The sequence below is a fragment of the Sceloporus undulatus genome, chromosome 6 (genome assembly GCF_019175285.1).
Source record: "Sceloporus undulatus isolate JIND9_A2432 ecotype Alabama chromosome 6, SceUnd_v1.1, whole genome shotgun sequence".
Lineage (NCBI taxonomy): Eukaryota > Metazoa > Chordata > Lepidosauria > Squamata > Phrynosomatidae > Sceloporus > Sceloporus undulatus.
The window spans coordinates 104,450,872-104,594,477 of record NC_056527.1 but is presented as its reverse complement, the minus strand read 5'-3'; the positions used below and the strand labels follow the sequence as shown (position 1 = coordinate 104,594,477).

Here is a 143,606-nt window from a genome sequence, read left to right as displayed (position 1 = left end):
TTCTAAAATGCAAAATAAATAGGTATCACAAGCTGTCCCAAAGCTTATCAGTAAGAAATAAATTAGTGCAGCCACTTTACACTATGCACCTTTTACATTCCCAATACCAATCTGTACACCAAAATGGAACAGCCACCTCTTTCTCTCCCATGTCTGAATGAACCTTACCTAATAGGACTTGCTTAGCCACAATGGCTGCCAGGCGACCAAGCAAGTGGCCACGTCCATCAATCACCAACACCTGGAAAAGAAAAAGAAGCTTTTAATTGGTACTTGTGGTTTACAAAAACAGCTCTCTATGTTTAACAAAGCTCCAGTTTCTACGGCCAACGTCAACTAAATGTTCTAGCAATAATGAAAGTGGGGAAAGAAAATTATGAAAAGATCTCTAGACTGAAGCCATAAGTTTCCCATCTCAAGACTTTAAAAGGAAGGATCGACCAAGACTTCCACTTAGCATCAGTCACATCTGCTTATTCTGCTGTTTCTTAACCAAGTATCTACATTCACCTTCCATAGTGGCAAAATTCAAAATTGTTAGTAAAATCAGTTATGTAAAGAGATCTTATAGCACCTTTGAGACTAACTGAAAGAAAGAAGTTGGCAGCACAAGCTTTCGTAGACTTAAGTCTACTGCCAACTTCTTCCTTTAAATTAGTCTCAAAGTTACTACAAGATCTTTTTACATTCACCTACCAGCCACTTTTCTTCTGTGCAGCTAAACCTGAGTTCATCGTTGTTTTTCTTCTTGTCCTTTCCTCCATACTAGCTTCTCACATGGCTTTACCTAAGTAGGTTGTCCCTAAACCTGTGCAATAGACCATCCCTCTAACAGAAAACTCAGGCAACAAGTGGAGAGAAATGGGGCCAAAAGAGCTACAACAAAAGAAAGAGGTAGTATCATCATGGAGATTTGTAGTGAGTCACAAAAGAAAAATGGGAAGTGGATGCATGGGTTAACCTGAGGATGGCACTGCTAGCTGGGCAGCTGACAAGATGCATTTTTTGATCAGGAACACATTATTATCCCCCAAATGCCAGGATATCCCTTCCATTTCTTCCAGCACCCAACAGGATTTAACTGATTTATTCGCTCAGAACAGATAAGCAGACAGATTTCCTATCTTATCATACGAATAAGACTGGTCTACGACTAGCCTACTAGCCTCCTGTTTAATGAATTTCAACTCTCTACCCCTTAATGAAACCCCCCATCCCTGGATGTTTATGCAACAATTGGAACCATGCATCTGGCTCAGTGGGTTGGAGCCCAGGGAAGCTTAGGCCAAGGGAACTTACATGGCCATCCCACTGAAATATAACTTTATTAACAACTACTTCAAATACTAACAGGTCAAATGAGCAAACATAAAGTCAATTCCTGTTTCCCCAATATCCACTTAACTCCCAAAGTAAAATTTCATTTAGAAAACCCTTACAACATTATTAAACTGTATTACAATTAATATTTTAAAACCAGAAACCCTCGCAGCATTAGACTGCATTAAACTTAATAAATATTTAATAGCCCTCACAATAAGACTGTATTAACATTAATATTTTCAAAAATGACAGACCTCCCATTAAAATGCATTAGAATTAATAAACATTTTTTTAAAAAACAATAACCCTCTTGACATTATTAAAATTAATGTTTTAAAATAACCTTCTTAACATTGGATTGCATTAACATTAATACTTTTTTATGGCAACATTATTTGGCTGAATTAAAATTAATAAATACATTTTTAAAAGAACAACCCTCTCTACGTTTAGACCGGATTGTGTTTAAAAACGGCAACCCTCACAACATTGTTACTCTCTGTATTAAAATAAAACATTTTAAAACTTGACAACCCTTATGCTAAATCCTCTGCAAACCTCTATTTACCAACTGTTTTTAAAAAAATAAAATAAAAGTTCAAATAAAAAAAAATCTATAGCTTGTTTGTGGGTTTTGGGGGCTCTGTGTCCATGTTCTGTAAGAGTTTATTCCTGATGAAATTTATATTATATTACTATTATAAGTTATTAAAGGGCAACTTCATTCCTCTGTCCATGTAACTGTAACCTTTAGTTGCTTTTATTCTTATAGGGATGTGGCTTCTCTACATGGGAAGGAGGAGGAGGAGGAATATCACTTGGCTGAAAACTATAGATGGTGGCCATGAAAGCCTTTGACTTATCTGCTTGCACATCACCGCATTACACTCTTATAGTGCTGCTGTTCCACTGTAGCTGCTCTGGCTGCCTCCTGTTGCACTCTGGGATTTGCAGTTTAAGGCGGGGCGTTTAGAATTCTCAGCCAGAGCTCTTAGGCCTCACTGAACTACAAATCCCAGAATGCAACAGGAGGCAGCCAAAGTGGAACAGCAGCACTATAAGAGTGCAGTGCAGAAATGTGGCAGCCCCCTTCTCTCTCTCCAAAGCTCAGAGATTGTCAGACTGTGTTAAAGCATTTAAATCCCCTGTGTTAAAATCAATAAATATCCACGAATACAACCTTGACGTTAAGTCCTATGTAAATAGTATGATACAACTTTTTTGCATGCTGATCTTCATCATCCAATACATAGGAATGGGGAAAGTCTGCCTGGAGAGGCCCCCCTCACTCTCCCTCCAGATGCTCAGATACAGGGCCTGCATTGAACTGCACTGACTATATTAATACTTAAAACAAATGCTGATAGGGGATCATTGGAAAACACTCCCCCACAGCAAGTCTTCTCCCATGATTTCCTATGGGCAAGTATGCTTTCGCTATGGGCAGGGATTCCCCAATGACTCCCTCTGGGCCCAAGTATTCTCCCATGTTTTCCTATTATTCTCTATGGGCAAATATTCCCAATGGTTCCCTGCAGGCAAGCATCCTCCAATGATTCTCTATAGGCAACGATTCCCCATTATTTTATCACGGCCCTTTAATAAACATCGCCTTTTACCTGTATAGTTTGCTTTATAATTCATGCACACCTTAATATGACGCTATCTAGAGACTGTAGGCCTTTGGCAGGGTCTTCATGTTCTAACTCGGCTGTTCCTATAAAGGGCCATGGACCCTATAATAATAATAATAATAATACCCCCAGAGAAGCCTCAAGTACCATCAGAGTTTACATGAACCAGAGGAGCCCTCTCCCTCCCTCCCCACATGTTCAGAGAGACTCTTCTTAGGCCTGAGGCCTGGCTCGGATGAGAGCGAAGCAGCGAGGCGGCTTCTCCGTCCCTCTCCGCCTCCGCCGCGCCCAATCAGGGATGGGGAGCCCCTCAGCCTCCTTCTCCCGCCCAACGCGGGCAGAAAGAGGCCTCCCGGCGCCTCGCCGCTTCCCTCACCTTCGGCTCCGCCATGGCTGCTCCTCGGCGGCCGCACGGGAAAGAGGCTCCGCCCACAGAGCGCCACGGGGTTACCCTCTCCAGCGCAGAGGGCCGGAAACGCTCGGCAACGGAAATGACGTCTTGTCATTTCCTTCTTCTTATTCACCACCATGGCTCCGCGGCCTGGCCGCTCTATCCCTTCGCGTCTCTATGGTGCCTCTTTCTTTTTTCTTTTAAAATGTTACGCCCGGCAACGGAAATGACGTCACGTAATTTCCTTCTCCTTATTCACCGCCATTATAGAAGGCTCGGCGGCCTGGCCCCTCTATCCCTTCACGTCTCTATGGTGCCCCCTTTCTTTCTTTTTCTTTCTTTAGCCTCAGAGTGAGAAAGAAAACAAAAAGATAACGCAAAACACACTACAGACGTTTGTCCTTCTCTGTCAGAGCAGCTCTGGTGCCACAATAAACTACAATTCCCAGGATTCCCTAGCTGCTACTGAGCCAAAGCAGCTCCTTTGAGTCAGAGATGATGAGGATGATGAGGATGATGACATATATCTGGTCCCCTGTCCTCATGGGAAATATTTTTTGTATTTAAGCCAAGAAAGGCTGCAGAAATAAAACACTACTTCAATGATCCCTGGGTCTGTCCTACAGAATCCTGGGATTTGTAGTTTGGTGCGGCACCAAAGCTCTCTGACAGACCAGGCTGAGTATCTCACCAAACTACAACTCACAGAATGGAGCCATGACAGATTAAAGTTATGCTTTATTGCTGCTGTGTGAATACATCTGGAGAATCGTCCATCTTACCCACAACGAGCATTAAATTAGCCGTGACTCCACAGTATAATCTTTGATTTGGACTTTAAGAAGCTTTGCCTTTTGGCTGAGTCCTTCTTATATTACTTGTCAGAAGCCAAGAAACAGCACACAGACCTTGTTATTTTGCTTTTCTTTGTGCCCAGATTTCTTGTCGGTTTATTGTCCTTTTCACCAGTGGAGTTTATCACATGGGAGGAATTTCTCTTAATTTCGAATGAAAAGAAAGTGGGGCCAGAATGCATTCACGTGAATTCAATAGTTCAGCGAACTTATGTGAATTCGAATTGCATTCAAACTGACTTCCCCTTGCCCGAAAATAGCTTGCCATTGCCCAAAATTGGGTGTGATCACCTCTCACACAATAACGTGAAACCCTATGATTGCGTTCAGACTGACTTCCCATTGCCCGAAATTGCGTGTGGTAGACTATCACGCAATAATGTTAAACCCCATTATAGCGTTCAGATTGCCATTGGATTATCCTTCCAATTTCCCTTGTCTGATAAACTCCATAGTTACACACACATACAGCATTAGGATTTCTAGGGGTGACGTCTGAATGTTTCTTCTCTTGTACACACAGAGCCAGAAGAACAAAGTACAGCATGAATCAGGCACGGTCCTGAGAATAGGACACCCCCAGCTGCCTCCGGGCTTCATCCAGGATGAAATGAACTAGTTCACTGTCTGCGTGAGACATAACAGGGCTCTCTTTGAGGCCTAAAGGAGGCAGAAGAGAGAAAAAAGAAAGGATCAAGATGAGGGGATGCCTGTGAACTGTCTGCTTTGTACCCAAAGGACATCGATGTGCAAAACATGATCAGAGTCTGGGGCTGTTACCTTGGAGAAGACACTGTCTGACATGCTCTGCTTCATAGCGTAGACCTGTGCTGCCAGCAAAGTTCAGTTTTTGGGATGGAGAAGGAAGGGGGAACTCTTCCTTCTGACCATTGATGACCAACTCCTGTGGGCACCACAAACAACTTGGGATCTGCAGATATTAAATTCATTATTTATTTATTTGCATTTTTATTCTGCCTTTCCAGAGCACCAAAAACCAAACCAAAACACCCAAACCCTCTCAGGGCAACACCATTGAAAAAAATAAACCAAAAAGAAGAAGCAATGAAAACAAATGAATCAGTAAGACCATTAAAATCTTCACCCTAAATTGAAACAATCCCTATAAATGTCAAGCGGTTTAAGAGGAAAATTTGAAGAGATGTGTCTCCACACCTTTTGTAAAAGCAGCAAGAGTGGGAACTTATCACAACTTGTGGAAGGGAGGGGTCCACAATTTGGCAGCTAATACAGTAGAAAGCCTTCTGCTGGATGCCCATCAAAAGGGAACTGCCGTTTTTGGTATGTTCAAGAGGATATCTTCTAAAGATCTTGGTAGCCAGGTTCCAAGCTTAATGCCACCCTACGTTCTCGAACTCTAGTCCTCTTAGCATCTCCAGACAGTGAAACACCCTTCTCCCCCATGAGTCTTTCAGCTGAGAACTCACCTCAATTATTCCCTCGGTGCCACTAATGGTTGCTCGATTGGGCAACTGGTTCATCATGCTGTAGGTGAGGACAGCCTGTCGCTGGCCTGAATAGTTCAGGATGATTGAAGCCATTTTGTCGACACCTGGAGGGAAGAGCATAAACACATCCAGCAGTGCCAGTGCCCACGTCTTTCATGGCAGCATCCTTCTTAAACTTTCTGGCTGACACGTGCCGTTGCTGGGCAAAGTACAAAATGTTGGTTATCGCCTTTGAAGCCCTACATGGTTTGGGTCCCAGGACACGCTATTACATATGGGATTGCCCTTCCTGTATAATCTGCTCCATACGCTCAGGTCGTCTGGGGGACATTTACTACAACCAGCCAGAACTGTCACCCAGAGGACATTTTTATCGGCTGCCCCTAGACCATGGAATGACTTGCCAGAAGGGATTTGACAGCTAAATATGCTGTCTGAATTTAAAACAATATTAAAGACCTATCTCTTTGGGTAGATCAGTGTTTCAGTACCTAAAGTGGACCTTGTGCTAATCATTTATGCCACTATGTTTCTCAGTTGTAAAGCATAGTTAATTACCATGTGCCTCTTTGACCAGTTCTTTAGGAAGGTTTGTATGAGCTTCTGACCTTCCCTAGTTCTGATATAGCTCAGTATGTACATATTCAGGCTGACTCTACTCCAGAGCTGGGAAATGTTACCTTCTGAACCACAGCTCCCAGAATGCATCGGCCAAGATATAGGGATTCTGGCTGTGGGAATTCTGGGTCATCTCAAAAAGTAATATTTCCAAACTTTTGCACCTGACTTTGACTAATGTACTTCAAAATTCTAGCAAGTAATGGGGGGGGGGGGAGGGATATTGTTGATCTGTCAGACCTGAGGTCTGAACACTCCAGTCTTACATTTCTTTGGTAACAGTTTCTCCCTTCTCATTTTTCATTCATCCATGTCGTTCACAGAGGTCTTACAGACCAGGATTCAGTGGGTGCAGATCTTTTCTCTCCCTGACCCTGGCCTAGAAATGCAGCTATTAGAATGGCTGCTTCTGTTAACATTTTAAAAAATAAAACATTTTAAAGCAAACTCTGTATTTGTGCACATAATTTTTTTAAATGAAAGATTACATTGTAAAATAGCCAGTCCTTATCAGAAAATCAAAATTATGTTAAATTAGATTACAAACGTGCCCTGCCAGTCCTTGTGTAAATGAAAGCATGTGTGTCAAATTGTCACATTTCATATGTTAATGTAGCATTCATAATCACCAGACATTACACCCAAAAGTTGTAGCCCAACATATCCACAGCTGTTAGGCTGGGGAAGACCATAGATAGATAGATAGATAGATAGATAGATAGATAGATAGATGGAGATATCTGTGGTCTTCCCCAGCCTGGCAGCTCTGGATATATTAGGAGATGTGTGTGTGTGTGTGTGTGTGTGTGTGTGTGTGTCCCTGCGGCTGCAGAGCAAGAGGCAGCCATTCTAGAAGAAACAACTTCCAAAGGTAGCATAAGGGTGTACTTGGACTTGCAGGAATAGGGCCCTTGGTAAGCCAATGGGGATCGTCTGACATTGACTACTTTGACCCCCAGTCCTTGACCAGCTATGCTTCAAGCTGGACAAACAGTGATGGCAGGAGGAGCCACCGCTGCCACTGAGAAGCAGCTTGTGCCCTCTTGCTGAGTCAGCAACAGCAGCATCTCTGGTCTGTGCCCTTGGCTGTGGTAGCTACTCCAACATCTGGCTGACCTCTGGTTCCTGAGGCCACAGCCAAGCATCACTGGTGCACTGACACCTCCACCCTCTGACAAGTGCATGACCAGCGAGTCTGAAAGCACCCCACATTGGTGACTTCTTCTGCCTCTGAAGACCCCCAAAGGGGTTCTCTCCAAGCAACTTGTGCAAAATAAACCTCCCCCCTTCCAATAGAGAGGCTAAAATAGAGTAAACAGGAGATGCCATGGCTATTTCTCTTGGGCCTCAGGTAGTATGCAACATCCCTGGTTGAAGGAACCTCCAGTATGAAACCAATAAATCATAATGGATTAGGAAATGTAGTCCCATCATTTCCTACTTGAATAGGAGCTGGTGCTTTTTATAGATTTTTAGGATCCAAGGATGTACTCAAACACAAACCTGTTTCATGCAAGAATCCTGAGGCCACAATGGATTGCGGTTTCTCCCCATTGAAGACCATGCAGGCCCACTGGACACAGTAGATACCAATATCTAGCAAGGCACCACCTCCAAGCTCTTTTTCCACACACCTGGGGACTGACAGAAGAGGTACACCAAATTCGGCATGGAGTACCACCACATTCCCCACTGTTCTTTGCCTCAGCAGGGAACGAATCTTCTCCAAAGCTGGGAAAAAACGAGTCCAGAAAGCCTGACAGACAAGAGGAAAAGAAATTAAATATTATAATTGAGAGGAGGTTTGCCACTGCCTTCCCCAGAGGCTGAGAGAGCATGACTTGCCCAAGGTCACCTAGTGGGTTTCATGGCTCAGCGGGGATTCAGACCCTGGCCTCCAGAGTCCTAGTCCAACACTCAAACCACTACATTACACACACTTAATTAGGAGTAAGTTACAATGGACACATGGAGGACACTTCCTAGGACACACTGTGCTTATGAGAATACTCATACTTAAGGATGTTTCGGCGATAATGGATCAGGAAAGTAATTTGTCCTTCTCCTGCAAGTACCAGCAAACAGGCAAAATTAATAACTGCCTGGCAATGTTGAGATTTGCCCACCTTAAAAATTGTTTCTAGGTCCTCAATTGCAGTCCAAAATATCTGGAGGGCCACTCATTCACTACAATTGCACTATAAAATATTTGGAGGGCCACCCTGTATTATGTGAACATAATGCAACAACTAATGCTTGCCAAAGCAGACTATTGGCCTTTTCTGTTGCAGCGCCACATCACAGGCTCAGGCTCAGTCTGGAGTTACAGCTTCCAGAATAGCTAGTATGACTATTGCATGCCAATCGGGAGATTATGAAAAATCCAAAAAAGCACTTTCCAAGATCTGTTCTTACCTCCATAAAGAAGACATTGTTTTCCCGAGCTGCCTGCACCATCGCCTTGACCTCGGCAGCATTCATACCCAAGGGCTTCTCACAGAGCACATTCTTTCCAGCCTGAATGAAGAGGAGGGTGGCTGGGAGATGACAGGGATGTATCACTCCCACATATACCACATCTATGAAAAAGAAAAGAAGCCTGTGGGAAAGCTCTCAAACTGACACCACTGCTCCTGAAATACCTACCTTTTGGCAGAAAAAGGCAGTGGCATTCATCTGCTTCCCTTTAAAATGCTTTAAGAGATGGTGGAAGTGGGGTGAAGCTCAGTGGTGGGAGAAAGGAGAGGCGACAGAAAATTTTTTAAATTCACATTTCAAATTTCAAAATTTTAATTTTTCATTTTTTTAAAAAAAACATCACCTTTTAACCAAATATTCACTATGTAAATACATTTAGGTCATGGGTATGATATTGTAATTTGAAGGTATAATTTTAATGTTGCTGGTTGTTTATGTCACAACTACATATTAGCATTACATTCAGTGTTATATGGAAATTATGATTTATGAGTAACATTAGTGCAAAAAAAAGTATTACTAAGGACTCTGTATGGCGTGAAATGGGAGGAGGTCAATGGGGGGGGGGTGACACCATGAGTAGCCGCACAAGTGACATCAACCCTAGTGATGCCACTGACCAGTTACCTTAAGATAAACTTTAAATGAAACTAAACTTTAAACTAAAGCCCTATATGGTTTGGGTCCAGGTTATTTGAAGGATGATATCTCCCCGCATGAACCCATTAGGGTTTTATGACCTTTGGAGAGGTTCTCCTCTCTGTTCCACCATCTTCTCAGGTGCATTTGGTGGGAACAAGGGAAAGGCCTTGGTGGCTGCTCCCAGACTTTGGAACTCCTTCCCCAGAAAGGCCAGAATAGCCCCATCCTTGCTGTCCTTCCGGCAACAAGTTAAACAATTTTTTGTCACCAAGACTTCACAGGAATTTGAGGTTGGGCTTTTAATGCTGTGTGGTGCAGGTTTTTGATCTTTTAAGGCTATGTATATCATCTTATTTTGATTGTTTTAATGCGTTCTAATATTCTTAACTGTTTTAATATGTACTGTTTTTCTGTGCTTTTCTCTTTTGATTGCATTTTATTATTTTAATGAGTGATGTTTTAAGACTGTACTAGTTTAATTCTATTGTAATGTGCACTTTTGTACGTTTTTAATTGTACTGTTTTAATTTGTAAGCCGTTTCATGTCCCAGTTTTGAGGGAAAAGCGGGATATAAATTATATATGGCCTTGAAGGTACATAACTACAACACAACAACAAGCCTTCTCCATCTGCGAGATGGGGATTTTGGAAGTTGTAGCCCAATAAGATCTGGAGGCTCCCAGTTGGGTAACACAATTTTCTTCATGTGTAGGGATGTTTCCACCCCCAACGTTCATATACATTTTCCTTCACACTTTACATCTCATATCCTTGTAAAGTAGATGTGGATTAACCTTTTTGTCTCCTTTTCCTTACAAGAGTCCTGTGGCTTTCGATACAGGCTGCTTACCAACATCTGGATCCTGAGCCAGTTCTTCATAGGAACCATAGGCCTTGGGGATGGTGTGGTTCTTGGCATATTCCTGAGCTCGGCTGAGGTCTCGAGAAGCAATGGCCACCACCTGGAAGCAACAAGGGTGGGTGGGTAGTCTTAAATTAATCATTTTGGGAGTCATGTACCTGCCCAAACTCTCTAGCAATTATGTATGCATCCCATTTGAAATTATATCCCTCAAAAACAGCCAGCATGATGTGGTTTGAGTTTTGGACTAGGACACTGGGAAAATGGGAGTCTAATCCCTTCTCAACCATGGAACCCCACTGGGTAACCTTAGGCAAGTCACACTCTTTCAGCCTCCAGAAGAAGGCAATGGCACACCCACCCACCCCCGAAGAATCCTTGCCAGGAAAACTCTATGATAGGCTCACCTTAGGGTCCCCATAAATTAGAAATGACTTGAAGGCACACAACAACAACAACAACAACAACAAAATCGTATGAAAATGATTTTACACTTTAAAAAAATTAATTATGTTTTAGCTTTTTTACTATCAGGCTTTTAGCTCTATATTGTTTTAGCCTTTTTATGGGCTGCTTTGGGTCCCACGCCAGAAGAAAGGTGGGATATACATGCCCTCCAACCATCCCAATTTGGCAGCTACAGTCCGAATTAGTCCTCTGTAATCCCACTTTTCCAGCTGCTGTTAAGTTTCTCTCTTCTCCTCCCACTTTCCCCCTTTGTACTCAGGTTACTTTAGTTGCTAAAAACTGAGTTCAAAGTGCAGAAGTAGTTTGCCCTCGATTAGTTGGGGAGAGAAGAGGATGGTGTCTTGCTCTTTCCAATGGCCTAAAGCAGTTGTTCCCAAACTCTGGCTATCCATATGTTCAGCTCCTAGAATTCCTGACTATTGGCCAAGATGGATGCGACATCTGGGAGCTGAAGTCCAATGCACTTGGAATACCAAAGTGTGGGAACCAGTGGAATGCAAAAGCAAACTGTTGCAGCCACTCTTAGCTTGTGTGCTCTTCCTCAATACCTTTTGCTTTCTAGATGAAATTCACACACACACACACACACACACACACACACGCATGTGCTTTCCAATTCTATTTGTGCTGTTCACACTGGCAGTATTTAGAGCAAGTGTAGTGGAATGGTTTGAGTGCTGGACTAGAACACTAGGGAGACCAGGCTTCGAATCACCTCTTAGCCATGGAAACCCACTGGGTGACCTTGGGCAGGTCACAGACTCTCAGCCTCAGAGGAAGGCAAGAGCAAAACCCTTTCTGAACAAATTCTGCCAAGAAAACCCCATGATGGGGTTCAAACGTTGCTTAGGGTTGCCATAAATCAGAAATTATTTGAAGGCACCCAGCCACAACAGCAATAGTAAACTTGCTGTTAGACTTTGGAGTCATACTGAGCATACCCTTTATGGGCACATGCTCAAACGCTATTGTGGATGTAATTTCTGTGAGTCAGTTTGCCAGATGCGAGATGCGGGGGAGATTTACTGGGTGACTTCTGCATCTCTGAGCAGTTTGGGAGGACTAATGCACAATCAGCCCGAGGTCCAGACACTCCAGTTTCTTTAAGAATACTCTTAAGTATTAAATTACTCTAAAGAACATAGGAGTCACATCACATTTCAGACTCACAGAAACTGGTTGGAGAATCATCTTATTCATAGATGTGGGGCTTCTTCTCTACTCCCAGCCTCTTTTCTGCACACTATTCATAATACTTTCACAACTATTCCATTTTCTTTTGCACAGTTCTTGAGGATATCTGTCTTAGGAGTTTATCACACTGGGGATGATTTCGACATTAAAGAAAGATTAAAGCACATTTAAAGCATCCCGCAAATGAAGTGGAAATGGCAAGTAATTGCACCAATGATTATCATGTGCAATTGCACAAATAAAGTGATATCAAAACTGCATTGTCACTGAAATCCCAAAAGTAAAAAGATGCACATTAATGCTTCTTTGTGACCGCTTTGATGGCGGGTTTTGTGCAACGTCATGTAAAATTGTTCTGCATAATTACACAATTTTTCTGGGATGTTCACAGGATAAACTTCCGATCTCCTTTGTGTGATAAACTCCATAGACTGCATTTGCACTGCAGAATTAAAGCACTTTGACAACACTCATGGCTTCATCCATCCTGAGATTTGTAGTCTGTTGGGGCACCAGAGCTTTCTAACAGAGAAGCCTAAACAAGCACACATATTGCACATCTCAGAATTTCCTAGCATTGAGCCATGGTAGTTAAAGCAGTATTAAAGTGTATTATTTCTGAAATGATGATGTAGCAAATGCAATCATCTCCATCTGACAAAGTAGGCTGCTGTCCAGGAAATCTTCTGCCAAATTAAACATAATCCTTTTTCAGTTACTGCTATGAAAGGCTAACATGGCAAACCCAGCCTGGACGTCTTTCTATAATACCTTGTGTTCTTCCGGTGGCAAAGTCTTCAGAGCCACAAGAAAATCGTGGCTGATTTTCCCTGCGGAGCAGATCCCCCAGCGAGTGGCCCCCATGGTGGCAGATGGGGAGAAAAAGAGATTGAGAGAGAGAAGAGAAAGGAAATCCAAGCAGTGAAGGGCTGGCCTGGAGGATTCCTGCCCAACACAATCGGCATGAATTCCTTGAACTGTGGACTGGGCACTCAGCCAGTTACTGAGAACAGAGAGAACGGCTTTAACTACTGTGGCAGAAGGAGAGAAGAGAGGCAGCAGAGCCTCTTGCAATGGGAGAGCTGGTAACTACCCCTTCATTAGATCCTTTCATTGCTGGATTTCAGGTTTTTAAAAAATGTATTGTGAGGGGTTGACAGCCAGCATGGTGTACTAGATGGACTAGATGGACTAGGACACTGGAAGGAGAGCGGGTTTGAGTCCTTGCTTGGCCATGGAAACTCACTGCAGGGTTATCTACACATTTTGTATTGCAACATGACTACACAAATAATCTCACTCATACATACCCGATTTGTTGTTCACACTATTATTTTTATCGGAACTGCGTCATTGTGAGTGCTGTTGCTCACACATTTCAAAATTCATTTGAATAACACAGATTCAGTCCACATTCTATCAGGATTTTTTACACTACAGTATCTGAATAACCACTGGGTGACTTTGGTGAAGTTACACTCTCTCAGCCTCAGAAGAAGGCAAAGGCATATCCCCCTCTGAACAGATTTTGCCAAGGATACACCATTATAGGTGTACCTTAGGGTCACCCTAAGTCAGACATTACTTGAAGACACACAACAACTAATTATTTGTATAGGATTTTGCTATTGCTTCTTGATAGTCTGAAATTATCATCATCTAGTGTTTGCTGAGATCATACAAGCCAAAGTTTAGAAATTTATAATCCAGATACTGTCTTTAAACTCAGATCAGTAGGACTTTGGCTTTTGGTCTCATGGTGTTATGTTGTGATTTTGGTGACTATGGATTTTACTAAGCCTGCTTTTTTATCTCTTAGTGGTGTCCATGTCCTTTGATCTTATTTTATGACTTTCTTCTGTATTTATATCTATGTCAGAGTCACCAGCGTTTTTGTTCTGCATGCACTGAGTTTGGTTGAATTGCATTTTACCTTACTTGGAACCATGCACCAGCTTCCTGATCTGACAAATGTCTTGGGAATAACTGTAAGGCTTTTCCCTCAGAGGTTCTTCAGAGTGTTTGTAGACTAAATTTTTGCTATCTCAGCTTTTAGTTCTGGAGTTATTAAACCTTCTGCAGTGTCTCTTTAATATTACTGCCATTTTGGCATCCCTCTGTATTCTTAATTATGAAACAAGAAGCATTTTCAACTGATTTTTCATTTGAAAACAGACACACACTGGATGCAAAAGGTGTAGCTAACTATATCCTTCAAGACTTCGCAACAAAAAAAAACCACTCAAAACCCAGGTTTTTTTTTGGGGGGGGGGTTTGCCATGCAATGAATGAAATCTTGAAGGGCAGACACAGCTGCAGAGAAGAATGTGGGAAAGTGTGGAAGGGAAAGCCTGAACACAAAGACTTGTGAAAACAGTTGCGTTTTGGGCTTTTCTTCTCTAAATGCACAACCCAACCCTTGAGTTTGGGTTTTTCTCCCAACTTCTTTCTGTGTGCCTTTTCAGTGTGTTTTGATTCTCTTATGAGAATCTCTTTCAAAGATAACATGAAAAACAAAGAAGTAAAGAAGTTCCCATACTTTGGATCAAACTGATCAGAAAAGAGAATGCAGTCAAGAAATCAGAAGAAAGACCAGGAACGGGAAGGGCAGCTATGAATGAACCAGAAAAGAACCTAAAGAGCAAACTAAAGTTAGAATTGTCCAAGCCATTGTATTCCCCATCACTATGTATGGATGTGAAAGCTGGACAGTAAAGAAAGAAATAAGGTATTTAATGATAAACTTGATAGAATTTCAAAGATAATAAGATCAACAAATGTCTGTAATAGGTTTAAGAACCTAGATGAAAGTTTAGAATTAGTGAACATATGGAGAGCATTATATCCAAATGAAAAACACATTACAGATTATTCTGGCAAACATTCACCATACAGTCTTATTCCAAAATCTATAATACTCCAAAAACCAAAACTTTTTTACATGGGTAGCTGAGACAGTGACATTTTTGCTTTCAGATGGTTCAATATATGCAAATTTTGTTTTATGCACAAGATTATTAACAATATTGTATAAAACTACCTCCAGGCAATGTGTATAATGTGTATATGAAACAGATGAATTTTCTATTGAGAGTTGGCTCCCGTCTCCAAGACATTTCATTATGTACATATATGCAAATATAGGTATTAAAAACAAAACAAAACAAAACAAAAAACCTCAAAAGCAAAACACCTCTGGTCCAAAACATTTTGGATAAGGGAGATTCAACTTGTATCCTACAATTGATATTAGCCTAAGCACATGATAAATTCAGTCTTGGATGCTTATTTTGATTCTTTGGCCCACTCTGATCATACTCATTTATTGATGGTGTGGGACATACCGGTAAGCCTTAAAAAGCAAAAAAATAAATGATTTGAAAGTAAGCCCCTACTTGCTTTTAGAAAGATACCTTTAAAAAAACCAGAGAAAAAATTACACATTTTAATGAAGAAAACCAATCCCCTCCAAAAACAGAATGACTTCTATGGGACACATGGAAATCAGTGGTGAGGGGGTTGTTTGCTGCAATACATTTGTATAAAGCAGTTATGTGGCTTCATTTGTAATTCACTATAGGGTTGTACCTGATGCACCCCCAAAAAGGATACAATAGAACTGGGTTGAAAAAATGCAGAAAAGTGAAACCAAACTGCTAGGGAGCTAGAGCAACTGTCAACACAAAACAAAACTAAGCCCCGAAACAAGCAAACAAAAATCCACCACAGACCTGTGTTTAAAAAAGTTACTTTTTATTATAGTTACCATGCCAGCCAGAAGTGGTGGTTCTGGAGCTGTAATCGAAAACAGAAATCTTTTCAAGTGCCATAAATGTTCTAATGTGTAAGACTATTGCTGTAGCTGGCTATAAGCCCAAACTAAGGACCTTATCACACTGGACAAAAACGACACATTTTTACTTTCAGGAAGTTCCTGACAGTAAAAAGGTGTCATTTCTGTTGACTTTACGTTTGCTTTATTTTTGTGTTATTGCTGTTTGATGCAAACGCGTCTGAAAAACATCCCACATTTGTGGGGGTTTTCTACTTTTAAAATCCTGTTTCTGAGTGGGATTCGTCTACTGTGATAAGGCTCTAAGACTTCAAAACTACACACTCTGGATCCAGGCAGGTACTGGTTGCATTGTTTTATATATCTCAAACAATTCATTTATGTGTTTCAAGACTCACAATCAATACTTGTAAAATGCTCTTTTATTGGCAATGGTTTCTCCCACGCTTATAGATATAGGGTTTTCAGTGAGAAGAAATCTGGAGGTCTTCATCTGCCACCCTGCCTCCTCCTGAGCTACAGATCCAGGGTGTTAAAGCCCAATTCCAGGATGGTTCAGGAGTGGTCCTGGGGATAAGATACACCCAGCTGCCTCCGGACCTCATCCAGGATGGAGTGGACCAGCTCACTGTCAGCATGAGACATGATGGGGCTCTCTTTTCGACCTAAGAGATAAAGGAAAACAGAGGGAGAAGAAAGGGTCAGGTGAAGAACTGACCGTGAACTAGCTTTGGTGTAATGACTATCATTGAACCCAATAGGGTCTGAAGGTTTTACCTTGAAGAAGACACTGTCGGACATGCTCTGCTTCATAGCGTAGGCCAGTGCTGTTGGGGTAGTTCAGCTTTTGGGATGGCAAAGGAAGGGGAAACTCTTCCATTTGGCCATTGACAACCAACTGTGTTGGGCACCAGAAAGTATCTGGAAACTGCAGGATGGAAAAAGAAACACAAGGAAATGTAAGATTTTTGAACTAACCTAAAATGGAAGTTGTGACTTAATGGTTTGAGTGTTGGACTGTGACTCTAATAAGAATAATATTTTTTGTTTATATTTCCCGCCTCTCCATTTGGATTGAATCAGGATTGCAACAATAAAAACAGCATTACAACATTAAGAGCTACAATGTCATATAAAATACATTCAATAAAACAGCAGCACTGCTACTAATACAATACATTGACTACATTGTCATCTAAAATACATATCATTACAAATAGAGGTGGAGTATTTCTAACTCTCTTATAACAGATTGGGTGGATAGGCCTGTCAAAGAGATCTGTCTTAAGTGCCTTCTTTAAAGCATCTAAGGTGGTAATGAGACAGATCTCCTCTGGCAAGCCATTCCATAATTGAGGGGCTACAGCAGTGAATGCTCTGTGGGAAGTTGTTCTTAACCTGGTCTTTACATGCTCTAATAAATTATTCCCGGTTGCTCTGAGAGTGTGGGGCGGATTGTGTAGGGAGAGGTGTTCCCTCAAGTAACTTGGGCCCAAGCCATGTAGGACTTTAAAGGTAATAACCAACACTTTGTACTGGACTCTAGAGACCAGGGTTTGATTACCTGCTCGGCCATGAAACCCATTGGGTGAACCTAGGTGTGTCACATTTTCTCAGCCTCAAGGGATGGCAATGGCAAACCTCCTCTGAACAAATCTTGCCAAGAAAACCCCACGATAGGAGGAGAGAGATGTCTACACCACATTACCACCCAGCTTCCAGGACAGTGTGACCCCAAAACTATGCCAGAATGCTGGCCACTGTGAAGTTAGGCAAACTGTAGTGTGAATCTGTAGAGCTGTTTTCCACAGGGGACCCTGTGAGAGGTGTCTTTCTATTTCCATGCCTCATGCACCAGTCATACCCTAAATGTGCATTTACATTGTAGAAATAATGCAGTTTGACACCACTTTAACCGCCATGGTTCCATCCTACAGAATCCTGGGATTTGTAGTTTTATGAGGCACCAGCTAAAGACCTTGTAAAACTTCAAATCCCAGGGTTAGGATGGAGTTACAATACTTAAAGCAGTGTCAAACTGCATTATTTCTTCAGTGCAGATGCACCCTATGTCATTGAGAGTTTGGTGCCTTCCATGGCATCCAGAATCAGCTACATGAGGCAAGTACCCTGGAGAATATTAGGATCAAATCCTGTCCAGTGTAAAGGCATTATTTTGTTGATCAGGGCACCAAGGAGACAAAGAGTCATCACCCAATCCCGACCTCAACTGGATGTCCTTCTAAGTCCCCTGACAAATGAAAGAGGACCGTTATACTTGGCAATATTTGACCCAGCTCTTAGGCAGAGTGAGTGGCTGCTTCATGTGGTTACTTTCAGATGTCATTAAAAGATGGCAGATTATTAATCGTTGAATCTTTTTTTAACTGTCTCTGAAACAGGAGGGCACTTGTGAAATTTCTTGCCTACAGCAAATTAAATAATATGTACCTTTCCTTGTGGAAGCGACATAATTTTCTGCTGTGCCACAGACAGCAAAATATCTTGGGGCTGGGCCCCTGAATGAGAAAGCAAGTGAACTCAATATATCCCGCTTGTCGCCAAGATCATATTGTGCATCTCCTCCCCATTGCCAAGGATTTACCTCAATTATTCCATTGGTCCCACAAATGCTTGCTCGATTAGGTAGCTTGGCCTTTCTGGTATATGTGAGGACAGCTTGACGTTGACCAGAATAGTTCAGGATTATTGAGGCTGAATGATCCACTCCTGTGGGATGGGCCAATGTAACCGTTAATGATAAGAGTTTAGACATCTTGGACTACAGTTCCCGAATTCCCCAGCCAGCAAGACCACTGGCCATTCAGGAATTCGAGTCCCAAGATCTACTCAGTTGGGGCAGGCAGTGCCCATAGTTTTTGGCTGCACCATCTTTGAACCGCCTTGCTCCCTAGCAGCAGACATCATGTTTTACCCACAGCAGACATATCACCCTCCTTGGGTCTCCATGCCTTTAAAAGATACTTGTAGGATGTACATTGAGTCCACTTTTCCCAAGGTATGGAAATACAGAAATGATAAAAGGTACCATTCAGGAAACCACCTTTGGCTTGTACTGTAATTGTTACAGAGGCAGGAAACACTGTCCCTCCAGAAGTTATAGACTAAACTCCTTTCATTTCTATGATCAATTATCAGGAATGATAGAAGCTGTATTTTACAACATATGGCAGGTTAAGCACAGATCTTCCATTAATGGATAATGAAAAGGGAAATGCAAGAGATCAGTGAATATACAAGATACTGGATTGAACATTATGTTAATAATTCAACAACAACAATATTTAAAGGATAGTTTGTGCAGGGGTGGTTTCAAAACATCTGTCTTAAAGTGACGGGTATATAATTTCCACTGAACTATTTTCATCTCTTCCTTATATATTATGTTCTGTGAAGCCGCAAAATGTAAGAGAACTGGAGTTTTGCCAAGTCCTTACCCTTTACGGAGCAAATTTTCATGCAGCCTCAACGATAGAATCTGTTATTAAACAAATCAGAGTTTCCATGTCTGGATTGCCTTATCCATCATTCTCTAAATGACCCAGAGAGAGCCAAAGACATAATTGCCTCCCATGTCCCCCATTTGGGGGAAGGTGTGTTGGAAGTGTGCTCCTCCATGATCTCTGGGATTAGGGTTGCCATAAGTCTTTTTGTGTAGGGAGGTCAAGCTGAAAACATTTGGGAGATTTTCACATGGCCAAAAGTGATGAGAACATAGTGGGATGCTTCTATCAGTACTGTGCAATTGCGCAAAGATTATCATATGACAACCCACAATGTCACCATAATTGCATCATTATCCCACAAATAAACAGGAATTCTATCCCCGCTTTTCATTCACAGGACTTTCCCATGAATGAAAAGCGGTGCTAGAATTCCTGTTTATTTACAGGATGGCGACACAATTATGGCGACGTTGTTTGATCATCTTCACGCAATTGTGCGATAGTGACAGGAGCATACTGCTATGCTCCCATCACTTTGGCCTTGTGAAAATCACTTTGGTTGCCTGAGAGAAAGGGGAAGACTACCGTCTTTCATACACAGCACCAGACTAGTCTGGAATTGAATTTTACGTTTACTCTATGAATAGGATAGTAACACCTTAGAGGTGGGCAAAGTGTGGCCCATGAGACATATGCAGGAGAAGCTGCAACATGGCACACTATGATCTGTTTGATTTTGTTTGAAAATGCAAACAAAGGCTAACCTGTTTCATACAGGAACCCTGAAGCCACAATGGATTCCGGCATCTCTCTGTTGAAAACCATGCAGGCCAGCTGGACGCAGTAGAGGCCCACAGCTAGAAGTGCACCTCCTCCAAGCTCCTTCTGCCCTCCCCACGGGACTGACGGCAGGCTTCCAATTTCAGCATGTAGTACCACCACATCCCCGACTGCTCTTTGGTCCAGCAGGGAACGAAGCTTCACTGAAGCAGGGAAAAAGCGGGTCCAGAAAGCCTGAGACCAGATGAGAAAATTAGTCTGCAAATCACTTAACATTTTCCCTACCCTGTGCCCCCCCCATGAAGTCTAGTGTACCATAACAATTTACAGCAGGACACATGCTCCTAGATGCATCTCTAAGAAATCAAATTATTTTCATGCACAATTTTTCCCCACCTGTATTTCTGCACATAAGGCTTCGGTTAAAGATATGGGAATAATGTAAATAAAGGAAACAGAGGGTAAACCTTCTTCAGATAAATGATACTAAAATTGCTGGGAACCAAGGAAAGAATGTCGCCATTATGTACTGCTTGCAAACTTCTCCGAGAGATTTGACTGGCTACTATTAGCCTAGAGAACAACCTTGGCCTCATTTGACAAATCATTTGTGTCCTTTCTGAATTGTCCACATCTCCCAGGAATCTGGATGCTCAGACCAGGATGGAATATTTCAAATGCAATAGCGACATAATTTTTTTCCTGTATATGATGCACCTATTAAAGCGACTCAAAAGGAATGGTCTATTTCTGCTCTGGAAATGAAGTCCAGGCTCATGCCCTCTTTAGCACTGAGCCATGATCAGAGGGCACAGGACATAAAAAAGCATGTTATGAATGGATGCCATTGGGTGTTACAGTGCACATGCTGGGCTCTCACCTCCATTAGGAAGACCTTCTTTTCCTGAGCTGCCTTCACCATTGTCTTGACCTCCATGGCATTCATGCCTAGGGGCTTCTCACAGAGCACATTTTTCCCAGCCTCAATGAAAAGAAGAGTGGCTGAGAGGTGGCATGGTGGTATCACCCCCACATAAACCACATCTGTAAAAAGACAGGAAGTTTGAGGGAAGGTGCTTAAACTTCTTGTGCTTTCAAGTGGACTCTGCCTTGTGGCAACCCTCACATTGGGTTTTCCTGATAAGCTTTTTTCAGAGGAAGGTTGCTATTGCTTTCTCGTAAGGCAGAGAGAGTGTGACTTCCCCAAGTTCACTCAGTGGGTTTCCATGGCTGAGCAGGAGTCCGAACGCTGGTCTCTCAGAGTCCTAGTCCAGCAATCAAACCAGATTCTCACTACCTTTTTAAACCAGATCACAAATCGGGTTGAACCGGTTCAAATGACCCTGGTTCCTACTTGAACCAAATTGCTGAAGTGATTCGAAGAGGGAGGGCATGCGCTAGACCCACTTAACCTGTGTTTTTTTGACACTAATTTTTTCTGCATCTTTTTGGATAAATCGATTCTGCGCAAGTGCGAACCAGAAGAGGGTCAGAATCAATTTAAATTTGCCCTTCAACCGGCTGGAGCGGGTCCATTTTGAATAGATTCATTCGTGAATGTGATCCATCAGTGGGTTATTTTACAGGGGAAAAAATGAGATCGGAGCACATGTAGTGTGAACCACACTCCACTGTCAAATCGATCCATCAATTCGGATTGCAAACCGATTTATTTGTAAGTGGGAATGGACCCTAGATTACGCTGACTCCAGGATAGAATGGAATTTTACCTATACTGGAATCATGAGCTAATTCTTCATAAGATCCATAAGCCTTTGGGATGTCATGGTTCTTCGCAAATTCCTGAGCCCGGCTGAGATTAGGAGAAGCTACAGCCACCACCTAGGGAGAAAGGGGGGGGGAGAGTTAAACTGAGTGTGCAGAGGTAATCCAAGCTTCCCTGATCTATTGTTATTATTATCATTATTTTCTTATTAATATTTATGTTTTCTGACTTGACATCCAATGGCTTTAAGGGCTAGGTGTAGGAGGGGGAATGCTGGTAAGAATGTTTGGAAACTCCAGCTGGTGCTAACTTGGGCGAGTTACAGGGACCATGCAATTCTCCTGCTACAACAGCTCCACTGATATAATTTAAAAAGCAGGTTGTGATCTATAAAGCCATATATGACTTAGGTCAAGGCTATCTGACAGACCAGGGGCTGGTATGTACCGGGCCCTGATCTCCTTGTATGAGCCTGCCTGGACTCTGAAATCCCCAAGAGTGGCCCTTCTCTCAGTGTCACTACCCTCACAGGCATGGCTGATGGGGACATGAGAGAGGGCCTTCTTGGTGGCTGCTTCTATCCTAGCACTCCCCAGGCAGACCAGAAAGGGTCCAACAGAAAAATCTTTGCCTGCTGACTGAAGAACAGCAAAGATTTTTCTGGCAGGCTTTTAGAATTGAAAGTTCAAAAGAAAAAGAAAGAAAGAAAGAACCCCTTTAAGAGGGCGCTTCATTGTTTTTATCAAACAGTTTTAAGTGCTTTTTATCTAAAATTGCTTTAAAGTTGGTAATTTGTTGTTGTTGTTGTTAACCACCTTCAAAACTCCTTATCCTCCACTGCCTTGCTTAGGTCCTGCAAAATCATACCCATGATCTCTTTAATAGAGTCTATCCATCTACGTTCCTCTCTTTCTACTTCCCTCCACCTTACCTAGCATTATTGTCTTTTCCAAATGAACCGTGCCTTCTCATGATGTGGCCAATGCATGACAGCCTCAGTTTAGTCATCTTGGCTTTCAGGGAGATTTGGGCTGTCTTGGTATCCAAAGTACTTTTCTACAGCACCACATCTCAAAAGAATTGATTTTCTTTGTGAGTAGTTGTGAATAGTTTAATTCAATTTTTAATGTTGACTTTTGTATGTTTGAAGCTACAGTATATTGTACCTTGTAAGCCACCTTGAGCCTCAATTTTGGAGAAAAGATGAGGTATAAATAAGGTAGATGGTAAATAATAATAATAATAATAATAATAATAATAATAATACAGTTGTCCCTTCTGATTTGCAGGGGATCCATTCTGGACCCCCCGTGAATCAGGAAAATCGCCAATATTGGAGCCCCATTGATTAAAATGGGGGTGTGCTCCTGTGTGCAGTGCTGCGCACACAACCCGGATGCACATGACATTATGTCCCTCCCAGCTTGCTGTTCTCGAAAGACCGAGAGACGCGAATTGGCAAGACCGCAAATCAGGAGGAACGACTGTAGTAATAATAATAATAATAATAATAATAATTCCAGCTCACAAGTTTGCTGTCAGAACTCATTCACCTTGATCTAGTCTGTTGGCCAACTTGGTTTTCCCACAGTGAGCCTGAACACCGTCACACACAACACCCCAAAACCATTTGCCAAGATTTCACATGCAGATCTCCACTGACAACTTTGTTGTATCTCAGTAGCAAGTTCTCCTTAGCCATGTTCATTCACTTCATATCCTACCTTATGGTCGTCCAGAGGAAGAGTCTTCAGGGCCACTAAGAAATCATGGCTGATCCTCCCAGCAGAGCAGATGCCCCAACAGGTGGCCCCCATAGGAGAGATAAACAGAGTGAGCTTAGAGCAAGGCAACCACTAGTGCTTGGCACCAGTTTCTGTATGGCTACCTGTAAAGGTAAATCTCCACAACCTTGTTTTTGAACTCTGGACTCAGCCGTCGAGCAGCTATGAAGAAAGGGAACGAACCAGCAGGGAGCAGCAAAGCTTTGGAACGGGAAAAAATGAGACAATTCTTCCTTTCTGCAGGAGACGTAAGATGATTTCAAAGTGGTTCCTGTTAAGCAAGAACCACTTTGGTGATTAAGTAACTTTTCAAGCAGGTTATATAACTCATGGTTATCAGTACATTTTACAGCGTAACTTTAAATGATCCTTGTTCACTTCATGAGGGAACTTTAGGTGCATCTAGAGTCTAGATTCTAGACTGCAGAAATAATGCAGTTTGACATAATTTTAACTGCCATGGCAATAAAACTGACTTACAGTCATACTGTCGAGTAACATTTGTATTCTTAGGAGGAGAGATGTAGCTATGCCATTGGGTTCATTATACAGGTGGAGCCAGCAGCATTGCTGTTGTGCAACACCCCATTGCATGAAGTGTGATGATGCATTGAGAGCTTTCATTGCACGACAGGATTTCTTGCACATTTGTGCATCATTGCAATTCACTAGCACTTGTATATTGTGCCAACGACATAGTTCTGTCATTATAAAGTTACACATCATAACCTCTGGTGCAGGATCTCAGCTGGGGCTTATATCTGGGTAAACTCAAATTCTGTTGTAAGTCACTCAGAAACTCACTACAAGGTCTACATTTTGGGGGATCTTGAAAATTGTCCTTCCAAGGCTGATTCATTATTAAGGCAAAGTGAAGCAGCCACTTTACGTGACAGAGTATCGGGCTCATAAAAAGGCAATTGTCTGGTTATTTTTGTGTGTGCATTTGTGTTTGGCTTTCTTTGTTTTGCTGCTGGAGAGATCTCCTTTATTCTGTGCAAAAATAGCTTGGGCTAGATTGGGGTATTTCACCTGGGAGGGCATGGGGCACCATTTGATACTCAGCCTCATGCAGAAAAATGTTTTAACTAAGTGGTATTCAACATCCTTATCACTATGCTAGCTATTTGCCATAATAAATGAAACGAACATCTTTATCAATGACTTGGGTAAAAGAATATCAAATTTGCAGAGGATACCAAATTAGAAGGAGTAGCTAATACTGCAGAGGAGAAGATCAGCATTCAAAACAACCTTAACATATTAGAAATCTGGGCGAAAGCTAACAAAATGAATTTCAGTAGGGAGAAATGTAAGCCACTGCACTTAAGGCAGAAAAAAATGAAATGCATACATATAGGATGGAGAACACCTGGCTTAATAAGAGTGGTGGAGTCTCCTTCTTTGGAGGTCTTTAAACAGAGGCTGGATGGCCATCTGTTGGAGGTACTTTGTGAGTTCATGCATGGCAGAATGGGGTTGGACTGGATGGCCCTTGAGGTCTCTTCCAACTCTATGATTCTATGATTAACTGTCTTTGATTACCCAAAATGTTCTGCTGTCCTTTGTATCATCTCTTTCTTTCAGCTTTTCCAGCCAGCTTGGTTCCCATTCTCCACTCCAGTCTCTTAGCTCTTACTCAGGTGGTATTACTTGCAGTGAAGGCCATGTGATAGTCTTTCCTAGTCTCACCCTTGATTGACCAAATGCACCCCTGAAGCACTCTGACAGACCCCCCAAGTGTCTGTAATAAATGTAAGTGTCAGCACATCTTCTTACATTTGCATGTGTACAAAACTCAGTGTTTGGATACAGGTGAAGCAGAGGTTTCCCTCTTCTTGAGCTGGTCTTCATGTTACATGCCATTGGCCTAAATTCTATGGTTAGTCCTGCTTAGAACAGAGCCATTAAATCCAATGAATTTCCCTACATGTTGACCCACCATTCAACAACTGATTCAATGAGCCTACTGTACTAAGGACTAACCAATAGGATGTCTGCCATTTCATACAAGCTTCCCCGTTCTCTCTGAGCTAAGCAGAATTCTCATGATGATTGGGTAAAGATACACTTCCTCCCTAGCAACAGTAGAGTTTTTTTGAGCTATTAACTATTATTAACCATTACTATTAATTATCTTGAGGTGGTATGTTCCTTAAGGTGTCGTTAAAATCCAATAGCTTCACCAAAAGCTTGCTCCCAGTGAAAATAAAAACTGATAGACCTGATCTGTAAATATGGATATTTGGAGTCTCTTTGGGACCTGTGATTCCCAATTTTGTTTCTATCACTGCACCAGTGCTTCAAATACCCGTTATTCCAACATGTCCCCCCCCCCACCTTTTCTGTTTCTACTCTTATTCCTTTTCTAGCTCATTTTTACAACCCCTATCCAGACCTCCTTAGATGGACTTAGAAACCAAAATATTCCAAAAATACACAGTTCAACATTTGGGAAAAGCTGTTTTATTGGCCATACAAGCTCCAGGATATCTGCCACCTTTAGCACACATAGTTGTAGGCATCTGATTATGGTCAAGTGGAAATTTTGGCTGAAATGAGGAATATGAGGAGCCCAAGATTGTGTACTATAAGAAAGAATGAGAATGTGTCACACTTTGTCCTGAGGATATAATACTCCCACTTGCTGGCGAACTTCATCTAGAATTGAATTGATCAGCAGACTGTCCCCATGGGTCAAAACTGGGCTTTCCTTTAAGCCTAAAAAAGGAGTGAGAATAGAGGAGAAAAGGACATGACAGAGTCATGCTTCTACTCAAAAAAGAGAAAGGGGAAAAAATAGATGTGATATAATATCTCCACAAAATGTGTGGGGACAATATATAGTGATTCAGGCCAAACAATTTATGTTACACTGCTTCAATTTATTTTTAAAATAAATGTATGCCCCATATTTGCTTACAATCAAAAGGTTAAGAACAGATTAACCTGTCTGTTGAAAACCATGCAGGCCAACTGGACGCAACAGAGTAGAACCTCTTTCCCCAATATAGTAAGACAGAATCTAAGTGAAAGGAGTGCACATTTTGATACATTTCTTCCCCCAAAGTCCACACAAATAAAACCTTTAATGACTAAGTAAATTCCAAGATGACCATCATTGCACAATACTGTCAATCCAGTAAGGATAGTCTTGACCTCAAACAACCATACATCTTTGTCCTGCAACCTTTTCCTATTCTCCCTCTCTGTTTTTAAAAAGAGCGAAGGTACCATGTTCATATCCACCCTCTCATAAAGCAAACTGGTTTGAAACTAGTACCTTTGAGAAGACACTGTCGGACATGTTCTGCTTCATAACGTAGACCCGTGCTATTGGTGAAGTGCATTTTCTGGGAAGGTGGAGGCAGGGGAAATTTTTCACTCTGCCCATTGATAACTAGCTCTGTTGGGCACCAAAAGGTTGACGGAATCTGGAGTGGAGAGATCAACAAGTAGAAAGGGAAGGTAAAACAGCAACAAATAATAGAATCAGTGTACATACATGTATGTGCCTGTGCCACAAAACTGATTCTACACTGTGCCTTTAAAGAAAGGGAACCAACAACAGAACAAACTATTTTTCCAGATTTTGCTTTCTTTCCTTTGCCCTCCAAAATGTCCTCCTGTATTCACAAGCGGGTACAACTATGATTGTTGTTGTGTTCCTTCAAGTTATTTATGGACTTATAGCAACCCTGTCTTGGGGTTTTCTCAACAGAATTTGTTTAAAGGTGGTTTACCCTTGCCTTCTTCTGAAGCTGAAAGAGTACCACCTGACCAAGGTCACACAGTGGGCTTCCATGCTTCAGCAAGGATTCGAACCCTGGTCTCCCAGTGTCCTAGTCCAACACTCAAACCACTACACCACACTAGCTCACCAGGGCCTCTTTTGCAGTACATCATTATAGCACTTTGATCCCACTTTAACTGCCGTGATTCCATGCTACTAGAATATGGAGTTTCAGAATTCTGTAACAGAGCTCTAGAGCAGTGGTTCCCAGAATCTGGTCCTCCAGATGTTTTGGACTTCAGCTTCCAGAATTCCTGGTTGTTGGCCAAACAGGCTAGGACTTCTGGGAGTTAGAGTCCAAAACAGTTGAAGAACCAAAGTTTGAGAACTACTGCTCTAGAGCCTCATCAAACCATGAATCCCAGGATGCTGTACTTTAACTGTAGTGTGAAAGAGATCCAGGTCTTTATATTAGGCCTTCATTTAGGATTTTTCCCAAGGCCATCTTCATTCTTGGGTGCTAATACAGGAGGCTATTTCTAAGTCAGCCGTGTTCTTCAAGTCCCAAGAGTAGAATGGGAAGGTACAGCCCATGGGTAGCATGGGACCCCTGGGACCTTGTTTTATGGCCCCTGAAACAAGCAGAAAATCCCCAAGACCAGAAATCCCCCTATTGTTAAAAATGGCTGATTTTTCAAGTGAAAAACTTCCCAAAACCACCACAACTCTTGGAAAATTGGCTGGGTTTTTTTGGCTGAAACATGGCAGTAGAAGAGATGTTACGTCATTCCAAGTGGTGCTAGGAGTTATGCAGTTGCCAATGGAGTGTGGTAAAGTGGGAAAATGTCCCCAAACCCTTTTGCATTTGTCTATCCCTGCCTGAGAGCTAAAAGCAGGAATTACCTCAATCATGCCCTTGGTGCCATTAATGCTTGCACGATTGGGCATCTTGGCTGTCATGGTACAGGTAAGGACAGCCTGACGTTGACCTGAGTAGTTCAGAATGATTGATACTGTTTTGTCCACTCCTGTGAAAAATTGAACACAAACATAGCTGGTTATTATTTAGATGGAAAGCCACCAATGAATACCAAGTGTTGTAGGCTTATTTTAGAGGAAAGAACTGGCAAAACCACCTCTGAGCATTCCTTGCCTGAGAAAATCCTATGAAATTCATGGGGTCGCCATAAATCGATGGGCAACTTAAAGACACATACCCACACGTGCCTCCAAGTCACCTGTCGACTTATGAGGACCTGTGAATTTCATAGCATTTTCTTAGGCAGGGATCTTTATTATTATTATTATTATTATTATTATTATTATTATTATTAAGCTTTATTTATAAAGCGCTGTAAATTTACACAGAATTCTAAATGATCTAACTATATAGTGTGATAAGGTCCAAGAAGACAGGCGAACTTAACCCAACCCCAAATGCTCCGGAAAATCAAAGAAAAATTTACAGAGTGTCAAAATACATTTAGAGAAAAAGTCATGGAGTAAGGGAGATTAAAGTTGACTAGCTGACCAGTTGTCATAATCTTTCCTACATAGGGAGTAAACATACTGCATGAAGGTTGCCACTGCTGATACAGGGTTGTTTTTTTTTTAGTATTGAAATGTAAACCATATGTTCTACCTGTAGGATGGGGATGTGGCCACCAAGAAAACAAGAGCCTGTTTCAAGACATTTTGTTGCTGGAGATGGAAAGCAAATGCCAACATTACTCCCTAAAACAAGCTCTGTACATTTCAGACTAGCAAAGTTATAATTTACTTTCTGGATACATTTATGTTCTGTTTAGGGAGTTATTGGTCAAAAAGGTAACCTTTCCAAATTCTAGATTCCAAAAAAAACTTTGCTACTATTTCTGGTCAACAAACAAACAAACAAACAAACACAAACAACAAAAACCAGAGTTCCAACCTGTATCATGCAGGAATCCAGAGGCAATGATGGATTCTGGCTTCTCTCCATTGAAGATCATACAGGCAAACTGGATGCAATAGCAACCAATATCCAGAAGTCCACCTCCCCCCAGCTCTTTCTCCACACATCTGGGGATTGAGAGTTGTGGGCTCCCAAATTCAGCATGAAATACCATCACATCTCCAACTGAACCCTGCTTTAGCAAGGAACGGATTCTCTCAGAAGCAGGGAAAAAACGAGTCCAAAATCCCTAGTATAAAGGCGGGGGGGAAAAGGAAGAAATGGGTTAGTCCATTAATGAGCATATTGGGGTAGGGGATCAATATTAAAAGCATTATAACTTTATCATGGTTAGCTGACCTTTCATAAAGGAAGCTTTAGAACAGGGATGGGAAATCTCTGATGGATTTCCATTCCCATCAGCCTTAACCAATACAAGCAATGATCATCATCATCAATGAATTTATTGTACTAGCCAAAGGCCATGACAAATGAAACACACAGACAGACACACACGTATATAAAGGATACAAGATATAAAAAAATAAAAGTGACACAAAATGATTTTACAATGAATAACAAGAGTTGTTACAAAATTAGTACAAAGAATATCAAATTCAAAACTGTAAGTAATTTTTAAGTTTTCAGCAAGAAAATCAAATTAATACATCGAGTCTCCCTGACAATTTGTGGCAATTTTATTAAACCAAGACAGCTCCTAGACCTAGAAGCTTCCAGGAGCCATGATTTTGCATATACAGTTGGCCCTCCATACCCACGGGTTCTGTATCCACGGATTCAACCAACTACATATTCACACATGGGCAAAAAAATTCCAAATAGCAAAGGTTGATTTTGCTGTTTTATATAAGAGACACCATTTTACTATGTCATTGTATATAATGAGACTTGAGCATCCATAGATTTTGGCATCCATGGGATATCCTGGAACCAAATCCCAGCAGATACCAAGGATCCACTTTACACACCTTCCAATTGTCTCAGCTTGGCAGGGACAGTCCCAGTTTAATCCTCTGCTGTTCTACTTTCTCATCTGCTTTAACATGTCCCCATTTCAATCCCCTCTTCCCTCTTTCTTCCTCTGTCCTTGGCTTACTTCAGTTTCTGCAAACTGAATTCAAAGTGCAAAATGAGTTTGCATTCAGCCAGAGAGAGAGAGGAGAAGAGGAGGCAGTGTCTTGCCCTTCCCAATATGCTCAGACCAACTGCTGCAACTTCTTCCAGCTTTGGAACAGAACGCCCTGTGCTTTGCGATTCCAAATTGATACTTGAGATAAGCAAAAGGAATAAATACACATTTTAAAAGCAGAGAAAGGAAAGAACCCAGCCAGTTCAAAGATACTTTTCTTGAGATTGCCTTTGAATGATAACACTTGTGCACTTGTGTTCCAGTTTTTATCAGTGAAATGTTGGAGGGCATGCAACTAGAAGTGAATATCTAGTATTTCTAGTTTCATATTTTGCCCATTTTCCACACTTTCAGGGGCTGTGAAGCCTATGGCATGTCTATCAGGTGGAAAACAAGCCTGTGAAGTTGCCCAGAGAGCCAGCACGGTGTGGTGGTTTCAACATTGGGCTACAGCTCTGGTGACCAAGGTTTGAATCCTTGCTCAGCCATGGAAACCCATTGGATAATCTTGGGCAAGTCACATTCCCTCAGCCAAGGAGAAAAGCAAAAGCAAACCACCTCTAAACAAATCTTGCCAAGAAAACTCCATGATAGGTTTGCCTTTGAAGGCATACAAAAACAACAACAAATTGCCCATGTCTAGCCTTAAGAACAGGAAAAGTTGGGCACAGACTTAAGCTTGCTCCTAGCAAGCACAGACAGAAACATTTCTAGTCCCCAGCAGTACAGCGATGATCACTTTGGTGTATTTTGGTGCTTGAAGTTGGCCCAGAAAGCAAACTTTCCCAAGAAAGATGGAGTGGGGACACAGCCCTTGATCCCCTGCACTCTGACTGTTACCTCCATAAAGAAGACTTTCTGTTCTTGAGCTGCCTGCACCATTGTCTTCACCTCTGCTGCATTCATGCCCATAGGCTTCTCACAAAGCACATTCTTCTTGGCTTGGATAAAGAGGAGGGTGGTTGGGAGGTGATAAGGATTCACTACCCCTATATGCACCACATCTGTAAAAGAGAAAGGAAGAGATCACCCAAAGTTCAGCAAGGGCAGGAAGAGGGGACAGATAGCTCAACGTTAGGTTATATCTTCCTATTCCAGTGATGGTGAACCTTTTAGAGGCTGAGTGCCCAAATTGCAACCCAAAACCCACTTATTTATTGCACAGTGCCGTGTCCCTCTGGCTTTCCAGTAACAAACTCTGGCAAACTCTGTGATGGGGTGACGGCACATGTGCCCACAGAAAGGGCTTTGAGTGCCACCTCTGGCACGCATGCCATAGGTTCGCCATCACTGTCCTATTCCATTCAGTTCCAGAGAATTCGAAAACCAATCTTTTTACAAATCCAAAAACTGTCAATGCCAAAGAGAATGATGAAATAAGAGAGGTAGCACAAACACCAGGATGTTGTCAGAAACTCTCTTGTTAAAAGGCTGTACGACAACACTGCATGCAAAACTAAAACAGACTCTTTCCATATACAATCTCCTTGACCATCAAATGGAGGCTGAACATGATTGATGAAGAGGAGGAAGATGAAGAAAAAATTCATATATGCCCTGCCCTTTTCCCCAACGTCAGGACTCAAGGACCCTTACAAAAATTAAATAAACTTAAAAATGGTTACAAAAAGACAGGAAAATACACATAAATTGTTATTAAAATACAGTTGAATGCATAGAATTAAACCTTTTAAAACAGATTCATTAAAAGACAAAAGTTAAAAATCAGCAGAGGAACACACAATAAAAGAGCTCACCATTCAAAGCCCTCAGAGCCACTTCCTAAAAACCCTGTCATAATGGGAAAGTTTTTACTTGTCAGCAGAATGACAAGGAGTCCCACCACCCGGGAGAAGCCTACCAAACTAACTTGAAAATGTGATAGAACTGAAGATTTCCTGAAGAAGATCATTTAGATAGCCCGAACCCAAGCAATATGAAGATGGTTGATGATCTTCAAAGACTAAGCAATCTTCACATTTCGGTGGATTTATTGTTTGCTGTCCAGTTCCAACACACACCCGGCTGGTCAAGAAGATTATACAGAGAAAGAATCTGAGTTGGTTTTGCAAACAATTTTATTGTCATGCAGTATTTTAGCAAGAGTTCTGTGCAAGAATGTGTGCCATCCCCTCTTATATGCCAAAATAAAATAAAATCCCATTTTCCAAGGTACAGTAGTGGCAAATCCATCATAACCTTGAAAGGTTTCAGCCAAGAAAGAGGAGAATAAAATGACCTGGATGTTTTACACAGTTACCGAGTCACTTATTTTTTCAGCACACATTTTGCCTCCTTTGAAGCAGCAAAGAATTGTTAAGTAGGTTGATAACTGAATGTTTCCTTTTGAAAACAGAGTTTGGGAAAACCAGGAATTATGAATATATGCCCCTGCACCCCAATGAATTCTTTCTTCTTTTAAAAAAAGGAACATATTTTGTTCTGTAGGAGCCATGACAGTTAAAGTCGTATTAATGTACTGTTATTGTGCTGTGTAGATACATCCTAAGTCTCTCTAGCAGCTTCTGCTGTGGGAGGCTGTGATGAAGATTTACATAGATGGAGGGAATGTAACCTCAAGATTTGGGAGGAAAGTTGCTCACCCACATCGGCATCTTCAGCAAGTTCTGCATAAGACCCATAGGCCTTTGGGATGCCATGGATCTTAGCATATTCCTGAGCCCGGCTGAGGTCACGAGAAGCAATGGCCACCACCTGGAAGAAATGGGAACATTGGTTTTAAAAAATTAGTTACATCTATTTCCTTCTTTTTCTCCACTGAACTCAAAGTGATGGCTAATGGACTGGTGCCAGTCCGTAACTACCAGTTTCTGAAGAGTTTCAAGGAAAGAAAAAAATTGTAGAGAATGGGCACAACTATGGTGTCAATGCATGGCATTTTTGGAGAAAAAAATGGCTGTTTTCCCCACATCAGATAGCTTAAGAAGCACTGTCATACATGACCCTTCTCTTTCCCACACAGGTCAGGCACAGAAAAGGAGAGAGTGATTGATCGAAGGTGCATCTACACTGTAGAAATAAGGCCACTTGACACCACTTTAAGTACTATAGCACCATCCTATGGAATCCTGGAATGTTTAGTTTTACAAAGCCTTTAGCCTTCTCTGCCAAAAAGTGCTGGTACCTTGCAAAACTACAAATTCCAGGATTCTGTAGGATGGAGCCATGGCAGTTAAAGTGGTGTCAAATGGCATTCTTTCTTTTTCTTTCTTTTTTTATAAACATTATTATATATTAATATATTATATTATATATTAATATACTGCTATATACAAGCAATTCCACAACATTTTTAATGGTGATCAACCTTCAGTTATTTCATCTATCATGATTTCCTGTGAATAATTCTTGTCAGTCGGTCCATTTCCATCATATCATGAAGTTTCAGTAGCCATTCATCAATTGATGGAATCTCAGTTGATTTCCAATATTGTGCCAAAAGTAACCTTCCAGCAGTTATCATACAGAGAATTTTCCGCCAGTGGATGGCTTCGATTTTCTTTGGAATCTTATTCTTCATATTTAAAAGGTATATTTCAGGGATTTGTTCGAAGTTTCTCCTGCACCTGATTACAGTTTATTTTCAGAGCTCAGTACAGCCATAAAGCAAATAAACTTTAAGATGTTGCCCACACAAAAACTGCTGCCTGAGGCAGTTGCTTCACTCTGCCTTAGGGCAGGCTCAGCCCTGTTAGGTAAGAAATTACCTGACTGTGTGCCTTCATTTCTGCTGTAGGGACAAAGGGAAAGGGGCACGTTTTTGCAGTGCTATAAACAGAGAAGCTACATTACTCAGTTGAAGGACTGAATATAGGGAATAATGTGTGTCCTTGGCTGCATCTGCACTGTAGAAATAATCCAGTTTGACACCACGTTAACTGCCATGGCTCAATGCTATGAAATTCTGGGAATTGTAGTTTTGGGAGACATTTAGGCTTCTCTGTCAGAAAGCTCTGGTGCCACAGCAAGCTACAATTCCCAGAAATCCATAGCTTGAGACTGTGACAAAGTATCCAAATTATCCATTGGAGAGGCAGTTAGAGATGTGGGAGCGGAGTGAGAAAACAGCTCAGGAGAAGAGGGTAAGAAGATAAATTTCATCTGCATACAGGTCAGGGCCAGCCCTACCATCAGCCAAACTGAGCCATCCTCCCCAGCTAACAGGTAGAAGGAGGGAATGTCACAAAAAGGCAGCAAATACTTAGTTACTTTTCTTCTTGTCAGATTTTTATTGCTATTGCCAAGGATGTAGAGGTGCTTGTGGGATTTCCTGCTTCCTATGCCAAAATAAACTGCTTGTCCTTAGGTACTTTGCATCTTGACTTGTTGGGCGAGTCATTTGCTGTTCTCCTTCTTGGCTCAGTCCTAATATTACTGAAAGCCAAGGGATTTTCATGAGGTCATTCAGGGACAACATGTAGACAGAAGAGGGAAAGGGGCAATGAACAGATCGCTGAAAGTCAGACCCTCTAATGCTGGTTTAATATTTATGGAACACTTTCCACACCAGAATTCAAAAGACGTAGCCATGTTAGTCTGGAAAATCAGTATGCAAAGGGATCTTCATAGCACCTTTGAGACTAACTGAAAGCACGGAAGCCCATGCTACTAGCTTCTTTCTTTCAGTTTAGTTTCAAAGGTGCTACAAGATCCCTTTGCACACTTTCTACACCAGAGTATTAAATGATGCGATTTACATCCTTAAGCTGGACAGTTTATCTATTTAATCCAAAAGGCCAGGAAGAAACACAGCTTGGAAAAGTTTCTTTCTCTACTACAACTCCTGATAACAAAATGTTCCTTTTGGATTACAATGCCCAGAATCTCTCCAGCCAGCATGAAAGCAATGGCACTTACTTCTGAGTAGACAATTGAATACAGAAAATTAAATACATTAAATAAAGAGAATGTACGCCATCCTGGACCACACTTGCGTCAAAGAGCTCAAAGAGATGAGCACTTCTGGAAAGGACTGAATACTATCCATTGACTGTGATTTAACAGCCAGATCTTTTCTGGCACACACACATTTCCATGAAATCTAATATGATGAAGGGCTAATATACAACTCCTTCCAATAAATAACATAAAACATGGTTCAAATGCCTACGTTGCTCATACAGTCCCATTGCTTAGAATATTTAGGAAGATTCCTAAATACATCCCAATGTTTCAAGTCTCTATAAGTCAACTTCTAAGTTCGATAACAGGGAAAGAAATGAAGGACAAAGAAGAAGAAACTGCAACCACTGGACACGCTGCATAGTCTGGAGTTTTTAGAAATTATTAATTTGGACTATAATTTCCTAACAAAAACAAACAAATTTCCAAGCAGTGAAATCCTTCCTCTCAAGCCTGGGACCTAAATGTAAAGGTTTTTTTTTTTAAATGATTACACAAGATGGAAAGATAGAAGTCACATGTGGAAGGGAAAACATATTTCTTGCCAGCTTTCCTTGTTTAAGGGCTGCATTCTTGTTTCATAACTTTGGGTCAAAGCAAAACGAAAGACATTCATTGATGGTCACTTTCTTTCAGGGAACTTGAATTGCTTGGGGTTGGATCCTGTTTAGGTGCAGACATGGATCCTTGGTTGACTCCAGCTCCCGAATCCCCCACCTTGGGGTTTGTTGTCTACAAAGAATCTGTACTCAGGACAAGAGGCTACTGTCAAAACAGACAATGGAGAAACAGAATGGTTCCCAACTGGCAAAGGGGTCAGACAAGACTGCATCCTATCACCCTACCTATTCAACCTATGTGCAGAACATATTGTAAGGAAACCTTGGACATGGAAGAGGGAGTAGTGAAAGTAGGAGGAAGAAATATCAACAATTAAGATATGCTGATAACACCACAATACTAGCAGAGATCTGGAACAGAGATCTGTGGAAGATCAAAGAAGAAAGTGAAAGGCAGGCTTACTGTTGAACATAAAGAAAATAAAAATAATGACCACAGAGAACTTACACACATTCAAACTAGACAATGAGGAACCAGAAATAGTAAAAGAATTCTCATACCTGGGATCAAACATTAATAGAAATGGGGACTGCAGCCAGGAAATCAGAAGAAGATTAAGAATGGGGAGGGCAGGTATGAAAGAACTAGAAAAGATCCTAAAATGCAAAGACATACACATCAGCACAAAAGTTGGAATCATACAAGCCATTGTATTCCCTATTACCATGTATGGATGTGAGAGCTGGACAGTCAAGAAAGGAGATAGGAGGAAAATCAACTCATTCGAAAAGTGGTGCTGGAGAAGAGGGCTGAGGATCCTATGGACAGCAAAGGACAAACAAATGGGCCCTTGAGCAGATCAAACCAGAAATAACCCCAGAAGCCAAGATGACAAAATATAAACTGTCATACTTTGGACACTTCATGAGAAGGAATGAATTGTTGGAAAAAATAATAATTTTTGGAAAGGTAGAAGGAAGTAGAAAGAGAGGAAGGCCACAATGCTATTTGGATGGACTTTATTAAAGAGACCATGAATATGAGTTTGCCGGAGCTGGGCAGAGCAACAGAGGACAGGGGGAGTTGGAGATATCTCATCCATAGAGTCACCATGGGTCGAGATCAATGCAAAGACAGTTAACAATAAAAAGTCCACAAAAACTCAATTTTTCTCTCCAGCTCTGGTTATGAGGAATCAATGGGAGAAAGGAAGACATAGGTCCAGCCACAGAGATAGTTCCCATCAAACCTCAGGCTGGCTTTCTAAAACTTCACCTTCTTTTCCTTGCAGAGTTTTCTCTCACCTACCTGGTGATCCTCGGGTGGCAAAGTCTTTAAGGCAACTAGGAAATCATGGGCGATCTTCCCTGCAGAGCAGATTCCCCAGCGGATGACCACCATGGCAAAAAAAAAGCAAAGGAGGAGGCTAAGAAGCAGCTGCTTCAGAAGAGCCAGAAAGAAGAATGCAGTAGAGAGTGTGCCCTGCAATGAAACTCCCCAGCAGTTTTGAACTCAGGACGTCTGAGTGTGGGGGGAGGAAAAGAACCAGCAGAGGTCAGCAAAGGCTAAGGATTGGGATTGAGAAAATTAATGGTTTTCCTGGGGGATGGTGATGAGATTGTGGTGTACTGTACCTTCAAGTCAAGTTTAAAACCAGATTTATTTTCTGTGGGCTTGTCTACATGATTAAAATATTCCTCATTCTATTCAAATAGAATACGATCCACTGTACGTGGGCGGGTGGGAGGTGAGAAGATGTAAACCTGGGTTCCCCCTCCCCCCCCCCCGGCAAGTGAGAAAATGTGTAATTCGAACGAGGTCACCTTGTCTCTCTGTCTGCACCAAAGACTGGTCTATGGTGATGGAGAGCTGCTATGCTGAGTAATGCGAAATTGGAGCTGTGTGTGAGTGACTCTCGATCCATCTGTGATCAAAAAGAACAGGAGCTTGCAACCTGCATCAGGCTGGCCAAAGAAGCAGCCTGCAAGCTTGAGTTAGCCAAAAGCATGCAGCTGGGGAAGCTTGGTACAGTTGTTATTCACTTTACAAACAATAAGAGAGGTCCAGGAAATCTGCTAATTTTCTTGGAAGAAATGGCAGCACCTCAAAGTCTTAAGTCAGGGGTGAGGAATGTATGGCTCTCCAGGTGGTGTTAGCCTGCAACACCAAGCATAGCTGAAGGTGAAGAATGGTCACAGCTTGGAAAATGTAATTTTAGGCCCTGCTGCCTGGGAGATTCTGGGAACTGTCATTTCAAAGGGAGTTCCCCAAGTAGTGTGAAATGATTGGAGCTGTAGGCCAACAACACGTGTAGGGCACAATGTCCCCCTCTCCCTTCTCTAAATAACATTGTGAACTAGTATGTACAAGAGAAATAGAAGCCTACTACAAAAAATGAAGAAGAAGAGACCTCTTCCGTAAGATCTCAGAAATCTACGTGTGACTTGAAGGCACATGTACCCTCTGAGATTGGTAGCAGAAGCCAATGGCTAACCCTGTGAAACACAATTCACTAGCCGAAGCAGAATGGGTAAAGAGGGAGGGAAGGAAAGATGCAAGGAACAGCGTGTAAAGCTGGAACAGAGGGCAGCCACTGAATTCTTGGAAAACCTTATGACTCTAATATTTGGTGTGTGATAAACAAACCCTCCACCCATCTTGTGACTGTTCCCATTTCTTCCTCTGTGGCAAGGAGGTTTCTTGGTTGATCACAAAATGGAAAAAGAGAAATCCAGCCTAGACTCCTATATGAATATCCTGCCCGCCCCCTCCGCAAAGGAATGGAGCTAAATATGATCTCCTGCTGTAAAATGCAGGGGTGAAAAAGAAAGAGCTGCAGAGAGCTTCAAGACTGGTAGGTGTCTCTGCAAGCAGTCACCCACAAAACACAGGTGTGTGTATGCATTCTGAGTAAACAGACAAGGTGGAGTAGTTAGTTAGGGCATTAGAGTAAGACAGGGAGATCCATGTTCATGTCCCTATTAAACTATGACATTGGTGGGTTACAGACCGCCCAAAAGAGGCGCCTCCTCAGCGCCTCACTTTGCTGCACAGCTGCGCCGTAACATACAAATAGCGCGGTGCAGCTGCGCAGCGAAAAAGGAGCCCAAAAAGCTGCTCCTTTTTGCGACGCCGCAAAGCGCCAAAGGCGGGGCTGCTACGTCACAGCTGCGCAGCTCCGTCTAGAAGCTGCGCAGCTGTGACGTGGCAGGTGCACGCGCTGTATGGACGGTGCTGCGCAATTGCGGCGCATGCGTGACATGCTCAGGTTGCAGGGCGTGTGCATGCTCCGCCTTGAGGCAACCCTAGCACGTCGCGGACGCGCTGCAAACGGCCCGTCTGTAACCCGCCCTTATCTGGGTCATCTTGAGCCCTCTCTTTCTCTTTGGAGTTCATCACACAAAGGAGATCAGGAGTTTATCCCATGAATATCCCAGAAAAATCTCATAATTACGTGGATTTAAAGCATCCTGCAGATAAAACGAAAATAGTGAGCACATGCACAAATGATTATCACATGCAATTGTACAAATAAAGTGATATCATAAATGCATTGTCGCCAAAATCCTGAAAGTAAAAAGATGCATGTTAATGCTTCTTTGTGATCACTTTAATGGTGGGTTTTGTGCGACGTCATGTGAAATCGTTTTGTGTAATTACACAATTTTTCTTGGATATTCACAGGACAAACTCCCAATCTCCTTCTTGTGATAAACTCCTATGTCCAACGATCGAGACCTAAAAGGAAAGTTTTCTACTGTAATTTCTGTATAGATTCACTAGAGGGCTATGTCTTGTCATCTATTCAATTTGCAAACTGTTAAAGGCCAATCACTAGATTTTGCCACTATTGCTCCCATTTAATATGTTGTTCTTACTTTTGTGGTGTGTATTCAGAGATAGTGAAGTAACTGTCAGGGATGATGGGAGTTGTGGCTCTTCACCTGGCCTGGAACTCACCACCTGGTTGTGCACCACGCTGACCAGTTTTGGCCAGTTGTTATATCTTTGCAAGAGTTGCAGAGAACAGGCTGAAGACCCCGACAAACTCTCCAAGCCTTCTCACTCTTGCCTCCACAGAAGTCTTCACCCTTCTTCACCAGGGTCCTGCTGGTTCTTGTAGCTTCACCCAAGACACCAGACAACTCAGTAGTCTTATATAAAAGATCTACTTTATTCTACTATATACACAGCTCCAAACAATACTCAACTCCTCACTCTACAACCACTACTCCAACCCACTACAACCCACAAAATGCACTGGGATGTATAGTCATTATTATAGCCAAAGTATGGTACCACCTACTGTTGTCTGTTTCCACCCAGTAGGCGTGTACATCATTCCCATTGGTTCTCCTTTGTTCATCCCACAATTAATGATTTCATCATCTCAGCCTTGACCACTTAACAATTGTCAGGTGTGTTCAATTATCCACTTTGCAATTCTTGTCCTTGGCACTCAGGACCTGTTAATTGCTTTACCATTCACACCTGTGTGGTTCTCCATTGGCTTCTGCTGAGTCACTTTGACTCTCACATACAAATTTTTATTTCACTTACTGTATGTCCCATGTTGCTTTTTCCTTAACAGTAACTGTGTACTGTACCTTCTTAAAATACAATCCTGCTAAGGCAGTACAGATTTTATGGTGGTGGTGGTTACACACCTACAAAAAGACTGTACCACTGCAAAATAACCTGTACTTAAAATGCAAGTAAATGGATATCTTCACAGTTATTTAACTATGTTAAATATGAATGATATGAATTTACAGTTTAATAATATAATAATGTTAAACATTTATAATAATGATAATGATCATAATTTTATATTAGTTTTAAATGATTAATAATAATGTTAACAACAGTAGTAAAAATAAATAATTACCTATTTATAAAATGTAAGATGAAAGTGGTTTATTGCATGCTGTGTCACAGCCTTAAGCAAAAAAACAAAAAACAAAACCTGTTATGTACTGTAAAGCCAAAGTGGGAATCTGTCAGGGGTTCGTGGGGCTACACTAGACTCCAAGGAAAACTCTGAGGGCTGCAGCCACTGTCACATCTCCATATAAAAATTATCAGTTTTGGTTCCCAAATGTCCTCCCAAACCCTTTAGGAAGGTGTGGGGTGCTGGTTTTGCCACATCGTTTGTGATCCTGAGCTGTTTTTGGCTGAGGAAAGGGCCTTTTTACAACAGTCAACTGCCAGCAGGAGCCAGCATGGTTTGAACATTGGACTTTGACTCTGGAGACCAGAGTTTGAATCCCTGCTCAGCCATGGAAATCCACTTGATGACTTTGGGAAAGTCTCATTCACTCATCCTCAAACGAAGGCAAAGCAAACCACCTCTGAACAAATCTTGCCAAGAAAACCCTGTGATATTTTTGCCTTAGAGTCACAGTAAGTCGGAAACAACTTGAAGCACAGCAACTACAACTGCTAGCTCACACTCTATTAGAAAAAGGCATCTCTTAGACCTAAAACAGCTCTTAGACCTAAAACAGCTCATGGCCACATAGCCTGAAAAACCCACAAAAAACTATGGATGCTGGCCATGAAAACCTTCGACTTTACAAGCTCTGTGTATGTATGTGCTTTCAAGTTGCCTGTTGATTTATGGCCATCTCATGCATTTCATAGGGTTTTCTTAGGCAAAGAATACTAAGAGATGGTCCTGCCAGTTCCTTCCTCTGAAATCTAGCCTACAGCACCTCATGTTAATTGGAGGTTTCCCACCCAAGTATGAATCAAGGTTGACCCTACTTAGCCTCATTGAAGATCAGATGGGGTGCATTTAGGATATTTAGGCCCAAGGGCTTCCAAAACACGGTGGAATCCCCCCTCTTGATAGAGGCTTCAGGGACACTTTGAGGGAAAAGTTTATTAAATCTAGGGACCACAAAAATGGTTCTGAGACTCACATGTGTTCCATGGGCCACTCTTTCCTTGAACCAACTGTAAAGAAATGCTGGTAGCAGGAAGGATCTCAGATGTTCTGCAACTGTATATGCAGAATTTCTAGCAGATAAAGATTTTCCTGGCCAGATAATGAATTGATGGTCAACCCTTCACCTGATGAATGTCAACCAGCAAAAATCTGTCAAAGGTACAGCACAGGAATCATATTTATAGTGCTATATAAAGTTAATAATAATAATAATAATAAATAATTTGAAGAAATGAGGGCAACTCATGCCTCTTTCAGATGAATCTACCCTTTACCTCTTTTGTTGTTGTCCAAGTCTGAAACATCCTGGAATACCTGCATATGGTCATCCCTCTTCTTTCAGGTTCCTCTTCAAAATACAGTGGGCCCTCCACATTTGCTGGGATTAGGGGCACAGGTCCCTTGCAAAAGTGGAAAAAAACTAAAATTATATTTAAAAAATCTCTTTTTTTAACCTGAGAGAGCACTTCTCTAGAAATCTCTAGGTCCCCCAGAGCAACTCTGTGTTCAATATCTCCCAGATGTTGACCATAGAATCCTGGAGGACCTACAAATGCCTAGAGAAATGCTCTCTCTAGGAATCTCTAGGTCATCCAGTGCAACTTTTGGCAGAGATTGACCATAGTGTCATGCTCGAGGACCTAGAGATTCCTAAAGAGAACATATTAATCAAATCTGAAAATAATCAACTCTGCAAAAGTTGAAGCTGGAAATGTAGAGTGACAACTGTACACTTTTTCCCCAAAGTAGTTGGCTCAGCCTTTTAGGCTTCACCTGAGATATGGAGGCCTAGATCAACCTTCCCACAGGAGAACATGTTTTTTTGGGAGAAGGGGTCCCCTCTCCTATATCCCCTCCTTGGAATTCACATTTCTAGTCCTCACCTTCCATGAATTATGTTTGATGAGAAATTATACTCCCTACCATCTCCTTCCTTGCTTACATTTCTCTTTTCAGTGTCTAGGGTGGCCAGATGATGATTATCCCTTTCTTGTACTTTCATGTCATTTGGATATTTTTTAAAAAAATACTGAGATCTACTGCAACCTGGGTTGTGTACTGTCATGGCATGTCTGCATGTGGATTGTATGGAACAGGGCACTTGTGCAAATGCAACCACGTGGAAACCGAGGTGACTTGAAAAACCCACAGGTGAAACGAAGATGGCTGCCTTGTGGCTTGGCTGAGTTGAAGAAATAGGGATGCTTTATCCTCCAGCATTTCCTTTCTCTTCTTCATCCTGCTCTCCCTGAACCTCTCCCTCCCTTTCTTCCCCTTCAACCTCCTAATCCCTGAGCCAACTGTCTATTCCTGGCTTAATCCCGTTGCAGCTGGCCAGCCGCGTGCAACCTCAGCCTGTCTCTCTCCCACACACTTACTGTTAAAGGTTGCCCACTGGTAGGTCTGGAGTGGGGGGGCTTGCCTGGCCCTCCCTCTTTAAATTTGAGGAATTGGTATCTAGAAATCAAGAAGTGAACCATTTTGTGAAAGGTAGGATCCAAGTGTGAGCATCCTGGCATCTGGAGGTGGAGGAGAGATAGGCTGTAAAGCTGGCAGCCTTACCAACAGGTGCCTGAAGTTGGTTCTGTGCCAGCTATCTTCCTTTGAGGCTTTGAGGCTTGTTAGGTTTGTCTTTGTTGTGTTGTTAAGCGCCTTTGAGTCAGCTTTGACTCATGGTGACCCTCTGAATGAGACATGTCCAAGATTCCCTATCCTCCACTGCTCTGCAAACTCAGTCCCGTGTCCTCCCTGATTGAGTCTATCCATCTGACATGTGGTCTTCCTCTCTTTCTACTGCCATCTACCTTTCCTGGGGAGTTTATCAAACAAAGGAGACTGGGAGTGTACTCCATGAATATCCCGGAAAAATTGTGTAATTATGCAAAATGATTTCAGGCTTCACACAAAACCTGACATTGAAGTGGTCACAAAGAAGCATTAACGCACATCTTTTTAATTTTACTTTTGATAAACTCCCTCAGTATATCTTGTTATTAATCACCCTGCTTAGGTCCTGCAAACTCAGAACTGTGGATTCTTTGAATCCGCCCGTAGTGTGATCTTCCTCTTTTCCTACCAAATTCCACTTTACTGAGCATTATCATCTCATCATCTTTAAATGAATGATGTCATCTGATGGTATATCCAAAGTATGACAGCCTCAGGTTAGTGATCGTGGTTTCTAGTAACAGTTAGGTCAGTCAAAATGTGTTAAATAAGCCTTTGTGTTACTTCTGTTGAATAGGACCCTTGGGCATGTGCCATATACTCTAATATTTTACAGAAGAAAACTGGGATGCATATGACTAAGCAACATCAAAGTGTAGTCACTTTGTTATGAATGAGGAAGAAGCTAGGGGAGATTGCAGCAGTTTGCTTTTGCCTAAACCTAATGGGAAGGGTAAGATTCTGCCGCTGCCTCTCCTCTCTTCCTTGGTGAATTAATTGGGTTCAAACTGCTTCTGCATTTGGAAATCAAGACAAAGGTGTTTATCAGAAGTGCTCTTAAAGAGGTACTATTCCAGTGTGACTCCTCTAGCTGCCTCCTGTTGCATGCTGGGATTGGCAGTTTTAAGGAGGGGTATTTAGAATTCTCAGGCAGAGAAGTTCAGCTCCTTAAAACTGCCAATCCCAGCATGCATGCAACAGGAGGCTGCTAGAGGGGTCACACTGGAATAGTACCTCTTTAAGAGCATAGTGTGATAAACATCAAAGAGGGAAAGTGAGAAGAGGAGTGACAAACTGGGACCTTTGAATGGAACAGCTAAAAAGGGGATGAAAGGGGGTCAATCAAAACTGGTGGGGAGTATGGGAATTGCATTTGTGCTATTATTCCACTCATTCAAGGGAGTGGGTATGGGTAGGCGTAATGTGGGCATTGCCTGCCCCATACAAGTTCTACCTTCCATCTTGAAAAAAAAAATCAGTGCCCTGGTTTCTAACGTTGCAGTAACTTAAAACTTCAGTTGAGCATTTAGAAATTGATTTTGGCATGTAAAGAAAAGTGGCAGGCAAAGTTACCAAGGGAATGCAGACACAGCATTTGGAAGAGTTCTAGGTGTAAAAATTTTTTAGTGTCTCACTCTCTGCATTGATAGAAATTTGGGAACAGAAGGAAAATTTCTTTGGGGAGGGACAGAATTCTTATTTCTTTTTAAGGGAGCAGGGAACACCCTCGTTTTGCCCTCTCTGTAGCTATACCTCTGCATCCACAGCTGTATTCTTGTATCTTCTCCCCAGCTCCAAATAAGCAGTCCAATAATGTCCCACTGCACTGGGTCCAGTATCCATCCAAAGTGGCTGATCAGATGCCTTCAGGTAGACAGTACACAGGGCTTGGAAACATTGTACTGGCCCACCCCACTATTGCTTCCTAGCAATGAATATTCACAGAGATATCATCATGACTAAGCACAGAGGTTCTCCTTGGACATTCATTGGGGCTGGCTCTACCATCAGGCAAAATGAAGCAACTGTTTCAGGTGGCAGGTGCCTGAAGATAGGGCAGCAGCAGTGAAAGTTTCCTGCCTCTTCCTCCTAAACTCTTTGGCTTTTCTCCTTTATTGGAAAGCAAAACGGGTGCATCCTGTCCCAGGCCCTTGAGGAATGGTGGAATGAACTTTTTCATCACAAGTGTTGAAATGAAGAATCTACTGCTACTAGTACAGTCCACTTATGTATGTGACCTGCAGGAGTGAGGTTAGTATGTGCTCTGTTATTTGGCTCAGGCAGCAAAATGTCTTGAGGTGGCCCCTGCCATTTAGACATTTATCCTCCTTCTGCTACGACAAGAGTTGATGCAGAAGGTGGAGTGGGCTTGTTTTCTGCTGCAGGCACTGGTCAGCAAAAAGAGCTATTAATCCGTCTTCAACTTCATGCACAGAAGCACATTCTGTTTCAAATCATATTTGGTTTCATATATAATATTTATATTTATATATTTACACAAGAACAAAGTATTTATTCCAACTGGTTGAGGGGTTATTGGAGGAAGGAGGTTACACGTACAGAGTGAACGCCGGACAGACCAACCAACCCACGGAGGGAACTACTAGGGAGGGGAGGTTTGGGGCAATGGAGAGGCTAGGCTAGGAGGCAAAGGGGCTGTGCCTCCATAACTTGTGGGGAGACTGTTGGACACTGCCAGTCTGGAGCTATTCTTGAAGTACACTTTCATGAAATTGGAGGATAAGAAGCTATGGAGAGCATTGGGGTGTTCTGGGTCATTCCAAATTTTGCATTCTTATTGCGAGCTGATTCCCCACATAAAAGCAGTGGGTATATATGTCTCTCTGTGTGTGCACACTGGGGTAGTCAAAAACCACCAGTTTGGCTGACCTCCCTCCACATTGCTGTTATTACTATGAATGCTTGACATAACTGTGCAGGCTTGTCGTGAGGATAAAATGGGGAAAAGGAGAACCATGTACACTGCCTTGAGGTCCCTGGAGGAAAGGCAGCAGGAGAGAAACGCAACAAATAAATAATAAATAAAACACATGTACAATTCTATTTTGCCCACCCTCCCAACATCCCTGTGAGGTAGGCCACGATCATTCTCTTTGTATAGGCAAGAGGCCTGAATCGCTCAGGGCCATTTGGACAGAAAGTCTCCCAAGAGCAAGCCAGGCCTCTCTGGTCCTAAAGCAACATTCTAATGTCCTCTCAGTAACATTGGTTCACATTATGGAGTGAAATCCTAAACTCTGTTCTCACTAGGGCAGTTACTAACCAGCAAGGCAACAACCCTTCCCGGGGTTCAGGGAAACAGGGGGGTTAGGAACTTTTGGTCTTTTGCATGTTTGGGGCTACAACTCCCATCATCCCTTAGTATGAGCCATGCTGGTGGAGACACCTGGGAGAGGAAATGCAGTAGAGAAGGCTGGTGGTTCTCCATCCCTAGTCAAACAGCTTGGAAATGTGCACATTTTAAATAATGTTTTTACAGCTATTCAAAACTGCATTTGAAGTGCTTTAATATTTACTGCTATATGCCTAGTATGGACATTTTGTATGTTTTAAGTAAGAATCTGGAAGGACTTTGGCTGATATCCTATTGTTTACTCCTAACTAGAGTAGATCCAGTCTAGTTAGATCTATCAATAGGATTTAGGCCCATAATTACAGGACATCAGACTTAAGAATTCCCTAGAGCAATGGGAAATCAGCTAAGGTGTACAGTTGCTTACTGAGGCCTTGTGTTCTGGAGGAAGCTTCAGTTCTTAGCTGTGGTTGTACAAGTTGAGTCTTTCATATCTGAAATGCTTGGGACCAGAACTGTTTTGGATCTCAGAGTTTTTTGGATTTTAGAATATTTGATATGCATAATGAGAAACCTTGGAGGTGGGGCCCAAGTTGAAACATGAAAAATTTATGTTTCATATGCCCCTGATACACATAGCCTGAAGGTAATTTTATGCACAATATTTCAGAAATCAGAACTGCAGATAAGGGAAACTCAACCTGTATTTTTTAAATGCTTAAAATCATCCATCCTCAACCAGGCAAGCCCTGGATGTGTTGGATTATAGCCACTAGCATTCTAGCATGCTCAGATAGCATTCTGACTGTAGGCTATATAGATGACTGTAGTGTTTGTCATCCAACACATTTGGAGAGCACTAAGTTGAGGAGGCACTATTCAAAGCATTTTCAAGTGCTATCTGCTCAAAAGTGCTATAACATCACCCCTTTTATGAACACATTCCAAGAGGAATTTTTGGTATTTCTAGGAAAGTTCTTTTTGAAGCCAGGAAAAGAAAGGTTCTTGAAACTATCACTGATCCATACTTTGCACATGGAGGCTGAAATACCACCTGAAGAAGATGGATGAAAACTTTATGCTCATTGGGTCATGTCACTGCTAAACAAAGCCACCTCATTAATGAATTGAAATACTGTGCAACCAAATGGGCATATGCATTTTCATGAGTAATGCAGAATGTATACCTGCATGTACAATGCACAATATGTAACTATTCATGATGGCACTACATGTACAACACCACTTCCACAATCCTGAACTAAATGAAGACATTCCACATCAGACAAAAAAGTCTAACTGCTTCTGTCGGGGGACTTATACAACAGGCTTCTTGATGGAGTACTTAGAAACTGAATATTTTGAAGAGGAAGCAGGTCATCTATTATGTCAGAAAAGGGAACTCTGTTCTTCCCACTCCCAGCACTGGAGTGACCGGTCAGTCTTAGAGCTTAGGTGAACTACTGCTCCTCTTTCTTTGGTACAGGGTGCTTGTCGGTATCCTGATGTTGAAGGCATCCTTAAAGCTCTCCAGATACATTCTCAAGGGGGAAAGATTTAATTTAGTTCTAAGAAAGAGAGGGGAATCTGGGATGGCAGGGTGAACAACATGTGGCTCTCCTAAAATCATTGGACTGGAACTCCCATCATTTCTGATGGGTATCTCAGGCCAACGATATTGGAAGAGCCATAAGTTACCCATCCGTAGTCAAAGGTGCTGAAGCTGTGAGATACAGGATGGAACTACCTAGCTGAAGGAAAAAAAAACAAGACAATTTAATTTGTTTTCCAAGGCAGCAACCATGGAGAGGTGAGTCTGAGGAGGGTGAATGCACACAAACCCACTTAACATGGAGTCAAGAGCATTGGTCCACCTAGCCCAGTACCATTCATCACAGGGGTGGAAAACTCATGGCTTTGCACATTGTTCAACTGTACCTCTCATCAACCTTCACCATTGGCTATACTGACCAGACAGATGGAAGCTGCAGTCCACTAATACCCAAGTCACCCTCAAATCCCTATCCCTGTTTGACTTTTTAACAGGCACTGGCCTTCCAAGGCCTCAGAAAGAAGTAATCCCCTATTTTGGCAAGGAGATTCCAAAGACTGTGCCTGAGGTGTGGGTTCAGAGACTGTAGCTCTGCAAGACTATAACTCCATGGTAGAACGTTATAGCACTATGATCCTACTAAATGCTACATCTACATCCTATGGAATCCTGGGACTTGTAGCCAGGTGAGGCACTAGAGCTCTCTGGGTAAGAATTCTAAATATCTCTCCCTAAATTGTAAATCCTAGGATTTTATAGGATGGACCCTAGCAGTTAAAAAGGAATCATAGCACTATAACTGTGTAGTGCAAAAGGGCCCATGTTTCACCACATACGTACAGTCTCACCTGTCCCCAGAGGCCCATTTCACACTACACAAGTATAGCACTATCATACCAATTTAACTGCTATGGCATCATCCTATGAAATCTTGGGTCTGAAGCACTACAGCTCCCTGACAGAAAATTTCTAAGCACCGCTCCCTAAACTTCCAGTCCCAGGAATCCAAAGGATGTTGTCATACTATCGTGTCCCCACCCCTGGTATCACTTGGTGCTGTTGGGAATGGAGTGGCCAAAAGGGTGTGCTTGGTCCTTTCCTCTGCTACTGTAGCGAAGTCAGAAGGGGCACTCTTGGACCTCCTCACCATGCAGCAGGAGGAGGACACAGCTGGGTGTCACCCTCTTCTGGAGTGTCATCCGATGTAGGCTGTATCCCTTGCACCCCACTAGTGATGCCACTGTTGTTATGGCAGTTAAAGTGGAATATAGCATTGTAATTATATAGTGTGAATGGACCCTTGTTTAGCCATGTGTTACAATATTGTCACTGAGTGTCAAAATGTCTTCAGCCGCTTCCAGTCCAAGGTCCTGGGGGGGGGGGGGGGTGCACCTGTGTGTATAATTTAACTCCACCCTCTTGTTCCAGGTGGGCAGATACCAATACTGTAGTTATAGCTGAGAGAATGAGGAATGAGTGGAATATGCAAGGTCTGTTTGTTGCCCACAGCAATACACAAAGCCTATCAGAAAAGGCAGGAGAAGGTTTTGGATGGAACATACCTTCTTGGGTCATTATTACCAAGGCTAGGAGCTGGGGCAGTTTTTAGTGGATCCAGACAGTTTTACCAATGCACCAAAAATATGGGCTGAGGGGAGGAAAGGGTGGTAAAGTGAAGGGTGTGGGGTGAGAAGCAACCCAAAATGTAGGCCTTTCCCCCTCACTCCAGTGGACTGAACCAAAGCCCCATCATCCCATGACAGAAGAGGGATGGAGCATCTCTACGATAAGTCCCGCTCTCCTGGCTTGCCATACATATATGAATCTTTGCCAGGCTCCTGTACGTATTCCTCTTTCTTGTCCCAGTCAGCAGTCCAGCCTCCATTTGCAAAACTGGTGCTTTTGGTGGCACCGTAACCACCTCCACCGCCTCCTGATGCCATGCGGGCAGCCTCGTCCTCTTCATCAGCCAGTTCATCCTCATTGATAAAACCACATTTCTCGTCACTGAGTTCTTCTGGCTCTGCCCATGGCTGCTTCTCACCCGAGGCAAAAATCCCATAGAAGATGACACCGCCATAATGCACCAATGAGGCTATGAGGAAAACGTACTGCCACTCCTCCCGTGTCTGTGGAAAATAAAAGGCAAAAAGGTGAATCACTCAGAACTAGGGTTGACAGTTCAGGACCATCCTAGGCTCTGAAGTTTTTGGGCCAAAACCTGATCCCTAGGAATGGCCCCTAGTGATGTTATTAAGTGCCATGCATTAAGTACCCATTACATAAAAATGAAATTAATATAATGAATAAATATAGTTGCTCACAGTTGTCATGCGCACGTGCACGCACGCACACAATATTTCCTCCCTTGGAAATTAAGAGAAAAATCTTAGCTAAAGGGCTGTTCCCAGATCAAAGTGTAATGAGGTGATTGTTCCTTCTCATGTACTTAGATGGACTAAGGACCATTTAGGCACAAGATGGTTGCAGAGCAGAGCAGAAGGTGAGCCCTAGCGCCACAACATCTGGGAGGGTAGAATTAATCTAAGTACATACACAGACCCCCCTGGAGATTCTTTGCAAGTTTCACCAAGAAATGAATCCAGCTTTGTAAACTGTAGGAAACTACTGCTCTGCTAGGTAAGTTGGAGATTTGCAGACACTTCTTGCTCATAGCTGAACCTCCCAAAATTTCTACCCCCGTTTGCCACCTTGATATGAGCCATGACAACTGGAGATGCAGGGCCAAGCCCTGAGATCTGTCAAACTTACCCAGAATATTCATTTTATAATAAGTAGGCCACTGTACCTTTCCCACTCCATCCAAATCCTAACCATTGGCTCACATGCACCTTGCAAGAGCATGCTGGAAACAGCTTTAATGCTATTTTTCATCCACAGCTCACAGACTGTGAAAATAACTAGTTTTTTCTATTATATTTTAAACCAAAAATATTAATGTATATGAAAAGAGCTTGGAAAACTACTTTTTAAAAACTCCCTCTAGAAGTCAAGATGACTAAGCTGAGACTGTCATACTTTGGTTATATCTTGAAAAGAGATAACTCACTAGAAAAGACAATAATGCTTGGTAAGGTAGAAGGCAGTAGGCAAAGATGAAGACTGCATTCCATGTGGATATAGAGTCCCTAAGTCTGCAAGATCAGTGATGACAGAGTGACCCAGCATCTCTCATTCATTTGGTCACCATACATTGAAATTGACTTGATGGCAGTTAACAACAATAGTATTAATTAAATCGCTTGTTGATTCCCGGCTAGAACAGACCCATTGATTAATGGGAACTTGCTAAGACAACATTTATGTGAAGTCCATGGATTCCACAGGTTTACTCTAGCAGGAATTAACATTAATCTATAGTTTCAAAGCCTCCACAGCAGTAAGTTACTGTTATTGTTACAATTAAAACTAAGTCCTTTTGTGTTTCTTCAAAAGAAGTAATTAAAGTACTGAGTACTCTAACCTGCTGGTCTGTGCTTCCTTCTTCATCATCACCTTAACATCCAGAAGAAAACACAAGGCACCAGTTGAGCCAACAGTGCAACAATATGATATTCTTCCACCATTGTTTAAGGAGGCCATACCCTTATTACTATAAAATAACTAAAAAATATACAGTTACACTGTAAAAGGAGTCAAGCTCTCTGTACTACAATTGCTCAGACTTACTTCCAAGCTCTATATACATGTGCAATGGGAAATTCAGTTGAGTGAGTCTGGATCCTTATGGAGCCAAACTGGTATCATTCATACACAAGAGAGAGGCATCTGTGGGTTTTGGGAAATCCCAGGTTTACAAAACTACAAAAAGCATGGGGAAGGGGGATGATCAAAGAATGCTGGCTTTTGGACCCTGAAAAAGAGACTCTCAGCATTGCAACATTTCGCCATATGTCCCACTTGCCTGTAGTAACTATTAAATAATCATAACAGATACTTGAATAAATGCCAGTGCCTGGTATTAGAAGAGAGAATAGCTTGCTACAGTGGGAGTATCAGAAACCTGTTAAAAGAGTGAAAATCAATAAGATACACTTATCCCTAAATATAAAATTTACAGAAAGGGAGAGCTGATAAAACTGGCAGTTTTGGTGCTCTATAAGTCAAAGAGGACATTTAATGTAACAAATTGGAAACTTGAGGAGGAAAAAATGCAATTAAAAACCACTGTGGGTAGAGACTGGTGTTGTTATATGCTCTCAAGTCATCTTCAGTTTATTGTAACCCTATCCCCTAGTTTTCGTAGCAAGATTTATTCAAAGGAGATTGGTCCTCCCCTTCCTCTTAGGCTGAGAAAGTGTGACTTGCCTTAGATCACCCAATGGGGCTTCCATGGCTGAGTGGGAGGTTAAACCCTGTCTCCCAGGGTTTTAGTCTAAAACTACACCACACTGGCTTTCTATGGCTAGAAACCAAGCCAGAAATGGCATACAGTCTCACACACACACACACACACACACACACCCACACACCCAGTTCCAGCAAAAACTCTTCAGATAGAGAAAGGGCTGTTTTTATCAGCAAAATGTTAGAGGGTAAATACACAGTGAGAAAGCTCTGCATTGCTTGTGGGCTTTCCATGGGCATCTTGCTGGCTCAAAGAGGATGATGAACCAGTGTGACTGACACTTTCCTTTGTGATTTTCCTTTAAAGTTCTTAGGCTGCCTCTCATTTTAGAGAGCCAGCATGGCATAGTGGTTTGACTGGAGACCAGTGTTTCAGCTCGGCCATGGAAACCCACCTTGGGCAAGTCACATGCTCTCAGCCTCCGGGGAAGGCAATGACAAACCTCTGAACAAATCTCGCCAAGGAAACCTTGTGATAGGTTCACCTTAGGGTTGCCGTAACTCAGAAATGACTTGAAGGCACACAACACACACACACACACACACACACATTTTAAATCATTTCCACAAGTTTAGAGTTTGGCAAGAGTTTGCTTTAGCTTTATGTATTTTATGAAGGGGATCATAGTCACCCATACGCATATGGAAATGAAGAAGCTCATAGTCGTCCCTAGTTATCCACAGGTTTTTTTATGCGTGGATTTAACTATCCACAGCTTGAAAATATTCCAAAATATATATAAATTACAAAAAGCAAACTGTGATTTTGCCATTTTCTCTAAGGGACACCATTTTAATATGCCATTGTATGTAATGGGACTTAAGTATCCACAGATTTTGGTATTGACAGGGGTCCTGGAACCAAACCCCGGTGAATACTAAGGGCCCACTGTATAAGACTGTCTCCATGAATGGAAAGAAACAAGAATTAGAATCCAACCCCTGTATCCATGGCAGATACATCCCCAGAGATACTGCAGATAGCAAGATCTATGGATAATGGTGGAACTATATTTCTGCTGAAAGTTAAGCATAGAATTGCAGTGGAGGACCTCCACATGCCTAAAGAGACCTTTTTCTTTAGACATCAGTAAGTGAAAACACAGTTACCAATCCTGTGGATACAAGAGGTAGAGCTAAGAGTAAAAGTTACTATGAAGAATATTCCTATTCTGTATTCCAGACAGACAGAAATGCCCCTTTACATGATATTCCACTTGATTTTCCACTTCCATCTGTATGTCAGCCAACCTTCAATACTCACTGATCATGTTCATTTGGGTGGTTTGGTTTATTCTTTGGTGCATACCTTGTTGTCAGTTTACCTCCGCCCTCCACACAAGTTGATTCTCAATTTCTCCACCCTAGTTTCCCCATGAGTTTTAAGTCCGTTGATACATCTCCCTCTTACACGTGGATAATGCAGTTATGGAAAAGAAACATCACTTAGGGAAAAAAAATTCAATTTTCAGAATCATTTGTTTCCTACCTTGTGTTTGGTCATAGCTCCAACTATAAGGGGGCACACCATGCCCGAGAGGGTCCCCACACCATTGGAGATGCCCATAAGGATACTGGCATACCGGGGGGGCAATGTCTAAATGGTTCACATTAAATCCTGGAAGTGAGAGGAGATTAAAAGGAATACATGTTAGACACACTGCATTGTTCTTACATATGAAAAATTGCATGAAATTGTGGAAGCGGTACAGAAGTTTAGTGCAAGAACAATTACTGAATCTTCTACACATACGATCATAGAGCTTTCATGTTAAACTACTCCTAGAAAGTCCAGCAGGAGTTCACAACTTTTTCTGTAGACAAGTGGATGAGAAATTGTTTCAGTGTCGTTGAATTCTTTTTCCCTGCTCATAATGAGGATTTGTCAAAATTTGTGATTTTGTTTTCATCTCTGGGAAAAATGGAACTTGTGATTTATAATGTTCAAGTATGGGTGAGACCAAAATTGATCAGTTTGGCCCTCCAGGATTAGATAAACTCCCTAGGTTAAGGGTGAGCAACTGTGGAAGAAGGCAGAGGGCTGCATTAGCACTAGGAGATCCTGGAGGGCCGCAATCCCCATCTGCACCTGCTTGCACAAAACCAAATCAGATTCTAACCCTAAATGCCCTCAGAAGACATGAGAGACGTTCTCATCATGCTTTGGGGACTTCTTGGACCAAATAACAACAATAACAACAATAACAATAGTCCACCTCTCATGGAAGGATTGAGGTGGGTAAACCATAATAAAATATCACAATAACATTGATTAAACATAAATCCCTAACCACCAATTAAAAGCTACAAAACATCATAAAATACAATTAAATTGTTAAAATCAATCTAAAATTAACCCTCATTAAAATGAGGCATTGTGGGATGAATAAAGCAACCACAGTTATTTTAGGCCCCAGAGAGGCTGTGTTTAACCATAAAAACAGCCTTTTCAAAAGAGCCTTTCCAAAAAAGGCTTCTATAGGTGAGGATGCTGCGAAACATGGTGGAAATTATCCCAGCTCCCTGAGAACTTACCTGAAATAGCAAAGCCACTGAAACCCACGGCCAGCACGAGAAAAGAAATTGCAACCCCTTTGCTGTGGGAATAACCGACCACTAAGAGTAGCGTAGCTTCCATGCCAAACCCTGGCAAAAGAGAAAGTGACCTTGGATACATATCTGATGGTAACGCCCTAAGACTCTGTGCTGCCTGAGGCAAAGCAGCAAATGCTACCACCATCCCACAAATCAAGATACACAGGACCCAAAGTCAGCTAAGTTACTTTGGCATCCAAGGCAGAAAATCCCTTTGAGTAGCTCACCCCTTGCTCTCCAGTAAATATGCAAAAGCATCAAGCTTGCTTTAAAAAAAACCTGTCCTTTCATGACACCCTAAATTTTCTGTCTGAGCCAACTGCTTCACTCTGCTTAGTGGTCCATCTCAGGTATACCATCAGTAGCTGTTGGTGATTCCCAGGACATCTGGGCAGTGCATTTGCTGTGCGGTTTAGTACAAACTTTGAAAGATCTAACCAAGGCATTGAACCTATTTGGAGGTTTGCTACTTGGGATAGTTCCATGAAAGTTCAAACTTAACACTAGAGTGACTGCACAGCCTCACTCACATGGATACTGCCAGTCGCTACTATACCCAACCACCGCTTTATCTGTGTGGCCCTTTTGACTGCAATTGGCTGCATAACAACTAGAGTGGCATGTGTAACCTCAGGCCCCAGGGTCAAATGTGGCCTGATTCACCCACCCGGAGTCTCCTAAACAGCCACACACTCTTCCCTATGATATTACTGTTTGGTGGTTGCTCAGAAATTGTACAGGGTTTCCCCTCATTCTCAAAAATTGAAATGCTTCTCTGAAGCATTTGTTCCTGGAAGTATGAATTTTACAGCAAATAAAATAAAATAAAAATGATAGGGTTTTGTCTCCTTATCTCTTGCTATTAGCCTGGCTCATCCCCTGAAACCACAAGAACCTCCCGAAACTGAATGTAGCCCTTGTACTGAAATAAGTTTTGGATCTTGGAGAAGAACATAACATGGACCTATGTTGTGTGTGTGTTGCAGAGAAGTGGTAATAGCTCATTGGAATATCACATGCAGAAAGTTCTGGTTTCAACTGCCTGCATCTCTCATTAGGGCTGGGAAAACCTCATTTTTGAAATCTTGGATAACGGCTACCATTTAATGTTATGTGTATAAAATAAGTAGTGCTAAGTTGTTGTGCCTGGTGAGTGAAATTTATGAACAATGTGCGACAGTCATGTCCAGCTGATGATGCTGTAAGCAGAGTTCTTCATGTGGAACCCATGAGCATGTGTATCAAAAGTGACAGAGTAGCATGAGGTTACATATTGATGGTATTACACTTTGTAGTAGTGCAATTAGCTTACACTTTGTAAACTGCTTAGTACATCGGTAAGTGGTATAGAAATGTACTTGCTATTGCTACTACATGATGATAGCCATGGACATTGGTTGCATTATGATGCTGATCGGAACAAGGGTTATGCAGTAGAAACACTATTTATATTTGTATTTATGCTATGTTGAAGCACTGTAGGATCTAGGGCTCTGTCAACAATACTGTGCAAGATGGCCAGATGCATCCCATTTTGGGAGAAAGATGGGATATAATACAATAAATAAATAAAAATAAATTGTCTGACTCTGTGAACATACACATCACAACAAACTATATTGCAGTTTGTTGAAAATAGATTGGCTGTGCTGTGAGATACTACTTTTGGTAACAAGCCTTGATTTGTTAATCAGCCACAAGCCACAATGTGAACTCATAGCTTGTTGTTGCCTTACAAATTCCAGCTTGTTTAAAACATGATTTATCATGATATCTGAATCCATAACTATCACTTGTCCCTCACTTGTTTGCAGCAGGTGCCCACCCTGAAACAGGAGCTGGAGGGAAAGTATATATAGAGAAAAATCAAGGTGGGGGAAGAGGAAAGAAGTCACAGTTTGTTTGGTTGCCTGCTGTGCAATTTGTGGCTTGAGCAACAAATAATGGTTTATCATGATATGGGATATGGGATAGGGCAGCTTCCTAGATTTCTATATCTTGTTTTCAGAACAAAAAAGGAAGCATAGCTCTGTGGGGATGTGGGTCAGGAGCTGAGCTGATGCTCTGCATGCAGAAGGTCAATGCAAGTTCAATCCTCAGCCTCTATAAAGCATTTTGTGTGTCATTTTGACACCAAAAGTCTTTTTTCTTCTGCCAGCCAGGCTTTTAAAACCTTTTAAGCCACTCTAGAAGCTGGGTTTTATTAATCTGTGGTGCTTTATTGATTGTGTTGATATCTGTTGTTTTACTATTTTGTTAGTTTTGGATCTGACGGCTGAATGTCATTTTATTTTAAAATGTTTATCTGAAGCTATCCTGAGAACAAAGAGGCATTAAAGAAGCAGGATAAAGATTTAACAAATCAACAAATTAATATAAAAGTCAATTCTCCTGTTAAAAGGATAGCTAGTAGGAAGGGTTCAAAAGGCCTTTACTTGCCTAAATTAACTTTCCTGAATCTCCAGATGTTTTGGAATAAGGAATGTAAGGAATACTCACAAATCTAAAGACAAGAACAGAAGATAGCACTCCATTCCATAGGGTCAACACTAGTGGTGGCTAGTGGTTTTGACTTGTGAACATTTCCCAAGCCCAGGCTACTGCAAACTCTTCTTTGAAATTTAAAAAACGACAACATGGCACTAAATCAAAACAAAACTTTAAGAGATTTCATCACCTTCTTCTCTTCCTTTATAATGTTAAATTGTCATGACTTGGTCTATGAAAACACAATTCCTTTGTATACTGATCCAGACTAACATAGCAATGTCTTTGAATTCTGATAATATAACACTGTAACTCTAATATGTTTAAAAAATGAGAAAGGGGGAAGAGATGGGATGTATTTTTCTGATCTGTTTTGAAATTAAAAAGCCATCAGTTTTCAGTGTAGAAATAAAATGTTGCAGCTAATACTGGAACTTACCAGAAAATAGCCCAGAACCCCAGAAACATTTGACTTTTTAAAAAATTCTTGAGGACTACAGCAACAAATTCCACAACCTCCAGCAACACTGTATCACATTTGTCATGTCTGGGGGAACTCTTTATATCTCTTACCCCCGCAGTTCATCATCTTGCGAACATTTGTGGTAGACATGAGCCTCCGTGTCCTCAGAAAGTCAGCAATTTGACCCCCAATGGGTACAATGATGGTCATCACTAGATGGGGCAAGGCGGAAAGCATACCCACCTATAAGCAAGGAAGAGGAGAAGAAAAGACATTCAGTAGTTTCAAGATCAAGAGGGTATTCAAAAGCTGTTGGAAACTTCCAGCTATCACCGGGAGAGGAAGCAGCCACAAAGGATACAAGCACAATCCTTCCATCTCTTTGCTGTTTTTTCAGCAATAAACAGGCATGGTCCTACCATTTGGGAAGATGGAGCACTGCCCACTTAAACCCCCATGTCTTTCCCTGCTAGCAGGGAGATGTGAAATGTACAGGTATATCTCAGTTAACAAAGTAGATACATTCCATTGCATGGCAGTTAAAGTGGACATAAATTAAAAAATGACTTAGAGGCACACAACAACATATTGCCATAGCAGTGCAATGTTATATGGTCCTGAGAGTAAGGGCAGTTAACTAAGAGGAGTGAGAAAAGTGTAGCATTCCAGATGACTTGCTAGACTGCAATCCCAGTATTTCTCATTAGGAATGCTGACTAGAACTGCTAGAACTTGCAGTCCAATAATATCTGGAATGCTGTACAATTCCCATCACTGTAGAGTAAAGCCAGTGTCTCTGTTTTAAATGAAAACCATAAAAATCCCAGGACACTCTAATATAACACTGGTGAACCAGCTAGAGCTCCTAGAAAGTGCCCTAGACTGTTTCTGCCACTTGCATATCCAAGGAAGGTGTTGGGGCCAGATGTCAAGGCTGGCCATAGAAATTTTGCTGCCTGAAACAAAGGACAATATGGTGAATCCCCACCCGCCAGGTTCACCAGATGCACAGGAACCAGGCAGAATGGCAATTGAATCTTACTTCAACATTAGTGATGGGGCCAACTGAACTGCGTTATGAGGGCATAGGCAATGGGACACCATCTTCACCTGCACCTGGGGGCAGCAGGTCAGCTAAGGGGGCACAGACCAAACCTCATGGCACACACAGCCCTTCGGGGCTCCCCATGTCAGCATCTGTTACATGAGGTGGTCAGTCATATGGAATGGTAAGTCTGGCCTTGTCAGGAAACTCTTGCCACCTATGAGCTGCTTAATTTATTCTGTTTAATTTTTGAAAGGATGATATTCAATTCTGCTCATTTATTAGGGTTTAATTTCCCATTTCTTTAAATCCTAAACTTATATATCCTGATGTCTTCTCCTTATTATCTCGGGTGGTCAGACCTCGTATTCTGTCCCCTTATCTGTCAGAGTTCCTCAGGGCTCTGTTTTGGGTCCCCTTCTGTTATCTTTATACACACTCTCCCTTGGCAAACTTATCAGTTCTTTTGGTTTCTCCTACCAGCCAATGATACCCAGCTGTACCTTTCCACCCCTAATCTTTCACCAGAGCTAGAGCAGCAAGTGTCATCCTGTTTAACAGCTGTCTCCCACTGGATGCACCATCGGCATTTGAAGCTCAATATGTCCAAGACTGAGCTTCTTGTTTTCCCTCCTAAGCCCACCATTCACTATTCCTTTTCTATTTCCGTCAATAACATCTCTATCCAGCTGGTCCAGGAAGCCCGCAGTCTCAGTTTCATCTTTGACTCCTCTTTGTCATTTATCCACCAGATCCAGACTACAGCCAAAGTCTGTAGATTTTTTCTCTATAATATCGCCAAAATCCGTCCATATCTCTCAGCTTCTACTGCAAAGACACTGGTCCATGCCCTAGTGGTCTCACGACTAGACTACTGTAACCTCCTCTTGGCAGGGCTTCCTCTCTCTCACCTCCACCCATTAATTTCTGTTCAGCATTCAGCTGCACGCATTATTTCACTTGCTCGCCGTTATGATCATCTCTCCCCTCTGTTGTCCTCCCTTCACTGGATCCCTTTTCCTTTCTGCATCAGGTACAAACTTTTGCTACTCACCTTTAAAGCCCTGCATGGGCTGGCCCCTCTTTATTTAACTGATCTTCTCTGTTGGGAACTTCCAACTATCACTGGGAGAGGAAGCAGCCACAAAGGATACAAGCACAATCCTTCCATCTCTTTGCTGTCTTTGCTCCCTACACCCCTACTTGCACTCTCCGCTCTGGTAGCCAAAGTCTCCTCTTTCAACCCAGGATCTCCTCTGTCCCATCCCGGATCCGTTCCTTCTCTCTTGCTGCCCCTCATTCCTGGAACCTTCTTCCTCTGCATGCACGGCTCATCACTTCCCTAACCAGCTTTAAGGCTGTGCTGAAAACCATATTGTTTAGGGAAGCGTTCCCAGGGAATCTGTGATTGTCATCTGGCTGTCTGACAATGTTTGATGTGATGTGATCTGCTTTTATATGTGATGTTTTTAATTTGTCTTTTCTTTTCTACATGGTAATTTTATCGATTTCTCTATTTAATTGTTATTATCTTAGAGTGTACGCCTTGGGCAGGCTTTTATATACTCCTTAATTTTACCGACTTTGTACAGCGCTGTGTATAATTACAGTGTTCTAGAAATAAAGTTTAATAATAATAATAATAATAATAATAATAATAATAGCTTTGCTTTACTTTTGAGCCTGTTTAAGTTTTAAAATGCATTTCTGACCATCCTTGACCTAACCCAGGAATGGAAGTATATTGGAATGGAAACTGTGCAACACACCAGATGCTCTTGTCTGTATTAGTATTATAAGTATTATTAGGATTATTATTAATTATTTACTTATATCCTGCCTTTACCCCAAAATTGGGACACAAAGTAGGTTACAGAATATTAAAACCTGAACAGATTAAAAACATACAATAACATTAGTGTGTGTGTGTGTGTGTATGTATAAGCAATGAAACGATCTATAGAATTTAAACCATTTAAAAATCGTGTGTGTGTGTGTGTGTGTGTTTACAGTTCCCCCTCTCTGACCTAATGTAAGAACGAAGGTCACTCTACACATGCCTAGAGACTTTTCTTTCTCGCCAGTATATTAGCGTGTAATAAAAAGAACATCCTCTGCATACATAATAGACAATACAGAGGCACACACGTCCCACTTTTTCTGCCCCCTGCCACTGAGGATGCCATCCATCAATGTACCCACCTATCTAGAAACATCAGATTATGTGCCATTTCTCACCTTACTGATTTCAAAGCCGAACACTTCTTCGAAATAGGCCGGCTGGCTAATTAAGAGCAAATAGAAAGTCCAGCTCCGGCAAAAATTGGCCACAATAATGGCATAGACAGGCATGGATGTGAAGAACTTGCGCCAGGGCGCTTTGAATTTCTGACAAGTTGGAGAGGAAGGAGAGAAAAGAAACACGAATCAGCTGAGTAATGTCATGTCCTCAAGCCACCAACTACTATTAGCAATTCATCCCAAACATCTCTGAGGTCTCTCTTTGTCTCTCCAAAATGGAGCTCCCACGAGTGCAGTGGGTTCTCCAAGGAGAGGCTCTGCCATTCCCACCCTGCTCTGCATACAGTTTTTTAAAATCTAGTCAAAATGCCTCTAAAATGCTCTTAAAAAGGAGCTTTTGAAAACAAATAGAAACTGGTCCTTGTTAGATCAGAAAAGTAACTCTGCTATCGCTTACTTTTAAAATGGTTACATTGCTTTATTACCCCAAGAGAGAAGCTAGCAATAGTGTTACTTATTTATTAGTATTTTATTTTACTGAAATAGTTCTCTCATGGCCTATAATATCAATAGGTCTCAGGGCAGCCTGCAAGTATAATGAGAGCAAACAAGTTTAAACTATTTAAAAGTGTAAAAATAATTTAAATAGACTAAACATATTAAATATGATTAAAATGTTAAAACAGATTTAAAAGTGTATGGAGATTATCACACGAGGCCTTTGAACTGCAATTATAATGTATTTGGCCATACTTGTCTCTATCATGTTGCTGCTTGCCTGCAAAACACTGGTACAGTGTCCCTTTTCATTGACAGGAAAACCCATCAATAAGATTTCAGAGAGATCAAGGCTCGTGTGACAATGTCCTTAAACAATTTTAAAACTATATACATTAGCATTTTGAGATAAATCTGTGAGGACCAAAGGCTGTAAGAAACAGCCGTGCTTTTACTTTGCACCTAAAAGAAACCAGCATTAGCACCAATTGGAGCTCCAAGGGGAGGGCATTCCATGACTGGGAAATGTAATTGCAATTACTTGTAATATGTTACTTTCATATTTTGCACATAACAAATGATAAATGCAAAACTGACCACCAGAGGATTCATGAGACTAGAGCCCTCTCCAATGCTTTCTTCTATGTATTTCCTCTCCTCGTCTGAGATGGTCGGGTGCTGTGCAGGACTCTCATAGGAAACCAGTAACCAGAACATGTACCAGAAGATACCAAAGCTGCCTGCCGAGGGACAGAAGGTCAGGATGACTGGAAGGATCTTTGTTCTGATGCAACAGGATTTGAGACAATGAAAAGAGGCCTAGTAAAGCTTTTTGGTCCTGTCTGTTTTATTCTGGCTCCACACTGTTACTTTAGCTGTTCCCACGTCCAGAAATCGCCCCTTGCAAGAACTTTTCCAAATTAAAATTTGGCCCTGGGTCAAAAAGGCTTGCTCACCTCCGTGATAAACCAGGGGCAGGGAATTTTTGCTCCTCCAGAGCTTTAGGACTGCAATTCCTACAACCACAATCCTACACCCTCCAACAAGTCACATATGAAAACCAGGACACATGTGGCCAAGCAACATCACAGTATGGTCAAGACAGCAGGAGTTATCAATGAAGAAGAACATCTAAACCAGGAGATATTGCAGCAGTTTACTTTTGCCTAAACCTACTGGGAAGGGCAAGATTCTACCCCCTCCTTCCCTCCCCCCAGCAAAGTTAATTGAATGCAAACTATTTTTGTACTTGGAACTCAGTTTTCAGCAACTGAAGTTGAAGACAAAGGGGGGAAGTAGGAGGAGAAGCAAGAAACTGGGACATTTTAAAAGTACTGTCTCTGAAAAAGTGGGATTATAGAGCATTAATCAGAACTGCCCCTGCCATATCACGACCGTTGGAGGGGTATGCAATCCCTTGGCCATGCAAGGAGTTGGAAGTCCAAAACATCTGGACAGCCAAATGTTTATGATAAACCAAGATTTCTTTAGTGTTTTTTTGTGGGATTTTGGGGGCTATATGGCCATGTTCTAGAAGAGTTTATTCCTGATGTTTCGCTGGCATCTGGGGCTTGCATCTTCAGAGAATCTTTCTCTGAAGATGCCAACCACAGATGCTGGTGAAACAGGAATAAACTCTTGTAGAACATGACCATATAGCCCCAAAAACCCCACAAAAAATATGGGTGCTGGCCATGAAAGCCTTCGACTTCACATCAGAATTTCTTTGTTGGTCTCTAGTTGACTTACCGTAGACATAGAATACAGAACTCCATCCAGAATACTGGACTAAAATGCCTGCAAGAGGCATGGCTACCACAGCCCCTGCATAGGAGCCTGTAAAGATATATGGAAGAGGTTAGAATTTCTACAGTTTGTAATGCCTCATGACAACCTGTGCCATAACAATAGGAGATGTCTATACTAGCTGTCTGGAATTACCAACTTCTGTTTCACCAATTTGAGAATGAAAAAAGAAAAAATATAGAAGAAAAAAGAAGACAAAATAAAGCAATCCTACCCCATTATGGGGGGTAGGGACTGAAAACCAGGGGCAGTTATGGGGCAATTCATCCATCATTTACCAATATCAGTATGTAAAGAGATCTTATAGCACTTTTAACACTAACTGTGTGAAAGAACTTGTAGCACAAGTTTTTTTGTGGGTTTTTTGGGCTATGTGGCCATGTTCTAGATTAGAAGATGGCCACATAGACATAAAAACCTGCAAATAAATATGGACACCAGCCATGAAAGCCTTCACATTGTAGCACAAGCTTTCGTAGAGTAGGTCTACTTACTCAGATGCATGGAGTGAAGGACCTTTATGAAAAATTTGTGGGAATGGTGATGAAGTAACATGTTCAGTTATAACTATGGTCACTGAAGGACAAAGGACAAAGGAAAGATGTTGCTAGGCCAGGGTGGATAGATGCCATATGAATAGTGGTGGGAGTTTAGAAATGTGGTGTATTCATGCTGGGAGCCAAAAAGGAGATATAAATGGCTAAGCGTGGCTTTGTGAGGCTCAGGTGTTAAACAGGATAATAATACAGTATGTGTAGTGTGTCAGGAATTATTGTTATTTACCAGTAGTGCTGGTCATGCTGAACTGGAAAAAATAAGGGGCCAGAAGTTGCTAGGAGGAAGCTACTAGTTAAAGTTGCACAAGACCTTGCTAAATAGAACATATTACTTTTGTTATGTGTGAGCATTCTAGGATGTTAGCAATGGAAATGAGTGAGCAATGCCTTAACAGTGCTAAGGGGTCATAATGTAAAAGCATCTCTAATGGATATTTTGAATAGATTTGATGTACACATCTATGATGCTCAGACTATGAGGCCAATCAGAAGGAACAACTCAAGATGTGAATGTTTTGATCTAGATTTTGGAATAGTTTTTAGGATTCCTAGGCCAGTCTTCTCTAAATCTGGTGACCTCCAGATGCTGGCTGGGAATGCTTGGAGTTCTAGACTGAAACATCTCTAGTCTGGGGAAGGTTGGAGAAGGCTGTGTTAGGCAGAGCTTGGGCCATTATTTTTTATAAGTAATGCATTGGCCATTATTCGTTACATTTTCTAAAGCTAAGCATTTGGTATTGCTGTTATTTTAAGGTCTCATCTGCATTGCAGAAAACATGCATCTGACTGCCATGGCTCAATGCTGTGGAATTCTGAGATTTGTAGTTTGTTCTACAGAGCTTTCTGATAGAGAAGACTAAACATCTCTTAAAACTACAGCTTCCGGAATTCCATAATTCCATAATTTTAAAAGATAGGAAAATGACTAAAATCTCCCCAACTCCAATGGAAATATTTTACATGTAGTACATGAGCTGTACTCATTACACAAAAAGTAATAATGGTCCAAAACACACTGCAGAAATAATCCAGTTTGAGACTGCTTTAACTACCCTGACTCAGTGCTAGGAAATCCTGGGAATTGTAGTTTATTGAGGCACCAACAGTCTTCTATAGAGAAAGCTAAATATTTCACAAATTACAGTTCCCAGAATTCCCTAGCATTGAGCCAGGGCAGTTAAAGTGGTCTCAAACTGGATTATTTCTGCAGTGTATTTTGGACTAATGTTGCTAGTCATTATGTTGCTTTTGGACAAGTAACAATTTTGTCACTAAGCAAAAGGTAATGCTTAGTGTAGTAACTGCAGATAATACCATTACTTGCAATGAGTTATTTTCATGCTCCGGTATTAAAGTTATGTTCAAAAATATTTAACATGCCAGACATCAATATTGTCTGCAAGTTCAAAACACCAGAAATGATTGTTTGATCCTCAGACCTGCCCTGACTATGTAAGCAATAAGGTTGGTCACAAAGTTGTTATTATTATGTGCCCTCCACTCAGCTCCAATGTATGTCAATCCTGTCATAGGGGATTTTCTGGTAAGATTTATTCAGTGGAGATTTGCCATTCCTTTCCTCTCAGGTGGAGGGAATGTGACTTGTCCAAGGTCACCAAGTGGGTTTCCACGGCTGAGCAGGAATTCAGAGACTGGTCTCCCAGATTATTTGTTCAACACTCAAACAACTATACCATGCCAACGCTCTACATCACAGGTTAACTTTACCGCAAAAAGCTGTTGTTGCCAGCCGACTGCGTTCCAATGGTGGTGCCCATTTGCTCCAGATCCCATGGCATGCTGGGTAAGTAACCCCCTGGAGTGAAAGGAGAGTAACATAAACACCAGTACTATCTTTCATTTGGAGAATAAAAGTAGTCCCCGAAATGAGCAATTGGTTCTTAAGAGTTTATCACACAGGGGAAATCCCACACAGAAACGGGATTTAAAAGCTAGAAAAAACCCACTAAAGCAGGTTGATTTTCACACACGTCAATGTTAAACTGGTGTTAACTCAAATGGAAAGTAAACAAAAGCTGCTCCTTTTTGCTTTCGGGATTTTCTGAAAGTAAAAAGGAGCCACTTTTGTCTACTTTCTCTCCACTTTCCATTTGGGTTAACACAAGTTTAACAATGATGTCGTGTGAAAATCAACTCGCTTTTGCATTTTTTCCCCTAGTTTAAAGCCCCATTTTTGCACAGGATTTCCCCTGTGTGGTAAACTCCTTAGTCTCAACCCCTTTCGACCTTGGCTGTCTTCTCTAAAATACAGTGGGCCCTTAGTATCTGCTGGGTTTTCATTCCAGGACCTGCCGTGGATACCAAAATCCACGGATGCTCAAGTCTCATTATATACGATGGACTTCTAAAGTGGTGTCCCTTATATAAAATGGAAAAACCAAGCTTTGCTTTTTGAATTTTTGGAGGAGAATATTTTCAAGCTATGGATGGTGGAGTCTGTGGATATGGAGGGCCAAGGATGATGAAACAGTGCTGAAGAGAACCAAGCCCAAGACATTTTGTTGCAGGGAATCAACTCCAGGTTTTTGGCTAGTTTTGGAGTTTATCACATGTGAGGAATTTCTCTTAATTTCTAATGAAAAGTAAGTGGAGTCAGAATGCATTCATGTGAATTCACTAGTTTAGCAAATTTATGTGAATGCGAATTGCATTCGAACTGGCTTCCCATTGCCCGAAAATAGCATGCCATTGCCCGAAATTGTGTGTGATCACCACTCACGCAATAACGTGAAACCCCATGATTGGGTTCAGACTGACTTCCCATTGCCCAAAATTGCAAGTGGTAGTCTATCATGCAATAACATTAAACCCCATGATTGCATTCAGATTGCCATTGGATTATACAGTACTTCCAATTTCTCTTGTCTGATAAACTCCTTTGAAGGAGTGATCCAAATACTGGAATAGGAATAGATGTCAGCACCTTGAAATAGTTGTTTTAAAAACCAGGATGGAAACCAAGAGTAGATTCACTGTTCCACACTTTTGGGTTGCCTCTGGCTGTCACTGCTGTGGAGAACAAACACTGTAGACACTACAGGCTAGTAAGAATGCATGGAGAGAGTGTACAGGTCTTACCTCTACAAGCCCTTGCAGGATCCGTACAAAGATAACACAGCCAAAGTGGACGCGAGCAGCTGATGGAATAAGCATGTTGAGGGTGGATGTTGCCACAATGGCAAAGCCAAAAACCCTATGGTGGAAAATGAGGATGTTAATAGGATTCTTAAACAACAGTAGTCACAAATTTTATCTTTCACATAATTTTCAGTTATGTCCCCCCCCCTCAAATTCTTCTTTAGTTGTTATCATTTTGGTTTTTGGTTTTCTTTTACAGCAAGGCCTGACCAAGTTTATTTTGGGACTACGATTCCCAAGAATTTCTCAACTGCTAGAAGATTTCTGGAAGCTGTAATCTAAAAAGCTTTTCACCTCTACTATTAGCTGAGAAACCAAAATGTTGTTGCATCATGGAATGCTACTGTATTCTACTCTGCCAGCCATGCCCAGTTTAACAATATTCCATTCCTCTCCTCCCACTGCTTTTCTGGTCCCCAACCTGCAACAATATGTATAGTTTCTGTGGCCATGAAGCATGTACTCAGTACTCATTGGGGTTTGTTAGACATTCTGTCCTGTGCAGAGGATGTTTTCACTGAAGAATTTTATGTTTTGCAAACATTGCTCTATCATTGCCCTTCCTCAAATCTGAGGGTATCATCCTCTTGTTTCAAGATGGTGCCATTTTGGCAACCTAAGCATTGATTTGTTGTTGCTGGGTGTTTCCAGGTTGTTTTCCACTTATGGTGACCATATGGAAACCCTATCATGGGGTTTTCTTGCCAAAATTTGTTGAGAGGTTTGTCATTGCCTTCCTCTAAGGCTGAGAGAGTGGGACTTGCCTAAGGTTACTCAGTGGGTTTCCATGGCCAAGTTGGGATTCAAACTCTGGTCTTCCAGAGAACTAGTGCACCATTCATTTTTTAAATTCTGTAATGGAGGAAATAATCCCATAATATCACTTTTTAAAAAACAATTCACACCATACAACCTGCGCATCCTGCCTCAGGTGATAGCCTCAGACACTTTATGGCAGAGGTTGCACCATTGATGGTTAAAAACTCAGGTTCCAGGTTAATGAAAGGTAGTTGTTTTTTACCTAGGATTTTAAAAGCTCTACTGAGTTAGCTGGATCAAAGCTTCTGCATTATCTGATCCAACTTGACCCACCCATCTGCTCTGCAATGAAGGCAGCAAATATATAATATATCTTCACCTGTGTTGTGTGTGTGATGCATGTGCTCAGACTTGTAGTTCAGCAACTTCTAGAATAGAGGTGGGCAAAATGGGGCCGTGGGGCTGCATGTGGCCCTCAGAGGTTGCTTTAATGGCTATTGGGACCTTTCTAGACTCATTGGGACACCATTTTCTGGTCAAAAAGAGTGAAGTCTCAAGGAATGGGAACTCGCTTTTTATATGTACTGATTAACATTTTAAAGTTATCAGATTTTCAAAAATGAAAGTGGACTTCAAGCTACTTCTGAAAACTTTTGCCTTCATTTTCTTGCCATTTTGGGTAGTTTATGAAGTCCCTTCCCAAAGATCCCAGGGGCAGAAAATTGGCCTCTGAAGTTGCCTAAGCAGATCTAGAAGGTCACAAATTCCCTACTTCTCATTCACACACAAAACAAACAACACACTTCTCAGCCTTTACCTATTAGCAGCAAATTTCTGTGCTATGAAGCCCCCTGGAATCTGGGTGACGATGTAACCCCAGAAGAACGACCCATGGATCATGCCCACCGTCTCTGGATCCCAGTTGAACTCGGCTCTCTGAAGCGTGGAGGAGAACAGACAGTTGGTTTGGATTGTTTTTAATTATAATTAAAAACCACAGTACATAAGTACTTGTTTATCCAGTTGTATTGGGAGGGACAAAGGTTCCCAACCTTTGTTATTTGCCAAGGGGCTTAACAGCCCTCAGTTCAACAGGCACATCATGCAAATCACTTTCACTCGCAAGTGCGCTGAACCTGTCATTCAGCCGCTTGGGAATTGCGAGTGAAATTGATAGTGGAAATCACTTTCACATGAAAGCTTTCAGCCATCATTTCCAGTCTTTTGTAATAACAGAAGAACGCATTATTACAATAATGGCTGAAAGCACTTTTCAGACTGCTTTCATGTGAAAATGATTTGTGCCATCATTTTCACTTGGATCACGGACGGGATAAGGACAGGGGAGCAATCCCATCCCTATCCCGTCCTCATGTGAAATCTCCACTGTGTCCCAGAGCTATGAGAACAGAGGTGGGTACTGGGTAGCTCTCTCAGATATTATTGAAGTACAACTCTCAGCAGCCCTAACCAGCATAGGCAATAGTGAGGAATGCTGGGAGTTGTAGTCCAACAAGTTTGTAGGGTTGCATGATTCTCATCCCTGCATTAGAACAAGAGTAGAGAAAGTCTTTCAACCCAAGGTCCAAATCCATTTCACTGGGTTAGTGGGAGAAGGAATCCACCCAAAGTGGATTTCACCCACCCACCATTCAAAACAGGCAGAGAAGACAACTGATATAATCAAAGAAAATGGTTCTTGAGCAGCTGCCATCTTGCCTGCGCCCAGAACAGAGCTCCATTTGCCTCTTTTTTTGTCATTATTCCACCTCTTTTTCTCCTCCTTATGTGGATTTTTCCTCTCTTCTTCTCTCCCTTATCCCTTTACTCCAGTGGTACTCAGACTTTTTACTTTTGGGACACCCTTTTATACTTACATGAAGATTTGCATCCTCCGCCCTCATTATAGTATATGAATAAAAATATTTTATGTAGTGTACATATTTCATTCCTTATAAAATGTTAAAATATTAGCATACATAGATGTGTGAATGAAAATACGCACACAAAATAAAACAATTGTTCAAATTAGAACAGTTTTATTTATGTAAATTCAATATTTAACTCAATGCATGTGTACATTTTACACATAAGAAATTTGAAAGGAGGAGGAAGGAGCAGGGTCTCCAAATCTCTTGCCTTCCTTGAGCAACTCTCACCACCGCATCAGGGGTTCTGCCCCACCATTTGAGAACCAATGCCTTTACTCTATCATTTTGAAAAAAAGGTTTCTCTTTCTTTGTGTCTTTTTTCTGATCTGATGGTTTTGGTGGAGGATGCTGTCTCCTCTAAGAAGACTAAAAAGTCTTCCTACTCTTCTTCTGACTACACAAAATGATCAGAGCTTGAAAGTCCCTCTGCCATGGAATAGACTGGACTGCTTGAGAGGGGGGGAAATATCAAAGCCAGCACCCCTGTTAGATGCCTCACCTTCACAATGACTTTGTCCCCTTCGTAGACGGTGTTGTTGTTGACCATGCTGACAATGGCCACACCCAGGTTGCACCGGATGCCAAAGCTGATGCAGAAGCCTAGGCCACAGAGGATAGCAATGATATATCGGCGAGGAAGGCCAAAGCAGGTGCAGTCGACAACTGGCTGGTGCTTCTCTGTGACCTCAACAGCCCGGCCCTCTTCCGTCAGCTCAATGGTTTCCCCTCCTGGCTGCTTCCTTTCGAGGATCCTGGCAACCAAGATAGTAAACAGAGCCAGGATGAGAAGAATGGGTCAGAGGGGCTAAGGTTGACACTTGCCCAGAAACAATTGCCCAGTCCTGATTCCAGGGATGATCAGAACCCCCCCCCCCCCCAACACACACCCACTGAGTTCCTACGTTGTTTGGCTCTGAGCCCTGAAAAGTTACTTTTGTAAAATACTAAAACAAAATGCTTGGCAATCTTTGCAACCATCATGGCTAGGCCACATAACAGTAATGAAAATGTCAGTCCTCCCAAAATGTACATAGCTGTTTCAGGTGCTTACAGCACCAATTCCAGATGGTGCTCAAACTCTGACCAAACTTCATTATGAACTTTTTGTATAAAGGAAAAAGATTTTGCAAAACCAGTCCTATTTAAGAGCCAAGATACAGGGGCTTGAGTATTCCTGTATTTAATATTTATTTTGGAGCTTTTCAAATAAGGCACACATGAAAGCCACCCAAAGCTCTGCTGTGTGTTCTTGGTTAGTGCTAGAACTTCTGACACTTTATTGTCATTGACTGCAGTTTTTGTTTTCTCCCAGATTTCCAAGAAGTTAACCGAAAAACCTTCCCAACATTTTATTTTAAAAATGTTCTTATAATCTGGAGAACCTGGCAGGGAGAATTCCTGTTTTGTAACCTTTGATACCATTTCTGTATCATCCCTTGTTAACATGGATAAATGGAACCAATTTAAAATCTAGAACCAAGGGGTGACCTATTTGGTAGGCTTCTTTTGAAAACTGATAGCCAGTTGAAAGGTCAGTTAGGGGAACATACTACTTCTTGGTTCCAAATTCTGCAAATATTTCATTTTACTTATCTGAAATATAGTAACAGGCAAGAAGGTAATTACAGTAGTCCCTGCTTATTCGTAATGGATATGTTCCAGGACCACAAGTGGATGCTTGAAACCGTGAATAGTACCAAACCCTATACTGTACTGTAATGTTTTCAGATTATGACTGAAACTGTATCTGCAGACAGCAAAACCATGGATTAAGGAGGGGGGACTATGTTTTATTTTTAGACTGTGGTTGATCATAGGTAACTGAAACTGCAGAAAGCAAAACCATGGATAAAGGTGGACTGCTGTACAGCCATCTGAGCAGTTCATACTACTGGGTGAAACCAAAGTTAAAGGCATGGTCTCTAGGCTATATAAATTTCTAATTTTGGCCACTTTACTTAATAATTTAGGATAAAAAATTACTCTGGGAAAAAGTTATGGGTACAACCATCTTACAGTCTAACAGGAAAAAAATATGTTTAAAAGGGCCAATGAAATTTTGTCCTCAAATATCAAAGAGTACTGTATAACTTTAATAAATATGGTAGGTGGTATTTTGAAAATGAAAGCATGTAGAAAATGAAATGAAAAAGAAAAAAGCATTTTCTAAAGGCTCAAATGGGTATTGTTGGAGTGAACTGGGGTCTTACCAGGTTCTCATGCCTATGAGTACTGCATTTCTAGAATGTAGTATTGGCAGAAATCAATACATTTACATCACAAACAATTTCTTTATCGGCAGAGTTGGGATTACTATCTCTTTTTAATAACATCAATGAATATCTGTCCCATAAAGAACTGATCCTGTATTGATGTTTGGCAGCATGCTTAGAGAAGTGGAGAGGTTTAAAAGCCTTGTTACTTTCTTGTAATCTGAAATATCATGCTGATGGATAAATTAACTGAAAAAGTGAGGGCAAATAAAGATAACCAAAACTCTTCTAAATTCAATGAGACTTGGTACAAGTATATTTGTTATGCAAATGAAAATGTCAGGCTTCTCATTTCCCCTTCCACACATGTTGATTTTTGGAAAAATACTGTTATAATTGTTGTGTCATCTAGAGATTTCTTACATGGATAGACAGTAAACATCAACTCAGTGGACCTCATTGAACTGGATCTGAGATGACTACCAAGAAGGCTTACTCATGAGTCCTCACCAACCGTACCTGTGAGAGTGGTGGAACTGCGAGAAAGCCCTTCTCTGCAGATCTTTACAGATACCCTGGCTTATAAAAGGAGATTTGGGCGAGTTACAAACCGCCGGGTTGCAGCGCTCTCCCTCAGCCGCCGCTTGCAGCGTCGGGGAGCCGCAGCCTTTAAACAGCGCGGCTCCCAGACACTGCAGAGAAGGAGTGCGATCTCAGGCCCTGGAAGAGGCGCTGCGAGTGCCAAAGGGCGCACTCGCGGCGTCACTTCCGGGGCGCCATGTGCAGACGCAGAGCGTCCGTTACGTCAAAATGGCGGTGCCCGTATGAACAGGGCGCCGCCATTTTGTACGGACTGAGTCCATGATAGGGCAAGGGGCATCTAGAAGAGAGGCCCCTTTTCCAAACGGCGGTTTGTAACCCGCCAGAGTCTTTCAGATAGTTTGGGCCCAAGCCTTTTCAGGTTTTAAAGGTAAAAAACAGCACTTTAGCAATAGCAATAGCATTTATATTTCTATACTGCTTCATAGTGAACTCAGCAGTCTCTAAGTGGTTTACAATCTGTAAGCCAACTGCCCCCAACAAGCTGAGTACTCATTTTACCGACCTATGAAAAGATGGAGGGCTGAGTCAACCTGGAGCCTGGGAATCAAACTAACAATGTTATGGTTGCAGTACTAGCATTTAACCACTGCGCCATCAGGGCTTCCTTTGAATTCTGCCTGGATAAGTGCCAATGCAGCTGTTTCAACAAGGGGGTACCCAGCCCCTGTCAGTAGCCTGGCTGCAGCAGTGGTATCATTAGGAGGGTGCAAGGGATGCAGACCACACCTGGGGACAGCTCAAGGGAGGCGATACTTCAAGGGAAGTGACACCTGGTGGAGTGGTTACTTAACATCCATCCCAAGACCCCCCCGGCTGCCACCCTCCATCAACCAGGGCAGCTCTGCTCTTTGCCCACTGTGTTTTCTGATTGGGGTGGGGTGCTGCTGCCACCTATCATCTCCTTCTAGGTCTGGGGTGATGGCTGGCTGGGAAAGGAAGGTGTTGTCATCAGCAGCAGCAACAGTGATGCCAAGACTCTTCCCCCTCCTGACACTATTGCCTCCCTTTCCTACCTGGCCGAGTGGCCAGCACGCTGTCAGACCCAGAAGGAATATCAGCAGCAGGAGGATGGCAGAGGCACCTTAATTGGTAGAGGGAGGTGGCTGTGTGTGTGTGCCAGGCAGCATTGGTAGGATGGGGAGAGTGGCAAGGTAGTTAGGTGAGTCAGGGTGGACAGTGAGAGCCCCTTCCTTCCTGCTGCTGCTTTTCCTTCTGTTGCCCCCCTCCTGTTTGCTCCCCATTTTGTCTCCCCTGGGGTGCCTGCCTACCTGGGGGGTGACAACATGAGCTATTGCAGTGAGGTGACACCAACCGTAGTGATGCCACTGGGACCCACTGAAGTTTTTCTAAAAGATTTTCATTGTTGGTTGTGTGAATATCTGATATGAACAGACCCGGGATAAACCTGGATAAATCTCTGTGTGCCTTGAACGTGTTTCAAATACACTTACTTCATTGACTCCGTCTTTATTCACAATGCTGACACGTGTGAGCAACAAAACTTACAGAGATGAATATAGATGTGGTTCAGATTTTAAAAATACAGTTGTCTCTCCACATTTGATGGATTTTATTAATATTTTCTCTCTAGGTCCTCCAGTGCAACTCTGTAGTCAACTTTAACCAAAAGTCGTACTGAAGGACCCTAGAGATTCCTAGAGAGAACACTCCACTAGGCCTTTGTAGCTCCTCTAGCACAATTCTATGGACAGTGTCTGGAAAACATTGACCACAGAGTTGCACTGGAGGACCTAGAGATTCCTAGAGAAGTGTTCCCTCAGGTAAAAACATAAGTGCTTTTGTTATTTGCAGTTTTTCTACATTCACTGGGGTCCTGTGCCCCTAACCCCAGAAAAGTGGAGGGACGAGTGTAGTGTGAACAACAAAACTGGAATGTGTGAGCTGTGCAAAAAAAAAAAAAAAAAAAAGTCTGAACCTCCTCCAAGATCAGAAGTCAAGAGAAAAAATGCTCTGCGCTCTACCCCTTCTATTAGCAGAGTCAGATGTCTTTAGATGGCATCTTTTGAATCAAGAGTATCAAAAATGGGCTGTATGACTTGGTGGGCAGATTGGGTGGGGGAGAAGGCTTTTTTTCCCTCTCCGTCACTTCAAGGGACAGTGTAATTAGGCTCTGTGTAGATGCAAAGAAACAGGCCTTGGTGACCTGAGGTTGGGGGGCTGTAGGGAGTAAAGGAAGAGTGCCTAGAAGGGTTTGGAGCACCCCCAAGTCCTCATCCATCACCGCCCCCTTCTTGCTCTTACACACCATCTTGTCAGGCTGGTGGGGAGGCGGCAGGTGCCCACGCAGAAGCTGCTCCCATCAGAGCTGGCACAGATGGGCTGTGAGCAAAATGTCGGCAACGGGCCTAAGAACTTCTTTTTCTCCTCTTCTCTCTCTCTTAGCAACAGAGGCAAAGGGCTGTCTTCCAGAGACCCCCTTTGGTCTTCCTCCCATTCATACAGACTTCTCTCTCATTTTCTAAGGTTCCTATAGTAGTAACTTCCAGCTCTAGGATCCTTTGTATTCCTGCACGGCCGAAGAGGGTAGGCCTATTTGACCCTTAGTAGTAACTTCCAGCTCTCGGATCTTATGTATTCCTGTATGGCCGAAGATGGTCGGCCTATATGGCCCTGAGTAGTAACTTCCACCTCTAGGATCCTATGCATTCCTGCACGGCCGAAGAGGATTGGTCTATATGACCCTTAGTAGTAACTTCCAGGCCGCACCCTACGTCCCTTTCTTCTGATATCAGGGTGGGGATTAATATTAGTAGAGGTGTGTATGTGTGTGTATTGTGTACCTTCAAAGTCCTGTCCAACTTATGGCAACCCTAAGGCGAACCTATCATGGGTTTTTCTTGGAAAAATTGGTTCAGAGGAGGTTTGCTATTGCCTTCCCATGAGGCTGAGAGCATGTGACTTGAATGCTACCCAGTGGGTTCACGGCCGAGAAGGGAATCGAACACTGGTCTCCAGAGTCTTAGTCCAGCACTCAAACCACTACATCATGCTGGCTCTCTATATTAGTACTGTGGGTAAGTACAGTTAGGTCTCCATATCCACTGATTCTTTATCCACAGATCCAAGCATCCACGGCTTGCAAATATTAATATATATATTACACACACACACACAGAGAGAGAGAGAGAGAGAGAGAGAGAGAACCTTGATTTTGCAATTTTATATAAGGGACACCAATTTTCTATCAATTTTATATAATGGGACTTGAACATCCATGGATTTTTATATCCATAGGGGTCCTGGAACCAAACCCCAGCAGATACCAAGGGCCCAATGTATTCTTCCCTACTAGAGACTGCAGAATGATACCTACATTATGCTGTTTTGACTGAGGAAGGGCTCTCCCTGCTGGTTGGGCCTTTTACACCACTCTTTCTCAGACTAGAGCATCTCTCTCACATATACACACCTGGATCTTGTCCTGACTTTCGATATGATCCCTTTAGAGCTGACGTCAGCTCAAGGCAACGGAGCCAGTAGCTTAGGAGGGGACGGTTTTAAATATCCCTAGCTAAGCTGCTAGTTGCCAGCAGGTTTGCGGTGACCTTGGGCAAAGCCATAAGCTCCTCAGACTCCAATTCCTCACTCGTCTTCACCTTCATGCCACCAAATCCAGGCACCAGTCACTGGGCAGAGCAAAAGGAACTCCAGAGATGGAGCACTATAATCAAGGTGTGTCCAGGGAATCCCTAGGTTAATGTGGTGAGCAATATATCTGAACCCTCCCAAGGGGGCTTGTTCCTGAGTAAGCATTCATTAGATTGCAGCAAAATACCTTTACACGACACAGTGGAGTAACACTCAAAAGGTTGGGCTGCAACTCGCATCAGCCCATAGTCAGCATGGCCCACAGAGCAAACTGTTGGGAGCTGCACTTAAGATGCATCTGGAGCCTCCTATGCTGCCCACCCCTGCTATGCAGCTCCCAACTGGTAGCTTTCCAGATGTGCTGGACTATAATTCCCATAATTCCACAGCTGGGAGGGAGATTTTCCCAGCAAGAATATACCATTGTGAATGTAATCCCTCTTGTATTTGGGGGTGCCATGGTCTTGAATTGGTTACTAAGGACATTATCACACGGGAACAATTGTAAGTATAAACGGTGATTATCCCATGAAAATTGCACATTCGCTATTAAGATTTTCACATGACGTCACACATAAAGTGCCATTATTCTGGGAATATCCCATAAAAATCACGCAATAACAATAAAGCTTTTCACACAACGTCACTATGAAAAGCGATTAAAATCCCATCAACGATTGCTGTTTATTGCCTGGTTATCCCAGAGATAATGGCTCTCTTATCACACTATGTGTGAAAATGTCAATCACATTTTAATTGCGATCCTGTAATTTTCACAGGATGATCACTGTTTAAACTACCAATTTCCTTGCATGTGATAAAGTCCTAAGATCCATTAGCTTTCCAAAAGACCTGTGAGGAGCAGAGAGGAAAACTGCTTAGAATTAGTTTGCAGAATTGGATCAAGACAACTGCTGGCCTTTTTGGTCTCACTTTAGGGATCAGGGCTATGTGAGTCATGATGAGTAACTGGACATCAATATTTGCCACTACACCACCAATTGCATGTGTCAATTGCATGAACAAGCCCCTCCTCACAATTCACAATTCTTCCAAGATGCACTCTCCTAAATATTCTTTATAGACATTTCATCATCAGAACTGATCCGTGTCTCTTACAATGCGCAGGTTTGACCTTTGTCTGCAATACTGGAATGTAAAGAAACAATCCTAAGTAGAACTTGGAACATTATTTTTAAAAGGAACTAGTTACTTAGTCATTGCTCTGCTCATCCAAATTGTTATAAATTCTTATTTTTCTTGCAATCTGGAAAAGTAACTCACAGGTTACCACTAATGTTACTATTATCACACAGCAAAACGCCACTAATGCCGCTGGGTGACTACAACCCCTCTCTGAGCTGCACATAGCCCACCAATTTTGTAAAGACAGAAGCTCCCCGTCCTTGAAAATTGGTGGGCTAAGCACAGCTCAGAGACGGGTTGTAGTCACCCAGTGGCATTGGTGGCGTTTTGCTGCGCGATAACACCCATTTTCAGCTGTTCCAGCCAGTTCTCAGCCCATAGCCGGATCAGACAAAAAATGAAGTGTGATAATCTCTATAGAATCATAGGGTTGGAAGAGACCACAGGGACCATAATTCCAGTCCAACCCACTGCCATTCAGGAATACACAATCAAAGCATCTCCAACAGATGGCCATCCAGCCTCTGTTTAAAAACCTCCAAAGAAGGAGAGTCCACCATCCTCAAAGGGAGTGTGTTCCACTGTCGAACAGCACTTACTGTCAGGAAGTTCTTCCTAATGTTAAGGCAGAATCTCTTTTCCTATAGTTTGAATCCATTTCTCTGGGTCCTATTCTTGGGAGCAGCAGAAACCCCCATCCTCAATATGGCATCCCTTCAAATATTTAAACAGACCTATCATAACACCTCTTAGATTTCTCTTCCCTAGGCTAAATATAGCCAGCTCCCTATTTTACTCCTCATTAGGCATGGTTTCTGGACCTTTCACCATTTTGGTTGCCCTTCTTTGGACACACTCCAGCTTCTCAACATCCTTTTTGAACTGTGGTGCCCAGAACTGGACACAGTATTCCAGGTGAGGCCTGACTAAAGCAGAATAGAGTGACACTATTATTTCCCTTGACCCTGAACATTTCGTCAGATAGCCTAAGAAAATATGGCCAGACAGCAATTGGCATCAAAAGCGTTGGGTTGCACCAGGCCATCTGCCCAGGTTGCTGGCTTTCACCTCCACCGGCCTCCACCTCCACCTCTGCCCACTGACCTCCTGCAGCAAGACTGCTGTCTGCACACTGCAAATAGCTGTGCTGGAACAGCAGTTTTACACTCGTCACCTAGAGGATCAGCTGGTCAGCAGAGGAGAGTGTTTTGAGTCTGTAGCCAGCCTGCAGCCTGTGGACTGGATTCTGCATCTTTGGTTGCCAGACAATGTGATAAGTTCTTCTAAATTTCTTTTAAAATCTCCACAAGCTCAACTTTCTACCTAAGAAAGGAGCTTGCGACTTCCCAAAGGATTGTTGTAACCTGGATCTCAAGAGAAGCATCTTTTTTGTCTTGCTAATGAAACTTAATTCTCCCCCCCAAACTACCCACATGGCCAGTAGGAGGAGGGGCCAGCTTGCATTAATAACCTTTATCTTTAAAATGCAGACTTCTGATGAACTTCATAATTTTTCCCTCCTGTATAATTTTTAACATCTTTGCTTAATGAAGGAGCTAGCTGAGCTTTGAAAGCTTGCAACATTTATTTTGTGAATTTTGGTTAGCCAGTAAGGTTATCACTGTTTTGTGGATTTGGGATGTTATTGTATTTTGATATATGGTCTACCCCAAATATGTTTTCAACATTCCAGAAGTTCTTAAAACTCACAATCACTCATCAAACTGCTTTATTCAGATTTTTTGGGGTGGGAAACGTTTACTTTTGATTTACAAACACAAATCAAATGTTCTACATACCTAAAGAATATACTGCATGTGTCAAAACCACTAGCTCTTTTTGGGATGGCAGTATTTTGCTTCCAAACAGGTTGGCCTCAATCACTTCTGTTTACTATTACTGACAACAAGAACCGGTAAACTTGGCAGATCTAGGTGTTAGACTCCCACAACAGCCTGATAAGGGATGCTCCTTTGCTTCCACTGAAATTGTTACTACAGCAGTGACAAAATCTAAACTTTCCCCCCTTTGAAATTTAAAGAAGAGTTTATGCAGTCCATCCCCCTTGTTTGCACAACTAAATGTGCTTCCATACCTTCCAACACTTTGTAGTTGAAAACTGGGACACTGGGATCAAAGTGGCAAAAGTTACTACTTTTGTTACTTCAATTGCTGCAAAGAGTTCAAAGTATAATTAAACCAATGGGGGGGAGGAGAGGGGGTGTTACCCTTCCCAGTAGGCTCATACAAAAGCAAACTGCTGCAGCTCCTATTAACTTGTATAGTTTAAGGAGCTTATCACTTGGCTGCAGCAGGGATGTGGGATGGAGGCAGGGATTATTGCACAATAAATTGTCACCGAATTGCCTGCCACCATCAGTCCAGGTCCCAGCCGGGTCCAAGCTATGCTCCGCCAGCACTTTATAGAAGTCAGAAAGTTTTCCAACTTGCTGACCCTAATAAAAAAATAAAAATTGCTGGCAGAGTACAGCTTGGACCTGGGCTGGTGGCGACCAATGATTCGGTGGCGATTTAGTGTGTGATGAAGACAGGAGGAAGGAACATCAACAACCTTATTTATATATTTATTTATTTATGGCTGTAGTCAGAAGAAATCAGAAGAAGACAGGGAATGGGAAAGGCAGCTAAATTAAATGCTAAAGAGTAAAGATATACAAATGACCACCAAAGTTAGAATTGTCCAAGTCACTGTATTCCCCACCACCAAGTATGGATGTGAGAGCAGGACAGTGAAGAAAGTGGATGCAATTCATTTGAGATGTGGTGGTGGAGAAGAGTGCCAAGGACACCATGGATGTCCAAAAAGACAAACAAGTGGGTCCTTGAACAGATCAAGCCTGAACTATCCCTGGAATCCAAGATGATCAGACTGAGGCAGGAAACATTGACATAACCTTCGCTGATGTAATCTTTGGTGATGTACATCAATAGGGTTGAGGGCCAATGTGGTGTAGTGGTTTGAACATTGGACTACAACTCTGTGAGACCAGGGTTCAAATCCCCACTTAAGCATAAAAATCGACTGGGTAACCTTGGATAAGTCACAATCTGTCAGCTTCAGAGGATGGCAATGGCAAACTCTCTCTGAAGAAAGTTGCCAAGAAAACCTTAGGGTCACCGTAAGTCAAAAATGACTTGGAGGAACACAACAACAACAACAGGATTATGTCTTACACAAACCCTCTTCAAGGTCACAACCGATCTTTCACTGTGCATAACTATCTTATCAGTGGTATTTTTGTCCTCTTTCCACCCTTTCACCATGTTAACAGTCAGAACAGGTGCCAATACTGGCACCTTTCCAGTTCTCACGCACAAAAGATCCAAAATAGAAGGTGGGGTTGCAAAATAAGGAACACACACCTTCCTTCTCTCCACCTGCTTCCTCCTCAGCAGTGCAAGGCCACCTGCTGAACACTTTTTGTTCCTGCTCCTAATGGAACAGTGCTTGAAGACATTTTATTTATCAGCCTAGGTGAGACACAAGAGGCAAATGATGCAATGCCATCACAGCATGTGTGTGTGTGTTATTTTGCTAACGTCGGATAACAAGGCAGCCAGGAACATATGGAGGTAGCTTTAAAGCTCAGCAGTTCTGTACGGCGGCCAAGGCCTCTATCCCCTCTTTCTCCCTCCTCTTTTGTCACCTTCTTCATCAAATATGCAGCAAGAAACCCAAGAATAACACGCACATATATATGCATGCAAGCACGCACAGTTCCCCCACTTCCAAGAAACATTTTCATAAGCTGCCACTGGCACACACACGCACATCCCTTGAAACTGTTGCTCAGTGCAAACTGTTGCTCAGTGTTATGTGAGTGTGTGTATTTGGGGACAAGATAGTGCAGAACAGAAGCAAATCCACCATATGCATGCCTGTGCAGGAACCAGAAGCACAGCAGGTTTAGGCTAGCCACATCTTAGAGCTTGGCCCTGGATCTCCAGTTTTCATAGGTGCAGTGTCTCCAGTTTTGAAGTGGTCAGCTTTAGGCAAGGGCTATGTGAAATCTCCAGCTTAGCTAGGAGAGCAGCAGCTTGCTATAATTTATAAGGCTTAATTGATTTGTTGCTGCAACTTCCAAAGGCTCTACTGGAGTCCATGTATTTATTTAGTTATCGTTCTTCTTCCCACTCATCTGTTGTAGCACCAGGATTCACCCTCCATTCTGCTTTCTGCCATCTTCTGGCTACTGGTGGGTCTGGTGGGCTAGATTAAATGTTCCTTATCCCATATCCCTAGGTAGGTGAGGGGAGACTTATATGTGCCTTGATCTGGGAACAGTTCCTTTAGCTAAGATTTCTGTTTGAATTTCTTAATGCTCACAATACTTAATGACATCACCAAGGGCCATCCCTAGGTTTTAGGTTTTGTCCTAGAAACCTCAAGGCCTAGGACTAGCCTCAATTGGCAACCCTGAGGAGGCTGGATTTGGGGCTTGAAGGGTTGATGTTGCTCCAGGACTGTTCAACTAGCAGGGATATGGATGTCCCCTGTCACCTACCTTAGGCTATCTTGTCCTCCCTGATCTTAGCTGCAGTTTTCACCACTGTTATGAGCTATCCCATACTTGCAAGTATTTGCAGGATAACTTAGCCTTGAGTGGACAAATACAATCCTTTGGCTTTATCAAAGACCTATACCTAGTCAAGAAGAAAAGGAGGAGGACTGGTTTGTTGATGCGGCTTTACACAGCTGCCAGAATTTTTCAGACTCCTTGGTATCATGGATTATGAGTTACTGACTGCATTCCCGAATTTACCACTTACATCACTGGCAGGAAACCAGGAGCAGCGTTGATGTAGTTGCATGACATTGTGCAGCCCTAGATCTGAATAATCAGAGAATACAGACAGAAAATATATGCTTATAAGGTCCTTTTGCTGTGTTCTTGATAGCAAAAGGAGCAAGGTTATGGGGAAAACAGACAACCCAATGTCTCCTAACAAGGGCAGAAAGTAAAGAGGTGGTACAAAAATTGGCAACCTAATCAATGTCTTCTTTGCTAAAATACACACAAAATATGCAAAATTCTTCAGCAAGAAAAATGAAATTGAGCTATTTTGTCAGTTATTTATTTATTTTTTTGCATAATTTATTCTTCTTTTGCTAGTCATGGAGATGGAATATATTTATAATTCTACTCATGAGGATTAGTAACACAAAGAGAAAGCTGATAAACTTAGGAAGTTTAATGTGTAATTTGTGGAGATATATGAAAAATTGTGTTAAATATATATTTTAAAAGACTATCTTTCTGTGGGTTCACACTTCAACACACACATTTCCCAACATCTTCAGTCATATGTATCTGAAGTCTGAATAATTAATATGAGTTGGAAGGGATCCCAAGGGCCATTCAGTGTAAGCCCCTGCCATGCAGGAATATACAGATAATGCACTCGAGAGCAATGACCATCCAACCTTTATTTAAACACCTCAAATGAGGGAGAGACCATCACACCCCAAGGCATTCCATTCCTGTTGAATAGCTCTTACCACCAAGAGCTCCTACTACACTTTGGAGCAGAAGAAAACAAGCTTGTTCAATTTCCTCCCAATTTTCTCTTCTCAAAGCTAAATATACCCAGTGCCCTAAGTCATTCTGCATAAAGCTTGGTTTCCAGACCTTTTACTATCTTGGTGGCCTTCCCAGTAGGCTCAGGCCTCTCTTTGCTTGTCCTTTCTTCCTTATTAATAACCTTTGCCATTTTGATGTTGTTTGGCCCTATGTTTTAATTTATGAAATGTTGGAGAGTATGAGATTCATCAGCTAGGGATGATATTTTGGAGATGAGAAGACATCAAGAGTGCAAGACGAGATGGAGGCAAACATGTAAATTTGGAAATGGTTGTCCTTTTTTCCTAGTAGTTCTTATACATATAATAACTGTGTGGAAACTAAACAAAAAACAGGTGTAGCTTACTACAGTACTTTTCCAAGCTGAGGGGAAACTGCACCGGCAGAATTTCTGCCAGATATATTTTTCTTGGCTTTAAATACCTTAAAGGCACCAGATCCCATCTCATCGTAGAAGCTAAAGGTCAGCTCTAAGTAGTGGTTAGTACTCAGTACTTAAATGGGAGACTACCAATGACTATTATAAGCTATATTTCAGAGGAAGGAACTGGCAAAATCCCCTCTATTTCTTGCCTAAGAAAACACTGTGAAATCCATGAGGTCACTATAAGTCAATAGGTAACTTAAAGAAACACACACACACACACAGAGTTTTTAATTTTCTAACTTCTGGTCTGTATTTTCCTTCAGTTCTGTAGGTCACTACTTCTCAACCTGTGGTACACTTTGCTGCATTCTACAGTTGGTCCTCTGTATCCTTGGAATCTTCACCCACAGATTCTTTATCCATAGATTCAAGCATCTATAGCTTGAAAATATTAAAATATATAAAGTCACCCCCTCCATTTTCACAGGGGATCTATTCCAAACCCACCCTAGCATGAAAACGAAAGCCGCCAATATTCAAGCCCCATTGGCTTGAATGGCACTGCGTGCCCCATTTGTTACCCCTCCATTTGCCGCTCACACATAAGGAAGGGATGCAGATCCCAAGTCCGCAAAAACAGAAGGGCAACTCTGTGTGTGTGTGTGTGTGTGTGTGTGTATTCCAAAAAGCATATCTTAATTTTGCCATTTTATATGAGGGGCACCATTTTACTATGCCATTGTATTTGATGGGATTTGAGCATCCATGGATTTTGGTATCCATGGGGGGGTCCTGGAACCAAACCCCAGTGGACACTAAGGGCTCACTGTATTCTTCCTGGCATTAGGACATACATAATGGTCCCACTGCTGAACTGACCTGTGGGGGAAACTGGTTTGTCAGCATGCTGTTACTGACATTTTTCTTTGGTAGAGTTGGAATGTTCCTGATTATTCCTTGACATGTCAGCAGATCAACCAAACATGGTTAATAGGCAACAGGGAATTTATATTAACCCTTTGCTGTTTCAAAGGCATCATTTGTTGTTTCAAAAGCATCAATCTTTCATTCTCATTTTTGAAATTTGATGCATCAAGTGACTTCTAGCCAAGGTACATTGGCCTGGCGTTAAAGATGCAACTGCCTGGTCTTGCAACCTTTCCTGTCACGCTGAGCAACAGAGGTGGCCGGGGACCACAGGAATGCTCATGCAGAATGCCTTTTAAACCTGCTCCAGGCCTTCTTGAATAATTCATGTCTCTCTAGCACTAAATGCTTCCTCCTTCATCTATATTTCATGTAATTAAACTTTGCTTGAGCTTTTTCCCTCTTGCTTCTCCTTCTTCTTTCTTTTTTTAAAAAGGTGCTATGTGTTTAAGCCTTGTGGGACTTTTTTTTTTTAGCATGAGGAGGACTAGTGTCTTGGGGTCTGTGGTGTCAGAACCACAGAGAAATATATATCCATCAGGCCCTGCGTTAACCATCCCAAGGGCACTTCATGGCTCACTGCTGGGACTTGGAGCTTTGTTCTCCTCTAGCATGGCAAACATTTGTGTGTTTTTTTAAAGAAGGGAAGTGTGCAGACATTGAGTGACTACATCAAACAGGCACTTGTGGCACCAACCATAAGTTAGCCAATAAACAAAGATATATTTGGCACAAAGTAAGATGCCTCCAAAGTTACTAGGTCTAGTTCTTCCCAGCAAACCAGAAAGGGAAACACTTTAAAAATACATTAAAGAAGATATAAAATAAAAAGTATGTACATTAGTCTGCTGCATAGAACTAACTAAGGACCTGTGCAGACAGGCCATTAAGGACGGCCTGGGGGCAGAGTTGGGGTATGGCATCCACATGACGCACAACCTGACTCCGCCCCATGGCGGTGTGATGCTGTGCACCACACCACATGGCATGGACCATCACGGTGTCCCTCTGGCACTACGTTTAGATGACGCAGCAGCAAAGGAGCACCTTTAGCTAGAAATAGGTTTGCACTCACCAGCTGTCTAACATCATAGTACCTCCCTTCCCCCAAGAAATCCTGGGTTATATTTTTGGACTTCAACAGTCAAAAGCCCACACTTTAAAAATTACTTTTAAAAAAAACTAGAAAGTATTAGTCCAGCAGTTCCCAGACTAGGTACTCCAAGTGTTTTGGACTTTAGCTTCCCAAAGTCCCAACTAGCTTGGCCAATGCAGTCCATCAACAGGGGGCTAAACAGTGACTATAGTTTCCTAGGACACTACATGTATTATAACACTAGCTAACTCCCCAGCTTCATGGGGGCTCTCTTGGCTAGTTCATCACATCACATCTTCTTTTTGGTGCCCACACCACATCACTACTCATTCATATGGTTGGCTTTAGGCAACATCCTTCCTCCTGCCTTATCCCCAAATGACCACCAACCATAGTCAAAACTGAACTTGTTACCTCATCTCCACACCCAAAAACTTTTGCATTCCTATAGACATTCTCACACAGAGATTGCTTATATAGGTCTTTCCTTGGACTTTCTACTCCAGCTCATGCATCTGAGGAAGTAGACTCAAATCTACAAAAACTCATGCTAAAAACATCTCTCTTTCAGTTAGTCTCAAAGATGCTGCTAGATCGCTTTGCATGCTGCTTGGTCAATAGTCAGGAGTTCTGGAAGCTTAAATCTAAAACACCCAGGGGACTAAAGTTTGGGAATCACCGCATTAGGCATTATACCAAAATGTTGTTGCTTGCTATTTTTGAAAGGTTAACTCTGGTATGCCCTTGTGTCACACGCAAAATAACTTGTTACAGGTAACTAAGTTAGTTCACTCCTTGCCATTTCAGACTCTGATCCATTCAGTTCAATGGCACTTACTCCCAGGTGAGAGTATTTATGGGATTGTGTGTGTGTGTGTGCCATCAAGTCACCTGTTGACCTATACTGACCTCATGAATTTCACAGGGTTTTCAAAGGCCCTGTCTATACGAGCCAAATAAAACAGCCTCCACACCCCAATCTTCTCATTGGGGAGTCTGGATAACTCAGGGCCTGAGTCTAGCACAAACAGTCTGGATGACGTTGGGTCTGTTCAGTACCAAACCTGGGTACACCTCTCTTAAAACAAAATTTAAAAAGTCACTAGTGGCCCCAGATCTTCCAGGAAGATCAAGAGCCTTCTGTTCCAATGCCAGGCATCCTGCCGTTCCACCAGATTCACCAGATTAAGTTGCTGATTGTGACTAAAGTGGCCAAGATGGGTAGTGACTGACGATGATTTTGTTTTTAGTATATTAGTATATTAATTTAGCATTTTATAGTGTTGTATTTTATCATTCATTTTTAAATTATATGTGTGTGGTGTTCTGCCCTTTGGTGAAAAGGGCGTTATAAATAAGCATTATTATTATTTGGTGCCACTACTGCTACTGCGCTTTACTCAGAGGTCATATGAGGCACCCAGCCATGTGATGAATACTGGCACCTTATTCTGATCTCAGAGCAAAGCAACTTGCTGTAGTGGCAACACCCATGTTGGACAGCTCAGCAGGACACACATGCGAACAATTGTCCAGCATTGGAATGAAAGGTCTCAAGTAATGGCGCCCTGGTGGCACAGTGGTTAAATGTTGGTACTGCAGCCACAACATTGTGAGTTCGATTCCAGAGGCTCAAAGGTTGACTCCGCTTTCCATCCTTTCATAGGTTGGTAAAATGAGTATCCAGCTTGTTGCGGGCAATTGGCTTACAGATTGTAAACCACTTGGAGACTGCTGAGTTCACTATTAAGGGGTATAGAAATGCAAATGCTATTGCTATTGCTATTGGGGCATTTCTGAGACCAGGATACTCTGGGCTGCTGCCAGACAATCCTGACCCATGTATACTACTTTAGGTTAGAAGTAATTTTGCTAGTTCCTTCCTCTGAAATATAGGCGACATCACCTGGTTTTATTGGAAGTCTCCCATTCCAGTACAGTACTAACCTATTGATAGACAAGGAGTCCGGTTGGATCAGGCCCAAGGTTCCTCTAGTCTAGGGACAGGGCAGTAGCTGGGAGGAGTGAGGGCATTGTTGCTTTAAATAAGAATTCTTCCCCACAATTCAAATGTTCCTTCTGTTCCTAAATTTCTAGCCTTGCAGATAGCGAGACATTGAAAATTGTTCTTGCCTGGGATTCCTATATTTGTGGTATTCACATTCCCTTGGTCAAGTTAATTGTAAATGGTTTTGGTCCTGATTTCAGTGGGTCTACTCTCTGTGTGTTGTTTGCCTTCAAGTCATTTCGGACTTATGACAGCCCTAAGGCAAACCTATCACAGGAGTTTCTTGGCAGGTTTCTTCAGGGCCATTGCCATCCTCTGAGGCTGAGAGAGTGTGACTTGGCCAGGGTCACCCAGTGGGTTTCCATAGATGAGTGGGGATTGGGACCCTGCTCCCCAGTTTCACAGTCAAGAATTACCTCTAAGGATTCGTTACCTTTCTCTAGGGTGAGAACCAAGATGACTCACAGTGATTTAAAACAAGATTAAGTTAAAATCTTATTTTCCAAAAGTTAAAAGAGAATTATAGAAGAATATTATTAAAAACTCATGGTTTAAAAAAAATTCAAATTAAAAATTAAAATAAAATACAGCACACCATTTTACACATACTACTGCTACATACATTTAAATCTCAAAGGTTTGTCTTTAATAAAAAGGTCTGGTGGAAAGAGAGCAGGGAAGGCCACAGCCAAACGTTCTGTGGAAGGGAGTTCCACAGCCGTGGGAAAGACTATCTCTTGCATCCTCACCAAATGAACCTGTGAAGGTGGTGGGATCAAGAGAAAAGTCTCCCCTTCAGATCTTAAAACTCAAGCTGGCTTGTAGGGGTGACAGAAATCTGGATTTAACATGTGGTCTTTTTCTCTCTTGAGATACTTAAACTGTTTTGCTGCCTGTTAAGAAGAATTTTCCAAAGCTGAGCTCTTAGCAAGCCAAAGCTCCTTTACAAGACCATCAAGATAAGTAAGACAAGAGCAGCCAGAATGAAGGTGCTAGATCCTATCCCCAATCTTTGAAAAATGGTCATCTACAAGTTTAGATTCAATTCTTTCAACAGCCTCTCTGCCAGTTAATTGAAATTCGTGTGATAAGCTTGGCAAGCAGCCCATAGCATGACAGTTATGAGGCAAACTCAGGAACAGAGAGATACAAAAGAAGGCTTCAGTCAACAGTTAGCCATTAACAGATGGTGATATCATGTGTAAATGGTTTGGCTTCTTTTCTTTTTCTTTTTCTAAAAAAAGTCACTTTAGGAATGTGATGCACTAACATTAAAATGCTTGCCCTAGGTTTTATTGCCTTGGCCGTCTGGTTGAATGAAAGGGTGAGGTAGGACAGAGATCAGGATCTTAAACAGGGTTGCCAGATATGAGAGCCCAGTCCTGAGTCTCCAGTTTTCATGGGTCATCTTTAGGAGGGAGATGAGGGTACAAATTCTCCACTTTTGGCGGATTCAGCTCTGGGCAAGAGAAAAGTGTTGTGTACAAATTTCCAGATCCAGTTAGTGGAGCAACAGCTTGCTAGGATTTGGAACACTTAAATTTATTTGTTGCTGCAGTTTGCAAAGATTCTCCAAGAGGGGCTTTATGTATTTATTTAGAATCATAGAGTTTGAGGAAATCTCAGGGGCCATCAGGTCCCCTGCCATGCAGCAATACACAATCAAAGCCCTCCTGACAGATGGCCATCCAGCCTCTGCTTAAAATCTTCCAGAGAAGAAGGTTAACTTTCTCCTTCCCTCCCAGTTACTGAGGTGCTAGGGCTCACCCTTCACTTTTCATTGTGACCAACTAGCTAAAAGATAGGAAAAAAGAAAATTAAGGCGCATTACAAATGCGCCAAAGGGGCATGCTAGGGCTGAGAAGGGGTGTCACTTCCTGACGCTCCTCAACCCTAGTACGGACCGAGTCCGTACAAAATGGCGGCACCCGTCCACACGGGGAGCGCCATTTTGACGTCGTGGACGCATAGCGTCTGGATGTCGCGTGGCGGAAGTGACACTGCAAGTGTGCAACTAGTGCCTTGTGGCGCCACTTCCAAGGCCCAGAAAGAAGCGCCATTTTGGCGCTTCTTTCTGGCTGCGCCCGGGAACCGCGCAGTTTGGCCGCTGTGGTTCCCGGACGCAGCAACCGGCGGTGGCGGCAGACCACCCGTTTTGGGCAGTCTGTAACGCGCCTAACTTTCCCAAGGTCTGACGCCAAAATGGTGCATGTATAAGGTCTTGAAAACAGCCTGCTGTAGAGCTGTTATTGGTGCCAGCTCTGCTTAGCCTGAGCAAGGCAGCTCCATCACACGTCTCCAGACCTGGGCTTAAATTTGCATGATGAGCAGAAACAGACAACATGATGCTTTTCGTTCGGATTTGCTTAACTTGTAAACAGGTTGCTCATTCCACTTCTTCTTGGCATGGAGTCTGCATTCCCTAGCTGGCAGTGGCACATCATATGTTTTTCAGCACACTGCCTGTACAGTTCTGCTCTGTTCCCATTGGGTCTTTGTCAAAGGAAGCAGGAAGAAGTGCCAGATGCTGCAGCTACCCATGGGGCAGATTCCTTGATCATTCTCCCTCCTTAGCACACAGTTAAAATGATTACAGCACCTAAAAACATTACTTTTTTGGTCTACCACAGAGTATCTCAAGCTACCTAATTTGGGAGACCTATATGTGCCAAGAACCAGTATCATATTTATGCCACTGGATGCAACTGCTTCCTTCTTTCCTGGAAACTCATCAGGGCCTGGCAGACAATGGCTCAGAGGCCAGCACTGGTCCATGAACCACTACTTTGTGTGGCACTCTACATGGTTATGTTGGCCAAGGGGCTGCATCCACACTGTAGAAATAATCCAGTTTGACATCACTTTAATTGTCATGGCTCAGTGCTACAGAATTCTGGGAACTGTAGTTTTGTAAGACAGCCTTCTCTGTTAGAGAGCTCTGGTGCCACAACAAACTACAATTCACAGGATTCCCTAGGATGGAGCCATGATGGAAAGCAGGGTCAGCTTGGATTATTTCTGCTGTGAAGCTGTAGCCTGGGATTCTGGAGGTTGTAATGTTAAAAAGTAAATTTTATCAGCCCTGCTTAGGATGCACAAAAAAGAATTACAGTTGGCCCTCCTTATCCACGGATTTTTTATACATGGATTCAAGCATCCACGGCTTGAAACTATTTTTAAAAAGTATATATTTCAAGTATCAAACCTTAATTTTTCCATTTTATATAAGGGACACCATTTTGCAATGCCATTGTATTTAATGGAACTTGAGCATACATGGATTGTGTTATTCACGGGAGTTCCTGGAACCAAACCCCAATGGATGACAAAGTCCACTGTATATTAAACAAACTATGGCCCTGAATGAACTGGCCAGGATACTCCACAGGCAGCCCAGAGTATCCTGGCTCCACAGTTGCCCCAACCTGCCCCTATTACCTAGGCTAATGCAGTCCCACACGGCAGTGGTTGTCTGCATAGGTGTTTCACTGAGCTGCCTGGCATGTCCACTACCGCCATGGGTTGCTTGTTTGAGGTAAGAACAAAGTTTTTGGCAATGGTCACAGTTTCTTGTGGCTGTGCTATATGCTCTGGGTAACCCAGTGATGCCCATGCAGACAGCTGCCATGGTGCAGGAATGGAGGCCTCCAGACCTTTCTGGAACATCCATAGCAACAGAGTTAAAATAAGGTTGTTGTTTTTTAAACTCCGTTTTAACCTTGTTATGCTCCAGTTCTGTTGCAGGATGTGCTAAACATTGCTAGCTCAAAATGTGGGGACTGGGCTGTGTTTTGTTCAAACAGGATGATGCCAGAATTGCATGCGGGGGGGGGGGGGGGACAGGCCTTTTGGTCGATACAGACATGCCTAGGTTCATTATGAATGGCTACCAAGACAACTCTTCTATGAGTACGGTCAACAAGGACATTTTAAAAGTATAGTGAGCTCTTGGTATGTGCTGGCATTTGGTTCTAGGACCCCCCCCATGGATACCAAAGTCTGTGGATGCTCAAGTCCCATTATATACAGTGTACAGTAAAATTGTGTCCATTATGAACAAGGCAAAATCAAAGTTAGCTTTTAGCAATGCATACATTTTAAAAAATATTTTCAAGTGGGAGATAGTTGAATCCATGGATTTAAAAAAAACTGTGGATATGGAGGGCCAATTGTTCCATTCTCCCAATTAAAAGGCTCATGAATGGAAGCTTCCCCAGTGCACACAAATCTGATATTCAGATTGTGCTGAAAGTGCATTTGTTTTTGTTTTACAGAGGAGGAAGTCTATACAGTGTTGCAAATACATTTGCACACATCAATGCCTATTTTTATGATCCTGCCTACCACCAGAAAATCCCTGCATTAAAAAAAGAGGAGAAATGTCTCTTCTCAAAGCTTAGAAAAATTGGTTTAAAAACACAACTGATCTGGTATTGCAAAAGATATATTCATGGGGAATCATTTTTATTTGTGGTTTGCAGAAGGCTCTGGAGTGTATCTGTGTGTGTGTGTGTGCGCGCACGCGCGTGTGCAGATTGTGCAGTACACTGATTAAACTGTACGTGCCTATTTGTCTGCACTAGGAGCCCAAAAGCCAAGGCTAGGTGTCCCTTTGGACACACAAGAATTGCTATAAAATGCCTTGGGCCCAGCCCTAATATTAGGCAGCCACCTGAGACAGCAGATGCTTGGGATTGAGGTGTGACAATAGGATGCTGAAAAAGCTTGTCCTGTACCCTACCCCTCTTTCCAGCCTGCACAAATGCAGTGGAAGATGCCTAGCCATTGCTGATATCACTGTATAAGGGCTGTTCTACAGTGGAACAAACTCCCTCATAGTGGAGTCTCCTTCCTTGGAGGTGTTTAAGCAGAGGCTGGATGGCCATCTGTCAGGGATGATTTGATTTAGATTTCTTGCATGGCAGGGGGTTGGATTGGATGGCCCTTGTGGTATCTTCCAACTCTATGATTCTATGATTTCCTCTCTTAGTTACTTTAGAGTGTCTTATATAAGGTGGCCACTTAGGCTTCACCTCTGTAAAGCAGATCCGGGGAGCTTGTCTATGTTAAGGATATATACTGGACTCATCCTGATCCTAGTGCAATCTGTCTAGGCCAGTGATTCCCCAACTTTGGTCCTCCAAGTGCTTTGGACTTTAACTCTCAGAAGCCCCGGCCAGCTGGCTAAATAGTCAGGAATTGTGGGAGATGAAGTCCAAAACATCTGGAAGACCAAAGTTTGGGAATCAGTGGTCTAGACAATGTACAGCTACATCTGAAGCAAAACCACTGTTTTACGATGTCGACCCAGTTTAAGAGATCCGCAGTACTCTGGAGTACCTCCGGTTCTCTTGGGAAAAGAAGATATCAATAGCAGTGTGAGGATCATCCCCATCATTAAGCGGAGTGAGGCAACAGCCTCAGATGGCAGATGTTGGGAGGCAGGGGCATGTTACTAGAAGAGAGAACTATGTGCTGCATGGCACCCAATAAGCCTGGGCCCTTTCACACTACAGTTATAGCACTCTTATTCCACTGTAACTGCCATGGTTCTATCCCATGGTATCTTGGGATTTGTTGTAGGAAGGGGATTGCTGGGGAAATGGCTCCTGTTCCTTAAATGATTGAGTAGAAGATGGAATTTCACCACTTGTTGCTTATCAGGAACACTTTCTGACATGCAATACCTACTGAAATTCCTTCCTCTATACAACTGTTAAAAGGATAGGAGCCCTATTTGTTATTTCACATGGCAGCTTTAGGCGGAACGGGCGGTAGAATTCTCTGCCAGAGAGCTCTAGTCCCTCTGACCAAACTACAAATCTCAGGGTTCTATAGGATGGAACCATCACAGTAAAAGTAGAATCATTGTGTTATCACTGCGTAGTGTGAAAGGACTCCTTTTGACTTCAGGTATAGTGGAGGATGTCTGATCACCAACAGTGAAGGAAAATTCAGTTGCCCGTTCAGTCAGATTTTGGAAGGTATGGAAAGGGGCACCATCTTGATTTTCACCTCAGGGCTAACAGCAGGCATGGGACAGGCTTCAGACATTTGACAAGAAGTCCTTCCCAGACCTTCCTCGGAGATGTTAAGGACCAAAAGGCAAAATGAAAAAGTTCCTTGTTCTGTGGCACTTACTATCATAAAACCATCGTATATAAAAATATCTAGTTTGGAAACATTTTTGAGGTATATTTGGTCCCAGCATGTGGTTTCAGGATATCTGATGCAGCCACTTTGCAAGTCTGAGGTGGGCACTCTCTGGAGACTACCTTGAGTTTTATGAAAGAAAAAAAGTGAAAAGTATATGTGCTTAATAAATAAATAAATGCTATAATATAATATAATATAATATAATATAATATAATATAATATAATAATTTTGTAGCAAAAGCACATCTTTGAAATAAATTTTAACTTGTTAACAATGAATTTAAATAGGTACAACATCCACTGAACAACTTTGAGGAGCTTTTTTGCATGAAGATGCAGTATATTCTTTGATCAAAGGTTTCCCACACGCATCTTACAGCAAATAGGATCAAAGAATAAACTGTATCTTCATACAAAAAAGCTCCTCAGAGTTGTTTAGTGGGTCCTGTACCTGTTTAAATTAGTTTTAAACAAACTGAAATGTCAATTTTAAATTTATCTCAGTCACGTATTCTTTTCCTAAGAAAACTGTATAAAAATGCATGGCATCACCACAAATTGACAGTGACAAAAAGGCTCACACACACACACAACAGATGTGCTTAGAATTGCTCTTAAATTTTTGTAGACTTAAATCTGAACTTTTGTGGAATTTGAATCTTCCACAATCAGATGCACTAATCATGTGCAAAATTAATGCCACAGACTTTTAAGCAGTTACCGGGAGTATTGTGGGAGTGAGACTGCAACACTGGGCTTAAACCTTCAAAGAGTCGTGTAAGATGATGTCAGCAGTTGACCTGTTAGTCTTGAGATGTGAAAGCCATAACATCTGCTTACTCTGAAGAAATTTTCCTGTAAGTCAGACACTTTTCTAAGGAGAATGTTTTTGTTACATGTGTAACTGTGATGAAAACCCACATATTAATATATTGGCGTGCTAACACTGTCTCTATTCATGCCCCTGCGGATGGACTGGAATTTATGAATATATACCAATTCAACTTTTTCTCTTTTCAGTTTTCCCTTGAAATTTTGATGATGCAACTTTTGACATTGGCTATAAACCTTCTGTAAAGTGAGACAGGTTTGTCCCTGGCTGGTCTGCTAGTCCTGGGGTGCAAAAGCAATAAATTCTGTTTTCCTGAAAGTTAAGGGCAGCGGTTCTTAACCTTTGGCTGTCCAGATATTTTGGACTTCATCTTCCAGAATCCCTGGCCACTGGCCATGTTGGATGGAGCTTTTAGCAGCTAAACTCCAAAACATTTGAAGGACTGAAAGTTGAAAACTCCAGTTTCATATTTAGTCAGCCTAACATCTCCTTAAAAGTAAGTTCAACTCAGTTCTTTGATCCTTAACTCTCTCATACAGCCTTCCCTCACCCACTGCTTTCCAGACTAAAACTCCTATCATCCACAGCCCCCAAAGAGGCCACAACTCCCATCATCCACACCTCCCACCCAGCAAGAGGCAGCAAATGACTGCTCTATTCCATACATTTAGAGCTTTTAGCCCAAACTTTTCACCTGCATGAATCTTTGGGCTACAACAAGGAATGTTAGGGCATTCTTCTTTTTCTTTCTGTGAAAAGTGATCATCAGACTTTAATGCCCTAAAATTAACAAAACAAATCTCATCAGCCCATCAAACCCCCCCCCCCCACACCTTAACTTAAATCACATAATGAGTCCATCTGTCAAAGGTAACTGATGTGGGCTCTCACATCTGAGAAGACACAGCATCTCCCCACATAATAAAGTTTCTTACAGATAAGAACTCAAAAGGATGAGTTTCCACATATATTCCTCAGTCCCACTCCCCAGGGCTCTTTTAAAAAATCAGATTATTTTTTCAGGTGAAGCACTGTTGAGGCTGAACTTCTCCCGACTGAACACACAATCTGTCACAAGCACACACACACGCACACCCAGAGACAAGTCCCATTATATAAGGGTTAGGGTATTGGGGGCGGGAAAGCCAAACAGCATCTATGAAAAGATTTTACGCCGGATGCTAGGCGGAGGATTAGCTCTGGGGCCAGCTGTCTTATTCTCAGCAACTGCGCACAAAATGTTACAACCACAGGCCGGCAAGAGAGAGAAAGAGAGATCTTAGCTGCTGAAAAATCAGTGACACAACTTCAACCCTTTGGTTGATAGCATTCAGAGACATAGCTGTTTAGGCTGCATCTGCACTGGAGAATTAATGCGATTTGACAACATTTTAATTGCCATGCCTCAATGCTAAAGAGTTCTGGGACTTGTAGTTTTGTGAGATATTTAGTCTTTTCTGCTAGACAGCCCTGGTGCCACAGCAAACTATAAATCCAAGGATTGCATAGGATGGAACCAAGACAGTTAAAGCAGTATCAAACTGCATCAATTCTGCAGTGTGGCAGCAGCCCAAGTCTGGAATATCATTGTGCAAAGAGATCTTGTGGCACCTTTGAGACTTACTGAATGAAAGAAGATATAGTATAAGCTTTCATAGACTTAATATACTTCCTCAGATACATGGAGGATGCATGGAGGAAGATCCACGCACCTGAGGAAATATACATAGGCTGCTGCTGCACTGCAGAATTAATGCAGTTTAACACTGCTTTAACTGTCATAGCTTCATCCTGTGGAATCCTAGGATTTGTAGCTGACCCAAATGTCAATTCTGAAGCTGGTTAAATGAAAAGAGGAAGGAGGAGGAAGCATTTGGGTGCACATCTTGTTCTTTGATGAAAGCGACAAGTTTTACTACATGATTACTACATTTGAACTGGGCCTATTGTTTTATTACATTTCATATTCTATCTTCCCCCAGTGGACTTGAAGCACAGTCTTCCTGGTCCCAGTTTAAAGCTGTAACCATTACACTACACTGGCTGTGACAATGCAAGGCTTACTTTCCCTAGATTACATGCAAGAATGGAAAGAGAAAGAGAGATTGACAGATGAGGAAGGGAACTGATAATATTGGGTTGGGTGGGTGGATAGAGTTACATATAGGAAGAATAAAAAGTGAATTGTTTATATTTATGTATAGACACCTGATACGCTCCAGGTATTTTAGACTGCAACTTCCATAAGCCCCAGATAATGGCCAATGAGTAGGGGTTATGGGAGTTGTAATCTAAACTATTTGGAGGGCACCAACTTGCCTTACACTGGACAAAGGTTAGATGGATGGATGGTGGAAGGATGGAGGTAGTTCAGGACCAGATTCCTGCTTGCAAGTGTTAGTTGAGAGAAAGAAATTAACACAAGGTGACTCAATAAACATCACGGTTGAGTAGAAGGGCCTCTCCAAGACATTCTGCTCACTAGGGCAGAGAAGCTTCCATGTCCCTCACCCAAATCAAGATGCATGGTAACCAAAGCCAACCAAGAGTGTGTCTATACTACACTCAGTTGTAGCAGCTTGATATCACTTTAACTATCATGGCTCTATTCTATGCAAGGTTTGTACTTGGTGAGATACTTGAGATGAAATTTCTACAATTCTCTGCACCAAGCCACATATTCCTGGAAGGCCCACAGTCACCTCTCCATTTCTCTGACAGTGAAAACACAATAGCATTAAATTAAACAATAAAACATTTGCTGCCTTCATATGACACCAAAATCAGAAGCCCAATGGTGGTGGTGGATCCCATGTTAAGGGGGCTGGGAACTCACTCTGGTTTTTAGTCTGACATTTAATGGAGCCATACAAGGTGCTAAACCTGTTTTGAGGCTAGAATTCAACATCTTGGTTATCTCCTTCACAATCTGGACTGAAGCACAGAGTGGATTCACTGATTCCTTGAAGATGAGAGCCACCAGCTAAAAGAGGGTTTATTGGCCTAATTTCTGTTAGTTAGTCCTAATTATATCACTAAATATATGGCTGAATAGTCAACACTCATGCAAATCCCAGTAGTGGATCTCTTATAGTTTGGATAAAAATGCAGGGCAAAGTATTTTTATTTGTGTGTGGTGATGTCATTTGACTTCAAGTCATTTCTGACTTATGGTGACTCTAAGGCAAACCTATTGCAGAGTTTTCTTGGCAACTTTCTTCAGAGTGGGTTCATCATTGCCATCCTTTAAGGCTGAGAGACTGTGGCTTACCCAAGTTCACCCAGTGGGTTTTCATGGCCGAGTGGGGATTCGAACCCTGCTCTCCAGAATCCTCATCTAATGCTCAAATCACTACACTACACGGGCTAATTTTTATTTGCATTGTACTAATTATGCCTAAATTTCCATCTCAGTAATAAATAAATTAGCATATATACATTTTATGTAAAGTCCTGTCTGCCACCAGCCTACACTGCAGCTTCCCAAAGCAGTTGTATCATTGTGCCTATTTGAAGGGCTGGTACTACTAATTAGGAATTGGAACTCAGGTCCTTCCACTGATGCCATCCAACATTTTAACTTTTACTCCATATTGGTTCATGAACAAATAGTTGGAGAAGTGGCAAGATACATTCTGGGGAACAAAGACACAGGAATCTGAGTTCAGTTTGCTTGGGAAAACAGGCTGTGAGTGGGAGGGTTTGTGGAAGGCATCTTTGGATACCAGGCCCTGAAATACACAGAGACATGAAAGAAAAATTAACACCCAATGTTTCAGCTTCTCATCTTGTGACAAATATGCTTTCCCTTCAAAAAGCCAAGAGGTCACTGAGAATGAGAGTGGTGGTACAGAATAAATTTTTGAAACGTTAACAACTTTTAAAGATTAAATTGAATCTCAGTTGCATTTGAATCAAAACTGTATTGAATTCAGTTTCACCCACTCCCTGCAGTTCCCAGGTCTGGCTTCCAAAGGCTGCTCAGCTTAGTAAGACTGCCTCTTCTTGTTGTTGTTGTGTGTCTTCAAGTCATTTCCAACTGATGGTGACCCTAAGGTGAACCTATCACAGGGGTTTCTTGGCAAGATTTGTTCAGAGAGAGTTTGCCTTTGCCTCCCTCTGAGGCTGAGAGAATGTGACGTGCCCAACGTCACCCAATGTTTCCATAGCTGAGCTGGAATTCGAACTCTGGTCTCCAGAATTATAGTCCAACTCTCAAACCACTACACCACATTGGCTCTCTAGTGAGACTGTCTAAGGGCACCCTTTTTACATGCCAGATTTATCTCCCTGCCTTTTTACTTTGGTTAATAGTTTGCTTGCTCAGGACGTGGCTGGCACAGGATGAAGGCTTACCAGAAGTGCAATTTAGGTACTTTTAGACTCTAATGGTCTTATGGATTGCACTTTTTTTTTAAAGGAACATGCAGGACTTCTTCAAAATGTGGTTCAATTCAGCTCTTCTTCATTTGGAGAGGAGCTCTCCCTGCTCATTCTCATGAATGGAGCCCCTAGATTTCTGCCCCATGTCCTTTCCTAATATCACCATAGGATTACAATAAAGCAGAACATGGGGGCTGCCTTGTTGGGTCCCCAGAGACACAGAATCCATAGCCTCCAACTGTCCCAGTTTGGCAGGTACAGTCCTGATTAATCCTCTGTCATCCCACTTATCCAGATGCTTTTAAAATGTCCCTGTTTATTTTTTCTCCTCCCATTCCCCCCCCCCCCCCAGCCCTCAGCTTACTTCAACTGCAACAAACTGAGTTCAAAGTGTAAAAGTACTTGGCACTCAATTGATTCATAGAGGGAGGAAGAAAGAAAGGAGGAGGTGGAATCTTGCCCTTCCCCATAGACTCAGGCAAAAGCAAACTGCTGCAGCATCTCCTAGCTTATCTGTTCTTCCTCATTAATACCTTTTGTCAGCTTGACCAAACTCTGATATTGCTTGGCCACATGCGTCCCAATTTCATCTCTGAAATGTTGTAGGGCATGAGAATCTTTATCCCTCTTTATCCCTCTAGTTGTTCTGAACTACAATTTCGACTTTTCCTTACCATTGGGGCAGATGGGGGTTGTAGGCAAAAAAATGGGGAGGTTGTAAAGGTTCTCCTTGGCTAAGCCAACATGGTAACACTGGCCAAGCCAGGTGTCTTGGGGATTTAAAAAAACAAAAACCTCCTTCCCTTCATACACAGGATATGATTATATTGGCAATACTAAATGAGGATTCCAGAATGGAAGGCATTTCCCCATCATTAGTAGCTTATATCATTTAGTTCAATGGTTCTCCTCTAATTCTGGATCTAAAACAAGAATGTCTTTTCACCTTCTTTTGGGGAGAAAATAAAAAAGCTCAAATAGGGCTATTGTTGAAATCATGCACAGAGCCTCACAAGGGTACTTTCAGGAATATAGTTGTAGTGGTTTGAGCATTGAACTACAACTAAGGTTCGATTCCCCACTTGAGCACAAAAACCCACTGTGTGACCTTGGGCAAGTCACACTCTCTCAGCCTTACAGGATGGCAATGGCAAACCCCTTCTGAAGAAATTTGCCAAGAAAACCCTATCATAGGTTCACCTGAGGTTTGCCATAAATCAAAAATGACTTGGAGGCACCCAACCACAACAACAAAAGTTTGGGAAATCCTTACAGTCAGCATCCTCCCATGCCCTCTTCTCATTTTATTCTCACAACAACCCTGTAAAGTAGACCAGACTGAGAGGAAGCAACTGGCCAAATGTTATACAGTGCGCCTGTGTCATACGCTGGAAGCCTCACCTCCCGCGCCCTGGAAGGAGTAATGGTGCGCTGCAGGTACTAACCCCATTACTTCTTATGAGGCTTGAGCTTATGTGTTTTTTCTCTTATGCCGGGGGGGGGGGGGTCCAGAACAGATCCCCCACATAAGAGAAGGGCCCACTGTACAATGGTTGCCACTTTTCAGTGAGGACTAGAATGTGGACATCTTGTGTCCTATAATATTCTAACAACTGCCCCACACCGACTCTTTATTGTTCCCAGCAAAAGCTTATCATTTATTTATGCCAATTCCTTAAATGGATTTAAAGTCTCCTCTGTGTGTCCCGGGAGCAGTCTTACCCAAAAGTGATGATGGTTGGACCGGTGTTGGTCCATAACCCATCAGCTGTTAGTCCCTGGTGAATTTCCAGGGAAGCAAGAAACAATTGTAGCCAGTGGGATTAATATGGTTCTGGTCCCTGGTAGATTGAGAAAAAAATTAACTGCTGATCTTCCACTTGAAGAACTATGGGAACTATAGTCCCATGAGAAGACTGGAAGTAGGGATCTGTGGTACAGAATTAGCAGCAATCTAGAGTTCCCAGGATTCTTTGGTGGAAGCTGTGGACACTTAGCTGAAAACTGATACCAATGTGTCATAGATATAAATATACCTATTGCATCATAATGAAGCAGAAAGGGACCATGCATCATTCCCTGCCAATAGCAGAGGCTCCTTTTTAAAACCTCTTTTATCACATACAAAAGCAGAACCTCTTCGATAGCTGTCCTATGGAATTGCTTAAGAGAGAATGCTGGACAACAAGGGTCCAAAAGCTGGAACATAGGAAGAAAGTTTACAGAAAGCCCCCCCCCCTCCAGCAATAGCTGTTATGCTGGTTGAGGGCTTTGGACATTGTTGCCCCAAAATGTAACTTTTCCAGACTCTTCCTAGGACTTTTTATTTACTTTAATTTATTTATTTTCCTCTTGGCCTCTCCATTATAATAAATTTTTGGGTCTGTTCCTACAAAAAATAATTTCCAAAAACACCATAAAAACAACCAGAGTTCAGAAATATCCTTGTAAAAAACTGCCGTTGTTTCCAGTATAGTTCCCCAGTGGCTTCATATTATAATTTTTAAACAGTAGCTCTTTACTTTCCCATTTCTCAAGAGCAACTGAAATACATACTTTAAAAAATAAACCATCTGAGCACCACAAATCATGTGATATTCCTCTACCATCTATTTGCATCACTGTTAAAAGGAAATAAGGACCAGGGAACTGAAATGCTACAGTTACATAGCAAAAGAAGTTAATTTATCCCGCATTCAAGAATGGAAAAAAAATCAGGTCATCTACCTATATGGTGGTTATATTTACCCATATAAAGTATAATCTGGAACTAATTACTTTGAAGGTCTGAAAGTAATACAGGAAAAAAAAAAATAAGACAGTGTGATTCCCAAATGTGACACACAAAACCAGTACATCACACTGGCCCATGAATCATAATTCAATAAACACATCCAGAACCTTGGATAACTCCTTGGAAGTTCAAGCTAAAACCCAAAGCAGACCCACAGACCTATTGGCCCAGGATCCCACAAGCTACCACAGGGCTGCTGATTTTGCAGTCATGAAAGAGCAACACATTTTAAATCAGTTACTTTAATGCTGTTGTATTATCACTGTTGGAGAGGTGAAGAGGTGCCTATGGGCTTTTCTGGGATTTGTGGTTTGGGGCAGTATGTAAAATTCTATAACTCTTTAGTGGTGTAGTTCAGCACAGGAAGGATTCCAAGTACCTCGCTGCACGATGGGTAGGAGTAGCAGCTGTCAGCAGCCTTGCTGACTCAGTGTGGCACATTTCCTAGCAGTAAGAGCCTGCAGTCTTGTGTCACTCTGATCCCCATCCTAAGCACTTCCGTGCCTCTTTGGTAGCTTAAAACCCAGCATGCAATGGATTAGTGTAAATATATTCTCTCCAAAGGAGACCACTCAAATTCTGCTTTTTAAAAAGAGCCAGATTCTGCAACTCTAATAAATTCAGCAAAACAAGTGTACTTCAGGATATATTTTGCATAACTGAGTCACCTGGTGCTGCTAGTAGGAGACATGTTGTTGTTGTGTGCCTTCTTATGGCAGCCTTAGAGGGGAGCTCTAGTGGGGAATCGAACCCTGATCTCCATAGTCATAGTCCAACACTCCAACCACTACACCACACTGACTCTCAGCAGGAGACATGTCTGTTTTAGAAGTCCTATGATCTAGAAGTCATACTTTTGAAGAGCATCTAAGATTTTTAACAAATATTTAACAAGCCTAGCTCAGCAGCCTTAGCTGTAAATCTACTTTCTAGTCTTGACTGGAGTAAACAGACTGAATCAATGGAGCTTTCCTAAATGTCAGTTCACCATGTTCCCATCGATACAGTGGTTCTACTGCATTTGGCATTAACAGTTAGGTTTACACCATAAGGTCTAGAAACCTGGTTTCCTTTAAATAAAAGAGATTAGAGTCTCCACTTGCTGAGAAATGCAGCTGGTTATATATCTCCCTTTCAGTCAATTGGAATCTCCCTAATCCTCATAATTCCTTAGAGATGTGCCTTTCAAATCCTTCTTTTGTTCACAGGTAGCCATGTTTAGGGGGCAGGGGGAATTTCTGTTATCTGCGCAGGTATCCAACTCTGCCAAAGACATCAAGAGTCACTATATATATATATATCCATCCGTGCAGGTTTAAATATATATATATATGGAAAGAGAGAGAGAAGGAAGGAAAGGAGAGATGTCAGCGTAGCCACTTATAACTCTGGTGAATATTTTATGAAGTTCTGCTATGACGGTGCACATTTTGAACTGGAATTCATGCCAGTTATGTAAAGCAATTTCCCCATGGCTGCTGCCAACACCCCCACCGCCCTCCATCCTCAAGGTGGGCTGGGGATTTGGTTTTGGTTTTTCTTTGCTTGCCTTTTTTAAAAACAACAACTGTCCTCACGCTGCATCAACCAGAACCTTGCATGACCTCTCTGAGCCTTGAAGAGCTTTGGTTTGATACAATACAAGGGTGTGGGAAACTGGCAAACCCATGCAAAGGAGGGAGGGGATATTCTGGCCTGCATCTCCCTGCCAGAGTCTCTCCTTTAACTATTTAACTGTGCCTTTATAGACTACCTGGACTTGTTGGCTTCTGTTAGGCTTTCCATGAGACACTGAAGATCTGGTCACCAAAGTCTGTCACATTCATAGTCTTATCCTAAGATGTCCCACCATGGGACCCCAGATCAAGGGGTGGGGAGATCTTAAGCCCTCCCTATGACTGGGCTGGGGGAGCTGATTCCCCCCTTCCCAAAAATGTTTTCACAAATCTGGACTCCCATGTTCAGCATTATTAGTCAGAAGTGTACTAAGAAATATCAAGCACTAAGAAATATTAAGGCAGTGATTGTCATTGAGCTCTCCCAGGGATAATCAAGTCTGCCTGCAACCGATCTTATGCAAGTTTCTTTGGGAGTAAGCTACACTGAATGCATGGAGGGGACTTCCAAGTACACATTATGCTTGTAAGAAGATTTCATATTTTGATGTCTCTGTGATAATGGATGGGAAGTGTAGTTTGCCCTCTCCCAGTAAGTACCCTCAAGTAGGCAAAATTAGTAGCAACTATTCTATCAATGCTGCCCCCTGCAGTGCAGGGGCTCTGTTTCCCACTCACTCCTCTTTCCACCAATCTCCCACCCTGGGACTTGGCACCCACTTTGAATCTGACCCCTTAACCTGTAGGTTTATGGAGATAATATGGGTTTAATAAATTCATAGCCCCCACCATGGCTCCTACCCACCCACCTGCTCCTTGCTATCCAACTGTTCTTCTTGTTGTTTTAAATCAATTCAAGGGTTCTTTCCCCTCTGGAACACTTCTGTTTTCTCCTGTGCTGGTGGTGGATGAAATTTAATCATAAGAATATGCAGCATTCAGCCTTGAAGGCCTAAATATCCTAAATGCACCATCTGATCTTGGAAGCTAAGCAGGATCAGCCCTAGATTGTGCTTGGATGGGAAACTGCCAATGAATACTAAAACTATATTTTAGGAGAAGAAGCTGGCAAAACCACCTTTGGGTATTTTTTGCCCAAGAAAACCCTGTGAAATTAATGAGGTCACCATAAGGGAACTTGAAGGTACACATTCAGGGTGGCCAAAGAATCTAGGTACTTGGATCATTGTGTTTCTGTACTGTGTGGTGTTGCAGGTAAAAGAGATGACTGTAGGGGAGGAATTGAAAATGAGGAGATAGAGTATAAATATTCCACTCCTCTTGTTCTTATTGCATTTGCCTTTCTCAAACACCCCCCACCCCACCCTGCCACCCCACTTTCCTGATCACTTACAACATCCAATGGTTGGCTAAGTTCTAACAGAGTAAAGCCAAAAGGATGGCAGGGGGAGGGCAGGGTAGTGGAGAGATTTCATTAAGTGGTATTCAGATGGGGAAAACAGAACAAGCCAAAACATTTTGCCCATGTGCCTCATGCAAACAAGTATGGAAAAAACACCCGGGTTCTCAGCTGAGAGGCTCCATCTGTCCAAAGAGTAAGAGAGAGAGAGAGACAGAGAGAGGATTGAGAGAGAGAGAGAGAGAGTTTTAAAAATAAACTGGATGGAAGGTGGATTGAAGTGAGGGAGGGTGAACTGGGCTGTGGTGGAGAGGAGGTAGATGAAGAAGGGAGGAGGCAGGAGACAGGGAGAAAGCAAAGATGTGTATTGTAATTTTGTTAAGAAAATGTTAGAAAATCTGTGTCATAAGGTGCGAAACAAGTGTATCTGTGAATTGTGCTTGTATTTATATGTGCAGCCTTTTGAGTGTATGAGTCTATGTGGGTTATGCAATGTTTTAACCCAAGCTGTCCTCCAAGGAGTTCAGGATGGCATGATAACAGTCTCCTCTCCCCTCTCCCCCCCCCCCCCCCCGCCGTTTTATTCCTCCCACAACAGCCCTGTGGGGAAGGTTAAAGTGTGCATGACTAACTCAAGATCAGATGGTGAAATTTGTGGCTGAGTGTAGCACTGGAACCCAAGTCTCTTCGTGGTCTAAATGCAATCTTTTAAATGCCATGTCATACCCTGGCTCCCACAGTTGTGTGAAGACATCACTTAGCTTGAGACCATCTGTTCAGCCCTAGACTTACTGGGGGAGGCAAGGGGGTGACTCTGAGGTATTTCAAGGGAGTATTTGGGAAAAACTGAGGTCATGTGCACACGCTTGTGAGCGTACCACTGTGTGTACGTGAGTGCATGCAGGTGAGCTGTAGAGAAGCATGTGTACATTGGAAAGACCGAGAACGTAAGTATGTAAGGAGTGGACATGTCCCACTGCAAATATGAAACATTCACACATGCACAGCCCAAGTCACCTCAAGGAAGTTTGCCCACCACCTCAGGAAAAAATGAATGGGACCTGAAGTCTAAAGTGGTGATGATGATGATGATGATGATGATGATGATGATGATGATGATGATGATGTTTACTTATAACACCCTTTCCAGCAAAAGGCAGTACATCAGAACATATATGATAAAAAGCAAATGATAAAACACCACATTATAAAATACTAAGATAATGTACTACTACTGCTGCTACTAATAATAATAATGGGATTAATTTATATGCCGCTCAATCACTGGGAATCCGGTGCTAATGTGCTCTCCCCTCCTTTTTCTTTTCCCCCTTTTCCTTTAAAGTCCTTTCCTTTCCCTCCTTTTTCTTTTTTGATCAGTCTGGTGCTAAATTTTGCTCCAACACAGAAAAATCTCATTCACACAACCACACAGCCTCCAAAGTGGACTGCTGCTCTTCACCAAAGAATACCTATGCCCAAATAAAACCCCTGTGAATCCTATGAAGGAGTTGTCCATTTTGGCTACAACTGGCAAGCATGGCTAACTCCCCTCTTACCCAGGGTGACCAGATGTCCTCCTTTTCCAGGACATGTCCTACATTCCCACTTACTGTCCAGGAGGAATTCCCAAATGCCCTCCATGTTGAGCCTGACTGAGCAAGACCATTGAATAAACATATATATTTTTTAATCTTTTAAAACTGTATGGTGTACTGTAACATGCAATTTGTTTAAACATTGTAGTGATTTAATTCTGTTTTAATGGACTATTTTGGTATGCTTTTAATTGTACTGTTGTTTTTAAAATATTGCAAGTTGCCCAGAGTCCCAGTTAATACTGATATTATTGTGAAGCCGAAGGCTTTCATGGCCAGCATCCATAGTTTTTTGTGGGTTTTTCGGGCTATAAAGTAGCCATAAAGTCATCTAGAACATGGCCACGTAGCTTGAAAAACCCACAAAAAACTATTGATATTATTATTATTATTAATATTATTATTATATCAAATTTGCTGTTCCCCTGCAAGAAACAATACAATATATCTAATACAGCTGTAAATAAACCACATGCCATGAATTTATATTTAGATCACTGTCTTTAGGTAATGCCCTCCATTTTTTCCTGGGGTATCCTACATTTTGCAGTGCCTTGTCCTCCTTTGTGGCTAGGACATCTGGTCCCCTGGCCCTTCCTTCAGCCCCCAGGTGTCCCCTTCCTCCTCTTCCTCACCTGTGCAGGTGTCCTAAGGTCCTCCCTGTGAACTTCTTAAACTCTTCTTTCCGAAACTCCATGGCGCCTGCCTGGGCTCCTTTGGTGCCAAGGAAGAAGCAGAAAGGCAGCTGAGGATCTCCTCGAGGTGAGGCGTCCCAGGTTCACCTTTGGAGGCGAACAATTAAAGACTCCAGCAGGACATCCCGAAGGCGGCCTGGGAGGCCAGGGGCTCTGAGGTCAGGGAGGCTTCAGGGGCTGGGCGGGTGGATGGGGGCAGAGGCAGGCAAAGAGGCTGGGACTTTGCTCCCTTGCTTGCTCCTCTCTGGAGGTTCAGGTCTCTGGAGATATGATCTGATCCTCCTTAAGTTCTCTAGAGGTTTGGGCTGCTCCCCCTTTTCCTTATGGTCTCTAGAGATGTGGTGAGCCCCCCTTTTCTTCTGATCTCTGGAGGTTTAGGCTGCCCCCTCCTTTCTTTAAGTTCTCTGGAGGTTTGGTAAGACCCCCTTTCCTTCTGGTCTCTAAAGATATGGTCTGATAATCTTTTCTTTAAGTTCTCTGGAGGTTTGGTCTGCCCCTCTTTCCTTTTGGTTTCTGGAGGTTTGCTGAGTCCCCCTTTTCCTTGGGGTCTCTGGAGGTTTAGTCTGCACACCTTTCCTTCGGGTTTCTGGAGATAATGCTCTGATCCTCCTTTCTTTAAGTTCTCTGGAGATTTGGTGAGACCCCCATTCCTTCTGGTCTCTGCAGATTTAATCTGCCCTTTTTTCCTTCTGGTCTCTGGGGGTTTGGTCTGCCTCCTTTATCTTTCCTCTTCCCTTTCTTGACTCCTTTGGCTTTTTGCTTCCTCTCTGCACCGTTTCCCTCCTCCTCCTCCTTCTCCTCTTCCACCTTGTTCTTGTTCTTCCTCTTCTCTCTCAGCTCAGCCTCCCCTCCAGCTCTCTCTCTCTCAAGTGGAGGCAGGGCGCCTGAGGAACCAGCCCTCCCTGGCTCTGCCCGCCTGGCCCCGTGCCCGACCCACCAAGACGGGCAGGAGCCTCATGGGGGCAGCCAGAAATGCCTGGGACCCTGCAAAAGAGGGGACCCCAAGAGCACCCGCCCCTCTGCAGGCCCCTGGGACCCCTGGGGCTCCTTCAGCCTTCCTCCGAGGAAGAGGGGGAAGAGGTTGGCAGAGGCGCGCAGGGTGCCAACTTTGGGCTTCCCAGGACCAGGCGCTGTCCAGGGATGCAGGGATTCAGCACCACGGAGAGCGCCAGGCTGGGATTAACGGGGATGCGCTCCGCCTATGAGCCACAGAGAGAGAGAGAAAGAGGGATGGAGAGAGATGGGCCAGTGGAGGAGGGACGGAGATTAGAGAGCTGGGAGGGAGGAAGAGAGAGAGAGAGAATGAAAGAGAGTCTCCAGAGAGAGGGGAAGCTGAACTGGTCGCTACCTGGAGCCCTGGAAGGTGGCTGGTTAGGGCAGGGGAGGAAAGTGCTGAAAGAGAGAAGAGAGCAGAAGAAGAAAGAAAGAAAGAGAGCAGAAAGTTTTGCCAGCTGAGAGAAAACTCCCCGAGATGGAAGTTGCAGAGAAAGAGCGCGAAAGGAGCCTAGAAAGAGAAGAGCGGAGCAAGTGGTTAAGAATAGTTGTCTGGTTGAAGTCTAGAGAGAGTTGGGCGAGAGAGGTTTGGGGAGAGGGAAGGAAAGGAAAGATTAGATAGATAAATAGATAGATAGGTAGGTAGATAGGTAGATAGATAGGGGAAGGAAGGAAAAAGAGCAGAAGAAGCGAAGAAAGAGAAGAATGGAGCAAGTTTTAAGAGTGGTTGGCTGGTAGAAGTTAGAGAGAGTTGGAGAAAGAAGTTTGGGGTGACGAAGGAAGGGAGGAAGAAGGGAGGAAGGAGAAAGAGCAAAAGAAGCCGAGAAAGAGAAATGTGGAGCAAGTGGTTACGAGTAGTTGGCTGGTAGAAATCTAGAGAGAGTTGAGAGAGAGGAATTTGGAAACAGGGATGGAAGGAAGGAAGGAAGGATAGATAGATAGGAGGAAGGAGAAAGAGAACAAATTTTAAAAAGCCAAGAAAGGGAAGACTGGAGCAAATGGTTAAGAATGGTTGACTAATAGAAGTCTAGAGAGAGTTGGGTTTAGGGAGAGGGAAGGAAGGAAGGAAGGAAGGAAGGAAGGAAGGAAGGAAGGAGAAAGCAGAAAGCGAGAACAACAAACGAAATACAGTATTTCTGCATTGTAGAAATAATGCAGTTTGACACCACTTTAGTTGCTTCAGTTCCATCCTTTGATCTGCTCTCCTTTCTTTATGGTCTCTTGAAGCTTGATCTGCCTCTTTCCTCCAATTCTCTGGAGGTTTAGCTTGCAACTCTGGGGATTTGTAGTTTTACGAGGTCTTTAGCTTTTCTGGTGCCTCACAAAACTACAAATCCCAGGATTGGGTGGGATGGAGCCCATGGGCATTGAAGTGGTGCCAAACTGCATTATTCCTACAGTGCAGATGCACCATTGGGAGGTACATTGGGAGAAAAGTGGGGAGAAAGTGACTTTGGGAGAGGAAAAGAAAATGGAAAACAGGGGAAGAGAGTCAAGTCGAATAGAGAGGTGTATTTATATTAAGCTAGAGAGCTGTAAGAGATTTCGAGAAAGGGAAGAAAGAGGGAAATGCATAGAGAAGATTTGGTTACAATTTAAGAGAGTTGGAGGGGAGGGATCTGGCAAAGGGAAAGCAGAAAAGAAGGAAAGAAAAGAATGAGAAGAGGATATGAAACAGAAAAGGTGAGATGGATGGAGAGAAGGAGGAAGGAAGGAAGGAAGGAAGGAAGGAAGGAAGGAAGGAAACAATGTCGGCTAGAAATGACCAGCCTTTATTTAGAGAGAAGGAGGCACAAACTGCAGAACTGGATGGATGGATGCCCTCTGAGGGGTGGGTTGAGTTGGAGGAAGGCGAAATACAGCTTGTCTCTGGAAACTCAGAAGCTAGAAAGTGTGCTGCAGTCAAACCGTGAGGCCGTGAGTTCCCTGCAAGTCCCCAGAGGAGGGCAGGGAAACAGCTCCATCATTAATCTTTCAAAAGTACTTAACTAAGCAGAGACAGGAAGAAACAGGAAAGGGCTAAGAGAGGGAGTAACTGCAGACCCAGTGGGACATCAATACACACACAGAGCAATAGAATCATAGACTCATTGAGTTGGAAGAGACCCCCAAGGGCCATCCAGTACAACCCCCTGCCATGCAGGAACTCACAACCACAGCACTCCCCAACAGATGCCCACCCAGCCTCTGTTAAAAACCTCCAAAGAAGGAGAGTCCACCACCTCCCAAAGCTGCATATTCCACCATCTTACCATCAGGAAGTTCTTCCTAATGTTGAGGTGGAATCCTAGAGATTGAGTCCATTTCTTCAGGTCCTATTCTCTGGAGCAGCAGAAAACAAGCTTCCTCCCTCCTCAATATGGCATCCCTTCAGATATTTAAACAGGGCTATCATATCACCTCTTAACCTTCTCTTCTCCAGCTAAACATCCCCAGCTCCCTAAGTCTTTCCTCATAAGGCATAGTTTCCAGACCCTTCACCATTTTGGTCGCCTTCCTTTGGACACGTTCCAGCTTCTCAACATCCTTTTTGAATTGTGGAGCCCAAAACTGTGATCAGTATTCCAGGTGAGGCCTGACCAAAGCAGAATAGAGTGGCACTATTACTTCCCTTGATTTATATTTCTATGGATGTAGCCTAGAATTGCATTGGCTTTTTTAGCTGCAGCATCACACCGTTGACTCATGTTCAGCATTCATGTATTGGCCATTACAAAGAACACATTATATTAAAATCTATGCATTGTAGTTGATCAGTTTCCCTCCTATCAACCTCTAGATGTTTGGGACTACACTTTCCATTGCCACCAGAGCATATTTCATTTCATTTCATTTCATTTGTATGCCATCTTTCTCCCAGAAGGGACCCAAGGCAGCTCACAGATATTTTTTTTAATCTGCTGTGAATGATGGGACAAGCAATTTAGAACATCTGGAGAGCAATTTGCACCTCCATTTGCACATGTACTTCTTGTTTCAAAGATCACATTCTCATTTTTGCTATGAATCCAAATGATCGTCCCATGAGTTACATTATAGGAAGGGTAGTTGTTCACTTACAGAATTGTTCATTGAAACTAAAGGTGAGCCATTGGGGAGTGGGAAAACAATTGTAACTATAATAATAATTGGTGTTTCTGTTCATTCTGTTACTTATGCATTGCCAACAGAACTCTATAAACATTAAGTTATAAAAAAAGAAGAAGAAATGTATTGGTTGTTTGCCAGAGTTTTAGTTGATCAATTAAAATCAGTCAACAAGTTTCTGATTAATAAAATGAAGCTTTCAAATGATAAAATGACCTTTTTATTAGAAAAAATGTGGATGCTTATTTTTGAGGGAATAAATAGAATTGCATATCATGTTATTAAATAATACTGTATAAGAATTGCCTTTCTGGATACACACATGTGCATTTGCATAGGCACACTCATGTGTACACACAAACACATGCTATTCATTGCATAGTATTCTCACCAAAGCTTGGAAAAGTTGGTTGATGCCCTACACCACCATTTATGTTTTGTAACTTTTCAGATTTGTAGCTATGTTGCAGAAACATAATAAAATCCTCTTAGTAAATTGCAAAGATGTTCATCAAGACACTGGCAGGAGTGCTACCATTTGGATTGGGCACTTCTGATGCATTTTAGGGATTTCTGATGTGCTTCAGCTCTTCATACTTGTTGTTTGGATGTGCTCTGGGGAGGACCCAAGTGGCACATCAGTCACTCCATCGCTGCTCAATGGATGTCTGTACATTATAATGCCATTGCAGCACCTGGCTGAATAGCGCAAAACTACTCAATTCAGTTTTTCACACACATAAGGCCATTTGCAAAGATGTAAATCCTAAGCAGAATGCTAGCTATGGTTTTTTTTTACCAACATCATTCAGAATCCCCAGCCAACAAGAATCAACCAATTAACCAATTAATGTTTTTAAGCTCTGGTTTTGTTTCCAGAACTAGCCATTTACAGATAACTTTGCAGCTTCTCTCTCACTCTCTCTCTCTCTCACACACATACACACAGACACACCACCTTTCCAAAGAAAATCAGCAATGGTGATACATTACAGTATACTGTCACCCCTCCAAGTCCATGGACGTGAAATCTATGGACTTGACAATCTGTGGGGGGCGACCGCTATTAACCTCAATGGGGTGCATGCCCACGGCACGCGTCCCACATGCATGCGCACCATTCAAGCCTATGGGGATTGAATATGCACGAGTTTTGAAACTCATGAGGGGGATCTGGAACGGATCCCCCATGGGTTCCAAGGGTAATGTTCTGCTCCCCTATGCATCAATGCCTGTAAGCGCATGGTGAAACAATTTGCTGATACAGCCTGACCTCTATATTCACAGATTCCTTATCCAGAGATTCAAGAACCCACAGCTTGAAAATATTTTTAAAAATCTAAATTCCAAAAAGCAAACCTTGATCATGCCATTTTATATAAGGGACAGTCATTGTGTATAACAGGACTTGAGCATCCATGAATTTTGGTATCCTTGGGGGTCCCTGGAATCAACCGCCCCCAGCACATACCAAGGGCCCACTGTACTTGCAAACAATGCTACATAATAGTTCTACACATTTTTATTGCATCTAAAGTGTTCCTCTTCAGCACCTCATACTGTTCCCCAGAATTCAAAGGGCTCTTCTAGCATCTTTGAAACAAACTGAAAGAAAGAAGTTTGTAGCATATCCTTTCATAGATTAGGTGTACTTCATCAGATGCTTCTTTCAGTCTTAAAGGTGCTACAAGATCTCTTTGCGTATTGACTAGCACAGCTGTGTTTTTGAATACTTTATCCCCAAAAAGCCAATACACAAAAAGAGGGAAGCTCCTCTACCTTCAACCCTTGAGAGAACAGGTTTCCAAGAAACAAATTTTCTGGGTGCTCAAGCTTTTATGAGGGTGTTTTCTACCCTTCACACCTGTTCCACCACAATTGACTTTATAAGGCCTGTCCCAACAAAATAATATGCTGAATCTTGCTAATGATTATGCTGGCATATGTGCAATGTATGTACAATGATATATGTTTTAATCTGGTTTCGATTTTTTAATTGTTTAGATTCATTTTAAATTTTGGGTCTCGTGAATTTTTAATTATTTTTATTGGTTGTAAGCTACTTTGATCTACAAACTGGAGGAAAGGAGAGATAGAAATAAATATAATAATAAGACCAACAACAACAACAACAACGATTTGTAGAGCAAAGGAGTCAAAATCCAGGAGTTGAGAGTTTAGAAATCAGAGAAAGGAAAGGTTCCTGAAGGTCATGGGGTCTTCTGAGTCCTTCAGAGTCTGGTGGGTTTAACTGGGTGAGGAGCTGGGCCGCAAGAGCCTTCTCATCCCATAGACCGGAAGCATCTTTCCATCTCCCTGCCGTGCACAAAGCAGCTGAAATGTCTGTGCTGCCAAGGACTTTGTAATGAGATTAATTCATAATTCCAATCGCAGGCAGTGGCAGCAGCGTAGGGTGGATTTAGCCCAAGCCCTGAAAGCAGCAGGCAGGGAGGAGGAAAAGAGGGCTTGACACAGCAAACTGGCAGGAATTAAACCCACAGCAGCCCTTGTTCCCATTCAGTTTTGCCACTCAGCTCACTGGAACTTCTCTTCCAGAGAGACGCAGGAAACCTGACTGCCAATAATGCCAGTGGCTGCTCTTGACAATCCGGAATTGGGCCCCTGCTAAGACTCCTCGCCACTGCCTAGCTGGCACTCCAGAACTGATCTCCCAAAATAATGATTGACTTTGAACTTGAGTGTGTTACAAAGACCTTTGGGCTTGCTGAGCTACCAAAACAAATAATACCGTACTCCATTTTGCAAGATATGTTCAGAAAGTAAATATTTAAAGAAGAAGGCTAGAATTCTGTTGGGGAGTTATGTCTTCATAAGTGGACTTCTGTCTGTGGCAATTCCATATATATATATATATATATATATATATATATATATATGTTTCAAACATTAAAAAATATTAAGACACACATACATGTTTTGTACACCATTATTTAATTTAAATTACAATAACAGTTCTTCCCACCATCAGCAGATCGGTGTTTAATATTTTCTCTTTAACTGGCTTTTGTTTCCTTCTTCTTTATTCCTTTGGCCCCTACTTGCTAATCTAATCTTATCCAAAACTACAAGGTAAAAGAAAACTGCAACTCTAAAGATATATCGATATTGCAACCTACTAACCTTACTATCTCTAACTTTATGCTATCTGCGTATTGACTTTACATTTATATTTTGCACATTATATATATGTTATCTCAGATATACAGATATAGATGTATATATGTAGCTAAGTATGCATGTACATTAGTTTTGTAATGTAAATGGTGATACAGGATTCTGATTATGGTCTTCTATTAGCTATGCGTGGAAAGTGTTATAACTCGCTTTAAATTAATGCCTTAAAAGCAGCATTTTGCTTTTAAAGCCTTTGTATACCTTACTGTTTCAGCTGTTATGTTTTAATTTATATTGTAAGCCACTTTGAGTCTCAATAGGGAGTAAATCAGGAGATAAATCATTAAGTAAATACATAAAACACCATTCTAAGTTTTTTGGGAAAGATGGGATATAAATAAAGTTAACCATGGCCCCATAAAATAAACAAAATAAAGCTGCTTCGAGTCACTTTGGAGGTATGCTGTTTAAATGATGCATGCGTATTAAGAGTCCAGAAACCACGCCAAAGACACGATCCAGTCCTAAGGACTGGAGCGCAACTTTGGAGCAGCTTCCAGACTCTTAGGACACATGCATCATTTAAACAGCATACCTCCAAAGTGACTTGAAGCAGCTTTATTTTGGCCTGTCTGTATGGGGCCCAAATCTACCACCGTCTTAAGTCAATGGGCATATGTTATTGTTATTGTTATGTGAATTCAGGTTGATTTCAGCCTATGGCAACCCTATTCTGGGGTTTTCTTCACAAGATTTATTAAGTAGAGATTTGCCATTGCCTTCCTCTAAGGCTGAGAGAATTTGACTTGCCTAAGGTCACTTACTGGGTTTCCAGGGCTGAGCAGGTATTTGAACCCCGGTCTCCTGGAGTCCAAGTCCAGCACTCAAACCACAACATCATGCTGACTCTTTCCACATATGATGATGATGATGATGTAGTAAATGAAGAGAGGTGAAGAAAAAGATCAGTAAGTTTTAATGCCGTAGCTGTGTATAAGTGTTCATGTAGGTTTGCACCTGAGAGGAAAAAATTAAAAGAAAAAAATCTCAATCTCTGTCCTCTCTTACACATAGACACACACTTCAAAAGAAAAGTACTACAGGCTGAGTCTCTCTTATCCAAAATACTTGGGACCAAAAGTGTTTTGGAGTTTTGATTCACACCCCCCCCCCCCAATTTTGGAATATTTACATACACATAATGCACTTTCTTGGAGATAGGAGGTGCTTATCATGAAATTCATTTATGTCTTGAATACACTGTACGCAAATAGTAAGATATCTACCTCCACAAATGAAATTTTGTTCCAGTAATTTCTAGCACCGAAGTAAGATAAAACTTCATTCGATCATATAGAACTACAGTTTAGGCATCTGAACAAAAGGGGCAGGCATACTAAGCAAAGACAAACACAGCAAATAGAAGAGGTCTGTTGTTATTGTGTGCCTTCACGTTGTTTCCGACTTCTGGAGACCCTAAGACAAACCTATCATGAGGTTTTCTTGGCAAGATTTGTTCAGAGGAAGTTTGCCATCGCCTTCCTCTGAGGCTGAGAGCATGTGACTTGCCCAAGTTCACCCAGTGGGTTTCATGGCCAAGGTGGGAATTGAATCCTGGTCTCGAGAGTTGTAATCCAGCATTCAAACCACTGTGTCATACTAAAGAGAAGAGTTCTAAATGTGGACAATTGTCATTGTTTTATTCTCTGTGATGCTAGAAATTTAGGGAAGGAAATTTGGGGGGAGATAGGATAGAATTTTTATTTGGAGGGTCAATGTCTTTATTTTGTTCCTCTCCCCATAGCTATGCCCTTGGCTAGATGGGAGCACCCAAAAGAACTAGAATAGGGTGATCAGGTGAATGTAATGATCTGACAACTGCATTGTGTAAACTTTATTGCCATTATAACCAAGCTGCTAGAGAAACTGGGATGTGAGGAAGAGATTAAGCATGAGCTCACCCTGTGAACAGGAACATTTATTGGCTTTGTACATTTTGTCATATTTGCATCCAGTGCTCTGAGTGGGCATCTTCACACTTTTGTGTGTCTGTGTGTGTTCTCAGTAAGGTTACTGTTTTGAAAAACTTGATGGAAGCATGACAGAAATGCACACCCACACATATACCTACACACACACACACATACACACCACTTGAGAAGCAGACAAATCAAAGACTTCTTTCTTAAACAAAAGACTTTTATCAGCTGCCAACTGTATTTGTCTCTCATGTACCTCAAGGAGACATCCTCACATATGTAAATATGTTACGTTTTTGCACCTTGGTATTTAACTGATGGTCAGCAATAGTTGGGTCCTGTGTTTCTAAACTGTTGATTAAAGAGTTTTACTCCAAGGTAAGAAAGATGAACATTTATCATCCATTACTCAGTGACCACCAGAATATTTAACTGCTTCAGCTACTTATAAATGTGTATTTTACAAGTGCTGAAAGGTCACCAGTGTGATGTGGCAGCCCAAAAAGCCAGTGCAATTCTGGGCTAACTCAATAGGTGCATAGTGTCCAGATCATGGGGAAGATGTGGTGCCCTTGTTTTCTGCTTTGGTCAAACCTCACCTGGAATACTGTGTGCAGTTTAGGGCTTTACAGTTCAAGAAAAATATTGACAAGCTGGAATATGGAGAAAGGTGACCAGCATAACAAAGGTCTGGAAACCAAGCCTTATGAAGAATGATTTACACTTAATGTTTTATTTTGTGTTAAAGTTTAAAAACCCATTAAAAACCCATATGTACATCTGTGAGAGTCTGTGTGTTTTACCACACCTATCAAGGAAAGCATTTTTTAAGAAAGCTGATGAAAGCAGGAGAGAATCTACAAATATATTTATGTATACAACCATAAAACAGCTGGATGAGACCATGACTTTAAAAAGACCAAATTCAAACCAGCTGGCAATTTTAGTTCTGGGGTGCAAAATCTGCTTGTTTATAGAGATATACCATGGAGTTCAGGGAGATACTTACTGTCATGTAAATGGATGCATAAGGATTGCGCCTGATGTCTGTGCAAGCTGAGGCTCCAGTGGAAGAGTTCGACAGATACTCTGATTCACTGGAGGTGAGGGACTTTGCTTGAAGACTTAAGAGGCAAACATAGATAAGACAGGCCAAGGTAGCAGAGGTAGGAACGTGTTAGGATTGTCCCAGGTTGGTTCAGCTCTCAGCCTCCGCTTTGGACTCTGGGGAGAGGCCAGCTGCCAGCTGAGTCACAGACGGTCGGGGAGTTGACTGTGCTGCATGCGGAGTGTGACTTTGGAAGGGAAGGAGGGACCCAGAGGGACCCAGATGGTGCTGCATAGGGACAAAGACAGGACTAATGTACAGAAAGAGGAGAGGACAGCCAAGGGCAGAATGGAAATTAGTTGAACATGGGAACACGCAATGTACCAGGTTAGAATGGTCTGTCTGGCCCAATATTGTCTGCATAGACTACCTCTAGGTTTTCCTTTCATCCTATGTGCTATTTTGTAAGGATTGTTGTACTGGGCATCAGAGGGGGAGAAAGCAAAGCTACGCAGGTAATCTACCTACGCAGACAACCATTTCTGGTTTAGTCTGATGAATCTGTACAATCGCTGCAGTGCTTGATGATCATGATTAATCCAGGATTACAGATTGAAAAGCAGAGCACAGATCATGCTGGCTGGGAGGGATTCTGGGAGTCAGAGTCTAGATTTTGTAACTTTGCAAATCCATAGAAACACAACAAGACCCTGTTAGTGAATTGTGAAGATGAACATCTGGGCAAGAGTGATCCATTGTCCATCATTGCACAGTCCTAGGCAGTATGGCTAGTTAATCCTAAACTCAGATTGGCGGTGACTCTCAGAGGGAAGTTTTCCCTATCGTTTACTACCAGATTATTATTTTTTAAATGGAGTTATCAGAGATCAAATTTAGGATTGTCTGCTTACGAAGCATCTTGAGAGTCTAGGAATCTGCATAAGAACACTGATGTCTAAATGAACACAGGTGGTGCTCACTAGCCGGCCCTGGTGGAACAACACAGCTTGCATCCTTAACTTTCTCCATACAAAGAACTACGAAACTAGAATACAAGCAGAGCTTGGAAATGTGACTCCTTTGGCCTACAGCTCCCAGAATCCCCCAGCCAGCTGTGCTAGAAGCTGTAGGCCAAAGGAGTCACTTTTTCAAGTTCCAGATATGAAACAAGCACCCAGGGACATTGAACATCTCTCAGGGCCGATGGATTTTGAAGGGTCCATTCCGGCAAGTCCCACAACCAGCAGCTTCCTTCTGCCATCCCTCCTGTTGCTCTCCTAGTACTTTGGAAACCAGCAGGAAGGGTAGATTAAAGATCCTGGAAGTGGAGACAAACTGTGTGAGTTCCCTGGCAGAGGAAATTCCAGATAGCAGCCACAGACTGGATGAAGTACAAACCGTGATGCACTTGAACAAAGAGGGAAAATATCCTGCTGTCCTCTTGAGGACAAGGAGGTGGAATGATGTCTATGAGCTGAGAATATTTAAACAGCCTTTTTATTATTATTTTGCAACCCTAACTTTCATTTGATAACAGCTCACCTTTTCAGTGCTGTAAAAAACATATTGCACATCTAGTTTTGAAATGTGTATGTTATGTATCTGTATTTTTATACATATTTTCAACTGTGTCTGGAAATATCCCTCACAGGTTTTTCCCCCAATTGCAGATATGTTCAGCACTGATTTTTTTTAAGTGGCCCTACCTTTTAGGAGATTCTTCTGCACTCTTTATGAAAATATTTGGTGGTTTAGAGTGCTGTCACTTCCACTCACTGTCAATTACCTTTCTTTCCCGATTGAAGGTAGTAACAAGTACATTTATATACTGCTTACTGATATACTAAGCAGTTTACAACGTGTAAGCTAATTGCCCCCAACAAGCTGGGTACTCATTTTAGTGACATATGGAAGGATGCCAGGCTGAATTGACCCAGGGTTCCTGGGTGGTATTGAACTCACAACCTTGTGGTTTGTGAGTGAGTGGCTGCAGTTATAATCCCAGCCATGCTGACTGGAAAAATCTGGGATTTGTGGGCCCCAAAATAATTTTTTCCAAACTGTGGATGGACAAATACAGTGGATCCTTGGTGTCCATTGGGATTTGGTTCTAGGACCCAGTGGATATCAAAATCAGTGGATCTCAAGTAACAATATATACAATCAAGTAGTAAAATGATGTCCCTTACATAAAATGGCAAAATCAAGGTTTGCGTTTTGAATAATTATGATTTTAAAAATATTTTCAAGCGGTGGGTGGTTGAACCCTTGGATGCAGAATCTGTGGATATGAAAAGCCAACTGTAGTCCTGATTTAGAATAAACTCAATTTAAAAAAACTAAACAATTTAGAAAAATAAAATGGTGCAACTTTCAAGGAGTTCCACAATCTGGAAGGCAGTGTATGTTCCCCTAATGGTTGCCTAACCATGGAGTGAGACAATTTCCTGATTTTCTAAAGGGTCTGGGATCTCTTGCTTTTAAACCAGTATCTGTCCTATGTCTCCATTGCAGGGACATGAAGAATTCTTGTGCACAGATGACAAACCACCAATGGGCATGGGTTTCTGGCAAAGTAATATTCTTCTCATGCATGACACACTGATCCACACGAAACAGCAAATAGGGAAGGCAGGAGGTTGATGATTTAGTGCTGGAATAATATCAGGGAACCTGCTCCCCCCTCATTCTGTCCTCTGCTGACACCACAACTACTCTGAATATATTTGCATCTTATTCTCTCTCACACACACATGCAGGCACACAGAGCCACACATTTTACACTGCGGGGAGTTTTCTTTTCCCCTGCTGAGAACGATCTGCTAATTGCCACTTGGCAAGGAATCCTGGGATCTTTGGAAAGAGCAAAGGGCTGGAATAGTAGGTTCTCCATTTAAAGGAATTGGATTGATCGGTTTATGCCGCCGCTCAATCTCTCCGAGAAGGGGATTTAGTGAGAAAGAGCAAGGCAAGAGAAAGAGCATCTGGTGGGGTGGGTCTCTAAGTATAAGGTGGGAGGGGAGGAACAAGTGGTTTCTACCAGTCCCCACCAGTGAGGCTCTTTGATGGAGAATGTGCCAAATGTAGTTGGCATTCCATATGGCAAGGAGTGAGCAGAAGGTTAGCCAGGCTAGTCAATGGTGAGGGAGGATGGGAACTGCAGTCCAACAATATTTGGAAGTTCACATGTGCTGATCCCATCTGCATGGAGCGAGGATGACAGGGCTATTATCCAGGCTCTTCTTCTGGAAACGAGAAACATGAATCATAGCCAGGAGTATCAGCACTTCAAGGAAATGGTTCCAGCATAGTCATATCTTGCTCGGTCTTCCTATTCTGGATTTTGCAGTCCAAAAGTTAGGAAAACTGGGATTAGAGAAAACATCACTCAGAATAATCCAGCCAGCATTTCTCTTAACTATCACTGGACCTGAAGGCAGAAAATTCCACTGGTTTGCCTAAGACAGGTCACCACCACAAGAGAGAAACCGAGGGGGCAACTGTGGCTCGTGCTCCTCCATCATCTTCTTCCTGAGGCAGTCTCTTCATTCTGCCCAATGGAATGGCCCTTCTGCAACTCTCCATGCAAAATTGGTAAGTTGTGGACTCAGCAGGAGAAGTCTCATCCATCAATGGAAATATAGTGTCTAGAGTGAGGGAAGTAATAATAACATTCAATTCTGCTTTGGTCAGGCCTCAACTAGAATACTGTTTTCTGTTCTGGGCATGTCAATTCAAAAAGGATATTGACAAACTGGACCATGTCCAGACATTGTGACCAAAATGGAAATTATGCCCTATGAGGAACAACTGAAGGAAGTTTAGCCTTGAGAAGAGAAGCCTAAGAAGTGATATGCTAGCCCTTTTTAAATATTTGAAGGGATAGGATATTGAAGATGGAGCAACTTTCTTTTACTGCAGCTCCAGAGAACAGGACCTTGAGTGGTGGATTCAAACTGCAGGAAAAGAAATTCAACCTCAACATTAGGAAGAACTTCCTGACAGTAAGAGCTGTTCAACAGTGGAATATGCTGCCTTCAAGAGTGGTGGAGTCTCCTTCTTTGGAGGTTTGTAATCAGAGGCTGAACGCCCATCTGCTGGGGGTACTTTGTGCATTCCTTCATGGCAGGCGGTTGGACTTGATGTCCCTTGAGGTATCTTCCAACTCTGTGATTCTATATCCTGAGGTCTGCCTCATCATATGATCTCATGTAATTTACGAAGCTAAGATAGGTCAGTCTTGCCTAGTACTTAATGGGAGATCACCAAGAAAGACCAGGGATTTCCAGGATGAGATGGAAAGAATCCTGCCACAAATCCTGGAGAGCCATGGCCAATCAGCGTTTACAATACTGGGCTGCATGAACCAATGTATTGATTCTGTACAAGGCAGCTTCCTTTTTTCTCTTAAAGCAAGATTATTCCATGCGTCCAGTTCAGCCACAGATCCCCCTAAATCAGGGGTGAGCATGCTCCCAAGCACAGAAGGCGGCACAACATTATGAGCTCTTCTGGTGGGCCATAAAACCTCATGACAAGTGCCATTTTGCACAATTATGGGAGCATTCACACTTATTTTTTTTGTCCCAAGATGCAGATCACCGCATTGATGCATACTGGGTTTGTTGTTCCCATTTTGTTTTGTGTTTGAACATCTCTTCAAGTCATTTTAACCCTAGAGTTATTCACACATGCCATTGCTTCAGGTTAAAATGGAGCTGCCTCCCTTCCAAAGAATAATACAGATTGCTCTAAATTGATTTGGAAGCTTATTCACACTACTGACAATTCGGATCTTTCAGGGTTACGTGGTTTACTAGAAAGCCCCTCCCTCCCAAAAAAGTGCATTGAGTGCATTCAGGATGTGTGTGAACAACAAGGATTCAACCCAGGTTCATCCTGGATTATTTTCATAGTGTGAATGGGGCCTAAGAGTGACATCACATCGCTCCTGATCAGTTTTTTGGGAGCATTTTCAAAAGAGTGTTTTTGTTTTGTCTTGTTTTTGCTTTTTTGGAGTGCTCCTAATCAGATTATTTCTAAAGAAGTCAGATCAATGTGTCTGAAGAACAGTTTTATTTAACTAAAAAATACTCTAGTATAGGACTGTAAGTACACTACCTGCTTTAGAGTGGACACAGCACCACCTATCACTTATTAGTAACACTGCAATTAAACTGCCCATCAGTGCTTGCCAAGCTGTCTGGTGTGGGGGATCAGCAATTAGTACTTTTCCCAATTGTGCCAGGGACTGGCACATTATTTGCATCCATTAGCTACAACTTTATTTCCTGGAATACACTGCAGGAAATGTGCCAGGGACAGGCAGCTGATGGCTCAGGAACCAGCACTGGTCTATGGACGACTCTGAATAGCACTGCTCTACAGCATGCATCTCACAGCACTATTTAGCTGCATGAAAGTATTTTAGGCCATGTCTTAGTGTTTGGAAGGGAGAAATTTGGTGAGGTAGAGGGTTGGTCAGTTTTCTTGGAGACTAATGGCTTCAGAAGTCAGTAGATATTCCAAGGACCACAGTGACCCAACCACTTTAGATAACTGGTTCTGTTGCTGAGCCACTCTTACCTTCAAGAAATAATGCAGTTTGACACCGCTTAAACTGCCATGGATCAATGCTATAGAATTTTGGGATTTGTAGTTTTGTGAAATGTTTAGACTTCTCTGTCAAGAGAGCTCAGGTCCCCACCAGATTACAAATCCCAGGATTCCATGATGAAGCCATGACAGTTAATGTGGCATCAAACTACATTATTTCTGTAGCATAGATACAGCCATAGATTCAAAGGGTTGGACCCCGCTGAGTCTAGCCCACCGCTCAATGCAAGAACTCCATCATCCTCAGTAGGTATCTGTCCAACCTCTTTATGACAATGTTCAATGAAGGAGACCCCACCACCTCTTTAGATAATTGGCTGCATTGCCAAATCACTCTTACCTTCAAGAAATTGCTCCTAATATTCAACTGAAATCTACCGTCTTGTAACTTAACACCGTAAGACTTGGTCCTACCCATTGGGGCAACAGAGAACAAACCTGCACCCTCTTCTCTGTGCCAGTCCAGAGTGCAACCATGTCACTCCTCAGTCTTCTCAAAGGACCACATGATGGCACATAGTTTCCACCACTTCCTTAACCTAAAGATGTCTGCCCCAGCCCTCACCACACACCCTCTAACCTGCAACCAGAGCCCTTGCAGGACAAAGCATCCTGCAGTCAACTTCATATACCTAGAGCTAACTCCATTTCTCTCTTCCAGCCGAAGTAGATGCAAGAGAGAGCGACAGAACAGGTTGTATGAAGAAAAACGAAAAAGACAGAAGGCATGGAGGGAGGGTGCTGGCGGGGGTGGCAGTGATGGACATGTGCTTGTGGAACAGGCTGTACAGACTGGGGGGTGCATGGGTAAAGAATGGAACAGAGGAAGGAGACTTGGCGCCTCTGTTTGTATGTGTGTGGGCACATGCACGCAAGTGAGAAAAAAGAAGCCTGTGATTTTCAAATTGAAGGGAAGATCGGTGGCATAGCGCATGCTTTGCTTGCCGGAGGTGACAAGTTCACGTCCTCACATAGCCCCATAAAAAAGATCTGTACTAAGAAAGATCAAGACCTAAAAGAGTCTCTGCTAGTCAAGATGCCAAGACTTGTCAAATTGGACTAGCAAAGTTTGGACCTTTTTTTTGGGGGGGGGGGCATAAGCCTGTTTTATGCTTTCATAATGTTAAACATAGAAATGAACATGAAGGCAGAGAGATGTCTAGCAGAATTTTTGGAAGGACTCAAGTGTGAAGAGACTGATGGTCAAAGATAGATGGCCGGCAACTCTCAGGCAGCTGATGCTGGCAATGGAAGTAGCTGATTTGCAGCCATTTACCTCTCCTGAAAGAGAACTGTGTGCACAAGCTACACTGCATGGCATTAACTTAGCATTGCTGTCTTCAGCTGTGGCATCTACCCCAGAACAAGTGCTGACACAAGGTCCTGTTGCCAGTCCAGCTGACTTCAGCATGTGAAATCACTTGTTCTGTGCCTCAGGCAACAAAACATATTGAGATAGCCTTGGGCTTTAAAATACAAACATACAGGCTGAAATACAGTGCAGGGTTATTTGGATGGACTGTTCCTTTCAGAAGGAGAATGGCCAGGGCATTTGAGAAGGCCTGTCCCAAAATACCCTTTGGTTTAGAAATTCATTTCTGGTATATTGTACTAGAGTATGGAAAAGTTCCTTTTTTGGACTCACAGTGCAAGAACACACACAGTAGCATGACTACCGTAGTTGTATTTCTGTGAGTTGTAGCCCCCCCAAAAAGAAAAGAAAAAGTAGAACTTTTCCATAGGGATGGAAATAATATTTCAAAATATTCAGGAAACAACCCCCAAACATGTTTTTGGAGTGTTGAGAACCTCTGACAAGAAGAATCCTGGACTGACATGGATCTGTGGAGTTTGGGACTTATTCTGCACAAAATTTGGACTTTGGCAGAAAGCATTTTCATGTGCTGGGTGGGAAGCATGAAGCCAAGCTCCATGAAATGGAAGAAGCAGCCTCAATTGAACTCATAGAGAATGCAGTTAAACCCAGATGGAGGGAAACTATGGCCCTGTGGATATTGCTGAACTCCACTTCCTGTCCATCCTAGCTAGCCTGGCTGATGGTATGCCATGATAGCAGTATTGGTTTGTGGACAACCAGAGGGGCAAAGGTTGCTCACTCTTGAGTTATAAACTGATTGCAGAAGCAAATGGAGATGAGTAGATTGTATATGTGGGCTGAGAAAGAGAAAGAGGAAAGAACAGCATCTGTTGTGGGTGGAAGGGAAGTTGAGAACAGAACTCGTGGGAGGAAAAAGGAGGCAAGCTCTGGATCCCATCCAATATGTATTATTTAGAGCCTGGAAAAGTTTTTAGGTTTTTTTGGATTATCACTCCTTTCCCAGCCAGAATCCCTAAGTATCAGGATGATTCCACAAGTTGCAGTTGCAACAAAGGTAACTTTCCCCAGCTCTAGCTTTATTGCAAGTGTTTGGGTACAGAACCTGTACATTGTAGAGACTATCACCTTTTGTCTATTTCCTCACAAGCCGAACACCATTGTTCTGATAATCAGTTCCATCCTCCACATCCTTCCTGAATCTCTGCTCTTCTGCTTATCCCACATGAGGCTGTGGGATCTAAGTCCCAGGACTGACAAAACACTGTGTCTTCCAGCTTTTCTCCTTGCAGCTCATGGTAACAGTAATGGGCGTTGGACAGGCATTATGACAGTGAGGATCTGGAAGGAGAAAAAAATGTGTTATTTGAGCCTAGAGGACTCCCTGCTGCTGCAATCTGCTGAGTAGGATTTTATTGTTGATGTTGCAGAAGCTGATCAAGCTCAAGTACAAGCAGAAAAAAGTCAACTTGCTGTCCGTTTGCAGTTATGTCTTGCATAATAATGGATAGTTTACAGGATTTAGATTCACCTTTTATTGGTTACAAGCAAGGAAATTTGAAAGCAATGTAGTGTATTGGTTGCAGTATTCAGATTAGGATCAGGGAGAACAAAAGACAAATTCCCTTTTCAGCTAGAATGTTGACTAGCAGATGACCTTAGACTGGTTGCCAACTCTCACCTAACCTACTTCTCAGAGCTGTTGTGAGGTGAAAACAAGGTTACTCCAAACTCCATGGAGGAACGTGGAATAAAAAGAATACTAGTCTGGAGAAGGGAAATTCACAAAGCAGTAATAGAACTACCATCCCAAACACTGCAAAATGTGATGCTCTTCAGTTTTACTGTCTATAGCCTTTGGATATAGGATCTTCACGTTTCATCAAGAGGTGCTCATCTCATTTATACATGTGGTTAAAAAGTTGTCACTCTTTTAATTCTTTAATTATATTATTAATCAAAGTATTCCTTGTATTTTTTTTAAAGGAATAACTCCATTTTGGGGTTCTTTTAACAAATGCTTTTCTACTGATGCAGCTGCATTTGGGATGAGATGTTTGATGATACTAGATAATACTTCAGTGGCTGTGGAGGTACCCAGAATAAGTCTCTATTTAACTAGTGTGGGTGCTGTACTAAGTTGTTTTTCTGCAACTGAGAGGTAATGGAATGAACTTATATTGGCCTGAAGCATCTCAGAATTTCCCTGTTGTATCAATAACTTAGATCTTACCTTGAAGATACATATTTGCAAAAGGAAAATTTCTGAAGTTAAAGCTCCAAGTTATTGGGGTAGAAAACGGGTAGTGTGGTTTGAAAGGAGGAGTGTGTTCTCTGAATGAATCTTGACAAATACAGCCTTCACCAGCCCAGACACTGCCAAATGTGTCCAACTACAACTCCTATTAGCCCCACCCATCATAACTACATGAATAATGTGGTTCTATAGTCCAAATCAACTGAGGGCACTAACTTAGGAGTGTACTGCCTTGATCACTCACCTTGGTCTCTCTGTGGAACTGAGCCCTACTTTCTTCAGGAACAATGCTGTAGGGAATGAAGATGTCCAAATGATAGAGTCTGGGATGTCCCTCTAACACAATTCGATCTTCACCCAAGTCCAGGTCAAGGGATCTCACTGAGGTCTGGAAAGGCAGGAGGAAAAATAAATAAAAATGAATCTTGACATCATCCATCTGTGGGATAGGAATGTCCAGGATAGCTTCCTATTACCCATATTCTGCCAAATTACCATTTTAGGGAGGCAGATTTTCGCTACTAGATGGTCAGGGTGATTGACAGAGGGCTCAGCAACTATCGTGTATTCAGGAACAGTGGCAGAACTGTGGAATAAGAGAGAAAGACTTAAATGAGAACATAAAAAGGATTCTGCTGATCACACTAAGGACCTATCTAATTCAGCATCCTATCTGCCAGCGGCCACCCAGATGGCTGCTAGAAGCCCACAAACAAGACAAAAGAACAACAGCCCTATTCTTAGTGTTGTCCCCTAGCAGCAACTGGCATCCAGAGTCAGGTTTAGTACACTTCAGAACTTTGTTTACTTTTCCTTCTAAAGTTACCTGGATTGGTGTCCATCACCAGATTTGTAATCAAGGGAAAAGAGACTGCTAAAAAGCATGTCTTCATAGTTTGAAGATGCTTTTCAGCATCCTCCACTGGAATCTGTTCTGTTCTGCCCATTCTTAAAAACAGGAGCAGACAATTTATTTCAGATTAAGGGTCATGCCAGAATATAGTTACAACTCTATTCTAACAGAATGTTATTTAAGTAATTGACCTGAGATCTAAGCTTTGTTTCAAATCAGCTGCTCAAGACAGTTAATAACAGGGCTAACTGTCCTATTTGGTCCTATCTGGGCCAGAGTTGCCAAAGGCCAATTGAAATCAACTTGTTTCACCGCACTGCCATTTTAAGTGGTGATCCCTGGACTGGTGTTGGTCCACAAGCCACTGGCGGCTGGTCCCTAGTAAGTTTCCAGGCAAGAACGAATCAATTGTAGTCAGCAGTACAATTCCTTGGCATGTTAGAAAAAGAAATTTGCCAGTCGCCCAAATTAGAAAGCCAAAGAAGCAATTTTTTTTAGCAGCAACAGCATGGGAGTATTGTAAAGCAGGGCCAGAGAAACAAAACTTTCAATGTGGGGGTTGCACTAGTGTGTCTACAGTAAGCAGTGCAATAAAGCTTAGCTGGAAAAGTGCAGGATTTTATTCTAATTGATGCTACTGTAAGCTGTGTACTATACCGTTTAATTTATTTTGGGAGGAAAATCTAGTTGCTTATAAAGCCAGAACTTACACCAGGCTGGGGAAGCCCCACAGTTTATAGAAGTATTAAATACACTTGTCCTTCCATATTCGCTAGTGTTAAGGGCACAAGACCCCCGTGAATATGGAAAAACTGCAAATAACAAAAACACCATGTTTTTATCTCAGAGCACACCTCTCTAGGAATCTCTAGGTTTTCCAGTGCAACTCTGTGGTCAATGTCCGACAGACACTGACCTGGAGGAGCTACAAATGCCTAGAAGAGAATTTTCTCTAGGAATCTCTAGGTCTTTCAATGCAACATTTAGTTAAAGCTAACCAGAGTTGCACTGGAGGACCAAAATATTCCTAGAGAGGAACATATTAATCAAATCTGTGAATAACCAAATCCACAAATATCAAAGCAACAAATATGGAGGGATGAGTGTATTTAAGGGGAGCACTAAGCAAAAGAGGGAATCCCCTGAAGAACCAAAAACAATCCCAAAACATGACTGTGATCAATAACAACAGAATGCTGCCTTGCTGTTTCAGGAGTGTGGCAGAGAACAGAAGAAATGGAAGGAAATAGAAAGGAGTGGCAGGAATCCTCAAAAGCAACACTGCTGCAACAATCTGTTGTAGTTTTCACTTGTAAGGTACTAACTGCAGTTTCTGCTAAGTGTTAAAAAGCAGTCCCATGTAAATTACTTTGGAACAGTCTAATCTATTTGTGATTGCACACTAGTTTTCCTGATCCAGAAACATTATCATACACTTTCCCTGACCCCTTCACCATTCTAAGTGTTTTCTCCAATCATACCTTTCAGACACAGAAGATTGCCATAAGTTACTAGTTTTCTCCTTGACCTCACTACAAGAAAAAGAAAAGACACACACCATTTCAAACCGGCTTCCAGACGGGCTATGGAGTTGAGACTGCCCTGGTCGATGATCTCCGTCTGGGCATGCACAGGGGTAGCGTGTCCCTGTTAGTGCTCTTAGACATCTCAGCGGCTTTCGATACCATTGAACATGGTATCCTTCTGGAACGCCTGAGGGAGTTGGGTATCGGGGGCACTGCGCTCCAGTGGTTCCATTCCTACCTCTCGGGTAGATTCCAGATGGTGCAGCTGGGGGACATGTGCTCTGATAAGAGGGCACTTACATCTGGTGTCCCTCAAGGAGCCATTCTGTCCCCCATGCTATTCAATATTTACATGAAACCGCTGGGAGAGATCATCCGGAGACACGGGGCGAGGTGTTATCAGTACGCTGATGGCACCCAAATATGTTTCTCTGTGTCTCCGACTGATGCAGTGACCAAGGATGGCATCTCTCCTCTAAATGCCTGTCTGGAGTTGGTAATGGGCTGGATGAGGGAAAACAGACTCAGTTTGAATCCAGAGAAAACGAAAGTGCTCGTGATAGGTTCCCCGGGCCCGGGAAAGGATATTTGTCCACCTGTCCTGAACGGGGTCACGCTCCCCTTGAAGGACTCCGTCCGCAGTCTGGGGTGCTTCTGGACTCGTCGCGCCACCTTACATCTCAGGTGGATGTGACGGTCAGGAGCACCTGTTATCAGCTTCGGCTGATACACCAACTGCGACCCTACCTGGGCCAGGGGGACCTTGAAACAGGGGTACATGCTCTGGTGACCTCTCAGTTGGATTTCTGTAATGCGCTCTACATGGGGCAACCCTTGTACCATACTCGGAAGCTACAACTGGTTCAGAACATGGCAGCAAGACTGGTCACTGGATCCTCTAGGACCAGCCACATAACACCTGTCTTGAAAGATCTACATTGGCTGCCTATTTGCTTCTGGGCGCAATACAAGGTGTTGGTTATAACCTATAAAGCCCTAAATGCCTTGGGCCCAGGGTACTTGGAGGACCGCCTCTCCCCATACAATCCGCCCCGCACTCTCAGATCAGCCGGGAAGCAACTGTTGAGGGTTCCAGACACAAAATATGCTGCAACTGCTCAGAGGGCATATTCTATCTCTGCCCTGCAGCTCTGGAACTCTCTTCCCGGCGAGCTCCGCTCAGTCACCTCCCTTGACTAATTTAGGAAGAGGTTAAAAACCTTATTCTTCGAACAAGCCTTTCCCCAGACATTGTAACATCTGTTATCTCCCCAGTGCACATGCACTTTTGAGTCAGCTAGTCTGTATGTTTTGCTTGTATTTTTTAACCTTGTTTTAATTGTTTTTATATTGATATATTGATTGATTGTTGTTACAATTTGTATATTGTATACAACCATGTTACCCACTTTGATCTACCCTGGAAAAGCGGGCTACAAATAAATGATTTATTATTATTATTATTATTATTATTATTATTATTATCATCATCATCTTAGGAAACAAGGTTCAAATCCAAAACACATTGCAGAAATAATCCAGTTTGAGACTGATTTAACTACCCTGGCTCAGTGTTAGGGAATCCTGGGAATTGTAGTTTATTGTGGCAATAGAGCTCTCTGACAGAGAAAACTAAATGTTTCACAAAACTACAGTTCCCAGAATCCCCTAGCATTGAACCAGGGCAGTTAAAGTGCCCTCAAACTGTATTGTGTTTTGGATCTCAGTTAAAACATCTGATCAGTTAGGTTGCTCTGCTTCAAATCCATACTGAGTTTGGGCCCAAATCACTCCGTTGTTTAATCAGAGCACCCAGCCATCCAAAGCAATGACATTCCAGTCAATGAGGGAACATTTTTGTGGCAAAAAGGGCAATTGAAAAGACATAAGTCTCCACCCACAGATTTGTTTTCCCCTTGTCTCAAATTACACATGATACCAGAATTTGCATTTAGGAGATGTCCACTCAGCCTCTGTTCCTTAAGGTAATAATCACACAACCCTCCAGATGTCACTGTATTGCAACTACCACATAGCCAACAGCCATGAATGCTGGGCCTTGCAGCTATTTGGGGATGGGTGGGGGTGTAGGTATGTATCAGACTGTATGTCATCCTCCAAGGAAATGATCAATGAATGGGAGATGAAGCAAAACGAACCCTCTGCAAAAGAAGTCTCAGGAATTGATGTGCATTATCCTTATTTTATACATGGGCTGCACCTGCATGGCAGAAATAATCCAGTTTATCACTACTGCTAAGGCTCAATGATATGGAATTATGGAAATTGTAGTTCTGTGAGACATTTAACCATCTCTGTCAGAGAGCCATGGTATAACAACAAACGATAATTCCCAGAATTCCATAGCATTGAGCCATGGCTGTTCAAGTGGTGTCAAACTGGATTATTTCTTCAGTGTGGATGCAGCAACAGATATCATACATGAAAGGGGACCAACAAGAATTTTAAAATTCAACATTTCTAATCCAAGATGGGGAATCAAATTAAAGGATGCAGCACACACACACACACAGAAGATGCACCTGCTGTCCACTTCCTGGATGACAGGTTTGGATTTGGTGCGGATGGTCTGCTCTGATATGGAGCCCATAAACTTTCTGTTCTTCAGAATTAGCCATTCTGAAAGTAGAAACAAAAAGCATCATTAGATTGGGTTGCAGAGGCCCCAAACTATGATCAAGCCCACAGGTATAGGGGGGATCCAAAGGTGTTTCCCTGGCACTCAGTTAGAGAGTTGCCTTTATGAGAGATCACCTGCCTTCCAGGAGCAAGGCTGACTCCTCATACCTTGGTAGCTGAGATCCATCTTGTATTTCTCAGACAGTCCTTCTAATGCGACAGTGATGAAAAACTCTTTGAGGAATTGGTTGCCCTTGAAGATGAGAGAGAACAGAGAAATCTGAAGAGCTGCTTCTCTGAGGTACAATCTAAGGAGATATATATACTCATGTATGGTTACATAATAACATCACCACTACTCCTTATCTCAAGAATGAGGACTGTGCAGTGTCCAGATGTTACTGGATCCTATAATGGCTGGCCATGCCAGTTAGGGCTGATGGGAGCTATAGTCCAACAACATCTGGAGGGCAACAAGTTCCCCAGCTCTGATAAAAAGAGAGTGCATAATGAATTATCACCCACATCAAAATGTAAAGTGTAGAGGTAATGAGGGGGGTCACAGCTCAATGGCAGAGCATGCACTTTACATGCAAGAAATCTCATTTGCCATTTCCAGCATCCTCATTTTAAAAAAAAAAAATCTGAGGGAGTAGGAATCTCTGACTTTTGCCTAGGAATTCTCTCATTCCACATTAGGAGAATGGGGAACAATGCATAAATTATAGAGACAGAGGCAATTCCAAACAACAGTTGGATTTTATATTTTAAAAACCTGGGGACAGGATCATTGTTGTTTGTTTCTTCTTCAGGCCAAAAGGAAATTCCAAGCAGATCCCCAAACCATCACAGCAGCTAACACAGTAACAGTTGAAAGCCTACAAAATCTCCTTTGGCCCATCACTCACTACACTTCTCTGGCTTCAATTTCAGTCAGTCTCTTCCACTACCACCACTGTCCCTTTTGTGGCCTTATTTATCACCGGACGAAGAAGTGTGGAGCACTGGGAAGATTGCACTCTATCTGGTACTCTTTGAGTTGGTCTCACAGGAGCATTCCCTAATATCATACAGATCTGACACAACATAAAACAGTTCTTAGGTGCATGACTGGTCCCAAATGGGCATCAAAAAGAACCAATTAATCTGCCTGAAATGTGAAAGTATTGTACTGGAACTTGGGAAAGGCAGGTTCTAACCTCCACTAAGTTATGAAAGTACTTTGGGAGACCCTGGGCCAATCCTTCCCTGTCAGCCTGAAATATCCCACAGGGTTGTTGAGTATAAGGAGAGGAGAAGAAGAATCACGTATGCTGCCTTGGACTAATTAAAGAAAAGGAGAATAAAAATGTAGCTAATAAATAACTAATTAAAAAGACCCATGTGGTGGGATCGTGTAATTCATGAATGGGACTACACTGCAGTGAGCCAGTGTGATGTAGTGGCTTGAGGACTGGATAGGGTTCAAATCCCCACTCAGCCATGGAAACCCACTGAGTAATCCTAGGCAAGTCACATTCTCTTGGCCTCAGAGGAAAGCAAAAGCAATTTCCCTCTGAACAAATCTTGCCAAACAAATCTCTGTGATAGGTTCATTTTAGGGTTACCATAAGTCAGAAACAAGTTGAGGGCACACAAAAACAACAACAAAGCATTCCTCATGCAATAGCATGTGCATGCACATGTAAGATGTTACGGGCTCTTCTTAATTTGGACTGAGAAGGTGGATGAAAACCTCTACCCATGTGGCTGATGGTATCCATATTGGCGGGCTGTGAATCTGCTACAAGTATTAGCATAGATTCTTAAAAGAAGCATTCTGTTGCAACATATCCCCCAAAAGATTCAGCACCTTTGTTAATTTTCCTAAAGTTCAGACAAACTCGTAACAGATTCACTACACCACTGACATGGGAGACACTAACTACTACTGGTGCACAATAAGGGATCGAGGGCACCCTAACAGCATTCTCTGAAGATGCTAGCCACAGATGCTGGCGAAACGTCAGGAATAAACTCTTCTAGAACATGGCCACATAGCCCGAAAAACCCACAAAAAACTAGGCACCCTAATAGTTATTACTTGTCCATCTTTCCTGCTGTTGGAAGTACCTTCATTCCAATATCTTTCCTACTTTCTGAGCAGCAAAATATACCCAGGTGTTCCTCCCTGTGCTATCCTGATACAAATGCTGGCCCTGGTGGTATAGCAAATTTAGGGACTGAAAAACTACTGTTAAACAAGATGCTCACCTCCATCTTGTTGAAAAAGCTGGTGCTGATGCTGACATCGTAAGCAGTGCAGCCATTACCACCTGGAGGTAAGAAAAGAGGTGTTAGGAAGAGGCATATATTCCTAAAGCACCCAAGCCAAATCAATTGTCCTGGATATTATGGCTGTTTTTGAATAGGTAAACTGAGATGAAAAACCAGCATGTGGTGGTTTCAGCATTGAGCTATGACTTCAGTTCCTCACAGAAACCCACTAGCTAACTTTTGGTAAGTGACACTCTCTCAGCCTCAGATGAAGGCAAAGGCACATCTCCTCTGAACAAATCTTGCCAAGAAACTCCTGTAATAGGTTTACCTTAGGGTCATCATACATCAAAAATGATTTAAAAGCTATAGAGCAACAACTTCACATTATTCCATCTCAGTGGGGAAATACTCTTAGACTTTAGATAATTTTGTGCACGAAACCAAGTCTGTGCACATTGAACCATCTGAAAGCAAAGGTGTCACTATCTCAGCCACCCATGAAAAGAGTTTTAATTTTTTGAGTATTTTGGATTTTGAAATTCTGGATAAGGGAGAATCAAACCTGTACTGACTTCCTTTATCTCATTATGTTCTAATGTAATGTTCTCAGCATCTTCATTTTTCTATGGCAATGCTTCATATATCTTTTCTTGTTTTTGTTGTTAAGATGTGGCGTTCCATTCAGTTCTACGTTTTTGAATTCTCGTGTAGCTGTTTTTCATTTTGGCTGTAAATACTGTTCACTTGAATAATTGCTATTATACCTTTTGTATTCTTTGGCCTTTTGCTTATGTATTTACAATGATTTTGATTGGTTTCTATATAACCACAGTCCTAGACTTAATTCTTTAGCCTGAGCAGCACTTCTCATTGCTAACCAGTTATCTCCCTACCAATGAGCTGAACACTCACTTTTGTCCACTTCTGCATGAGGCTCTCCCAGGCTCATGGGGATGCGGAAGTTGGAAGCAGCTTCAGATTCAATGAGGCAGGTCAGTTCTTCATTGCTCAGATCAGGAGGTGGAGGAATGTGAGGGGACTTGCAGACATTGACGAATACTTTATCACCAGAAACTGTGCGGGTTTTAAGACAGAATCCTGGAAAGGAAAAAAGAGGCAAGGTTAGGATGGGCTGTGTGCGCTCTCATCTGGTACAAAATCATACACAGCCCCAACTGGAAGGCTCTCCACTGCTTGTTTCTTGCCTCTTGTAATGAGTTGGGCCTGTAATGAGTTGGCACAAAAGCTTTAGCTTGCATTAGTGATGTTGACTATTGCCATACTGCAGAATTAATGCAGTTTTTGACACCACTTTAACTGCCATGGCTCCATCCTATGGAATGCTGGGACTTGTAGTTTATTGTGGCACCAGAGCTCTCTGATAGGGGGTTAAATATCCCACAAAACTACAAATCCCAGAATTCCATAGCATTGAGCCATGGCAGTTAAAGCTGTGTCAAGATGCATTAATTTGCAGTGTAGATGCAGCTGTTTGGTACATTTTGCTTTTGCTTTGTAGTTTGAGGCTGGGAAAAGGTATGAAGGCTGTGGACAGACTGGGGGAATGAAGTATCCTCTGTTATTAACCTATTGCTCAATTCTTATAGTCACGAAGGGAAAATGAGTCATGCTTTGGAAACTGTTCAGAAACCACAGTGGGTTCAGAATGCTGCAGCCAGACTGCTGACTGGGGCCAGTTATTGGGAGCATATAATTTCCTTTTAAAGACAACTTCACTAGTTACCAGTTCATTTCCAGGCACAATTCAAAGTGCTGGTTATAACCTATAAAGTCTTATATGGCTCAGATCAGACTGTATCTTCCCATATAAACCTCCTAGAACTCTAAGATCTTCAGGGGAAGGCTTTCTCTCAGTCCTATCACCATCACAGGCTTACTTGGTGAGGACACAAGACAGAGCCTTCTCAGTATCTGCTCCCATCCTTTGAAATTCTCTTCAAGGAGGCTTTTAATAGGTACATGTGTTCAGGGAGGCTACTTATTAGAGTGTTTGCTTTTGTATGTTTTAATATGCATGATATATGGAGATGATGGGGGCTGTAGCCCAACACATCTGAAAAACTCAGATATGGGGAAAGCTGATCTAAGTCACTGCCTCAGGTACCCTGAAACTTTCCAGCATTCCTTCATGTCACTGAGTAGTTGTCACAAATTCCATATTCAAAACACTTTACCTGGGAGTGGACGAATGGGCTTGGACTCTGCCTGAGAAGGCAGTGAGCTCTGGATTTTCTGGGTTGCCTAGGGACAGAGAGATTGGATAATTGTATGACTCAGTCTTAACCAAGTTGTCAGAACTAATATGGGATATTGCTCCAATTAAATTGTCATTGAAACTAAGGGCCCATACAGACAGGCCAAAATAAAGCTGCTTCGGGTCACTTTGGAGGTATGCTGTTTAAAGGATGCATGCGTCCTAAGAGTCCAAAAGCCATGCCAAAGCCATGCTCCAGTCCTAAGGAACCTAACTCTATTCTGGCTGGAACTAAACCAAGGTGGGAACTGCATAGCCCTTCAGATGGTGCTGGACTGCAATGCCCAGCTGCCCAAGCCAGCAAATAGCTAAGGAATGCTGGAGGTTGCAGTCCAAAATCTAGGAGGGCATTGTCACATCCCTGAACTAGATAGTCCACACATATTCTGCTCTCCATAACCAGGACGAGTGTATATTCTGAGAACTTTCTAAACAAAGTGGACAGAGGCATCCTCAGGGACTTATTTGCAGTGGCCCTCAAGTAAAAGGTAACATATAAGCAATGGATCTGTATTGTTAAAACTAGGCTGCCTTATGCACACAAGTGATATGTTACAACTTTTTATTTTTATCCCACTTTTTTTAGAAAAAAGCTCTTAAAGTGGCTTATAAAATTAAACAGAACAAAATAGATTATTTAGCGAGACACAGAACAGCTAAATTATTTTAAGTCATATATTCCAAATGAGCTGAATTTTAGAAGCTTCTAACAGCCTAATAGCCAGGCACACTGTAAAATGCCTTTCCATGACATCTTTATAAAAATACATTGTGTATATTCACTGCCTGGTCTTGTACCTCTTCTGCTTTACTCCAGTCCTGGCATAAATAGCTTGTGGTCATCCAGATGTTTCTGGACTGCAACTCCCATAATCCTTCACCACTAGCTATACTAGCCGGGGCAGAAAAAAGTTAAAGTCTATCACAGTGCTACCCAAACTGGTTGTCCAGTTGTTTTGGACTTCAGTTCCCAGAAGCCCCAGCCAACTTGACCAACAGTCAAGAATTCTGGGAATTGAAGTCCAAACAACTGGAGGACAAAAGTTTGGGAACCACTGGTATAGCAATAAGAGGTAGGCCTCAAGCTGCCTAGTCCTGGTCTAATTTGACCCAATGCTCTGTTCCAGAGGGCCTGGCACACGCATTTCCAATACAAAAAGAGGACTCAACCACAGCACACCTGGAGCAAAAGACGCTGGAACTCCTCCTCTTCCTCCTCCTGAAGCTCAGCTGATAACAGGGACTTGTCTGATATGGACGCCATGCTGGTGCTGCTGGTGCAACCCTGCAGATGTTACAAAATGAAAGCAAGGGTTAAGAACAAGGGCCCAAGATGAAGGAAAGCCTCTAAAACTCATTGCCACAGGACAGAAAACTCTGACTTTGTCTGCCCTGGAGAAATTAAGCAGTTTGGCAGCACTCTAACTGCCATGGCTCAACACTATGGAATTCTGGGATTTGCAGTTTTGCGAGCCTTCTATGTCAGAGGGCTCTGGTGCCACAACAAACTACAAATCCCAGGATTCCAAAGGGATCATGGCAGTTAAAGTGGTGTCAAACTGCATTATTTTGGCCATGCTGATGCAGCCTGTGACTCTGGACCAAAACACACTACAGAAATAATCCAGTTTGAGACCGCTTTACCTGCCCTGGCTCAATGCTAGGGAGCTCTGGGAACTGTAGTTTTGCGAGACATTTAGCCTTCTCTGTGGGAGAGCTCTGGGGCCGCTGTAAACTACAATTCCCAGGATTCCTTAGGCAGTTAAAGCACTTTCTGCAGTGTGTTTTGGGCCTCTGTTGCCTGATGTTCTGAGTTTGATTTAATTTGTAGGTCGCCTCGAGCCCCTGTTAGATCCATAACTATCTTAAACGAATATAATAAACCATTCTTTATCTCCAACCCCTTTCATTATAAAACATTATAAAACAATATCTACCACAGTTTCTCCTTCTGCTTCTGCTTCTGTATTTCAGTCTTCCTTAATCTTTACCTGGTTTCTCTCTGCGATGCTTTAAAGACGTCGTTATCCTTCTTCTCTTTTGCTCCTCTTTAGTTTACAGGGAAACGGGACCGGAAGTTGGGATCTCTCAGCCGCTCTAGGAAAGCCTTCCTATCTCTATGATCCCCATTCAGGATAATGGAAGATTCTATAAAGAACGACTATAGAGATAGGAAAGTGAAAGAGGTACATCACACTTCCGGTTAATCTGGACCTAAGTTTAGGGCAGTGGGCCCCAAACTGTGCCCTTGATTCTGGACTTCAGTTCCCAGAAGCCTCAGCCATGTTGGCCAATAGTCTGACATTCTGGGAGCTGTACTCCAAAATCTCTTAAAAGGCACAGTTTGAGGACCACTGGTTTAGAGCAAAGCTGGAGGGAAGAGAACCAAGATCATGCACTGATTCCTCCTCAGTGGTCCTCAAACTGTGCTTTTTAAGGGATTTTGGAATCCCAGACTATTGGCCAAGATGGCTGATGCTTCTGGGAAGTGAAGTCCAAAATCTCTTGAAGGGCACAGTTTGGAGACCACTGCTCCAGATCATGTTTGGACTTCAGCTCCCAGAAGCCTCAGCCATCTTGGCCAATGCACCTGGAAAGCCAAGATTTAAGGAATCAATATAAGAGTCAAGTTGTGGAACTCTGGTTCAGCCCCAGATGAGGTTTCATGAACCTTTCATGGGCCCACAACAAACTCCAACTCCCAGAATCCCATAGCCTTGAGCCAGGGCAGTTAAAGCAATGCCAAACCGGGTTATTTCTCCAGTGTGGATGCAGCCAAAATGGAATAGCAGTGTTATAAGAGTGTAGTGTGATAACATGCAAGCAGATTGTTGGGCAAGTCACACTCTCTCAGCCTCAGAGGAAGGCAATGGCAAACCCCTAAGAAAACCCCATGATAGGGTCAACAACCCACAGTAACAACAACAACAGGCAATATAATAAGCACACAACAGGAACGACAACAACAGCCACAAAGGCTAGGCTGACTGCCTGAGCCCTTCTCTCCTGTTTGGTCTCTATGGTGGATGGGAGGCCGGAAGTGGCTTGGAGGGGAGGGTTTTAGGGGAGGCTGGAGAGCTGCAGCTGTCAGGGCTGCTATGGCTGGTTCAGCAGCTGGGAAGGCAGTCTGCGAGATCTTCTCCTGCATGGAGTATGGACCAGTGCCAGAGAGGATTGGGGAAGGCCTGGTAAGGGGGACATAAGCTTGGAAGACAGTCTTTCTTTCCCCACTTGGGTCTCCAAACGCCCTGCAGAAATAATCCAGTTTGAGACCGCTTTGACTGCCCTGGCTCAGTGCTAGGGAATCCTGGGAGTTGTAGTTTCTTGTGGCACCAGGACAGAGAAGGCTAGAGGTCTCTCAAGACTATACTGTACAGTCCCCAGCATTCCCTACCATTGAGTCCGGCCAGTTAAACCGGCCTCAAACTGGATTGTTTCTGCAGAGTGTTTAGGACCTTGGTGGGGATCCAGAAGGTTTCAGGAGACTGGGAGGCGAGGGGAGCTGCTAAAAGCAAAGTGACAGTGCTTGCCCATAGGGAAACCATACTTGTCCATAGAGGATCATTGGGAATACTTGCCCATAGGGAATCATTAAAGAATACTTGCCCATAGGGAATCGTTAGAGAACACTTGCCCACAGGGAATCATTGGAGAACACTTGCCCACAGGGAATCATTGGAGAATGCTTATCCATAGAGAATTATAGAGGAATACTTGGCCATAGACTAGTCTACAGCATAGAGAATCGTTTTTGGATTCCTTTCTTGGTGCTGAACGTTTTAGCAACTCAGCCTCTATATTCTCTATGGACAATTATTCTCCTATTATTCTCTCTGGGCAAGTATGGTTACTCTATGGACAAGTACTGTCATTTGTTTTAATACGTCCAGGAGGTAGGTGAGACAGGTTGTGTGTGTTGTGTGCCTTCAAGTCCTACACGGAGCACAGGCAGTTTAAGTGGTCTCAGACTGGATTATCTCTGCAGTGTGTTTTGGCGTTTCATGGCCAAGCTGGGATTCGAACTGAAGCCATGAGATATCTTGGAGATGGGTTGCAGCAGTTGTCTGATCCTTCAAAGTTCTATCCTACTTATTGGCAACCCTATCATGGGCTTTTCTTGGCATGTTTCTTCGGGGTGTGTGTGTGTGTGCGATTGTTGCCCTCTGAGGTTGAGAGAGTGTGACTCACCCAAGGTTACCTCTGAGCTGGGAGTTCAACCCTGTTCTCCCAGAGCCCTAGTCCAACACTCACGCCACTAAGCCACACTGACTCACATAATGAGATATTTTGGGGGTGGGTTGCTGCTGTTGTGTATACCTTCAAGTCATTTCTGACTTATGGTGAATCTACAATGAGGTTTTCTTGGCAAGTTTCTTCAGAAGGGGTTTGCCATTGCCTTCCCCTGAGGCTGAGAGAGTATGACTTGCCCAAGGGCACCCAGTGAGTTTCATGGTATTCCCAGAATCATAGTCCAAGACTGAAACCACTACGCCACGTGGGTCTCAGGATACAGGTTGAATCTCCCTTATTTGAAATACCTAGGACCAGAAGGGTTTGGGATTTTGGATTTTGGAACATCAGTGTTTGCTTATAGCTACACCATGAAATATCTTGGAGATGGGTTGCTGCTGTTGTGTGTTCCTTTAAGTCCTATCCTGTTTATGGCGACCCTAAGGCAGGACTTTGAAAGTACTTGACAGCACACAACAACAACAAACCAAATGGTCAACACGGCTACCCCTGAATATGATTTCATTTCTATTGGTGTCATGATCTCAGCCACCCATGGAAAAGTTTTGGGTTTTGGAGTACTTTGGATTTGGGGATTCTGTATAAGGGATACCCAACCTGTACTTGGAATTTTGGGTTTAGGTGGGATTTAGCAGATCGGAAAATCAGGGAGGGAGCAGGGATGGGTTGCAAAATAAAGTGGGGACACTTTATTTTCCAGTTGTACCCTGGCAGTGAATATACCCTTTGCTCCTCATTGTACATTGTACTTAAAATTATATATTGAATATACCCTTTGCTCTTCATTGTACCCCTCCCAAAAATCTGGCTAACTCACTATGGCCCTGACCTTTGTTCCTTCCTCTGCTGAGGCAGCAGGTTTTGCTGGATGGACTCTTCCACTGATCAAAAAAGCTTCTGTTTTCTGTTAATTGGTAAAGGGCTCTGAAGCCTCTGAAGCCCTAAAATCTCAATTTCTTTAACCAGATGTATGCAAAGAAAAGCCTGTTTGTCTTGATAGAGGGCCTTGGAGGAACCCATGTGAAAATTCAAAGGTCTTGCTGGACACCAAACATCTCATTTTCAGTTTCTGCCTCTCCATTCCAGTGTAGATGTCAGAAGTTCTTTTGGTCTTTCCTATTCTTGGCTGCCTTCAAACTGCATAAATAATCCAGTTTGATACCACTTTAACTGTCATGGCTCAAAGCTATGGAATTCTGGGAACAAGCAACTACAGTTCCTGCAATTCCATAGCACTGAGCCATGGCAGTTAAAGTGGTGTCAAACCGGATTATTTCTGCAGTGCAGAGGCAGCCCTTAACTCACAAAATCGATCTGTCCTGTACTAAAAGAATCTAGAGTCCAGAACCCAAAATGATTTGTTGCAGTGGTTCTCAAACAGTGGGATGATGGGACCTGCAGTTGGGATATGAGAGTTGCTCAAAGGAGACAAGAGATTTGGAGGCTCTAGTCCTTGGTCCTCCTCCTCTTCCCAAACCTTTTAATGTGCAAAATTTATGCATGCCTTGAATTAAACATTGAATTTATTCCAATAAAACTGTTTTAATCTGAACAATGTTATTTCATTACAAAATGTTAATATATGAAAATGCTTGAATCTCGAATGAAAATACATATAATAAATAAACAAAATATTTGTATTTACTACGTCGAGTGAGGGGTGCACGACATCCACATGTAGATGTAAAGGTGGACCCCAAGAGTAAAAAGTTTGAGTACCATTGGTTTATGGGGCAGATTTGATCATAGAATCAGAGTTGGAAGAGACAAGGGCCATCCAGTCCAACCCCCTGCCATGCAGGAACTCTCAATCAAAGCATCCCCTACAGATCGTCATCTAGCCTCTGTTTAAAACCTCCAAGGAAGGATCTTGATAGTTATTCTAAAAATCAGTATTAAAACCCCAAAATAAAGTACAGCTTTCACTTTTGCAGATTTGATTATTTGCAGATTTGAGAAATATGTTTTCTCTAGGAATCTCTAGGTCCTCCAACAACATCCACCAAAAGTTGTGCTGGAGGATCTAGAGAACACTTCTCTAGGCATTTGTAGGTCCTCCAGTGCAATTCTATGGTCAATTTCCAGCAGATGTTGACCACAGAGTTGCCCTGGAGGACCTAGAGATTTCTAGAGGGGTGATCTCTCAGGTTAAAAAGTCATTTTTTTAAATTTGTAGTTTTCCCACTTTCATAGGGATCTTGTGCCCTAAACCCCAGTGAAATGTGGACGGTCCACTGTATAGGTTGAGTCTCCCTTATCCAAAATGCTTGGGGTTCAGAAGTGTTTGGGATTTTGGATTTATTTTTATGTTTTTGGATTTTGGGATATCCATATTTGCATATGTGTACATAATGAGATATCTTGGAAATGGGACCGGAATCTAAACACAAAATTCATTTGCTTCCATATACGCCTTCTACGAAGCGAACTCAAACAGGGTTAGTTTTGCAGGTGTGGACTTCAATCAGTGCCAGGGAATCCTGGGAACTATAACATCCAAACAATGATACCTTAATGGGGCCAACCAACATACACAATTATATGTTGCAAGCTTTTGAAGCTTCTTCATCAGGCAAACAGGAGAAAGAAATTTGAAGATGTTAGTCATAGGGCCTGCATTTTTCTCTTTCTGGTCTGAATTCAGATGGTAGGGAGGGCCATCTGCAGGCTGACACACTTCTTTGTCCATATGGGAACTATAGTTTGTTGTGGCACTAGAGCGCTCCGACAAAGAAGGGTATGCTTGGATTGAGAGTTCCTGCATGGCAGGGAGTAAATTGGACTGGATAGCCCTTGTGGTCTCTTCCAACTCTTCTATGATTCTAAGGCCAAATGTCACACAAAACTACAGCTCCCAGAATTCCTTAGCACTGAGCAAGGGCAGTGAAAGCGGCGTCAAACCGGATGATTTCTGCAGTGCACACAAAGCCGCCTGGAAGTCTCCCCCTCTCTCTCTCTCTCAGTCCCATGCTTGCCCTGCAACAGAAAGCGGGTTTCAATCAGGTTTCAATCAGAACGTTGAGGGTTCATTTGCATACCACGGGCGTTTTAGCCAATGGCTGGGCGAGGAAAGCCCCACCTCGGATTACGTGTTACCGCGGAGGTACCCGCCTCGCTCAGCGAGTCTGCTGCTGGGTTTAGCAGCAGCATCAGGAGGAGGAGCAGGAACAGGAGGAGGGAGAGGGGAGGGATGGGAAGGGCAGCCTTCCCAGCATGCACTGGGCTCCTAATTAAAGCGAGGTAGGGGGGGGGGGTGGGGACCCCGGATTTGCTTACCCCGCAATTGCACCTGGTAGCCCTGGACCCTCCAGGATGTCTTCTTCTTCTGCATCTCCATCTTTGTTGGGTTGCAAAGGTGCATCTGCTGCTGCATCTGCTTCTGCTGCAA

General features: G+C 42.5%; 7 protein-coding genes across 10 annotated transcripts in view; 1 reads left to right on the top strand and 6 right to left on the bottom strand.

Annotated features, from left to right (window-relative positions):
* Positions 1-3,477, bottom strand: part of RPL13A (ribosomal protein L13a) — an 8,795-nt gene extending 5,318 nt beyond the window's left edge. Inside the window, exons 1-2 of the mRNA XM_042472925.1 lie at positions 3,334-3,477; positions 169-241 (exon numbers count right to left, since the gene is read on the bottom strand). Of these exons, the coding sequence (XP_042328859.1) occupies positions 169-241; positions 3,334-3,348 (88 nt within the window). The 5' untranslated portion in view covers positions 3,349-3,477. The remainder of the gene's footprint in view (positions 1-168; positions 242-3,333) is intronic.
* A 1,075-nt stretch (positions 3,478-4,552) lies between these two features.
* On the bottom strand, positions 4,553-12,928 carry LOC121933344 (trans-1,2-dihydrobenzene-1,2-diol dehydrogenase-like). Its single transcript, XM_042472926.1, has 7 exons — positions 12,706-12,928; positions 10,261-10,372; positions 8,705-8,868; positions 7,793-8,045; positions 5,651-5,775; positions 4,983-5,133; positions 4,553-4,862 (listed from the first exon to the last, which is right to left on the bottom strand). The coding sequence occupies exons 1-7, from the start codon at positions 12,796-12,798 to the stop codon at positions 4,753-4,755; spliced, it is 1,008 nt and encodes a 335-aa protein (XP_042328860.1). The 5' UTR covers positions 12,799-12,928; the 3' UTR covers positions 4,553-4,752.
* Positions 12,929-16,252: 3,324 nt separating this feature from the next.
* Positions 16,253-23,637, bottom strand: LOC121933342 (trans-1,2-dihydrobenzene-1,2-diol dehydrogenase-like). The gene is made up of 7 exons (XM_042472924.1): positions 23,425-23,637; positions 21,705-21,816; positions 20,855-21,018; positions 19,959-20,208; positions 18,333-18,457; positions 16,505-16,655; positions 16,253-16,392 (listed from the first exon to the last, which is right to left on the bottom strand). The coding sequence occupies exons 1-7, from the start codon at positions 23,515-23,517 to the stop codon at positions 16,283-16,285; spliced, it is 1,005 nt and encodes a 334-aa protein (XP_042328858.1). The 5' UTR covers positions 23,518-23,637; the 3' UTR covers positions 16,253-16,282.
* Positions 23,638-25,792: 2,155 nt separating this feature from the next.
* On the bottom strand, positions 25,793-37,254 carry LOC121933341 (trans-1,2-dihydrobenzene-1,2-diol dehydrogenase-like). The gene is made up of 7 exons (XM_042472923.1): positions 37,093-37,254; positions 32,904-33,015; positions 31,141-31,304; positions 29,148-29,400; positions 28,121-28,245; positions 26,768-26,918; positions 25,793-26,205 (listed from the first exon to the last, which is right to left on the bottom strand). Exons 1-7 carry the CDS (start codon positions 37,183-37,185, stop codon positions 26,096-26,098), a joined length of 1,008 nt encoding a protein of 335 aa, XP_042328857.1. The 5' UTR covers positions 37,186-37,254; the 3' UTR covers positions 25,793-26,095.
* A 12,351-nt stretch (positions 37,255-49,605) lies between these two features.
* On the bottom strand, positions 49,606-107,716 carry SLC17A7 (solute carrier family 17 member 7). Its single transcript, XM_042471077.1, is given in 13 exon segments — positions 49,606-50,177; positions 53,906-54,004; positions 54,006-54,034; positions 54,952-55,062; positions 58,072-58,204; positions 61,245-61,394; positions 62,343-62,485; positions 63,495-63,581; positions 65,837-65,924; positions 67,208-67,322; positions 68,844-68,962; positions 70,457-70,709; positions 106,904-107,716. Coding segments are annotated over 13 exon segments (1,737 nt in total). The 5' UTR covers positions 106,966-107,716; the 3' UTR covers positions 49,606-49,829.
* Positions 107,717-118,582: 10,866 nt separating this feature from the next.
* PIH1D1 (PIH1 domain containing 1) lies at positions 118,583-138,096 on the bottom strand. 4 transcript variants are annotated; one of them, XR_006104353.1, is made up of 12 exons: positions 137,959-138,096; positions 137,148-137,252; positions 135,888-135,954; positions 134,605-134,790; positions 133,687-133,748; positions 131,602-131,686; positions 131,337-131,433; positions 128,749-128,799; positions 126,910-127,000; positions 126,659-126,802; positions 125,286-125,498; positions 118,583-120,852 (listed from the first exon to the last, which is right to left on the bottom strand). XR_006104353.1 is itself a non-coding variant. In XM_042471078.1 (11 exons), the coding sequence occupies exons 2-11, from the start codon at positions 137,229-137,231 to the stop codon at positions 125,451-125,453; spliced, it is 915 nt and encodes a 304-aa protein (XP_042327012.1). In that variant the 5' UTR covers positions 137,232-137,252; positions 137,959-138,096; the 3' UTR covers positions 125,216-125,450. The 4 variants fall into 4 exon arrangements, 3 of the variants coding, with proteins under 3 accessions (XP_042327012.1, XP_042327013.1, XP_042327014.1); XM_042471078.1 differs by lacking the exon at positions 118,583-120,852 and having other exon boundaries at positions 125,216-125,498; XM_042471079.1 differs by lacking the exon at positions 118,583-120,852 and having other exon boundaries at positions 125,216-125,498; positions 137,905-138,055.
* Positions 138,097-143,465: 5,369 nt separating this feature from the next.
* ALDH16A1 (aldehyde dehydrogenase 16 family member A1) overlaps positions 143,466-143,606 on the top strand; it is a 53,010-nt gene continuing 52,869 nt past the window's right edge. The window contains 1 exon segment of the mRNA XM_042471076.1: positions 143,466-143,606. This exon segment is cut by the window's right edge and continues 320 nt beyond it. The gene's annotated coding sequence lies outside the window, so the exon portion shown is untranslated.

Coding starts and splice junctions, on each gene's coding strand:
- PIH1D1 (XM_042471078.1), bottom strand. CDS start 137,231: ATGGCGTCCATATCAGACAAGTCCCTGTTATCAGCTGAGCTTCAGGAG. Junction 134,791..135,887: donor GCCCATTCGTCCACTCCCAG/GTAAAGTGTTTT, acceptor TTTCCTTTCCAG/GATTCTGTCTTAAAACCCGC. Junction 131,687..133,686: donor GCTTTTTCAACAAGATGGAG/GTGAGCATCTTG, acceptor CTCATCTTCAAG/GGCAACCAATTCCTCAAAGA.
- LOC121933344 (XM_042472926.1), bottom strand. CDS start 12,798: ATGGGGGCCACTCGCTGGGGGATCTGCTCCGCAGGGAAAATCAGCCAC. Junction 10,373..12,705: donor TGCCACCGGAAGAACACAAG/GTATTATAGAAA, acceptor TGTTGCTTCCAG/GTGGTGGCCATTGCTTCTCG. Junction 8,869..10,260: donor GGCTCAGGATCCAGATGTTG/GTAAGCAGCCTG, acceptor TCTTTTTCATAG/ATGTGGTATATGTGGGAGTG.
- LOC121933342 (XM_042472924.1), bottom strand. CDS start 23,517: ATGGGGGCCACCTGTTGGGGCATCTGCTCTGCTGGGAGGATCAGCCAT. Junction 18,458..19,958: donor AGGGTTCCTGTATGAAACAG/GTTAGCCTTTGT, acceptor CCCATCCCACAG/GAGTGGATCATTCAGCCTCA. Junction 16,393..16,504: donor CCGACAGTGTCTTCTTCAAG/GTAAAACCTTCA, acceptor TTTATCTCTTAG/GTCGAAAAGAGAGCCCCATC.
- LOC121933341 (XM_042472923.1), bottom strand. CDS start 37,185: ATGGTGGTCATCCGCTGGGGAATCTGCTCTGCAGGGAAGATCGCCCAT. Junction 33,016..37,092: donor TGCCACCCGAGGATCACCAG/GTAGGTGAGAGA, acceptor CATTTCTTCCAG/GTGGTGGCCATTGCTTCTCG. Junction 26,919..28,120: donor GCACCAAGGGCATGATTGAG/GTAATTCCTGCT, acceptor TCTCCACTCCAG/ATTCCGTCAACCTTTTGGTG.